Below are 144,179 nucleotides of genomic sequence, written 5' to 3' on the forward strand. Positions count from 1 at the left end.
GGATTGTCCACGGCACCCCGGGTCTTTACCAAGGTAATGGCCGAAATGATGATTCTTCTTCAAAGAAAAGGCGTCTTAATTATCCCTTACTTGGACGATCTCCTGATAAGGGCAAGGTCCAGAGAACAGTTGGAGGTCTGAGTAGCACTATCTCAAGTAGTTCTACGACAGCACGGGTGGATTCTAAATATTCCAAAATCGCAGCTGTCTCCGACAACACGTCTGCTGTCCCTAGGGATGATTCTGGACACAGTCCAGAAAAAGGTGTTTCTCCCGGAGGAGAAAGCCAGGGAGTTATCCGAGCTAGTCAGGAACCTCCAAAAACCAGGAAAAGTGTCAGTGCATCATTGCACAAGGGTCCTGGGAAAAATGGTGGCTTCTTACGAAGCGATTCCATTCGGCAGATTTCACGCAAGAACTTTTCAGTGGAATCTGCTGGACAAATGGTCCGGATCGCATCTTCAGATGCATCAGCGGATAACCCTGTCTCCAAGGACAAGGGTGTCTCTTCTGTGGTGGCTGCAGAGTGCTCATCTACTAAAGGGCCACAGTTATGCATTCAGGACTGGGTCCTGGTGACCACGGATTCCAGCTTGAAAGGCTGGGGAGCAGTCACACAGGGAAAAAATTTCCAGGGAGTGTGATCAAGTCTGGGGACTTCTCTCCGTATAAATATACTGGAGCTAAGAGCAATTTACAATGCTCTAAGCTTAGCAAGACCTCTGCTTCAAGGTCAGCCGGTATTGATCCAGTGGGACAACATCACGGCAGTTGCCCACGTAAACAGACAGGGCGGCACAAGAAGCAGGAGGACAATGGCAGAAACTGCAAGGATTCTTCGCTGGGCGGAAAATCATGTGATAGCACTGTCAGCAGTTTTCATTCCGGGAGTGGACAACTGGGAAGCAGACTTCCTCAGCACGACCTCCACCCGGGAGAGTGGGGACTTCATCGAGAAGTTTTTTCCACATGATTGTGCACCGTTGGGAAAGACCAAAGGTGGACATGATGGCGTCCCGCCTGAACAAAAAACTGGACAGGTATTGCGCCAGGTCAAGAGACCCTCAGGCAATAGCTGTGGACGTTCTGGTAACACCAGGGGTGTACCAGTCGGTGTATGTGTTCCCTCCTCTGCTTCTCATACCAAAGGTACTGAGAATTATAAGACGTAGAGGAGTAAGAACTATACTCGTGGCTCCGGATGGGCCAAGAAGGACTTGGTACCCGGGACTTCAAGAGATGCTCACAGAGGACTCAGGGCCTCTGCCGATAAGAAGGGACTTGTTTCAGCAAGTACCATGTCTGTTCCAAGACTTACCGCGGCTGCGTTTGACGGCATGGCGGTTGAACGCCGGATCCTAAGGGAAAAAGGCATTCCGGAAGAGGTCATTCCTACCCTGGTCAAAGCCAGGAAGGAGGTGACCGCACAACATTATCACCACATGTGGCGAAAATATGTTGCGTGGTGTGAGGCCAGGAAGGCCCCACGAAGAAATTTCAACTCGGTCGATTCCTGCATTTCCTGCAAACAGGAGTGTCTATGGGCCTCAAATTGGGGTCCCTTAAGGTTCAAATTTCGGCCCTGTCGATTTTCTTCCAGAAAGAATTGGCTTCAGTTCCTGAAGTCCAGAAATTTGACAAGGGAGTACTGCATATACAACCCCCTTTTGTGCCTCCAGTGGCACTGTGGGATCTCAACGTAGTCCTGGGATTCCTCAAATCACGTTGGTTTAAACCGCTCAAATCTGTGGATTTGAAATATCTCACATGGAAAGTGACCATGATGTTGGCCCTGGCCTCGGCCAGGCGAGTGTCAGAATTGGCGGCTTTGTCTCACAAAAGCCCATATCTGATTGTCCATTCGGACAGGGCAGAGCTGCGGACTCGTCCCCAGTTTCTCCCTAAGTTGGTGTCAGCGTTTCATCTGAACCAGCTTATTGTGGTACCTGCGGCTACTAGAGACTTGGAGGACTCCAAGTTGCTAGATGTTGTCAGGGCCCTGAAAATATAGATTTCCAGGACGGCTGGAGTCAGGAAAACTGACTTGCTGTTATCCTGTATGCACCCAAAAAACTGGGTGCTCTTGCTTCTAAGCAGACGATTGCTAGTTGAATGTGTAGTACAATTCAGCTTGCACATTCTGTGGCAGGACTGCCACAGCCAAAATATATAAATGCCCATTCCACAAGGAAGGTGGGCTCATCTTGGGCGACTGCCCGAGGGGTCTCGGCTTTACAACTTTGCCGAGCTGCTACTTGGTCAGGAGCAAATACGTTTGTAAAATTCTACAAATTTGATACCCTGGCTGAGGAGGACCTGGAGTTCTCTCACTCGGTGCTGCAGAGTCATCCGCACTCTCCCGCCCGTTTGGGAGCTTTGGTATAATCCCCATGGTCCTGACGGAGTCCCCAGCATCCACTTAGGACGTCAGAGAAAATAAGATTTTACTTACCGATAAATCTATTTCTCGTAGTCCGTAGTGGATGCTGGGCGCCCATCCCAAGTGCGGATTGTCTGCAATACTTGTACATAGTTGTTGTTACAAAAAAATCGGGTTGTTATTGTTGTGAGCCGTCTGTTCAGAGGCTCCTACGTTTGTCATACTGTTAACTGGGTTCAGATCACAAGTTATACGGTGTGATTGGTGTGGCTGGTATGAGTCTTACCCGGGATTCAATATCCTTCCTTATTGTGTACGCTCGTCCGGGCACAGTATCCTAACTGAGGCTTGGAGGAGGGTCATAGGGGGAGGGGCCAGTACACACCACCTGATCCTAAAGCTTTAGTTTTGTGCCCTGTCTCCTGCGGAGCCGCTAATCCCCATGGCCCTGACGGAGTCCCCAGCATCCACTACGGACTACGAGAAATAGATTTATCGGTAAGTAAAATCTTATTTTTACTGATTTTTTTTGCTATAAGAATTTGTATGAATATAGACCCTTAGGGTATCATTGCTCTGCATTTGAATGGAGGCATCATTAGAATTGTGTATGCACATGCTCCCCTGAGAACTAATGAAACAGGTGGACCCTCAGGTGTTTGCACTAATGACCATTCCCAGGTCTCTTTAAATATGGAGTCTTGGAAAGACAGGATCATTCTTTTCCCTCTGAAGAAACGACCAGTGGTGGACGGTCGAGAAACGCGTCAGAGTTTGCTTCTGGGATCCCAGCACTCTGTTCAGTCTCTGCAGCCACCATTCTCAATCATCATTACTTTATTGTACCGTTTGGTCCGTCCGTTTGGAGCCACCTGCACTGGTCCCCTTTGCTACATGGGGACCGTGGCTGCCGACTACGTCTCCTGAAACCAGCGGTTCAGCTGGGCGGTGAGCGGTGATTTCCAGTGCCGCAGATTCATTCATCCCTGGAAACGCTTGACGGCGAGTGCTGATCTCAGCACCACAGATCGGTACATCTCAGGAAGCGGTAAGTCATCACCGCCCTGAATCTCACAGAGCGTTATAGGCAAAGTGCGGCAGACAGAGTCGCTTTTGGTGTGCTGCATTGCGGGCTAAAGTCTGCTGCTGAAGGATTTGAACTGTAGCTACTAAAGTAACTGTGCACTTGTTACATGTCATAACAGTTTTGATCTTTTCCACATAACAGAACAGTAATTATAATTACGGTTTAGATACGTGAAGTATCATTTAGAACTCTATTTGGTGGATAAAGTTACGTCTCTGTTACCATTTTTCAAATATGTTTTCACTAAATCACCGGTTCTACTAAAGACGATTACAACACCTATCCTGGTATTTACCAGTGTATTATTCCAGTGGAAATTTATATGGACTTGAGTGTGAAGGATCCTATGAAGGACATTTTAAATGTATAATTTCATTTAGTGTATTAAGTTGGTACTGTTTAATTTATTGTACTTGTGCAAATTTTAGTAATATTAAATCTTTTTTAATGTAAGTCTATCGGCGTTCTCTTCCCTTTTCTCTTTCCCGGTGGAGGACAGGAAAAAATGGGAGTCACCCCCGGTGTTAGACAGTGCACTGTCCAGGTTGACAAAGAAGGTAATTCTCCCTGCACCTGGCACGGCTTCACTAAAAGAGCCAGCAGACCGCAAAATGGAGACTACATTGAAATCCATTTATGTTACCAATGGTACGCTGCTCAGGCCCACAATTGCTTGCGCGTGGGTGAGTCGCGCTATTGAAAAATGGTCAGAAAGCCTGTCATCGGAAATTGACACGATTGATAAAGATGAGATACTCCTTAAGTTAGGGAATATCAAAGATGCTGCCGCATACATGCTAGAGGCGATGAAAGATATTGGACTCTTAGGTTCAACAGCCGCTATCGGGTGGTATTCATGTGACCGCCGGTCAGCTGACCGACAGTCACATGACCTTCTCCGTGAGCCCGACGGCTCACTATCCCGATGGTCGGCATGCCGACCAACAGGGACTATTTCCACTCGTGGGTGTCCACGACACCCATAGAGTGGGAATAGAACCCGTGGCGACCGCAGGTCGCCACCGAGCCCGCAGCGTGGCGAGCGCAGCGAGCCCGCAAGGGGCTTGCTGCACTCGCCCCTCCCCGCCGGGATCCCGGCGTCGGTATGCTGCCGGGATCCCGGCGTCGGTAAGGTGACCGGCGGCCAGGAGACCGCCGGTCACCAGTACTACACCCGCCGCTATCATGGCAGTATCGGCTCGGCGGGCGTTGTGGATTCGCCAGTGGAACGCGGATGCAGATTCCAAACGGAATATGGAGGCTCTCCCATGCAAAGGTGAGGCCTTATTTGGTGATGGACTAGATGCATTAGTCTTGGCGGCTACCGCAGGTAAGTCAACTTTTTTGCCTTCTGCTCCTGCACCGGCAAAAAAGACATATCACTCCCACATGCAGTCCTTTCGGCCCAATAAATACAAAAAGGAAAAAGGTTCCCAGTTCTTTGCAGGTAGGGGAAGGGGAGAGGGAAAGAAGTCCACAACGGCTTCAGGATCCCAGGAGCAGAAGTCAACCCCTACTTCTGCCAAATCTACAGCATGACGCTGGGGCTCGCTTGCGGGAGACCGCTCGGGTGGGGGCACGCCTCAAACTGTTCAGCCAATGTTGGATTCAGTCTGGCCTGGACCCCTGGGTTTTGCAGATAGTATCCCAGGGGTACAAGCTGGAGTTTCAAGACGTTCCCCCATGCCGATTTTTCAAATCACCTTGCCAGCTTCTCTTCCAGAACGACAGGCAGTAACAGCGGCAATTCAAAAATTATGTCGGGATCAGGTCGTAGTCCTGGTACCATTGTCACAACAAGGGGAGGGGTTTTATTCAAGCCTCTTTGTAGTTCCGAAGCCGGACGGCTTGGTCAGACTGATCCTAAATCTAAAAAATCTGAATCTCTACTTGAAACGGTTCAAGTTCAAGATGGAATCACTCAGGGCAGTGATTTCCAGTCCGGAGAAGGGGGATTACATGGTGTCAGTAGACATAAAGGATGCTTACCTGCATGTTCCCATTTATCCTCTTCACCAGGCTTATCTGAGATTCGCGGTTCAGGATTGCCATTGCCAGTTCCAGCCGTTGCCTTTCGGTCTATCCACGGCGCCGAGGGTATTCACCAAGGTGATAGCGGAGATGATGGTCCTCCTTCGTCAAAAAGGAGTCAATGTAATTCCTTATCTAAACGATCTCCTGATAAAGGCGAGATCCAGGGAGCAGTTGCTACAGAACATCACACTCTCCCTGTCCATACTCCAACAACACGGTTGGATCATAAATTTTCCAAAGTCACAGTTGGAACCGACGACAAGATTATCTTTTCTCTGGATGATTCTGGACACAGAAGTTCAGAGAGTATTTCTTCCGGTTGAAAAGGCTCTGGAAATCCAGAAAATGGTAAAACAGATATTGAAACCATCAAGTGTGTCGATCCCTCAGTGCATTCGGTTGTTGTAGAAAATGGTGGCGGCCTACGAGGCCATACAGTTTGGCAGGTTCCATACCAGAGTATTCCAGTGGGACCTGTTGGACAAGTGGTCGGGATCCCACCTACACATTCACCGAAAGAAGGTCCTGTCATCAAAAGCCAGGATTTCGCTCCTGTGGTGGCTACACAGTTCGCACCTACTAGAGTGGCGTAAGTTTCGGATTCAGGGCTGGGTCCTGGTAACCACGGACACAAGTCTCCGAGGCTGGGGAGCTGTCACTCAGGGGGAAAGCTTCAAAGGAAAATGGTCAAGTCAGGAAGCCTGCCTTCACATAAACGTGCTGGAATTGAGAGCCATTTACAATGGCCTTCAACAAGCGGAACATCTTCTTCAAGATCATCCTGTGCAGATCCAGTCGGACAATGTAACAGCAGTCGCGTACATAAAATGGTAGGGCGGAACAAAAAGTAGAGCGGCAATGGCAGAGGTGACGAAGATCCTCCTCTGGGCAGAAAGACATGTAAAGGCTCTGTCGGCAATTTTCATTCCGGGAGTAGACAACTGGGAAGCAGACTTCCTCAGCAGACACGATCTCCATCCAGGAGAGTGGGGCCTCCACCAAGAAGTTTTCGCAGAGGTGACAAGTCTTTGGGTAGTTCCTCAAGTAGACATGATGGCATCTCGTCTCAACAAGAAGCTTCAGAGATATTGTTCCAGGTCGAGAGACCCTCAAGCAATAGCAGTGGATGCTCTAGTGACCCAGTGGGTATTCCGGTCAGTGTATGTCTTCCCTCCACTCCCACTGATGCCCAAAGTTCTCAGGATCATAAGAACAAGGGTTCAAGCAATCTTCATTGCCCCAGACTGGCCAAGGAGGGCTTGGTACCCAGATCTTCAGGACCTGCTCATAAAATATCCTCGGCCTCTTCCTCTTCACGAGAACCTGCTACAGCAGGAGCCGTGCGTGTATCAAGACTTACCGCGGCTACGTTTGACGGCATGGCTGTTGAGCGCCGGATCCTAGCCCGAAAGGGTATTCCCAAAGGAAGTCATTCCCACACTTATTCAGGCCAGGAAAGGAGTAACGTCGAAACATTACCACCGTATTTGGAGAAAATATGTGTCTTGGTGTGAATCCAAGAAGGCTCCTACAGAAGAGTTTCAGTTGGGACGTTTTCTCCGTTTTCTGCAGGCTGGTGTGGAGGCGGGCCTTCGATTGGGGTCAATCAAGGTCCAGATTTCGGCCTTGTCAATTTTCTTCCAAAAACAATTGGCCGCTCTTCCAGAGGTTCAGACCTTCGTGAAAGGGGTTCTGCACATCCAGCCTCCATTTGTGCCTCCAGTGGCACCATGGGACCTTAATGTGGTGTTGCAGTTCCTTCAATCGGATTGGTTTGAGCCTCTACAAGAGATAGAGTTGAAGTTTCTCACTTGGAAAGTGGTGATGCTTTTGGCATTGGCATCCACAAGGCGGGTGTCTGAATTGGGGGCCTTGTCTCACAAGAGCCCTTACCTGGTCTTCCATGAAGATAGGGCAGAGTTGAGAACTCGCCAACATTTTCTTCCAAAGGTGGTTTCATCTTTCCACATAAACCAACCTATTGTGGTGCCAGTAATTGCTGACACGTTCACTGAGTCAAAGTCTCTAGATGTGGTTAGAGCTTTGAAGATTTATGTCACTAGAACAGCTAGGATTCGGAAAACAGAGGCCCTGTTTGTCCTGTATGCTCCCAACAAGATTGGGTGTCCAGCTTCCAAGCAGACTATTGCGCGCTGGATCAGAGGTATGATGCAGCATGCACATTCTACGGCTGGATTGCCGTTACCGGAGTCGGTGAAGGCCCATTCTACTAGGAAGGTGGGCTCATCCTGGGCGGCTGCCTGGGGGGGGGGTCTCGGCATTACAACTTTGCCGAGCAGCTACTTGGTCAGGGTCAAACACATTTGCTAAGTTCTACAAGTTTGATACCTTGGCCGATGAAGACCTCAAGTTTGGTCAATCGGTGCTGCAGGGTCATCCGCACTCTCCCGCCCGTACTGGAGCTTTGGTATAAACCCCATGGTCATGAAGTGGACCCCAGCATCCTCTAGGACGTATGAGAAAATAGGATTTTGATACCTACCGGTAAATCCTTTTTCTAGTCTGTAGAGGATGCTGGGCACCCGTCCCAGTGCGTACTTTACCTGCAGTTTTTTGTTCATTAGAATTACACATGTTGTGTTATATTAGTTTCAGCATGTTGCTGTAATTGGTTCATGCCTGTTGGCGTGTGTTATGTTGAATGCCATGTTGTGCGGCATGGTTGAGGGTGTGAGTTGGTATGTATCTCACCACTAGTATTAAAGTAAATCCTTTCCTCGAAATGACCGTCTCCCTGGGCACAGTTCCTATAACTGAGGTCTGGAGGAGGGGCATAGAGGGAGGAGCCAGTTCACACCCATTGAAAAGTCTTAAGAGTGCCCATGGCTCCTGCGGAACCGTCTATACCCCATGGTCATGAAGTGGACCCCAGCATCCTCTACGGACTAGGAGAAAAGGATTTACCGGTAGGTATCAAAATCCTATTTTTTGTTACAATTAAAAGACATAAGTAATTTTGTTGATCGTGTAAGCATACCAAAGCGGATCGTCGCACATAATGAATACACATAGTCTTAAACTTTTTTTTTTTTTTAATGGCTGACACACGCAGCTTATGTGAACTTCTGGGAAAGAAACAAATCTCATGTTTTATTGGGATGTAGTCACCAATCCGGCAGCGTACCGTTTTATTCATCACTAACCTCAACGTTTCCCCTTATTGAGTAAGTCAGGCCGCTCCAATCAAAAACATCTCCCTTTTCTACCGTCAGGTGCTTGAACACCGCTCGGAGAGATTTCAGCGACAGTACCTTGTCCCACATGTTGACGTTTTTAATTTTCCCCACAAAGCTCTGTTCTGCGTCAAGGCCATCCCCCAGTCCGTCTTGATCTTGTCCCAGCATCACGATGCCCCCTGCCCGCAAGGTGTGCCCCCTCTGGAAAACCTTAACCCCAGATCTTCTACCATTCATCCACAGCTCGCAGCGACCGCGGCTGGATTCCCAGGTCACGCAAAGATGGTTCCACTCCTTGCCTCTACTGAGTTTCGGGAACATTACCGATTCCCCGCTCATGTAGAGACCAATTTTCCCATTGGATTCCAGCCAGAGATTCAACTCATCGAAGTACAAAGTACGGTAGGAGAACAAGATGGTTTCTCTGTTTTCGGGAACATCTAACGCCACTTTCATGCAGAGCGTGAGGGCCGTCAGACTCATGGGCTGAGCTGGAGACAGGTACACATAGCTGTTATCAGTTGCTTCCGGGAAACTGAAATATCTTCCTTCCAAGTCTAAAGAAAAGAAAATAATTGTGAACAGGGACGCACGGGCATCTTTTCACACTGAATTGATGCATGCCATCTGAAGACGACAGGCCACAAGTAGATGGGTTAAAAATGGCTTCAACGTGTGTGTTTTTTGTGTGTGTTAGCTTTTGGAAGAAAATGTACAGTCCAAGTTACGTACAAGGGAACCGTGCCACCTCTGGACCCTATTGCAAGAAGGACTTAGTCTGGCAATGGCCTATTAACCCCTTCAGTGGTATGCCCGGAAAATTTCCGGGGCCATCTGCGCTGTGCAGACTGGCAACCCCGGAAATTTTCCGCGGCATGCCACTGCTCCCCCTCCCTCCTCCTTGCACTCTGTTCAGCGGTGTACTTCTACAGAATGATGTGATCGCGTCATTCCGCAAAAGTCCGCCAGCTAAGTGGAGTACAAGGGAGGGAGGGGGGGGAGAGGATTTCAGTTCTGGCAGGCCAGTGGCCACCAGCAAATGCTACCTGGAGGGTGGCCATCAGTGTTTAGCAATGGATAACCTCGATGGTGTAAAACCATCTGGAATGGATCCATCAATGGTATTACCCATCGATGGTCATCCCTGCATTACTGTACAAATGCGGGCCAATCAGAACCAGGGGGCGTAGCTTAGTAGGTGTCAGGGGGGCGGAGCTAAACTCTGTGCCCTGACACTTTGATAAAAATATAAAAAAAATCGCTAGAACTGAACCATCGATGGAAGGAAACCATCTGGTTCTCCCCCATCGATGGTAAAAGTATTCGACCTCGGTCATAGACCATCGATGATTTTGAATCATCGATGGTCGAAGGCCATCCCTAGCCACCCCTAGGCAACGGGCTTTCACTAAGGCAACGAACATTCCCTAAGGCAACGAGCATGGATCCCAGAGCATAAAACCCCTGGCAAAAAGCATGACACAGCGCGTGAAACCCCTGTCAAAAAGCATGACACAGCGCGTGAAACCCCTGGCAAAAAGCATGACACAGCGCGTGAAACCCCACAGCGTGTGAAACCCCTGGCAAAAAGCATGACACAGCGCGTGAAACCCCTGGCAAAAAGCATGACACAGCGCGTGAAACCCCTGGCAACACGCAGGTAAAAAAAAATTCATAACCTGCCCTGGGAGGTGTGACTTTCAAATGTAAGTGTAATCGAAACTAAAATTGCATCAAAATTATAATTTCTCTAACGTCCTAGTGGATGCTGGGGACTCCGTAAGGACCATGGGGAATAGACGGGCTCCGCAGGAGACATGGGCACTTTAAGAAAGAATTTAGATTCTGGTGTGCTCTGGCTCCTCCCTCTATGTCCCTCCTCCAGACCTCAGTTTGAATCTGTGCCCGGACGAGCTGGGTGCTGTTTAGTGAGCTCTCCTGAGCTTGCTATAAGAAAGTATTTTGTTGGGTTTTTTTATTTTCAGGGAGCTCTGCTAGCAACAGACTCCCTGCATCGTGGGACTGAGGGGAGAGAAGCAGCCCTACTCACTGAAGATAGGTCCTGCTTCTTAGGCTACTGGACACCATTAGCTCCAGAGGGATCGTACACAGGATCTCACCCTCGTCGTCCGTTCCCGGAGCCGCGCCGCCGTCTCCCTCGCAGAGCCGGAAGACAGAAGCCGGGTGAAAGAAGCAAGAAGACTTCGAAATCGGCGGCAGAAGACTCCAGTCTTCACTGAGGTAGCGCACAGCACTGCAGCTGTGCGCCATTGCTCCCACACTACACCCACATACTCCAGTCACTGTAGGGTGCAGGGTGCAGGGGGGGGGCGCCCTGGGCAGCAATTAAGAGACCTCTTTGGCAAAAGTTTGCATAATATACAGTTGGGCACTGTATATATGTATGAGCCCCCGCCAAAAATTGTACATGAAAGCGGGACAGAAGCCCGCCGTCGAGGGGGCGGGGCTTCTTCCTCAGCACTCACCAGCGCCATGTTTTTCTCCACAGCACCGCTGAGAGGAAGCTCCCCAGCCTCTCCCCTGCAGTTACACGGTAGAAGGGGGTAAAAAGAGAGGGGGGGCACATAATTAGGCGCAAAAATCAATATAAACAGCAGCTACTGGGTTAACATTAAGTTACTGTGTTATTCCTGGGTTAATAGCGCTGGGGTGTGTGCTGGCATACTCTCTCTCTGTCTATCCGAAGGGCCTTATGGGGGAATTGTCTTCAGATGAGCATTCCCTGAGTGTGTGGTGTGTCGGTACGTGTGTGTCGACATGTCGGAGGTAAAAGGCTCCCCTAAGGAGGAGATGGAGCAAATATGTGTGTGAGAGGGTGTCTCCGTCGACAACGCCGACACCTGTTTGGATATGTGTAATTAAGTGCTAAGGTGAATTTATTGCACAAAAGATTAGAGAACAGACAGGAAATCTACCCATGTCTGTCCCTATGTCGCAGAGACCTTCAGAGTCTCTCAATGATCACTATCCAAAATAATAGACACTGATATCGACACGGAGTCTGACTCCAGTGTCGACTACGATAATGCAAAGCTACAGCCAAAATGGCAGAAATGTATTCAATATATGATTATTGTAATAAAAGATGATTTGCATATCACTGATGACTCATCTGTCCCTGACACAAGGGTACACATGTTTAAGGGGAAGAAAGCTGAGGTAAATTTCCCTCCTCTCATGATGAAAAAGAGCGGGAATCTCCAGACAAGAGACTGCAGCTTCCCACATAGAATTCTCAGGGAGTATCCTTTCCCCACTAGGGCCAGGATACGATGGGAATCTTCCCCTAGGGTGTCACGTTTGCCCAAAAGGTAGCCCTGACGTAACAGCTATTCTCAGGGATCCTGCAGATAGCGTGCACATTCTGGTACACTACTCAGACCGGCGATTGCGTCGGCATGGGTTTATAGCGCTGTGACAGCGTGGACAGGTACCTTGTCAGCAGAGATTGAGACCCTAGTATGTGTATATATATATGTATATATAGAGATATATATATATTAAAGATGCTGTCTTAAGAGATATAAATATATATAAAACATGTCCAAAGAGACATGAGTCTACTGGGTCCTAGAGTCAAAGCTATGTCGATTTCTGCTAGACGTGTCCTGTAGAATATGCAATGGACAGATGATGCCGACTTAAGAGGCATATGGAAGGCTGAGGATTGTGTGGAAAAGGGTTCTCGGACCTGGTCTCCACAGCTATAGCTGGTAATTCTGATATTTTGCCTTATATTCCTGCACAGCCTAGGAAAGCACGACATTATCAAATGCAGCCTTTCGAACACAGAAACAAGAAAGTATGAGGTGCGTCCTTTCTTGCCAGAGGCGGGGGCAGAGGAAAGAAGCTGCACAACACAGCTAGTTCCCAGGAACAGAAGTCCTCCCCGGCCTCTACAAAATCCACCGCATGTCGCTGGGGCTCCACAGGCGGAGCTAGGCCCGGTGGGGGCACGCCTTCGTAAGTTCAGCAAGTGGATTCATTCCCTGTTAAAATCCCTGGGCAATAGATATTGTGTCTCAGGGATACAAGCTGGATTTTGAGGAGATGCCCCCTCACCGACGGCCCTGCCGGCTTCCCCCCACGAGAGGAAAACAGTGTTAACTGCAATTCACAAATTGTATCTTCAACAGGTGGTGGTCAAGGTTCCCCTCCTTCAACAAGGAGGGGGTTATTATTCGACCATGTTGTAGTCCCGAAACCAGACGGTTCGGTCAGACCCATATTGATTTTAAAATCCCTGAACATATACCTGAAAAGGTTCAAGTTCAAGATGGAATCGCTAAGAGCGGTCATTGCAAGCCTGAAAGGGGGAGATTTTATGGTGACTCTGGACATAAAGGATGCATACCTTCATGTCCCCATTTATCCACCTCATCAGGCGTACCTCAGAATTGCGGTACGGGATTGTCATTACCAATTTCAGACGTCTCTCCACGGCCCGAGAATATTCACCAAGGTAATGGCGGAAATGATGGTGCTCCTGCGGAAGCAAGGTGTCACTATTATCACGTACTTGGACGATCTCCCTATAAAAGCGAGATCAAGAGAGCAGTTGCTGAACAGCGTATCACTTTCTCTGGAAGTGTAACGCCAACACGGCTGGATTCTATATATTCCAAAGTCGCAGTTGGTTCCTACAGCTCATCTGCCTCTCCTAAGCATGATCCTAGACACAGACCAGAAAAGGGTTTCTCTCCCGATAGAGAGAGCTCAGGAGCTCATGACACTGGTCAGGAATCTATTAAAACCAAAACAGGTGTCAGTGCATCACTGCACTCGAGTCCTGGGAAGGATGGTGGCATCATACGAGGCCATTCCCTTCGGCAGGTTCCATGCGAGGACCTTCCAATGGGACTTACTGGACAAGTGGTCCGGATCACATCTTCAGATGCATCGGTTAATCGCCCTATCCCCCAGGGCCAGGGTATCTCTCCTGTGGTGGCTGCAGAGTGCTCACCTTCTCGAAGGTCGCAGATTCGGCATTCAGGACTGGGTCCTGGTGACCACGGATGCAAGCCTCCGAGGGTGGGGGGGCAGTCACACTGGGAAGAAATTTCCAAGGGCGGTGGTCAAGTCAGGAGACTTGCCTTCACATCAACATCCTGGAACTAAGGGCCATATACAACGCCCTACGTCAAGCGGAGTCCCTGCTTCGCGACCAACCGGTTCTGATTCAGTCAGACAACATCACCGCAGTGGCTCATGTAAACCGCCAAGGCGGCACAAGGAGCAGAATGGCGATGGTAGAAGCCACCAGAATTCTTCGCTGGGCGGAGAATCACGTAAGTGCACTGTCAGCAGTGTTCATTCCGGGAGTGGACAACTGGGAAGCAGACTTCCTCAGCAGGCACGACCTCCACCAGGGAGAGTGGGGACTTCATCAAGAAGTCTTCACGCAGATTGCAAGTCGGTGGGAACTGCCACAGGTGGACATGATGGCATCCCGCCTAAACAAAAAGCTGCAGAGATATTGCGCCAGGTCAAGAGACCCTCAGGCGATAGCTGTGGATGCACTGGTGACACCGTGGGTGTTCCAGTCGGTCTATGTGTTTCCTCCTCTTCCTCTCATACCCAAGGTGCTGAGGATCATAAGAAAAAGAGGAGTGAGAACAATACTCATTGTTCCGGATTGGCCAAGAAGGACTTGGTATCCAGATCTGCAAGAAATGCTCACAGAGGACCCGTGGCCTCTGCCTCTAAGACAGGACTTGTGCAACAGGGGCCCTGTCTGTTCCAAGACTTACCGCGGCTGCGTTTGACGGCATGGCGGTTGAACGCCGGATCCTAGCAGAAAAAGGCATTCCGAATGAGGTCATTCCTACGCTGATAGAGGCTAGGAAGGATGTGATGGCTCAACATTATCACTGTATGTGGCGAAAATATGTGGCTTGGTGTGAGGCCAGGAATGCCTCTACGGAGGAATTCCAGCTGGGCCGTTTCCTTCACTTCCTACAGTCGGGAGTGACTTTGGGCCTTAAATTGGGTTCCATTAAGGTTCAGATTTCGGCCTTATCCATTTTCTTTCAAAAAGAACTGGCTTCTCTGCCTGAAGTTCAGACGTTTGTAAAGGGAGTGCTGCATATTCAGCCCCCTTTTGTGCCTCCAGTGGCACCTTGGGATCTTAACGTGGTGTTGAGTTTCCTGAAGTCACACTGGTTTGAACCACTCAAAGCGGTGGAAGTAAAATATCTCACGTGGAAGGTGGTCATGCTATTAGCCTTGGCTTCGGCTAGGCGTGTGTCAGAATTGGCGGCTTTGTCACATAAAAGCCCTTATCTGGTTTTCCATGCGGATAGAGCAGAATTGCGGACCCGCCCACAATTTCTGCCGAAAGTGGTTTCATCCTTTCATATAAACCAACCTATTGTGGTGCCTGTGGCTACTACTGACTTGGAGGATTCCGAGTTACTGGATGTGGTCGGGGCTTTGAAGGTTTATGTAGCCAGAACGGCTAGGGTCAGGAAAACAGAATCTTTGTTTATCCTATATGCTTCCAACAAGCTTGGGGCGCCTGCTTCAAAGCAAACTATTGCTTGCTGGATCTGTAACACGATTCAGCAGGCTCATTCTGCGGCTGGGTTGCCGCTGCCTAAATCAGTTAAGGCCCATTCCACAAGGAAGGTGGGCTCTTCTTGGGCGGCTGCCCGAGGGGTCTCGGCATTACAGCTTTGCCGAGCGGCTACTTGGTCAGGTTCAAACACCTTTGCAAAGTTCTACAAGTTTGATACCCTGGCTGAGGAGGACCTTGTGTTTGCTCATTCGGTGCTGCAGAGTCATCCGCACTCTCCCGCCCGTTTGGGAGCTTTGGTATAATCCCCATGGTCCTTACAGAGTCCCCAGCATCCACTAGGACGTTAGAGAAAACAAGATTTTACTTACTGGTAAATCTATTTCTCGTAGTCCGTAGTGGATGCTGGGCGCCCGTCCCAAGTGCGGACTTCTTCTGCAATGCTTGTATATAGTTATTGCTTAAATAAGGGTTATGTTATAGTTGCATCAGAGTTTATCTGATGCTCTGTGATTGTTCATACTGTTAACTGGGTAAAGTTATCACAAGTTATACGGTGTGATTGGTGTGGCTGGTATGAGTCTTACCCTGGATTCCCAAAATCCTTTCCTTGTACTGTCAGCTCATCCGGGCACAGTTTCTCTAACTGAGGTCTGGAGGAGGGACATAGAGGGAGGAGCCAGAGCACACCAGAATCTAAATTCTTCTTAAAGTGCCCATGTCTCCTGCGGAGCCTCTCTATTCCCCATGGTCCTTACGGAGTCCCCAGCATCCACTACGGACTACGAGAAATAGATTTACCGGTAAGTAAAATCTTATTTATACAAGTGTGCACCCTGATAAATATCTTGTGTGCACTTTTCCTTTTACATAGATAATAGGATTTTAATACCTACCGGTAAATCCTTTTCCTCTTAGTCCGTAGATGATGCTGGGGACTCCAAAAGGACCATGGGGTATAGACGGGATCCGCAGGAGACATGGGCACTTTAAGACTTTAAATGGGTGTGAACTAGCTCCTCCCTCTATGCCCCTCCTCCAGACCTCAGTTATAGGAACTGTGCCCAGGGAGACGGACATTTCGAGGAAAAGGATTTTTGTTAAACTAAGGGTGAGATACATACCAGCTCACACCACAACACACCGTACAACATGGCTTTTAAGAAAATACCAGTTAACAGCATGAATCAAAAACCGCAACAGGCTGAACATAACCAAAACACAACCTTTGTGTAACCAAAGCAATAACTATCAACAAATACTGCAGATAGAGTCCGCACTGGGACGGGCGCCCAGCATCCTCTACGGACTAAGAGAAAAGGATTTACCGGTAGGTATTAAAATCCTATTTTCTCATACCTCCTAGAGCATGCTGGGGACTCCAAAAGGACCATGGGGTTTATACCAAAGCTCCAGGGCGGGAGAGTGCGGATGACTCTGCAGCACCGATTGAGCAAACATGAGGTCCTCATCAGCCAGGGTATCAAACTTGTAGAACTTAGCAAAAGTATTTGAACCCGACCAAGTAGCTGCTCGGCAAAGTTGAACCGCCGAGACTCCTCTGGCAGCCGCCCAAGATGAGCCCACCTTCCTGGTAGAATGGGCCTTCACCGACTCCGGTAACGGCAATCCAGCCGTAGAATGAGCATGCTGAATCGTATAACAGATCCAGCGTGCAATAGTCTGCTTAGAAGCATGAGCCCCAATTTTGTTGGGAGCATACAGGATAAATAGAGCCTCTGTTTTCCTAATACGAGCCGTTCCGGCTACATAAATTTTCAAAGCTCTGACTACATCGAGACACTTTGAATCAGCCAAGGCTTCAGTAGCCACAGGCACCACAATAGGTTGGTTCATGTGAAACGAAGAAACCACTTTTGGCAGAAATTGTTGACGAGTTCTCAATTCCGCTCTATCCACATGGAAGATCAAATAGGGGCTCTTGTGAGACAAAGCCGCTAATTCCGACACCCGCCTTGCGGACGCCAAGGCCAAAAGCATGACCACTTTCCAAGTGAGAAATTTTAACTCAACCTTTTGTAAAGGTTCAAACCAGTTGGACATAAGAAACTGCAACACCACGTTAAGGTACCATGGTGCCTCTGGGGGCACAAATGGAGGTTGGATGTGCAGCACTCCTTTCACGAAAGTCTGAACCTCTGGAAGGGCGGCCAATTATTTTTGAAAGAAAATCGATAAGGCCGAAATCTGCACTTTAATAGAGCCTAACTTTAGGCTTGCAAAAAATGGAGAAAATGACCCAGCTGAAATTCTTCCGTAGGAGCCTCCTTGGATTCACACCAAGACACATATTTTCTCCAAATACGGTGATAATGCTTCGCTGTCACTTCCTTTCTAGCTTTAAGTAGAGTGGGGATGACTTCACCGGGAATACCCTTTCGAGCTAGGATTTGGCGTTCAACCGCCACGCCGTGAAACGCAACCGCTGTAAGTCTTGGAACACGCACGGCCCTTGCTGTAACAGGTCCTCTCTTAGAGGAAGAGGCCAGGGATCTCCTACGAGTAATTCCTGAAGATCCGAATACCAGGCCCTCCGTGGCCAATCTGGAACAATGAGTATCGCCTGAACTCTTGTTCCTCTTATGATCCTTATCACCTTTGGAATGAGTGGAAGTGGAGGGAACACATATACCGACTGAAACACCCACGGTGTCACCAGGGCGTCCACTGGACTGGCTTGAGGGTCCCTCGACCTGGAACAATATCTCTGAAGCTTCTTGTTGAGGCGGGACGCCATCATGTCTATTTGAGGAATTCCCCAATGGCTTGTCACTTCTGCAAAGACCTCTTGATGAAGACCCCACTCTCCTGGATGAAGATCGTGTCTGCTGAGGAAATCTGCTTCCCAGTTGTCCACGCCCGGAATGAAGACCGCTGACAGAGCGCTTGCATGTTTTTCCGCCCAGCTGAGAACTTTCGTGGCCTCCGCCATCGCCGCTCTGCTCTTTGTTCCACCCTGTCGGTTTATGTACGCCACTGCTGTTATGTTGTCTGACTGAATCAGGACGGGCAGACCACGAAGATGTTCCGCTTGTAGAAGGCCGTTGTAGATGGCTCTTAATTCCAGAATGTTTATGTGCAGACAAGCTTCCTGGCTTGACCATTTTCCCTGGAAATTTTCCCCCTGTGTGACTGCTCCCCAGCCTCGGAGACTTGCATCCGTAGTCACCAGGACCCAGTCCTGGATCCCGTACCTGCGCCCCTCTAGGAGGTGAGAACTTTGGATCCACCACAGGAGAGATACTCTGGACCTGGAAGATAGGCTTATTTTCCGGTGCATGTGCAGGTGAGACCCGGACCACTTGTCCAACAGGTCCCACTGAAACACCCTGGCATGGAACCTGCCAAACGGAATGGCTTTGTATGCTGCCACCGTCTACCCCAGCACCCGAGTGCATTGATGAATCGACACTCTTGCCAGTTTCAGAATCTCCTTGACTATGTTCTGGATTTCCAGAGCTTTTCCACTGGGAGAAACACTCTCTGCAGTTCCGTGTCTAGGATCATGCCCAAGAATGACAGCCGTGTTGTCGGAACCAACTGTGACTTTGGCAAATTTAGGAGCCAACCATGTTGTTGCAGGACTGTCAGTGTTAGGCGCCGTGGTCCGCGACGTCCTTGCGGCCCGGCGCCTAGCAACTAGTGACGCCAGGCGTGCGAGCCGCCGGGTCCCTAGCAACGCTGGGACGCCGTGCGCGCTTAGCCGCCGGCTCCCTAGTAACACTGAGCCGCCTGGACCCTAGCAACGGGGACGCCACGGGCGGACCGCGCTCCCCGTTGCAGGGTCAATCTAATCAAGTTTTAACTTTCACATTTGTCTTCTGCTCGTGCAGCAAGCCAGCTGCACGGCATCTTGTTAATCAGGCTCCAAGCTTCTGATTGGAGGACTCCCTGCTAAATACCTGCTCAGTGCTGCACACAGACGCCGGTAATAGCTTCCTGCATGCTACCTTGGTTTGCTGAACGTCTGTTCCTGTCCTGCTGTATCCGGTCATTCCTGTCCTCAGAAGTTTTGTATCTTGGAGTTGTCATCTCATCCCAAGAAGTCGTTTGGTCCCCTGTTGTCCTCAACGATCACCAGAGAATATCGTGTGGTGTTCGTGAGTTACGGCTCTGCCGTATGTTGCGGCTCAGCTGCTTTATCTTTATATTCTGTTTCGGAGCATTTGCGGAGGGTTCCGCTTCCACAAGTCCTCTCCGGAACTCGGCGGTGCCGGGTAGGAGAGTGGACAAGTGGATATTTTGGTTGTCCTTTTCCCTGGCGGTTTTTCCGCACATATTCTAGTTTTAGTTTCTTGTAGCCCCTGGCCTGGTTGTTTAGTCAGAGGGCCCCTTGTTATCACCCTGTCTCGGATTTCCCTTTGTCTACCATTAAGACCTGAGGCGGCATCGGAGTTGGGCAGACATAATCCGCCCTTCAAACGCGGCTGCCATGGGCTCAAGCAACCATAGTCTCGCAGGGGATTTCTGACAGCACGGGCGAGACAACGGAGTTAGGTCGTGTGGCCGGAGAGCCCCAGCCACGAGGCAAATGGCCGCCCTGGCACTGAAGGGGTTAATCCCTAGTGCCCGGCGCCATTTGCAGAGACAAAGGGGCGCTTGGCGCCAAATTTGAATTATGTTGGGCGCTAGGCGCCGTGATGTGTAAATGTATAAAAATGTATTTTTATAATATGCACCGTGGTCCCGGACCCCTCCGGAGACCACGGCAGGGAGGACAGCCCCCGGCGCGCTCAGCAGTGTGTGCGCGCCGGGGGAGAGGAGGCAGCCGCTGACCGCCGGAGTCCGGGAGCTCCGCTCCCGGCAGCGGTCAGTGTAGCCCCGGGCGCACTGGAGTGTGCGCGCCGGGGAGAAGGGTGAGCGCTGCGGCTGGGAGCTCGGCTCCCGCTGCAGTGCTCTATGTGAGAGCCGCCGCTGGGGGCCGGGAGCTCTGCTCCCAGCGCCTCAGCCCAGCACGGGTGGCCAGCCGCAGCAGCCGGGACGGACGTCCCGGGCTGCTAGTCGGCGAGGGGGGTGCGCTGCAGCCCGGCTCCCCGCCGGACGCTGCAGCGAGGCCACAAGACAGGCGCCGCTCAGGGGGGGGACCGGGCTAGCCGGCTCCCTAGCGGCGTGGGCACATTAGGCGGGCGAGCAGGCTGATGAGCGCTGGGGTCCGGGAGCTACGCTCCCGGCGCCCCAGCACCACAACAAAGCCAGAGTCACGGCGGCCGGGACAAGTGTCCCGGGCCGCCGGGCTTAGGTACAGGGGGGTGCGCCGCTGCGTGCGGCGAGGCCACTGGTTAGTGCCACCCTGGGGGGACAGGGAGAGCCAGCTCCCTGGAACCCCAGAGGCAGGAAGGCAGGCTGGAGGATGGGGGAAGCCAGCCCCATACCTCCAGCACACAGAGAGCCCTAGCAGCCAGGCTGCAGGGCTAGGGAAGGCACTGCAGTGCCTGAGTATGTAGAGTCTGTGCAGGGCACAGGCTCAGTGTATATTTAAAAGGGGAAATGTACAGTGTGATTTTAAAATGTAATGTATTTAAAGATAAAATGCACTTACTTGATTGGGTGTCCCAGGAGGGGGGAATCCATAGCTGTGCAGGCTGATGGATTCTCCCAGACCTTTTCCCTAAAAACGGAATGCTTTCCCATCCAGCCTCACAGTTCCAATGGGGACAGGGAGAAAGAGAAGCAGCTTAGCTATAAAACAAGCTGAGTGGTTTCTTGGAGCTCCATGGAGATCAGCCGTAGTGGACCAGAGACCTGGACCGGGGAGCCAGGCTGCCCAGCTCTGGAGCCCAAATCCAGGCTGCAGGCAGTGAGAAGGGGTCCCGGGCAGGTTTCTGGAAGTCAGTTTAGGAGGGAAAACCTCCCCCCAGCCAGACTGAACGGCACCGTGGGAGTAGCCTGCTCTCCCAGATGGGAGAGACAAAGGAGACCGACCACTCCCCACTGTCCATAGGGAACAATGTTGTGTGTGCATGAGACCAGAGCATGCACAGCTCATGGGTAAACATTGATTGGTTGTACACCACAGGGCGGGCTTACCCCCTGTGGTAAGGGGTCTTGGAGAGGGATAAAAGGAGGGCAGTTGGCCCATAGGATTGTGTATTGTAACATCTTCTTCTGCTGAAACATCTTAATTGTATGCTGTTGCCCCTAGCAATAGGGAGGAGCCTTTTTAAAGGTTATTTGAGCAATAAACACCTTTGCCTCAAGAAGACTGCTTCATCCTTGTGACCAACAGGGTTAGGCCAAACCTAGCCCCGTCCTCCGGCTGTCCAGGGAAGCACCTGACGTCTCCAAGCTCCGCCTTCCGCCAGCTACCGGTAGAGGCCTAGCAAGTGGCTAGTGGGGATTCGTCAGCACCACACAGCTGTGGTAAGGCAGTGCGTCGGCACATACAGAGCAGAACCGTGGTTCCAAACGCCACGGCAGGTTAGGAGTTTGGTGGTGGCAGCGAGAACCCGCCCACAGCGCAGTGGGTGGAGTCAGTAACAGGCGGTTACTGACGGTAAGCGGGAATCCCCTATGTGGTCAGGCCTCGTGCGGCTTGACCTTCCATTCTGTGCGCAGTCAACGGGACGCAGAAGCTGCGAGTGCTTCCGTACAGTATCGTCCTGTCACAGAAATTGGTGGCATAGTGGTGGGATATTCCCAGGCGGCTTTTCATCACCCGATTGGAGAAGCCGAGTTACTCAGGAGAGGAGTAACTGCAGCGCAGGAGAACGCACAAGATGGCGGAATTCAGCGGAATGTCCAAGGAGGATCTGGAGATCGTATGCCAGGGGAAGGGTGTGGAAATCCCTTCCAACGCGTCCAGGAGCGTCATGCAGGCGGCGCTCAGGAGCTGGGAGGAGTCTCATCGGGCGGAGGTGGAAAGCACTGACGGCGTCAGCATCGCAGAGGACGGCCCACCAGTGGACCTTCGTGAGGAACCGGTGAGAACCACAAGCCCCGCCCTCTCTCACAGCAGCCATGTTTCCCAGCAATCCCTAGCAGGGCCAGGATCCCAACGTCCCAGGGGGGGCGACCCGGATACCCTAGCAGATCGGCTAGCGGAATTGGGGGAAAGGGCAACGGAGCAAGAGCGCATGCTTGTCATTCGGATGTGGCATGCGGAGCGGGCATCACAGGCCGTGGTACCCCGGGAGCCGTTGTCAGCTGTTGTACACAGATCAGGACGAGTTCAGTTTGCCAAGTTTGCAGACAGTGATGGGGACATTGATGGACATTTGCAAGTCTTTGAGAGGACTTGTAAACTACATGATCTACCCAAGTCGGAGTGGGTGAGACACCTTGTGCCCACTCTGCATGGAGAGGCCTTGGAGGCCTATCGAGGAGTGGCGACGGAGGACTGTGGGAACTACGACGAAGTCGCGAAGGCCCTCCTCCAGCGATTCTTCATCACTCCAGAGTCTTACAGGAAGAAGTTCAGAGACTTGCGCAAGAATCCTAGCAGCACCCATGAGCAGTTCGCCAACCAGCTGCGGCAGTACGTGGTGAAGTGGGTGAAGGATTCGGAAGCCACTACATGGGACGCACTGATCGACCTGATCTGCAGAGAGCAGTTCTAACGCCGGTGCGCCCAGGAAGTGAAGGAGTGGGTGCTAGATCGGGAGCCACCCAGCTTAAAGATGGCTGCCCAATTAGCCGACAAGTATGTGGCAATTCGGCCACGGGGGCAGAAGCGCCCCGCCAGCAGCCAGCTCCAACAGACTGTACCACCAAGGGGACCACCCTCTTCAACTCATCACCCCCAAAGACAAGCATCTTCCAACATGGGTGCTCTTGGCCAGCAACCGCACCGCAGCGTCCCTGCAACTGATCAGAGATCATCGGTGCCACGACTGGAGAAGAAGTGCTACGGCTGTGGGAAAATCGGACATCTGAGGATGAACTGTTCTGCATCCCAAGCACCCCAGACTCGTGCCCCAAATCCGAGTGCTGGAGCCCGGATCGCTTGTTTGACGAGAGGAGATGAGCCTACAGAGACTGTTCCCCCTCCAGTCAGTCCGATGGAGTGTGGCGAGAGACAGGTGCACTCTGCGGAGAGAGTCACCTGCATGGCCAAACAGCCCCTACACAACATGTGGAGGCACCTGCAGCCAGTCCACGTGGGACCTCTGCAGGGAGAAGGCCTAAGAGACTCTGGGGCCTCAATCACTGTGGTGAGCCCCCACCTTATAGATCCTGCTGCAGTATTGCAGGGTCGCACTGCCACGATCACCCTGGCAGAAGGAACAGAAAAAGCGGTTCCCATGGCAAGAGTCTACCTGGACTGGGGAGCTGGACCAGAGTTGCGAGAAGTTGCCGTCATGGATGGTCTCCCAACTGATGTGGTCCTAGGAAATGATCTGGGTGGTGGGATCGTCACTACGTTTGTTGGCGCCATTTCCCGGAGTCAAGTTCCAAAACCACCGTTGACATCAGCTACTCCAGCACAGCCCAGCCCAGAGGAAAAGACTACAGCTGCTAGACAACTGCCAGCACAGCCAACCACAGCATCAACCAGCCCAGAGGAAAAGATCACAGCGGCTAGATCAGTACATCGACCCCGCATGCCTTTTGCCTCTGGTATGCCTACGTCCCCTAGCAACGCAGAGGATGTCGGTTCCAGCTCGTGTGATCCTGTGGGGGTGCCCAATGATGCTCCTGACCCAAGTGGTTTGCCAACTCCGGCGGTGAGTATGAGAAACCACATTGACTTTTCCATGACTGACCCCTACCAGACTGACCCTAGTAGTCCCCACCTAGATCCCCCTGTAGAGTGTCCCAATTTAGGAGAGATTGAGGGCCACAGGCAGGAGTTTAGGGAGGCTCAACTCTCTGACCCATCCCCGAAAGGCATGAGGCGCCACTCTGGCAGCGGCCTTGACAGGGTTGGGGCAGGAAGTTTGGCCGGGCGGGAAGGGTTAAGGTACAGGGTAGCCAGGAAAGTGGGAGGGGATAGACCAGATAGGGAATGTGTCCAACTGGTCCCCTCAGGGAACGTTCCTGCGCAACCGGTGTCGGTTGCCAGCGAAACCCCTTTGGACAGCAACCCGGAGATAGACCGTACCCTGAAGTGCCTGACACAGAGCTTACCCTGGTCTGGAATGTCGGATGACGCCCAGACCAACTGTAAGGCTGGTGCCATGCGTTGGCAGCCGGGGCACTCCAGCGGTTGTGTTGTCTCTGGGCCTCTGCCCATAGGAGAACCCTTGCAGCAAGTTGCTGTGGACATAGCAGGTCCCCTACCTGTGCACCGTAGATCGGGGAAGACACACAGCCTCCCTGTAGTGGATGCCACACAGGATCCAGAGGCTGGTGGTCTGGCCGCCATCACTGTGGCACAGGTAGCGGACGAGGAGGAAGGAGTAGGCCTAGGTGACAGGGTAGGTTTCCCGAGTCATAGGTCGACAGAGGAGGATTGGAGGGCAGGTCTGACAGTAAGGGCAGACAGTTGCCAGATAAGTATGACAGAGGTGCAGTGCCTGGGGCACCATGTGGGAGGAGACAGGGGTAGGCCCAACTCAGAGGGGGTGGAGGCAACCAGAGGCTGTCCCCGACCCACATCACCCAGACCGGTACTGACCTTAGAACCTGTAAGGCCCTACGGACATGTTGTCATTGACTTTAGTCTTGTAGTGAACCCCTTGACAGAGATGGCTAGGAAGGGCATTCCCAAGTCAGTGGACTTTGCACCCGCTTGCGAGTTGGCATTCCAGTCATTGAAGGTGGCTCAGGTACCCGCTCCAGTGCTGATGGCGCACATTCTTGACCAGGACTGTGTGTTACGAACTATTGCGCCACTGCACGGACTGGGAGCTGTACCAAGCCAGAAAGAGCCATATGGGCAGGAGCACCCTGTGGCCTGTTTGAGCAGAAAACTGCTATTGTGGGAGGTGGGGTATGCCACAGTTGGGACACCGTGGGTGGCACTTGTTTGTAACCGGCCCCCCACCGTGGTGACTTACCACCTACCTGTTAGGTGGCTGCAACCTACCTTGGGGGAATTGGACAGACTTTTGTGGTGGAGCCTTGAACTTGGACTTCAGGTGGACTATTTGAACATTGTGCACCCACGAAGAGAGGCCCACTACACTATGGATGAACTGTCTAGGCCAGAGCCTACACCCCCCAGGTAGCGTCCCCTTCACCCCAACGGACTGCGGGACCAGGACCCAAATCGTTGGGACATGGGTCCCTGGTTGACCCGCTTGAATGGGGGGGGAGGAGTGTGGCCGGAGAGCCCCAGCCACGAGGCAAATGGCCGCCCTGGCACTGAAGGGGTTAATCCCTAGTGCCCGGCGCCATTTGCAGAGACAAAGGGGCGCTTGGCGCCAAATTTTAATTATGTTGGGCGCTAGGCGCCGTGATGTGTAAATGTATAAAAATGTATTTTTATAATATGCACCGTGGTCCCGGACCCCTCCGGAGACCACGGCAGGGAGGACAGCCCCCGGCGCGCTCAGCAGTGTGTGCGCGCCGGGGGAGAGGAGGCAGCCGCTGACCGCCGGAGTCCGGGAGCTCCGCTCCCGGCAGCGGTCAGTGTAGCCCCGGGCGCACTGGAGTGTGCGCGCCGGGGAGAAGGGTGAGCGCTGCGGCTGGGAGCTCGGCTCCCGCTGCAGTGCTCTATGTGAGAGCCGCCGCTGGGGGCCGGGAGCTCTGCTCCCAGCGCCTCAGCCCAGCACGGGTGGCCAGCCGCAGCAGCCGGGACGGACGTCCCGGGCTGCTAGTCGGCGAGGGGGGTGCGCTGCAGCCCGGCTCCCCGCCGGACGCTGCAGCGAGGCCACAAGACAGGCGCCGCTCAGGGGGGGACCGGGCTAGCCGGCTCCCTAGCGGCGTGGGCACATTAGGCGGGCGAGCAGGCTGATGAGCGCTGGGGTCCGGGAGCTACGCTCCCGGCGCCCCAGCACCACAACAAAGCCAGAGTCACGGCGGCCGGGACAAGTGTCCCGGGCCGCCGGGCTTAGGTACAGGGGGGTGCGCCGCTGCGTGCGGCGAGGCCACTGGTTAGTGCCACCCTGGGGGGACAGGGAGAGCCAGCTCCCTGGAACCCCAGAGGCAGGAAGGCAGGCTGGAGGATGGGGGAAGCCAGCCCCATACCTCCAGCACACAGAGAGCCCTAGCAGCCAGGCTGCAGGGCTAGGGAAGGCACTGCAGTGCCTGAGTATGTAGAGTCTGTGCAGGGCACAGGCTCAGTGTATATTTAAAAGGGGAAATGTACAGTGTGATTTTAAAATGTAATGTATTTAAAGATAAAATGCACTTACTTGATTGGGTGTCCCAGGAGGGGGGAATCCATAGCTGTGCAGGCTGATGGATTCTCCCAGACCTTTTCCCTAAAAACGGAATGCTTTCCCATCCAGCCTCACAGTTCCAATGGGGACAGGGAGAAAGAGAAGCAGCTTAGCTATAAAACAAGCTGAGTGGTTTCTTGGAGCTCCATGGAGATCAGCCGTAGTGGACCAGAGACCTGGACCGGGGAGCCAGGCTGCCCAGCTCTGGAGCCCAAATCCAGGCTGCAGGCAGTGAGAAGGGGTCCCGGGCAGGTTTCTGGAAGTCAGTTTAGGAGGGAAAACCTCCCCCCAGCCAGACTGAACGGCACCGTGGGAGTAGCCTGCTCTCCCAGATGGGAGAGACAAAGGAGACCGACCACTCCCCACTGTCCATAGGGAACAATGTTGTGTGTGCATGAGACCAGAGCATGCACAGCTCATGGGTAAACATTGATTGGTTGTACACCACAGGGCGGGCTTACCCCCTGTGGTAAGGGGTCTTGGAGAGGGATAAAAGGAGGGCAGTTGGCCCATAGGATTGTGTATTGTAACATCTTCTTCTGCTGAAACATCTTAATTGTATGCTGTTGCCCCTAGCAATAGGGAGGAGCCTTTTTAAAGGTTATTTGAGCAATAAACACCTTTGCCTCAAGAAGACTGCTTCATCCTTGTGACCAACAGGGTTAGGCCAAACCTAGCCCCGTCCTCCGGCTGTCCAGGGAAGCACCTGACGTCTCCAAGCTCCGCCTTCCGCCAGCTACCGGTAGAGGCCTAGCAAGTGGCTAGTGGGGATTCGTCAGCACCACACAGCTGTGGTAAGGCAGTGCGTCGGCACATACAGAGCAGAACCGTGGTTCCAAACGCCACGGCAGGTTAGGAGTTTGGTGGTGGCAGCGAGAACCCGCCCACAGCGCAGTGGGTGGAGTCAGTAACAGGCGGTTACTGACGGTAAGCGGGAATCCCCTATGTGGTCAGGCCTCGTGCGGCTTGACCTTCCATTCTGTGCGCAGTCAACGGGACGCAGAAGCTGCGAGTGCTTCCGTACAGTATCATCCTGTCACAGGTCGCCAGGGGCTATTTTCCATTCCCGCTCCCTTCCCCAGCATTACGTTCCAGTGCTCCGGTCCTCGCAATAAGATCTCCTCAGACCAGAGTGCTGGAATCATAACATTATTACCGGCCATACCAAAAACTAAAATTAAATAGGGTTTAATTTTTTCTCATTCAGTTTTTGTTAAAGTTTTTTGGCCTCATGAATCCGACAGGTTTAGGGCCAAATCCTGGCCAGCTCTTAGTCAATCAGATTCACGAACTTACTCAGATGGTTCAGGATCTTTCTCTTCGGGTGAGGTCGCAGGAAGATCTTTTGCGAGCCTCCCCAAAGGTAGTCCCTGAACCAAAGATGCATTTGCCCGACCGTTTTTCTGGTGATAGAAAAGAATTTTTTAATTTTAAAGAGTCCTGTAAACTTTATTTTCGTTTAAGACCTACTTCCTCTGGTACTGAATCTCAGCGGGTAGGGATTATTATTTCTTTACTCCAGGGGGATCCTCAGACCTGGGCATTTGGTTTAAGAGCAGAGGATCCTGCGTTGTTGTCAGTAGACGCTTTCTTTAAGTCTTTAGGGCTCTTGTATGATGACCCAGATAGAGAGGCGTCCGCTGAAAGTCAGCTGCGCGCTCTCAAATAAGGTAGAAATCCTGCAGAGGTTTATTGTACCGAGTTTCGCCGTTGGTCGAACGACTGTGGCTGGAATGACCCAGCCCTGCGCAGTCAGTTTCGCCTCGGTTTATCAGAGTTTATTAAAGACAGTCTCCTCCAGTACCCCGCTCCTGAGACTCTCGATAAACTCATGGAGCTTTCTATTAAGATTGATCGTCGTCTCAGAGAGCGGAGGGCTGAAAGAGGAACAACTGTAAGGTCTAGTCCTTGTGTTTATTCCATTCCTGAGGACATTGAAGAGCCCATGCAGATGGGTCTCTCCCGGCTGTCTCCTGAGGAAAAAACCAGAAGGCAAAATTCCGGTCTTTGTTTGTACTGTGGTGGTAAGGGACATTTTGCTCGTAATTGTCCGAACAAGTCGGGAAACGCCTTGACCAGGTGAATTGTGAGGGGGTTCACTTAGGTCTGCAGCTTATCTCCTCGAATAACTCTCTTTTAGTTCCAGTTAAGGTTTCCTTTGGCAGCCTCAGTTCTTTGGTGTCGGCTTTTGTTGACAGTGGAGCTGCAGGAAACTTTATGGATTTAACTTGGGCTAAGGCCTTAGGCATTCCACAGTTACCATTGGATAGGTGAATCACAATGCACGGCTTAGATGGGAGTCCGCTTTCCAATGGGGTTATTACTCACCGTACACCTCCCGTAGTACTTACAGTAGGAGCCTTACATTCTGAAAATATTGAATTCTTCCTAACACATTGCCCAGCAGTTCCAGTTGTTCTGGGTCACCCTTGGCTGGCCTTTCATAATCCCACCATTGATTGGCGGTCCGGGGAGATTTCCCAATGGGGTACATTTTGTGCTAAGGAATGTATTTCGTATCCAGTCAGAGTGGCAGCTATCATTCCAGAGCTCATTCCTGTGGAATACCAGGAGTTTGCCGATGTATTCTCCAAAGGCAATGCGGACATTCTACCTCCCCATCGGCCTTATGATTGTGCTATTGAGCTAGTTCCAGGTGCCACATTGCCAAAGGGGAGATTATATGCATTGTCCGGGCCAGAAACATCGGCCATGAATGATTATGTTCAGGAGAGCTTAGAGAAAGGATTTATTAGACCATCAAAATCTCCTTTAAGTGCAGGTTTTTTCTTTGTGGAGAAAAAGGATGGCTCGCTTAGACCATGCATTGATTTTAGAGCCCTGAATAAGATCTCAGTAAAAAACACCTATCCTTTGCCGTTAATTTCTGTACTTTTTGATCAGTTACGTTCTGCTGTGATTTTTTCTAAAATTGACCTTAGAGGAGCTTACAACCTCATCCGAATTAAATCTGGAGATGAGTGGAAGACGGCTTTCAGCACTCAGTCGGGTCACTACGAATACCTGGTGATGCCGTTCGGCCTGTCTAATGCTCCAGCAGTTTTTCAAGACCTCATTAACGATGTGCTCCGTGACTTCCTAGGGAAATTCGTGGTCGTTTATTTAGACGACATCTTGATTTATTCTGAATCAATGGATCAACATGTTACCCAGGTTCGTCTGGTTCTTCAAAAGTTACGTGAGAATCATTTATATGCCAAGCTGGAGAAGTGTGATTTTCACGTCACGGAAGTATCTTTTTTAGGGTACATAATTTCCCCTCAGGGATTTTCCATGGAACCAAAGAAGCTCCAGGCCATCCTTAATTTGGCGCAACCCACCAATTTAAAAGCAATTCAGCGCTTTTTAGGGTTTGCGAATTATTATAGGAGGTTCATTCATTCTTTTTCTGACCTGGTTGCTCCTATAGTAGCTCTGACAAAGAAAGGAGCGGATCCTACCAACTGGTCGCATGAAGCTAAATTGTCCTTCCGGGCCTTGAAACAAGCCTTTGTCTCGGCTCCAGTTCTCAAACATCCTAATCCGGAGTTGCCCTTTGTTGTGGAGGTTGATGCCTCAGAGGTTGGAGTGGGGGCTGTCCTTTCTCAAAAGGATCTGGAGTCTCTGGAGTTACATCCTTGTGCCTTTATGTCCAGGAAATTCTCCTCCGCTGAATCCAACTATGACGTTGGTAATCGGGAGTTACTGGCGGTAAAGTGGGCTTTCGAGGAGTGGAGGCATTGGCTGGAGGGAGCAAAACATACTATTTCGGTTTTGACTGACCATAAGAACCTGCAATACATTGAATCAGCTAAACGGCTTAATGCCCGGCAGGCACGTTGGGCATTATTTTTTACTCGTTTCAAATTTATAATCACTTTCAGGCCTGGTTCCAAGAATACTAAAGCTGATGCCCTGTCACGTAGCTTTCTTCCGGTTCACAATAGCAATCCTGTTGTTACCCCCATACTTCCATCTTCGGTCATCCGGGCAGGCCTCACACAGGATTTATTTACCCAGTTAAACCAGCTTCAACACCAAGCTCCTAGATTTACTCCTGCTGGTCGTCTTTACGTCCCTGAATTTTTGAGAGCCACTGTTTTAACTGAATTTCATGACAACAAAGTTTCAGGGCATCCGGGAATCACTAAGACATTGGAGTTAGTCTCTCGCTCAGTGTGGTGGCCTAGTCTTTCTAAAGACGTTAAGGAATTTGTTTATTCATGTCAGGTTTGTGCACAGCATAAGGTTCCCCGTTCCTTGCCTATCGGGCAACTTATGCCGTTAACTGTTCCTCTCAGGCCATGGTCTCATATTTCCATGGATTTTGTGGTTGACCTTCCCCTTTCAGCCGGATTCCGAGTCATATGGGTGGTAGTGGACCGTTTTAGTAAAATGGCTAATTTTATTGCTCTTCCTCGATTGCTTTCTGCTCAAGGGTTGGCAGTTTTGTTCCTCCGCCATGTGTTCAGGCTTCATGGGTTGCCCACTGATATTGTTTCTGATCGGGGTCCACAATTCATCGCACAATTCTGGAAATGTTTTTGTGCCTCATTAAAGATGAAACTGTCGTTAACATCCGGTTACCACCCACAGTCCAACGGGCAAACCGAACGAGTCAACCAGTCATTAAAACAATATTTGCGCTTGTATTCAGCCAAACTCCAGAATGATTGGTCCGAGTTTCTCCCTTTGGCTGAATTTGCTTACAATAATGCTTGTCATTCCTCCACTAAAGAGTCACCATTCTTCTCAGTTTTTGGTTTTCACCCCAGAGCCAATTCTTTTTTTCATCATTCTCCAGTCTCCTCGCTAACCTTGACCTCCCATCTCAGAACAATTTGGAAAAAAGTGCACCTTGCTCTCAGAAAAGCGGCCTTCCGAGAGAAGAAATTTTCTGACAGGCTCCGACGTCCTTGCACTTTTAAGGTGGGAGATAAGGTGTGGTTGTCAACTCGCAACATCAGGCTTCGACAATCCTCGGCTAGATTGGGACCCAAATTTATTGGACCGTTTCTTATTATTAAGAAGGTCAACCCAGTTGCCTTTCGGCTACGTTTACCAAGATCCCTTAAGTTTGGAAATACTTTTCATTGTTCCCTGTTGAAACAATACGTTTCTTCCAGTAAAATTTCCTCGGAGGATCTCTCAGGGTAGATCTCCAGTAGATGTACAGGGACAACAGGAATTCTTGGTAGAGAAAGTTCTTGACTCTAAATTGTCCCGGGGTCGGCTTTATTTTTTAGTGCACTGGAAAGGCTATGGTCCGGAGGAAAGGTCTTGGGTCCTGGACAAGGATCTTCATGCCCCGAGACTCAAGAAAGCATTTTTTCGAGAATTTCCTCAGAAACCTGGCTCTAGGGGTTCGTTGACCCCTCCTCAAGGGGGGGGGGGTACTGTTAGGCGCCGTGGTCCGCGACGTCCTTGCGGCCCGGCGCCTAGCAACTAGTGACGCCAGGCGTGCGAGCCGCCGGGTCCCTAGCAACGCTGGGACGCCGTGCGCGCTTAGCCGCCGGCTCCCTAGTAACACTGAGCCGCCTGGACCCTAGCAACGGGGACGCCACGGGCGGACCGCGCTCCCCGTTGCAGGGTCAATCTAATCAAGTTTTAACTTTCACATTTGTCTTCTGCTCGTGCAGCAAGCCAGCTGCACGGCATCTTGTTAATCAGGCTCCAAGCTTCTGATTGGAGGACTCCCTGCTAAATACCTGCTCAGTGCTGCACACAGACGCCGGTAATAGCTTCCTGCATGCTACCTTGGTTTGCTGAACGTCTGTTCCTGTCCTGCTGTATCCGGTCATTCCTGTCCTCAGAAGTTTTGTATCTTGGAGTTGTCATCTCATCCCAAGAAGTCGTTTGGTCCCCTGTTGTCCTCAACGATCACCAGAGAATATCGTGTGGTGTTCGTGAGTTACGGCTCTGCCGTATGTTGCGGCTCAGCTGCTTTATCTTTATATTCTGTTTCGGAGCATTTGCGGAGGGTTCCGCTTCCACAAGTCCTCTCCGGAACTCGGCGGTGCCGGGTAGGAGAGTGGACAAGTGGATATTTTGGTTGTCCTTTTCCCTGGCGGTTTTTCCGCACATATTCTAGTTTTAATTTCTTGTAGCCCCTGGCCTGGTTGTTTAGTCAGAGGGCCCCTTGTTATCACCCTGTCTCGGATTTCCCTTTGTCTCCCATTAAGACCTGAGGGGGCATCGGAGTTGGGCAGACATAATCCGCCCTTCAAACGCGGCTGCCATGGGCTCAAGCAACCATAGTCTCGCAGGGGATTTCTGACAGCACGGGCGAGACAACGAAGTTAGGGTGCCAGGGGCTATTTTCCATTTCCGCTCCCTTCCCCAGCATTACGTTCCAGTGCTCCGGTCCTCGCAATAAGATCTCCTCAGACCAGAGTGCTGGAATCATAACAGTCAGGGAGAGCGCAACGTTTCTTTGTAACTGCTCCTTTGATCTCGCCTTTATCAGGAGATCGTCCAAGTACGGGATAATTGTGACACCCTGCTTGCGCAGGAGCACCATCATTTCCGCCATAACTTTGGTGAAAATCCTCAGAGCCGTGGAAAGACCAAACGGCAACGTCTGAAACTGGTAATGACAATCCTGAACAGCAAACCTCAGGTAAGCTTGATGTGGAGGATATATTGGGACATGTAAGTAGGCATCTTTTATGTCGACTGAAGCCCCCCCTTCCACACTGGAGATCACTGCTCGGAGAGATTCCATCTTGAATTTGAATCTTTTCAGATATAAACTGAGGGATTTTAAGTTCAGAATCGGTCTGACCGAGCCATCCGGCTTCGGGGACCATGAACAGGCTTGAATAAAAGCCTTCTCCCCGTTGTGACGGGGGGACCGTGACAATAACTTGCTGCAGACACAGCTTTTGTATCGCCGCGCATACTATTTCCCTTTCCGGAAGAGAAGCTGGTAAGGCCGATTTGAAAACTCGGTGAGGGGGCACGTCTTGAAACTCCAGTTTGTACCCTTGGACCACTATTTCTAGCACCCAAGGATCCAGGGCCGAACGAGCTCAGACCTGACTGAAGAGTTGAAGACGTGCCCCCACCGGTGCGGACTCCAGCAGTGGAGCCCCAGCGTCATGCGGTGGATTTGGCAGTGGCCGGGGAGGACTTCTGCTCTTGGGAGCTTGCCCCAGCCGGCGACTTTTCCCCCCTTCCCCTACCTCTAGCAGCAAGGAAGGAGGACCCTCGTCCTTTTTTGAATTAATTAGACCGAAAGGACTGCATCTGATAAAGAGGCGTTTTCTTTTGTTGTGCAGGGACATACGGTAGAAAAGATGACTTACCCGCGGTACCTGTAGATACCATGTCCGCGAGGCCCTCACCAAACAAAACACCACCTTTATACGGCAGAGCCTCCATAGCCCTCTTAGAGTCAGCATCACCATTCCATTGATGAGTCTATAATGCTCTCATAGCCGAGATTGCCATGGCATTGGCCCTTGATCCCAAGAGGCCAATATCTCTCGCAGCCTCCCTTAGATAGACTGCAGCTTCCCTGATATGACTCAGTGTCAAAAGAACGCTATCCCTATCCAGGGTGTCCAAGTCAGATGATAAGTTATCTGCCCACTTTTCAATTGCACTACTCACCCATGCCGATGCCACGGCAGGTCTGAGCAGCGTACCCGTAGTGACATAAATAGATTTCAAAGTAGTTTCCTGCTTACGATCCGCAGGATCCTTTAGGGCCGCCGTGTCAGGGGACGGAAGCGCCACCTTCTTGGACAGCCGTGCTAAAGCCTTGTCCACATTGGGGGTTGGCTCGCACTTTTTCCTATCCTCAGAGGGGAATGGGTATGCCATAATAATTATCTTGAGAATCAGCAACTTTTTGTCAGGAATTTTCCAAGCCTTTTCAAAAAGAGTGATCAGTCCATGAGAGGGAGGAAACATTACCTCAGGTTTTTTTCCTTTAAACATACCGACCCGTGTCTCAGGAACAGCAGGGTCTTCCGTGATATGTAACACGTCTTTTATTGCCACAATCATGTACTGAATGCTTTTAGCCAGTTTAGGATTCAACCTGGCATCATTATAGTCGACACTGGAATCCGAATCCGTGTCGGTATCTGTGTCTGCTATTTGGGTAAACGGACGTTTCTGTGACCCTGAGGGAGTCTGCGTTTGGGATAAAGCATCTTCCACGGATTGTCTCCATGTTTGGTTCTGAGCCTCAGATTTATCCAATCTCTTATTCAATAAAGCCACATTTGCATTCAAGGCACTCAACATATTTACCCAATCAGCAGTCGGCGGTGCCGACAGATTCACTCCCCCACTCTGTTCTGTCCCCACTCCAGCCTCCTCCTGGGAAGAGCCTTCAGCCTCCGACATGTCGACACACTCGAACCAACACCACTATCACACTGGGCTATAGGGGACAGACCCACAATAAGGCCTATTAGAGAAACACAGAGGGAGTTTGCCAGCTCACACCCAGCGCCTATCCCAGTCTGAAAGTATATATATATAATGCCCCAGACCTGTCAGCGCTTTTTATATATAATAATTCAACACCAAACTTGCTGTGCCCCCCCCCCCCCTCCCCAGTTTAGCACCCTGTTACTTGTGACAGAAGTGTAGGAGGCCAGGACCAGCGTCTCTGCAGCTCACTGTGAAGAGAAAATGGCGCTGATTAGAGCTGGGAGGACCAAGCCTCACCCCCTTAATGGCGCGCTTATGTCCCGCTATTTTTTTATACTGGCGGGGGTCTGTATACAGTGCCTATGCACTGTATATCACTTTTGCCAGACTGAAATTGAGGTTTTATTGCTGCCCAGGGCGCCCTCCCCCCTGCACCCTGCACCCATGTAGTGCCGCTTGTGAGTAGGAGTAATGGCGCGCAGCGGTCGCGCTGCGCGGTACCTCTAAGACTGAAGTCTTCTGCCGTCTTTACGGAAGTCTTCTGTACTTCGGTTACTCACCCGGGTTCTTTCTTCTGGCTCTGTGAGGGGGGGGACGGCGCAGATCCGGGAACGAGCAGCTAGGCTATACCAAGTGATCAGACCCTCTGGAGCTAATGGTGTCCAGTAGCCTAAGAAGCAGAGCCCTTAACTAAGAAGAAGTAGGTCTGACTTCTCTCCCCTCAGTCCCACGATGCAGGGAGCCTGTTGCCAGCAGTGCTCCCTGAAAATAATAAACCTAAATAAAGTCTTTTCCAGAGAAACTCAGGAGAGCTCCTCAGTGTGTGACCAGTCTCTCTGGGCACAGAATCTAACTGAGGTCTGGAGGAGGGGCATAGAGGGAGGAGCCAGTTCACACCCATTTAAAGTCTTAAAGTGCCCATGTCTCCTGCGGATCCCGTCTATACCCCATGGTCTTTTTGGAGTCCCCAGCATCCTCTAGGATGTATGAGAAATAAAAAAAAATGTCTTGCAGAGCGTAATCATTACTGTGATGTATACCGACAAAGGTCGTACATCCCCAGAGTAACTAGCGTAGCTCAATACAGTAGCATTATAATGTTCTGTGCTGCAGCGGTGTCGGGTGTGTTTTACCTTTCCTAGTATAAAAGTATACTCACTGACGGGCAAATTCGGTTTCTCCGATGTGTCATGCTCATCTGTAATAAAGAAGAGGGAAGAAGCATAACATATTAGTAACTATTTGGAGTTAATTAACTTTTACCTCATATAGAGGATCTCTGCCCCAGAGTATATTCCTGCCCCAGTAGACAAGGACCATATAATGTATCTTGTGCTGCTGGGGACCCTGCTCCTTTCACTATATAACTCTCAGTCTGTGGCTTCCTGCTGCCTCCATTCCCCTCCTCACATCATGTCACTGCCCCTGTCACATGCAGCCCTGTCCTCACTGACACATCACTCATCTCCTGATATACTCTGTGCTGCTGGGGACCCTGCTTCTCCCACTATATAACTCTCAGTCTGTGGCTTCCTGCTGCCTCCATTCCCCTCATCACATCATGACACTGCCCCTGTCACATGCAGCCCTGTCCTCAATGACACATCACTCATCTCCTGATATACTCTGTGCTGCTGGGGACCCTGCTCCTCCCACTATATAACTCTCAGTCTGTGGCTTCCTGCTGCCTCCATTCCCCTCCTCACATCATGTCACTGCCCCTGACACATGCAGCCCTGTCCTCACTGACACATCACTCATCTCCTGGTATACTCTGTGCTGCTGGGGACCCTGCTCCTCCCACTATATAACTCTCAGTCTGTGGCTTCCTACTGCCTCCATTCCCCTCCTCAAATCATGTCACTGCCCCTGTCACATGCAGCCCTGTCCTCACTGACACATCTCTCATCTCCTGATATACTCTGTGCTGCTGGGGACCCTGCCCATCCCACTATATAACTCTCAGTCTGTGGCTTCCTGCTGCCTCCATTCCCCTCCTCACATCATGTCACTGCCCCTGTCACATGCAGCCCTGTCCTCACTGACACACCACTCATCTCCTGATACACTCTGTGCTGCTGGGGACCCTGCTCCTCCCACTATATAACTCTCAGTCTGTGGCTTCCTGCTGCCTCCATTCCCCTCCTCACATCATGTCACTGCCCCTGTCACATACAGCCCTGTCCTCACTGACACATCACTCCTCTCCTGATATACTCTGTGCTGCTGGGGACCCTGCTCCTCCCACTATATAACTCTCAGTCTGTGGCTTCCAGCTGCCTCCATCCCCCTCCTCACATCATGTCACTGCCCCTGTCACATGCAGCCCTGTCCTCACTGACACACCACTCATCTCCTGATACACTCTGTGCTGCTGGGGACCCTGCTCCTCCCACTATATAACTCTCAATCTGTGGCTTCCTGCTGCCTCCATTCCCCTCCTCACATCATGTCACTGCCCCTGTCACATGCAGCCCTGTCCTCACTGACACCTCACTCATCTCCTGATATACTCTGTGCTGCTGGGGACCCTGCTCCTCCCACTATATAACTCTCAGTCTGTGGCTTCCTGCTGCCTCCATTCCCCTCCTCACATCATGTCACTGCCCCTGTCACATGCAGCCCTGTCCTCACTGACACACCACTCATCTCCTGATACACTCTGTGCTGCTGGGGACCCTGCTCCTCCCACTATATAACTCTCAGTCTGTGGCTTCCTGCTGCCTCCATTCCCCTCATCACATCATGTCACTGCCCCTGTCACATGCAGCCCTGTCCTCACTGACACATCACTCATCTCCTGATATACTCTGTGCTGCTGGGGACCCTGCTCCTCCCACTATATAACTCTCAGTCTGTGGCTTCCTGCTGCCTCCATTCCCCTGCTATAAGAACCAATGATCCCTATTTCATTGTACTATTCTGTGCAGTAAAGACACATAGGTGGTCATTCCGAGTTGTTCGCTCGCTAGCTGCTTTTAGCAGCTTTACACACGCTAAGCCGCCGCCTACTGGGAGTGAATCTTAGCATAGTAAAATTGCGAACGAAAGATTAGCAGAATTGCGAATAGAAATTTCTTAGCAGTTTCTGAGTAGCTCCAGACTTACTCGGCATCTGCGATCAGTTCAGTCAGTTTCGTTCCTGGTTTGACGTCACAAACACACCCAGCGTTCGCCCAGACACTCCCCCGTTTCTCCAGACACTCCCGCGTTTTTTCCAGAAACGGTAGCGTTTTTTCACACACACCCATAAAACGGCCAGTTTCCGCCCAGAAACACCCACTTCCTGTCAATCACACTACGATCACCAGAACGAAGAAAAAACCTCGTAATGCCGTGAGTAAAATTCCTAACTGCATAGCAAATTTACTTGGCGCAGTCGCAGTGCGAACATTGCGCATGCGCAATTAGCGGAAAATTGCTGCGATGCGAAGAAAATTACCGAGCGAACAACTCGGAATGAGGGCCATAGTTACACACAGAAAACCGTTGAGAGTCCCACTTCTTCTAGCCAGAGAATGACTCTGTATAGCACCCTGCAGCCCGTCCTGACTGTAGATGAATACAGAACACTTACCGGTCTCCGGGATGTGGACTTGTCCTGGAATAACTGTATAAAAAAGAGAGAATAAATGAAGGGCAGAGGTTTCTACAGATATTTGGTGACAGTGCCAAATACAGTAACACTGGTATCACCCCTACATACCTTCATGTTTCTCAAGAGGTTCAGCAAATACTTGGACTTCACAGAGCGTCAGGATCTGGTTTTCGTTGGGTATAGTTATGGTCACGTATCGTCCCTCCATTCCTTTGCAGTTAAAGGCCATTGTCTCCCCATAATTCATTCGGAATACAACTGCGCACCTGGATAATAGTACGGGCGCTGGATCATAACCTAAGCTTTCAGGGTTACCAGACATAAGACTCTTCCGGCACAATAATAATATGACAAAGACTTTCCAATCTGGGCTACTCAAAGTTCCAAGGTGAAACGTTCACATGTATCAGGGGTTATAACAAGGTACAGGAGGGAAACATTCCTCATAGGAAGAGAAGTATTAGACCACGAGGACACTTCCTGAGTCCGGGGAAATTCAAGTCAAAATGACTTCACAGAAAGGGTAGTGGACAAGTGGAATAGCCTCCCATCAGAGGTGGTAGATGCTAAGACAGTAAAGTAATTTAAACATGCATGGGATATACATAATGATGTCCTTACATAGAGCTAGGGATCGATTAGGGTTCAGGTTACTCTCAAAGGTTAAAAAAGGGGCAGACTAGATGGGCCAAGTGGTTCTTATCTGCCGTCACGTTCTAGGTTTCTATGAAAGCGAGTGGGATTTAAAGCTGAACAGATTGACATAGCGGAACATTACTTATTTTAAACATAATGGGGGGGGGGGGGGGGCGCTGAAAGATAGTATTGATGGAGAGGTGCACATTTTGGGGAACAATTTTTATATCTCAGTCGTGGTTAGGGGTGGGGGGGGGGGGCAGTGTTGGCGAACGCTCTGTGAGGAATGAGCACCCGCTTGTGAACTGGGGGTGCAACGTGCATCCTGGAGTATTCGCAGGAAGGATGGTGGGCTCAGCTGGAGAGATTAGTTTTGAAGGTTGGTAAGCTGGAAAAGTCTGATAGTGTGAGAGGGCACTCCAGGGGTTGGGAGAAGCAGAAGAGAAGTCCTGGAGATGGGCATGGGAGAAGGGAGTATTATCTTGTTACTCAGGGTGGGAGCTATTGGCAGATGGCCTTCACATCCAGCCCTGGCTATCGTTCATCCACACTAGTTGGGTTCAGTTTTCCGACTCATGCCCAGGAAAGTCAGAGCTTTTACCAACCCGGAAATGTCCGCTCTGTGCTTCTGCCAACGACTGGTTGTCTTTATTGTGTTCATTTCCCTGCACTGAGAGCCGCACACAGGGGTTAATTCAGAGTTGATCGTAGCAGCAAATTTGTTAGCAGCTGGGCAAAACCACGTGCACTGCAGGGGAGGCAGATGTAACATGTGCAGAGAGTTAGATTTGGGTGGGTTATATTGTTTCTGTGCAGGGTAAATACTGGCTGCTTTATTTTTACACTGCAATTTAGATTTCAGTTTGAACTCACCCCACCCAAATCTAACTCTCTCTGCACATGTTACATCCGCCCCACCTGCAGTGCAGCATGGTTTTGCTCAACTGCTAACAAATTTGCTGCTGCGATCAACTCTGAATTAGGCACACAAGCTTACCTGGGGTTACTGATTCCACCGTCCTCATCTGAGTCTCCGATACGAATCTCAGCGCCATTGATTCTCTCCCGGCAGCAGTCTCCCCGGTTCGTGATGGCAACGTACATCACCCTGAATCTGGATCTCAGGTCCAGTTTCCACCAGGGATTCGGCTGACTTCGCGTGTGTGTGCAGTCTCTCATCAAGTAATTGCTGGACAGAGAGCCATCAACGGCCCTTCTGGCGTTATCTTTCATTCCGTAATAGGAAGACTCGGACGCAATGCCTTGCGCAGCCACGTTTTTTACTAAACAGAAGAGAACAGAAAGCACATTATTAGTTTATTGCCTAGTAAACAGACTTGCCGGCCCAGTTTCCCCTGTATAATATCAATGTTACCACCACTCACTTGGAGGTGTACAGTAAAACAAGTGCTTTCATTGCTGTGTTTAGTTTGAGTTCAAAATGCATATAATATAACATATACAACCTCCCACACTACCCCTACTCTATAGGGGCTCTCCCTGGTAGACTCTCCCCTCAGTGCAGTAGCAGGGAACTACTGCTCCCAGCACCGGAGAACGTGCAACATCATAGCGTCACACAGAAGTGGCTGGAAGACAGCAGCAGGCAGGTGGCACCTCTCCAGGCTGCAGAGTGGGGTTTCAGATGTACCCAGCAAGTGTGTACACTTACAGCCAGCAATAGTGTTAGTTGTAACGGCTAAACTCATATCACCCGTTTTATGGGGGTAATTCTGAGTTGATCGCAGCAGGAATTTTGTTAGCAGTTGGGCAAAACCATGTTCACTGCAGGTGGGGCAGATATAACATGTGCAGAAAGAGTTAGATGTGGGTGGGTTATTTTGTTTCTGTGCAGGGTAAATACTGGCTGCTTTATTTTATTTTTAACTTCAATAGTTTTTATTGAGGGAAAAAACAATTTTTATGGGGTACAGAAAGAAAAAAGAAAAACGGGGTGAGTTATACAACATATTATAGAGATAGAGGGGGGGGGGGGGTACACGGGGAGGGGGGGTAGGGAGCATCCAGTACAGTTATAGGTACAGGTACTATGATAGCATGGTTATTGGACACAGATAATAGCTAGCAAAAGAGAAGAAGAGAGGGACCAGACTACATAACGTAGAAATATGAATATTGTTAGGAATCCTAAATCTTTGGTACTAGGAACTACAGAGGTGGATCTGTCATATTGCAACGAGAAACACAAGTTATAGCTCTATAGGCCAAGGCAGTTAGATAGGGAGAGAGGGGAGGAAGGAATGTAAATAGAGCCTGATGTCAACCTGGGTTGAGAAGAAAAGAACATATGTCCACATTATTACAGGAGAGAATCTCACTAAGCAGAGTTTCCAAATTGTTACACATTAACCGGGTGTTCGATTAGACTACCATGAGGCGGGCCACTTAAAGATGGGTTGTGGAAGTGCCTGGATCCGTCACCAGTGGTAACAAACTGTTGCCACAAGGACCATCATGTCCCGGGAGAGAGGGCTGTGTTGGAGGGAGGGATATATTCGGTTTCCATGAGAAAGTGGTGATTCGTTTTATAAATAACTTTTAGCAGAGAAGGGGGCGCAGGTTGTTTCCAGAGCTGAGCCAGGTTGGCGCAAGCAGCAATTAAGATGTGGCCTAAGACATATCTGCTAGAGGGGTAGACAGAGGGGGGGACAATATGTAATAAGGCTAGGGACGGGTCCGCGGTGAGATGAGAGGTTAGAACTTTATTGATCAAGTCAAACACTTCGGACCAGTATTTGGTAATTACTGGGCAGGACCAGAATATGTGGTCACCTACAGACCCGCATAGTCTCCAACACTTATTGCTACAGGAGGGCCAAAATCTGTGCAGTCGGTCGGGGGTCAAATATAATCTGTGGATTAGTTTTATATGCATTTCAGTGTCATTCAAGCATTGGGGCATGGAATAGGAAGCTAAAAAAGTAAGCTGCCATTCAGTCGGTGTCAATGATCTGCCTAAATCCAGTTCCCATTTTAATTGTGCGTTGGATTTAGAAGGGGAAATAGGAGTGATCAATAGTTTATACCAGAATGTGATATCACCTTTAGATTTACTTAAGGATAGACGAGAGAAAAGCAGATGTGTAGTAGTGTTTGTCGACGGTGGGGTAATAGATATCGATCTCCACCAGTGTGCAACTTGCAGATAGTGGAAGAGTTCAGAGGCGGGTAGGGAGAACTTTGATTGGAGAGTTGGGAAGGGTGATAGAAAAAGACAGTCGAGTAGATCGCTTAGACATAGTATACCTGTTTCAGAGGCGGAACTACCGGCAGTGCAAGCAGTCTATCAAAGGCCTTCTCGGCATCCAAGGATAGAAAGAGAAGACCTTGATCTTTAGAGAGTGAGTCAATCAAGTTAAAGACCCTACACGTATTGTCTGACACTTGTCTTCCTGGTACGAAGCCAATTTGGTCCGGGTGTATCAGCAATGGAAGAAATTGGTTGATACGTGTTGCAATCAATTTAGCATAAAGTTTGATGTCACAGTTAAGCAGTGCGATAGGGCGGTAGTTATGTACGTAGGCAGGATCTTTGCCAGGCTTGGGTGTAGTAACTATTCGTGCTTCCAATAGTTCTGATGGAAGAGTGCCGTGTTCCGAGAATGTATTGAAAAGGGCAGTCAAATAGGGGGAAAGAATATCGTGGAATGTGGAAGAAAAATCAGTAACAAACCCATCAGGGCCTGGGGCCTTGTTTCGCGGAGAGGATTTAATAGCTGTGGAGACTTCAGCCGTAGACCATGGGGCATTAAGTGTAGATAATTGCTCCTGGGTGAGAGTAGGAAAAGAAAGATTGTTAAGAAAGGAAGAAATAGAGAGAGAGGTAGGTTGCGAGGTTGAGGAGTCAGTTAGCAAATTATAGAGTTTGGCGTAGTATTGCGCAAATTGGTTTGTTATGTCTCTGGGGTTTAGGATCTTACGTTTGGAGGGAGAATAGATGGATTTAATCCTATTTCTGGCTTGTTGAACTCGCAATTTACGGGCCAACATTCTACCAGATTTGTTACACAGGAGATAGAACTTTTGCCTCAACTTATTCAATGCCGTTTGGGTACGGGCGAGAAGTAGTTTTTGGAGTTGGCTGCGGACATTGGAGATTTCTTTTTTAAGCGTTCTAGAGGGATTGGCTATGTTCTTTGATTCGAGGTCTATCAGTTCAGCTTCGAGTTTCGACTGTAATTGGAGGACTTGTTTTTTGAGAGTAGCACCCGCTTGGATAGCAGACCCCGGGTAACAGCCTTAAAGGCACACCAGTGGTTTATAGTGGAGGTGTCTATGGGAGAGTTAGTAGCTAGATAAGAGTTTATGGAGTCAAGAATAAATTTTTTGGACAAGGGATTATTTAGAAGATAGGGATAAAGATGCCATTGTTTAGGGGGGTTTCGGGTGTCATGGAGGTTCCATTTCCAAAGAACGGGGGCATGATCAGACCAAGTAATCGGCAGAATATCAACGTCCTTAGTTCTCTGGAGAGACCATTTGTCACATAAAATTAAATCTATTCTAGAATAGGAGTTGTGGACTAAGGAGTGGAATGTATATTCCCGTCCCGAGGGGTTATGAGTTCTCCAGACATCGTATAAATCAAATTCTGTGAGTAAATTGTGGAAGGCTAGAGAGGGGCCTGGTTGAGTGGATGAGATGGGGTGGGAGGGTTGATGTGATTTGTCCAATTTCGGGTCTAAGACTAAATTATAATCACCCAGAACCACCAGGGAGCCCTTAAGTGATTTACGTATTGTGAGAAACAGTTTACACAGAAATGGTATTTGGTTAGTGTTGGGGGCATATAAGCATACTAGTGTAGCAGGTTTGTCGTCTAATAGACCTGTAAGAATCAGGTAACGACCACTTTTGTCTGAGATTTGAGAGTGGAGGACAAAAGAGACATTTTTGCTAAAGAGCACGGCTACCCCATTACGTTTGAACGGGCCATTTGCATGATGTCCTACAGGGAAGTTACTGTTTTTAAAAAGGGGAGGGTTAGCAGAGGAGAAGTGGGTTTCTTGTAGTGCAACAACATCTGCTTTTTGTTGGTGGAAGAAAGAGAGGGCCAATCTACGTTTGTTAGGCGAGTTCAGTCCCTTAACATTGAGAGAGAGAAGGTTCAGCATTGGAAACACATACCGAGAATGAGAAAAAGAAATCTATTCTGAACATAGCTAATGGAAATGCACCAAAGAGTAGAGTACCACAGTAAATGCAGAAATAAAACAAGTCTGGAACTCCGAGGGGAAGGGGGCATATGGGGGATCGGTGAAAAGGGTCTAAACCGTGGATTGGGGGGGGAAACAAAAAAAGGTCAGGTATATTGGACCTGCATGACTACTGCAGGGAAGGGAAAAATATAGGAACTTGCAGTAGTACAGAAAGAGTTGGAGGCGGGCTGACGGAGCAGGCACCGCCACTCTAGTATATCAACAAGGAAATGGAAAAAAAATAAATGAATACAAACATGTAGAGTAAATCTCACGAAATAGCAGATGAGAGTATAGGGGGCGGTAACATATAGTCAACAGAGAACGTCACCACAACACAACCGTGCCCCTGTGTGAGAAAATAAACCTAGGCATCCGCTAACAGATATTATGAGATAACAGTTATAGAACAACAAGTGAAAGAGCAAACCCGTAACCTACAGACCTAGATAAAAGTCAAAAAGTTAGGTAGACAACATTATCAAAAAAGCCTTCCCCTCTCAGTAGAAGGGAAGAGGTCCATAACTTCTGAGAACCAAATGAAAATTTGAAAGGACCCTGTATGGCAGTCCAATAGCTCAGGTGTTTGATCATTCCTGACGGATAGCCGTAGCACGGGACGGTACAGGCGGCTTTTGAACAGTGATGTCCCAATCTGACAACAATTTAACTCCGGCATCCAGGGAGGAGATGACATAGGTTGAGTCCTCATAGGTGATTATTAATTTAACTGGGAATCCCCAGCGGTACTGGATATCATGGGACCTAAGAGCGAGAGTAATAGGCGCAAAGGCACGCCTCTTTGCAATGGTGGCAGCGGAAAAGTCCTGGAATATTTGAAGACCTCCTAGGGTGTCTGAATTCTTGGCTTCCCTAGCGGCTCTCATGATGCGCTCCTTAACAGTAAAGAAATGTATACGGAGGAGAGTGTCTTTAGGAAGGTCTGAGGAAACGGTGCGTGGTCTAGGGAGGCGGTGGATACGGTCAATTAGGAGCTCTGCGGAATCTGCAGCGGGTAGGAGTTTCTTGAATAAAGCAGTGGCATAGGACTCTAATTCAGAATTGGTAACCGAGTCAGGGATGCCTCTGATCTTGATGTTATTGCGTCTCGATCTGTCCTCCATATCCGCTAGCTTAGACTTAAACTGGTCCAGATCTTGTTGTTGGCGATATTGGGAAGAGATTAATTCATTATGAGAGGCGACCAGTTCTTCCACATTGCGTTCCAAGTGATCAGTCCTGTCACCTATTGCCACCAACTCGGTCTTGACCTCGCGGACAGCAGAGGTTAGATCTTTAGAAAGTTCTGACTTGAAAGCAGAGAGGATTTGACAGAGGGATCTCACGGTCAGGGGTGCATCAGATTCACAATCAATACCTGGGACTGTAAGCGAGGAGGAGAGAACACTCGACACAACAGGATCCGGCATAATGGGTGGAGAGGAAACGCTTTGTAAAGGGGAAATCTGGAGGGGTTTCTGGGGGGGGAGGAGATTTTGGGAGGCGTTGGGTCTTTGTTCTTTTTAGGAGGCATTTCTCGTCGTCAGGTTTGTATCCAGATAGGAAATAAGAGGTGCACCTAGAGGACCGGGTCCAATCAGAGATTATGTGAAACAGGGTTGCTCGATCACTTTGGCAAGAAGTACAGGTCGGTTAGGCAAACATGAGTGACGGTGGGAGGAGTGAGGAGCACTCACATTATGGTGATTGCACAGTTATGAGGCTGCAGGCCCGTAGTGTTGATAGCTTTAAATTATGGTCGGGGGCGTAGGCAGAATTAAACCAGCACACACAGCTACACCGCAACAGGGGCGCGGATGTAATCTCCAGGTATAGCAGGCTAACGCCGATCAGTGCCCTCCTTCTTCTGGGCCGCAGCTAAATCCGCGGTAGTGCAAGCTGTGTGAGCAGCCACCTTTCTTCGCAATGTCGCCCAGTGGGTGACAGTTGATGCGCGGCTTCCAGGTCTCAGGGGAGCCGTATGGCGAACAGGTCGCAGGGTGTATCACCGGCTGCGCAGGGTCACAAGAGGGCAGTTACACAAGTACACTGGAGGGGTGAGTGGGAGATACGTGGTGGTGCCGAGGATGGTGGGCTGTGTGGGAGGTTGTGAGTCAGACAGATCGCGGGACGTAGTCCCGACCATGCAGGGCCCTAGGAGGGTAAGCACCCAAGCACACTGGGGGGAGGAGGCGAGTGAGGGTAGAGTGGATCACAGGTTGAACGGCAGAGTCAGTTATACAGCAGTTCCACTTACACTCTGTCTGTCTGGCTGCTTTATTTTTACACTGTAATTTAGATTGCAGATTGAACACACCACACCCAAATCTAACTCTCTCTGCACATGTTACATCTGCCTCCCCTGCAGTGCACATGGTTTTGCCCAACTGCTAACAAAATTCCTGCTGCGATCAACTTGGAATTACCCCCTATAAACAGTCTCTATAATGCGCTGTAACCTGGCCCATTGCTGGGGCATGCATCCCTGCTCCCACTACGTATGGCAGAGATGGGACAGACCAGGAGAGGAGAGCGCTGCAGTGCCGGCACAAGGTGGGGGAAGACCCAGTATATGTCCGAAACGACTGGTATAATAATATAATGACGTGTTATATACACTGCGGAGAGAGGGGTCTGTGCAGTGTTATTATTAAATACAAAAGTTAAGTTAACCTTACAAAATATTAATAAATTAGTTACCAGCCTGTCAAATAGACGGAACAACATAACAGCAATGTAAGCGCCCAAACAGAGCAACACACTTGAATTGCTCCATCTGACGCCCTCTAGTGGCCGCCGGCGGGAAAAACATTTGTACCCCCCCCCCTTAGAGGTGAGGAGCAGCGTTAACCTTTTATTATATAGGATAGAAAAACTATTACAAGATAAAAGTCTAAACATATTTTATTTCCCCTTTTATAAACTAACTGGGAAATATTATTACCCGACCACAGTCCAAATGGGAATGCCAGTTACGCAATGTGAATAAGCGCTTGCATCTTTATGTAGTGTGTACAGACACACCGCCAATGAGATAAGTACTGTAACCTGGAGGGCAGATATGCAGTCAGCCAATCAGAAGGGGTAGGTCGCGCTGCCGGTACAGCAGCCATTATAACTAGGTATCATTGCACCAGCCCCCTGCATGTCTGCGCATACATTTACATCTGTGTTGCAGTTGCGTGAAAACACCGGTAATGTTTATATATTCTACATTTGTCTCCCACCCTTGCATGCCCCTGTTTTGTCTCTCCTGACATAAAGAGTCTACCAATGACAATAAATGTATTTGCAGGCAGAATAAAAATCTATACGCATTACGGAAACACGTATCTGCAAAAACCTCTACACGAGCCCCTTAGTGTCTGCAGTTATTCCAGCCTCAGGTTCTGGCTGCTGCGTCCTCTGTGTATTCCTACGTGAGACGCATTCCACCCACTTGAATTATAGATATGCTAGCTGGACCACAGGTCTGTAAGGTATAAAGAAATCGAAACGCGCCTGATGCGGATGACTTTTACCTCCATGGTGTGTCTTATGGAGCTCAACGTCTTCATTCAAGTCCTCACCTAAATGTAAAAAAATAAAACAGAATCTGTATTTATTTCCGCAAAATGAGAACATGCCTCGCACGCCCACCCAGCACAAAGCTATTGTGTTTGCTGTGACGCGTTTTGCCACTCCCAGATTAGATCAGACTGCGTGGGGATGGTCACATTAAGAAGAGGGGAGCTGAAAATGATGACTCCTCCCCAACCCGCGAACCCCTTCCTTTCCCAGATCTATAAAGTGTAGGGGCCCTTCCCGGTCACTGTGGTGGTGATAGGACCTAGGGTACTGAATTGAGCCCAAAAAAGCTGATTAGTACCACCTGACCTAAGACGTCTTATCCCTTCGAGGGTCTTTGTGTGATAAGATAATAGGACAGCTGTCCAGTAAATCTTCCCAAGAGCTAAATAGGGCCCCCAATATTAGATAATGTGACCGTATTTGTCCACAGTACGCAGAGCATTGTAAACTGTGGAGTCAGCCTTTCACTGAAGGTTTGTTTCATAATATTGGGCCAATGGAATCAGCTGATGCTGAATAGGGTTCTGTGCCTGTTCCTAATTTATAATTGATCCATTTTCCTTTTCCATAAATAAATCTGTCTCTTACTCGGTGTGTCCACGGAAAGCGCGAACACTTGGACTTCGCAGAGGCTGAGAGACTTCTCCTTGTCTGGGATAACAATGGTCACAAATCGCCCCCTCATTCCTTCACAGTTAAACAAGAAGGTTTCTCCCGGTCCGATGGAGGATACGGTGCCGCATCTATGGAATACAGAGACGTGAGGAGCGTCAGGAGCCATTGCTGGCCACAACTGTACAGGATATACTGTTTTCTTATTCACAATGACCTGGATACAGGACACATAGACACAATCAGGTGTTCCATATACTGGGGTCCTGGAGCATTGCTATACATTAGCCAAGGCATACACGGCCGAGGAGGATCCTGACTACGGGCTGTGCGGGCACTGAACCCTTGTGTGCCACTACTATTACATTCCCCTGCTGGGGGGACCCCTTGACAAGACTGCCTCCCATGCCGATGCTGACGGCGTTACGCTCCCTGACACCAGCCTCTCCACGTACTGCAGGATAAAGCTCAAGCCTCAACTGTCCTGTGCTCCTAGCCCTGTGGGATATATGTCAGCTCTATTGAGGTAACCTGCTGCACTGCTGAAAAGCCATTGCAAGGGGACACCACGCAACATCCTGGGATAGGATCAAGGTACTTTCTCCCCCCTTACTGCTTAGGGGTCCTGCCACTACTTCTGACGGCCGGAGGCCTTATACGTCTGTGGGTGCTACCTTTGCCTTTGTCTTTTACAACATATATCAACGATAGGCTCATTGTCGTCACTTCCTGCGGTTCCGCGTTGTCACGCGGCAATGAAATGTGGATGCCTTCGACATATTGTTCCTTCACGTCTTAACTGCACGGGACTTTTACCATGTCTCCTTGCCTCATGAAGATGTAACTCCTAGATTGTCCTTTTCACTGCTGTGACCCTCATCAATCTACTCTCTGCGCCGACTACTACTGCCTATGGCGTATTTCCATCTTTTGTAACCTCACATGGAAAAATTCCTGGTGTCCACACCTATATCCTCCCTCTGGCCCTACATCGGGCGTTCATGAAGATACTTTCCACAGAAATTCATCCGACTCTGACTGCTCCACAACTCGTTCTCGTTCCCAACGGAAACGTACCAACACTGCAGCTACTAAACAGCCTAAAATGAAACCCACAGATATTGCAGCGGTATTGGGGCCTCTCCTAGATAAAAGATTGGTGGGCATCAAGGAGACCATTGACTCCACCCTGACCCAACTGACCCAACACAATGGCCGTCTAGATGATGTTGAGCAGAGGGTCCCGACGCTTGGAGATGACCTACAGTCTGCACAGACCACTATAGAGGCCCAAACTAAAGAAATCAAAAGCCATGGCATACACAAGGGCTCTATTTACTAAGCCTTGGAGGGAGATAAAGTGGATGGAGACAAAGTGGACGTAGACAAAGTACCAGCCAATCACTGTCTAAGTGCCATGTCACACGCTGGGTTTGAAAAAATGACAGTGCGGAGCTGATTGACTGGTACTTTATCTCCATCCAAGGCTTAGTAAATAGACCCCTAAGTCTTGGATGGAGATAATGTATCAGCCAATCAGCTCCTACCTACCATGTTACAGGCTGTGTTTGAAAAAATGGCAGTTAGGAGCTGGTTGGCTGATACTTTGGGGTCTATTTACTAAGCGTTGTAGAGATATAATGCGGAGAGAGTTAAAGTACCAGCCAATCAGCTCCTGGTGGTCATCTTTCAAACACAGCCTGTAACATGGCAGTTAGGAGCTGATTGGCTGGTAGTTTCTCTCTCTCCAAGGCTTAGTAGATAGACCTCATTGGTAGTGATCAATGAGTCTCCCAATCCGACTATATGATACGGTAGTCACATGTGAAGCAGCCATATCAATTCTTAACTTAAAGTATTTAGGGTCATATTGAATAAAATGATATTGAATTTTGTGGCAAATCCTCTGAAAAAAAAATCTGTTTGAGGGATTCCTGCAAAATCGAAGCCTCTCTAGTATGTAACAAGGAGGGACCCACTTCCGGGCCGCAATAACATACCAGCATAGTTTTGGATTGCAGGAGGACACCCACCCAAGCAAGGAGAGAACATACAAGCTCCACACAGTTAGATCCATCGTGGGAATCGAACCCATGACCCCAGTGCTGTAAGGCAGCAACACTAACCATTACACCAACCACACTTGTTTATCGAACAACTAAATATGCCGGTGTGTAGCTCCTGACTGTGCACGTTTCACACAAGTGAAATTTCTCAGCCGACCCTAACCTAATAACATCCCGCACACTCACTTATGCAGCCGTTTCAGGGACTGCTCTTCCAGATTGGGTTTGCATGCCGCAACAGTAGAACAGTAGAACTCTTATCACACGGGAACCTTTCCTGACTTCTCTCTGGTATAAACCCTTTTATTTTCAGCTTTCACATGTTTTCTCACTCAAAATATTGTCAGATACAGGGGGAGATGTACTAAGCCTTGAAAAGTGACCAACCAACCAGCTCCTGTCATTTTTCAATGCCAGCCTGTAACATCTCCCCCATATACAGCTTTCTGGATATAAGTGACTCATACATTGGGTTTTTCTTCCATCCGCTAGCAGAACTTCCCACGTGAATCTCGGCTCCATCAAGGTCTTCTGCAGTTTTATCACCTCTATTGGTCACAGCGATGGAAAACACCTTGTGGTCTGACTTCAGGTCTAAGGTCCACCATGGGTTGTGCTCCACATCAGTCTCGGAACACGTGGACAAAGCCCCATCAGACGCTCTGCTGCACGCACTTCCATTGGTGCTGGACTGAGTGGTGGTCCCGGTCGGGGCTACATTAGGTGCTGAGGAACACACATAATGTCATTTATTATCTGGGATATGGAACTTCAGAGAAAGTAATAAGGATGTAGGTGGGGGAGGGGGGGAAGGGGGGGGGGGGGGGGGGTCATTACCAGCATTGGAATGCTTCAGGATATTTCTCAGCTCAGCTGCATCTGTGAAATTCAAAAGACAGTAGGGACATGAAGTAAAGGTAGTCACCGTTGTCTCGCAGAAGAGACGTTGAGACCACAAAGAGCAGTAATGCTGCCTGTTTATGTTATGTTTACATAGGCAGACACATGGGGGTTTCCGGGGTTGCCCAGAAACCCCTCTCCTCTTGGCCAGTGGGTCAAATGATGAAGATAGCAATAGTATATAATACTATTACTAGAGCTGCTGCCGCAATATGCAGTTTAAGGGACAGAGCGGATGTGTGTGTGTGTGTGTGTGTGTGTGTGTATCTGAGCAATGGACCAGAGAGCAGCTGCCAGGAAGAAGAGACAGGAGCCTTACCATGAGGTGGGAGAATGTCTGCTTAGAAAGTACAATACTGGTTCTATTATGTTTGTATATTTATTTATTATTGGATGTTGAACCTTTTCCTGACCAGTTATTTTATTTATATTAGTTAATTATGTGTGATACAGTCTGTACTATAGACCATCTACAGTGTTAAATATTAATATTGTTTTCCATACAGTATCTAGTGTATAAAAAGCCCAATGTGTACATTAATGTCCAGGGTCGTTATTAGGTTCTTCTACAGCTCTCCTAGACTCCCGCACTTGCTCCAATGTTCCGCAGAGGGGGAGATTGTGGATTGCAATTTGGAAACCCCTCTCTAGAAAGCCTACGTTTGCCCCTGATTTAGAGTTTATTCTTTATTTTTCAAGATAAAACGAGACTTACGCTCATGTTCTCTGCTCTCATCAGAGTCGGGCTTAATAGGGATGACTGGAAAGAAAAGGAAATGCAGATGTTTATCATTACAATAAAAACATAATAAACACTGTATGAAGACGAGGTTTCACTTATTTCATTTTATTACTCTTATTTCATTAAAATCCCATTTAAATAATTAAATCCACATAAAAAGTTCAGGGGAGATGTATCAATGTTTGGAGAGAGATAAAGTACCAACCAATCAGCTCCTAGCTGTAATGTTACAGGCTGTGCTAGATAAATCACCGGAGCTATTTTTTTATACATTATCTCTCTCCAAGCTTTAATACACCACCCTCCACCGCTCCTGCCCTTCCAGTGTTGAGGACTATTACATTTGTAAAATACGGATGGGATAATAAACACCCTAAACTACACTGCTCAAATAAATAAAGGGAACACTAAAATAACACATCCTAGATCTGAATGAATGAAATATTCTTATTAAATACTTTGTTCTTTACATAGTTGAATGTGCTGACAACAAAATCACACAAAAATTATCAATGGAAATAAAAATTATTAACCCATGGAGGTCTGGATTTGGAGTCACCCTCAAAATTAAAGTGGAAAAACACGCTACAGGCTGATCCAACTTTGATGTAATGTCTTTAAAACAAGTTAAAATGAGGCTCAGTAGTGTCTGTGGCCTCCTCGTGCCTGTATGACCTCCCTACAACGCCTGGGCATGCTCATGATGAGGTGGCGGATGGTCTCCTGAGGGATCTCCTCCCAGACCTGGACTACAGCATCCGCCAACTCCTGGACAGTCTGTGGTGCAACATGGCATTGGTGGATGGAGCGAGACATGATGTCCTAGATGTGCTCAATTGGATTCAGGTCTGGGGAACGGGCGGGCCAGTCCATAGCATCAATGCCTTCGTCTTGCAGGAACTGCTGACACACTCCAGCCACATGAGGTCTAGCATTGTCTTGCATTAGGAGGAACACAGGGCCAACCGCACCAGCATATGGTCTCACAAGGGGTCTGAGGATCTCATCTCGGTACCTAATGGCAGTCAGGCTACCTCTGGCGAGCACATGGAGGGCTGTGCGGCACCCCAAAGAAATGCCACTCCACACCATTACTGACCCACTGCCAAACCGGTCATGCTGGAGGATGTTGCAGGCAGCAGAACGTTCTCCTTGGCATCTCCAGACTCTGTCACATCTGTCACATGTGCTCAGTGAGAACCTGCTTTCATCTGTGAAGAGCACAGGGCGCCAGTGGTGAATTTGCCAATCTTGGTCTTCTCTGGCAAATGCCAAACGTTCTGCACGGTGTTGGGCTGTAAGCACAACCCCCACCTGTGGGCGTCAGGCCCTGATACCACCCTCATGGAGTCTGTTTCTGTCTGATCGTTTGAGTAGACACATGCACATTTGTAGCTTGCTGGAGGTCATTTTGCAGGGCTCTGGCAGTGCTCCTCCTGTTCCTCCTTGCACAAAGGCGGAGGAAGCGGTCCTGCTGCTGGGTTGTTGCCCTCCTACGGCCTCCTCCACATCTCCTGATGTACTGGTCTGTCTCCTGGTAGCGCCTCCATGCTCTGGACACTACGCTGACAGACACAGCAAACCTTCTTGCCACAGCTCGCATTGATGTGCCATGCTGGATGAGCTGCACTACCTGAGCCACTTGTGTGGGTTGTAGGGAGGTCATACAGGCACGTGGAGGCCACAGACACTACTGAGCCTCATTTTGACTTGTTTTAAGGACATTACATCAAAGTTGGATCATCCTGTAGTGTGTTTTTCCACTTTAATTTTGAGGGTGACTCCAAATCCAGACCTCCATGGGTTAATTAATTTGATTTCCATTGATAATTTTTGTGTGATTTTGTTGTCAGCACATTCAACTATGTAAAGAACAAAGTATTTAATAAGAATATTTCATTCATTCAGATCTAGGATGTGTTATTTTAGTGTTCCCTTTATTTTTTTGAGCAGTATATTTTGCACATTTGTTGCCGAGACTAATTCACAACCTAAAAGTTCATAAAGTGCACGAAGGATCACTAGTCCTTTCATAGACAGGGTCTCCTTATTAGATCAACCATGAAATGTTCTCCTCAGTGTTCTCCCAGACTATGGGGTCTACTTACTAAGCCTTGGATGCAGAGCCGGCCCTAACCAATATAATGCTCTAGGCAAGATTTTGGCTGGTGCCCCCTAGCACCCCCGCTAGTTCTGCCTCTGACCTGACCCTGCACCCCTTTCCCAGCACCATCGCCCCCCACTCATAGCAGTCCTTATTTTGGTGTTCCTACCCCCTTTATTTTAAAAAGGAACAGTGCACACATTTGACGCACAGCCCAAAGTGGGGGGTGTTTTTGCTGGCAAAGGGCATGGCCACACATTAGTGTGCCCAATTAAAATTAGGCCACACAGTAGTGCAACTTTATTCAAATGTTATCATGCAACAGTGCCCCTAATTCACTTTACATCACACAGTAGTATCACTTTACCTTATAAACATTACTTCTCACAGTAGTGCCCCTTATTAAAATTACATCACACTGATTTGCCCCTTATTCACATTACACCACACCATATTGCTATTTATTCACATTAGACCACACAATAGTGCCCTTTCTATACATTACGCTACACAGTAGAGCACCTTATACACATAATGCCACACATTAGAAATGCCTTTATACAGATAATACCACACAGTAATGCTCCTTACACATATGACACACATTATTAATGTCCTCATAAACATAATGTACCTTACACATTATGCCAACCTTTGTTAATGCCCTTATACACATAATGTCCCTTACACATATGCCGCACATTAGTGCCCTTATACACATAATGTCCCTTACACATACGCCACACATTATTAATGCCCTTATACACATAATGACACACATAGTGCCACCTACACATATGCTGCTCATTATTAATGTATTAATACACATGACATGCATAATGCCCCTTACACACGTGCCGAACACTACCGCACAACCAACCCACCCACACACAGCACTCACATGGCCGCTAACACTGTGACCTCTGCCTCTGCTTGGATACAGATGTGTCCTCATACATCTTGACTCAATGCACCATGCAGCAGGAGATGCCTGGCGTGAGTCAGCTGGCAGCTCTGCTACCGCCGGGCGCCTTTTTTTGATAAAAAGCATCTTATTTGCATTGCTATGTGGCTAGGATGCACAAGCAGCTTCTGCTGATTAAACTGATATGCAGCATGCCTATATACTGTGTGCGATTGTGGCTGTATCTGCATACAAAATGCTACACACAGAATATAGGCATGCCGCATATCATTTTAATCAGCAGGAGCTGCTGGTGCCCATAAGCATACCAAATGCCCTAGGCATTGCCTAGTTTGCCTATGCCTAGGGCCAGCTCTGCTTGAATGGAGATAAAGTACCAGCCAATCAGCTCCTAATTGTCATTTTTCAAACCCAGCCTATGACATGGTAGTTAGGAGCTGATTGGCTGGTACTTTATCTCTGTCCACTCGATCTCCATCCAAAGCTTAGTAAATAGACCCCTATGCCCGTCTGCCCGATTGTGACTGTTACGTCTCGAAGTTGTACTTCTTCAACGTCTTCTTACCCGTGTAGTTGTCTGGCACGTCAACACCGTAAACTTTCACCTCGCATAGAGTCAGATATGCGGCTGCCCCCGGTATGGTGACGGTGACATATTGTCCAATTAAGCCACAGTTATATTCCTCTTCTTCTCCAAGACCCTGTGGGGTAATTTTAGCGCACCTGTGTGAGACAGAATTGGTGACGCCATTATGTCCTGTAGCGCTGTCCAGGTTGTTATATTCTGTACTGTAAAATTTGCTTTACATTTTCAGCATAAGATTGACCCAATATTATATTCTACCCTGTCTATGCAGCGTATATAGAATATAAACCCCACCAATCTGTGTCCGGACTTCCTTTTCCCTCCTTCCTTTGCCTGCGTCTACTATTACACCTCTTATTATATCTGCCCCCCAATTCTATCATTTATCCCCCAGCACCCACCTTTTCCCTGTGTCCCCACCGCACACCTTTCCCCTGTGCCCCACGCAACCACTTTTCCTCTTGTCCTGCTCCTTATCCCAGGCAGGGGGGGGGGGGGGCTGCCTATATTGTCAGTCCCAGGCCCCACAATTTCTGATGGCAGCCCTGGTCTCGACTCTGCACCACCTGCTCTTGTAAAAGTACCCTATAGCATGGGTCTTGAACCTGTGGCCCTCCAGCTGCTGTGGAACTGCACATCCCAGCATGCCCTGCCACAGTTTTGCTATTAAGGCATGCTAAAACTGAGTAGGGCATGCTGGGATGTGTAGTTCCACAACAGCTGGAGGTCCACAGGTTGAAGACTCAGGCCGTATAGCCTGAAGAGCATCCTGGAGTGTTTTTAGGGTTCTGTGGGCTCTGAGCTTCAAATTGATCCTCACAACAAGCCACTGCAATGAGCATTATTAGGACGCTCCAGCTGCTCGCCGTCATCCCTCAAAGTGATATTATGGCATCACACGCTCAGGGGTCGGGGCGGCACAGGATGTACTTTGGCCCTGCTACAGTTCTGGCTACATGTGGCCACTGCTGCAGCAGGAGGCACACTATATAAATTGTAGGTTAAAAATTTTACAGCTGAACAGAAGTCTGAGTTATTGGACTCTCCTCTTTCACAAAGCGCGCGCAATAAAATAACAACTTACCTCGGATTCCGGCTACCTCCTTTTTCCGCTGACATCCCGATTCTTATCTCCGCCCCATTGAGTCTCTCCTTGCAGCAGTCACCCCTATTTGTGATCATGACTTTGGTGACATTGTAGACTTTGGTCAGGTCCACCCTCCACCAGGGCTCTATGTCCAGGTCGGTGTGAGAGCAATGCCCGGCCATATATTTGGTGTTGGACGAGCCATCGATGGCATTTTCAGAGGCTCCAAATTTATCGTAGGTGCTGGACTGGGAAGTGATGCCTCGGAAAGCCAGATTGTCTCCTAACAACATTCAATGACATGTTCTCAGTACCATCAAAGGGACTAGGGTGGTCATTCAGAGTTGTTCGCTCGTTAGCAATTTTTAGCAGCCGTGCAGACGCTATGCCGCCTCCCACTGGGAGTGTATTTTAGCTTAGCAGAAGTGCGAACGAAAGGATCGCAGAGCGGCGGCAAAGTTTTTGTGTGCAGTTTCAGAGTAGCTTCAGACCTACTCAGCGCTTGCGATCACTTCAGACTGTTCAGTTCCTGTTTTGACATCAGAAACACGCCCTGCGTTCGCCCGGCCACGCCTGCGTTTTTCCTGGCACGCCTGCGTTTTTCCGAACACTCCCTGAAAACGGACACCAAGAAACTCCCCCCTCATGTCAATCACTCTGCAGCCAGCAGTGCGGCTGAAAAGCTTCGCTAGACCTTGTGTGAAATTACATCGTGCGTTGCAATAGTACGACGCGCGCGCGCGGATTGCGCCGCATACGCATGTGCAGAAGTGCAGTTTTTTTGCCTCATCGCTGCAGAGCGAACGAAAGCAGCTAGCGATCAACTCGGAATGACCACCATAGTGTGCACTAATGTGTGTTTGTAATATCATGTGTTATTGTTTATGTTTGTGGGTACTCTGCGAAGCGTGGAGTCAGCAGCCAGCTACGTTTTGCTCATGCACTGGCACCGGCTGGTGAGGTTAGGGGGGCTGCTGGAAGTTCAGGGAGCGGAGAAAGTGCGGGGCGGCAGGCAGAGAGCAGGGAAGCATTGAGCTTCCTTGCCGTTTTCGCACTGCAGTTCAGGTTGCGCCATCCTGTGATGGCGAATCTGAACACATCAGAGAAACGGAAAGCGGAGCTATGGCGATGCGATTCAGGCACGGAGTGGAGGTGACGGAGGTCGGGAACTTCCCCACGGTAACCCGCCTCGTGATCAGCATTAAGCAGAGAAAAGACCTGTTTGACAATGTTAAACCAAACAGTATCCAAGTGATATCAGTGGGTCATAGATAAATTGATAGGAGCCATCGGCTGTCTGTGTCTTATGGTGACAGATGTACAAGTTGTCTGGCGAAAAGGCAACCCATGCAAGACCAGAGCCATGGTATATATATTTATATCATGCTTACAAATAATGTATATATGCTCAGTGTTATGTTTGCTTTAATAAATAAATAAACTAATCTTCTGGAACTTACCTTCATGTTCTACAGTCTGTTTACCTATAAATTCTGAAAGTTAAAAAAAAAACAATAATTTGTAATTTTCGGTCATATGAAACTGTATCACGTAACCTCACTCCAAACCGGAATCCTAGAACTGTTTTGGCTATGGATTAAATATTATATCCAATCAGGGATTTCCAGTAATTGCTACAGTGGTGATATATGCTTAAACATTCTTAGGTGAAATTCTAATTGCAGCAAACACTTACCATCATCAATTTCCTCCAATAGTGATTCAAAGAAACCTGTATAAGACACAGATTATCAGATAACTTCATCATTGCAAACGGAGATTAAAATGTTGTCATATAACATCTATCTATCTATCTATCTTAGAGATGAGCGGGTTCGGTTCCTCGGAATCCGAACCCCCCCGAACTTCAGCCTTTTTACACGGGTCCGAGGCAGACTCGGATCTTCCCGCCTTGCTCGGCTAACCCGAGCGCGCCCGAACGTCATCATCCCGCTGTCGGATTCTCGCGAGGCTCGTATTCTATCGCGAGACTCGGATTCTATATAAGGAGCCGCGCGTCGCCGCCATTTTCACACGTGCATTGAGATTGATAGGGAGAGGACGTGGCTGGCGTCCTCTCCGTTTATAGTTACTGTTAGTAGTTAGTTGATCTGATTGCTGCTTAGCTTATTGTGGGGAGGATTGGGGAGAGCTGTTAGGAGGAGTACAGTCAGTGCAGAGTTTTGCTAGTTTTTTTTAATCCGTTCTCTGCCTGAAAAAAACGCTCCATACCATATCTGTGCTCAGCCTCAGTGTGCTGCATGATATATCTATGTATATCTGACTGTGCTGAGTGCTCACTGCTCACACAGCTGAATTGTGGGGGAGACTGGGGTGCAGTTATAGCAGGAGTACAGTGCACACTTTTGCTGCCAGTGTGACTGACCAGTGACCACCAGTATATTGTCTGCCTGAAAAAGTTAAACACTCCTGTGGTGTTTTTTTTTTTTATTCTATAAACGCATTCTGCTGACAGTGTCCAGCAGGTCCGTCATTCATTATATTATATAAATATTTACCTGCAGTAGTGTTATATTTTTTTTGTTCATCTCTATCATCTTTATCATCTCTATATTAGCAGACGCAGTACGGTAGTCCACGGCTGTGGCTACCTCTGTGTCGTCAGTGCTCGTCCATAATTGTATACCTACCTGTGGTGGGGTTTTTTTTTCTATCTTCTTCATACTAGTAGTTTAGGAGTCTGCTGACAGTGTCCAGCAGGTCCGTCATTATATTATATATACCTGCAGTAGTGATATATATATATTTTTTATATCATTATCATCTCTATACTAGCAGACGCAGTACGGTAGTCCACGGCTGTAGCTACCTCTGTGTCGTCAGTGCTCGTCCATAATTGTATACCTACCTGTGGTGGGGTTTTTTTTTCTATCTTCTTCATACTAGTAGTTTAGGAGTCTGCTGAGAGTGTCCAGCAGGTCCGTCATTATATTATATATACCTGCAGTAGTGATATATATATATTTTTTATATCATTATCATCTCTATACTAGCAGACGCAGTACGGTAGTCCACGGCTGTAGCTACCTCTGTGTCGTCAGTGCTCGTCCATAATTGTATACCTACCTGTGGTGGGTTTTTTTTTTCTATCTTCTTCATACTAGTAGTTTAGGAGTCTGCTGACAGTGTCCAGCAGGTCCGTCATTATATTATATATACCTGCAGTAGTGATATATATATATTTTTTATATCATTATCATCTCTATACTAGCAGACGCAGTATGGTAGTCCACGGCTGTAGCTACCTCTGTGTCGTCAGTGCTCATCCATAATTGTATACCTACCTGTGGTGGGTTTTTTTTTTCTATCTTCTTCATACTAGTAGTTTAGGAGTCTGCTGACAGTGTCCAGCAGGTCCGTCATTATATTATATATACCTGCAGTAGTGATATATATATATTTTTTATATCATTATCATCTCTATACTAGCAGACGCAGTACGGTAGTCCACGGCTGTAGCTACCTCTGTGTCGTCAGTGCTCGTCCATAATTGTATACCTACCTGTGGTGGGGTTTTTTTTCTATCTTCTTCATACTAGTAGTTTAGGAGTCTGCTGACAGTGTCCAGCAGGTCCGTCATTATATTATATATACCTGCAGTAGTGATATATATATATTTTTTATATCATTATCATCTCTATACTAGCAGACGCAGTACGGTAGTCCACGGCTGTAGCTACCTCTGTGTCGTCAGTGCTCGTCCATAATTGTATACCTACCTGTGGTGGGGTTTTTTTTTCTATCTTCTTCATACTAGTAGTTTAGGAGTCTGCTGACAGTGTCCAGCAGGTCCGTCATTATATTATATATACCTGCAGTAGTGATATATATATATTTTTTATATCATTATCATCTCTATACTAGCAGACGCAGTACGGTAGTCCACGGCTGTAGCTACCTCTGTGTCGTCAGTGCTCGTCCATAATTGTATACCTACCTGTGGTGGGGTTTTTTTTTCTGTCTTCTTCATACTAGTAGTTTAGGAGTCTGCTGACAGTGTCCAGCAGGTCCGTCATTATATTATATATACCTGCAGTAGTGATATATATATATTTTTTATATCATTATCATCTCTATACTAGCAGACGCAGTACGGTAGTCCACGGCTGTAGCTACCTCTGTGTCGTCAGTGCTCGTCCATAATTGTATACCTACCTGTGGTGGGTTTTTTTTTTCTATCTTCTTCATACTAGTAGTTTAGGAGTCTGCTGACAGTGTCCAGCAGGTCCGTCATTATATTATATATACCTGCAGTAGTGATATATATATATTTTTTATATCATTATCATCTCTATACTAGCAGACGCAGTACGGTAGTCCACGGCTGTAGCTACCTCTGTGTCGTCAGTCACTCGTCATCCATAAGTATACTAGTATCCATCCATCTCCATTGTTTACCTGAGGTGCCTTTTAGTTGTGCCTATTAAAATATGGAGAACAAAAATGTTGAGGTTCCAAAAATAGGGAAAGATCAAGATCCACTTCCACCTCGTGCTGAAGCTGCTGCCACTAGTCATGGCCGAGACGATGAAATTCCATCAACGTCGTCTGCCAAGGCCGATGCCCAATGTCATAGTACAGAGCATGTAAAATCCAAAACACAAAATATCAGTAAAAAAAGGACTAAAAAATCTAAAATAAAATCGTCGGAGGAGAAGCGTAAACTTGCCAATATGCCATTTACCACACGGAGTGGCAAGAAACGGCTGAGGCCCTGGCCTATGTTCATGGCTAGTGGTTCAGCTTCACATGAGGATGGAAGCACTCAGCCTCTCGCTAGAAAAATGAAAAGACTTAAGCTGGCAAAAGCACAGCAAAGAACTGTGCGTTCTTCGAAATCACAAATCCACAAGGAGAGTCCAATTGTGTCGGTTGCGATGCCTGACCTTCCCAACACTGGACGTGAAGAGCATGCGCCTTCCACCATTTGCACGTCCCCTGCAAGTGCTGGAAGGAGCACCCGCAGTCCAGTTCCTGATAGTCAGATTGAAGATGTCAGTGTTGAAGTACACCAGGATGAGGAGGATATGGGTGTTGCTGGCGCTCGGGAGGAAATTGACAAGGAGGATTCTGATGGTGAGGTGGTTTGTTTAAGTCAGGCACCCGGGGAGACACCTGTTGTCCGTGGGAGGAATATGGCCATTGACATGCCTGGTGAAAATACCAAAAAAATCAGCTCTTCGGTGTGGAAGTATTTCAACAGAAATGCGGACAACATTTGTCAAGCCGTGTGTTGCCTTTGTCAAGCTGTAATAAGTAGGGGTAAGGACGTTAACCACCTCGGAACATCCTCCCTTATACGTCACCTGCAGCGCATTCATCATAAGTCAGTGACAAGTTCAAAAACTTTGGGCGACAGCGGAAGCAGTCCACTGACCAGTAAATCCCTTCCTCTTGTAACCAAGCTCACGCAAACCACCCCACCAACTCCCTCAGTTTTAATTTCCTCCTTCCCCAGGAATGCCAATAGTCCTGCAGGCCATGTCACTGGCAATTCTGACGAGTCCTCTCCTGCCTGGGATTCCTCCAATGCATCCTTGCGTGTAACGCCTACTGCTGCTGGCGCTGCTGTTGTTGCTGCTGGGAGTCGATGGTCATCCCAGAGGGGAAGTCGGAAGACCACTTTTACTACTTCCACCAAGCAATTGACTGTCCAACAGTCCTTTGCGAGGAAGATGAAATATCACAGCAGTCATCCTGCTGCAAAGCGGGTAACTGAGGCCTTGGCATCCTGGGCGGTGAGAAACGTGGTTCCGGTATCCATCATTACTGCAGAGCCAACTATAGACTTGATTAAGGTACTGTGTCCCCGGTACCAAATACCATCTAGGTTCCATTTCTCTAGGCAGGCGATACCGAAAATGTACACAGACCTCAGAAAAAGACTCACCAGTGTCCTTAAAAAAATGCAGTTGTACCCAATGTCCACTTAACCACGGACATGTGGACAAGTGGAGCAGGGCAGACTCAGGACTATATGACTGTGACAGCCCACTGGGTAGATGTATTGACTCCCGCCGCAAGAACAGCAGCAGCGGCACCAGTAGCAGCATCTCGCAAACGCCAACTCTTTCCTAGGCAGGCTACGCTTTGTATCACCGCTTTCCAGAATACGCACACAGTTAAAAACCTCTTACGGCAACTGAGGAAGATCATCGCAGAATGGCTTACCCCAATTGGACTCTCCTGTGGATTTGTGGCATCGGACAACGCCAGCAATATTGTGTGTGCATTAAATATGGGCAAATTCCAGCACGTCCCATGTTTTGCACATACCTTGAATTTGGTGGTGCAGAATTATTTAAAAAACGAGAGGGGCGTGCAAGAGATGCTGTCGGTGGCCAGAAGAATTGCGGGACACTTTCGGCGTACAGGCACCACGTACAGAAGACTGGAGCAACACCAAAAACGCCTGAACCTGCCCTGCCATCATCTGAAGCAAGAAGTGGTAACGAGGTGGAATTCAACCCTCTATATGCTTCAGAGGTTGGAGGAGCAGCAAAAGGCCATTCAAGCCTATACAATTGAGCACGATATAGGAGGTGGAATGCACCTGTCTCAAGCGCAGTGGAGAATGATTTCAACGTTGTGCAAGGTTCTGCAACCTTTTGAACTTGCCACACGTGAAGTCAGTTCAGACACTGCCAGCCTGAGTCAGGTCATTCCCCTCATCAGGCTTTTGCAGAAGAAGCTGGAGACATTGAAGGAGGAGCTAACACTGAGCGATTCCGCTAGGCATGTGGGACTTGTGGATGGAGCCCTTAATTCGCTTAACAAGGATTCACGGGTGGTCAATCTGTTGAAATCAGAGCACTACATTTTGGCCACCGTGCTCGATCCTAGATTTAAAACCTACGTTGTATCTCTCTTTCCGGCAGACACAAGTCTGCAGGGGTTCAAAGAACTGCTGGTGAGAAAATTGTCAAGTCAAGCGGAACGCGACCTGTCAACATCTCCTCCTTCACATTCTCCCGCAACTGGGGGTGCGAGGAAAAGGCTCAGAATTCCGAGCCCACCCGCTGGCGGTGATGCAGGGCAGTCTGGAGCGACTGCTGATGCTGACATCTGGTCCGGACTGAAGGACCTGACAACGATTACGGACATGTCGTCTACTGTCACTGCATATGATTCTCTCACCATTGAAAGAATGGTGGAGGATTATATGAGTGACCGCATCCAAGTAGGCACGTCAGACAGTCCGTACGTATACTGGCAGGAAAAAGAGGCAATTTGGAGGCCCTTGCACAAACTGGCTTTATTCTACCTAAGTTGCCCTCCCACAAGTGTGTACTCCGAAAGAGTGTTTAGTGCCGCCGCTCACCTTGTCAGCAATCGGCGTACGAGGTTACTTCCAGAAAATGTGGAGAAGATGATGTTCATTAAAATGAATTATAATCAATTCCTCCATGGAGACATTCACCAGTAGCAATTGCCTCCACAAAGTACACAGGGAGCTGTGATGGTGGATTCCAGTGGGGACGAATTGATAATCTGTGAGGAGGGGGATGTACACGGTGATGAATCGGAGGATGATGATGAGGTGGACATCTTGCCTCTGTAGAGCCAGTTTGTGCAAGGAGAGATTAATTGCTTCTTTTTTGGTGGGGGTCCAAACCAACCCGTCATTTCAGTCACAGTCGTGTGGCAGACCCTGTCACTGAAATGATGGGTTGGTTAAAGTGTGCATGTCCTGTTTATACAACATAAGGGTGGGTGGGAGGGCCCAAGGACAATTCCATCTTGCACCTCTTTTTTCTTTCATTTTTCATTGCGTCATGTGCTGTTTGGGGAGTGTTTTTTGGAAGGGCCATCCTGCGTGACACTGCAGTGCCACTCCTAGATGGGCCAGGTGTTTGTGTCGGCCACTAGGGTCGCTTATCTTAGTCACACAGCTACCTCATTGCGCCTCTTTTTTTTCTTCTTTGCGTCATGTGCTGTTTGGGGAGTGTTTTTTGGAAGGGCCATCCTGCGTGTCACTGCAGTGACACTCCTAGATGGGCCAGGTGTTTGTGTCGGCCACTAGGGTCACTTATCTTAGTCACACAGCTACCTCATTGCGCCTCTTTTTTTTCATCTTTGCGTCATGTGCTGTTTGGGGAGTATTTTTTGGAAGGGCCATCCGGCCTGACACTGCAGTGCCACTCCTAGATGGGCCAGGTGTTTGTGTCGGCCACTAGGGTCGCTTAGCTTACTCACACAGCTACCTCATTGCGCCTCTTTTTTTTCTTCTTTGCGTCATGTGCTGTTTGGGGAGTATTTTTTGGAAGGGCCATCCGGCCTGACACTGCAGTGCCACTCCTAGATGGGCCAGGTGTTTGTGTCGGCCACTAGGGTCGCTTAGCTTACTCACACAGCTACCTCATTGCGCCTCTTTTTTTCTTTGCGTCATGTGCTGTTTGGGGAGTGTTTTTTGGAAGGGCCATCCTGCGTGACACTGCAGTGCCACTCCTAGATGGGCCAGGTGTTTGTGTCGGCCACTTGGGTCGCTGAGCTTAGTCACACAGCTACCTCATTGCACCTCTTTTTTTCTTTGCGTCATGTGCTGTTTGGGGAGTGTTTTTTGGAAGGGCCATCCTGCGTGACACTGCAGTGCCACTCCTAGATGGGCCGGGTGTTTGTGTCGGCCACTTGGGTCGCTGAGCTTAGTCACACAGCTACCTCATTGCGCCTCTTTTTTTCTTTGCGTCATGTGCTGTTTGGGGAGTGTTTTTTGGAAGGGCCATCCTGCGTGACACTGCAGTGCCACTCCTAGATGGGCCAGGTGTTTGTGTCGGCCACTAGGGTCGCTTATCTTAGTCACACAGCTACCTCATTGCGCCTCTTTTTTTTCTTCTTTGCGTCATGTGCTGTTTGGGGAGTGTTTTTTGGAAGGGCCATCCTGCGTGACACTGCAGTGCCACTCCTAGATGGGCCAGGTGTTTGTGTCGGCCACTTGGGTCGCTGAGCTTAGTCATCCAGCGACCTCGGTGCAAATTTTAGGACTAAAAATAATATTGTGAGGTGTGAGGTGTTCAGAATAGACTGAAAATGAGTGGAAATTATGGTTATTGAGGTTAATAATACTTTGGGATCAAAATGACCCCCAAATTCTTTGATTTAAGCTGTTTTTTAGTGTTTTTTAAAAAAAACACCCGAATCCAAAACACACCCGAATCCGACAAAAAAAATTCGGTGAGGTTTTGCCAAAACGCGTTCGAACCCAAAACACGGCCACGGAACCGAACCCAAAACCAAAACACAAAACCCGAAAAATTTCCGGTGCACATCTCTATTCTATCTATCTATCTATCTGTCTATCTATCTATCTATCTATCTATCTATCTATCTATCTATCTATCTATCTATCTATCTATCTATCTATCTATCTATCTATTTATTTATTTCTCTTTCCATGTATCTCATGACTATCTATGTATCTTTCTATCTATAAATATTCATGGGTGCCTCTATCTTGCTTTTACTTCCCTATTGCAATGGGCCAATGCAATTCCTGAAACTTTGATCAACTGGGTGGTTATATACAATTCCTGTGCATTTACCCTCACACTGCTCCTGCAGTCCTGCAGCTACACATGTGCATTTACCATCACACTGCTCCTGCAGTCCTGCAGCTACACATGTGCATTTACCATCACACTGCTCCTGCAGTCCTGCAGTTACACCAGTGCATTTACCCTCACACTGCTCATGCAGTCCTGCCGCTACACCTGTGCATTTACCATCACACTGGTCCTGCAGTCCTGCAGCTACACATGTGCATTTACCATCACACTGCTCCTGCAGTCCTGCAGTTACACCAGTGCATTTACCCTCACACTGCTCCTGCAGTCCTGCAGTTACACCAGTGCATTTACCCTCACACTGCTCCTGCAGTCCTGCCGCTACACCTGTGCATTTACCATCACACTGGCCCTGCAGTTACACCAGTGCATTTACCCTCACACTGCTCCTTCAGTCCTGCCGCTACACCTGTGCATTTACCCTCACACTGCTCCTGCAGTCCTGCAGCTACACATGTGCATTTACCATCACACTGCTCCTGCAGTCCTGCAGTTACACCAGTGCATTTACCATCACACTGCTCCTGCAGTCCTGCAGTTACACCTGTGCATTTACCCTCACATTGCTCCTGCAGTCCTGCCGCTACACCTGTGCATTTACCCTCACACTGCTCCTGAAGTCCTGCAGCTACACCTGTACATTTACCCTCACACTGTCCCCGCAGTCCTGCAGCTACACCTGTACATTTACGCTCACACTGTTCCTGCAGTCCTGCAGCTACACCTGTGCATTTACCATCACACTGCTCCTGCAGTCCTGCAGTTACACCAGTGCATTTACCCTCACACTGCTCCTTCAGTCCTGCCGCTACACCTGTGCATTTACCCTCACACTGCTCCTGCAGTCCTGCAGCTACACATGTGCATTTACCATCACACTGCTCCTGCAGTCCTGCAGTTACACCAGTGCATTTATCATCACACTGCTCCTGCAGTCCTGCAGTTACACCTGTGCATTTACCCTCACATTGCTCCTGCAGTCCTGCCGCTACACCTGTGCATTTACCCTCACACTGCTCCTGAAGTCCTGCAGCTACACCTGTACATTTACCCTCACACTGTCCCCGCAGTCCTGCAGCTACACCTGTGCATTTGCCCTCACACTGCTCCTGCAGTCCTGCAGCTACACCTGTGCATTTACCCTCACACTGCTCCTGCAGTCCTGCCGCTACACCTGTGCATTTACCCTCACACTGCTCCTGCAGTCCTGCCGCTACACCTGTACATTTACCCTTACACTGCTCCTGCAGTCCTGCAGCTACACCTGTACATTTACCCTCACACTGTTCCTGCAGTCCTGCAGCTACACCTGTACATTTACCCTCACACTGTTCCTGCAGTCCTGCAGTTACACCAGTGCATTTACCCTCACACTGCTCCTGCAGTCCTGCAGCTACACCTGTGCATTTACCCTCACACTGTTCCTGCAGTCCTGCAGCTACACCTGTACATTTACCCTCACAATGCTCCTGCAGTCCTGCAGCTACACCTGTGCATTTACTCTCAAACTGTATCTGCAGTCCTACAGCTACACCTGTGCATTTACCCTCACACTGCTCCTGCAGTCCTGCAGCTACACCTGTACATTTACCCTCACACTGCTCCTGCAGTCCTGCAGCTACACCTGTGCATTTACCCTCACACTGTTCCTGCAGTCCTGCAGCTACACCTGTACATTTACCCTCACAATGCTCCTGCAGTCCTGCAGCTGCACCTGTGCATTTACTCTCAAACTGTATCTGCAGTCCTACAGCTACACCTGTGCATTTACCCTCACACTGCTCCTGCAGTCCTGCAGCTACACCTGTGCATTTACCCTCACACTGTCCCCGCAGTCCTGCAGCTACACCTGTACATTTACCCTCACACTGTTCCTGCAGTCCTGCAGCTACACCTGTGCATTTACCCTCACACTGTTCCTGCAGTCCTGCAGCTACACCTGTACATTTACCCTCACACTGTTCCTGCAGTCCTGCCGCTACACCTGTGCATTTACCCTCACACTGGTCCTGTAGTCCTGCAGCTACACCTGTACATTTACCCTCACACTGCTCCTGCAGTCCTGCATCTACACCTGTACATTTACCCTCACACTGTTCCTGCAGTCCTGCAGCTACACCTGTGCATTTACCCTCACACTGCTCCTTCAGTCCTGCCGCTACACCTGTGCATTTACCCTCACACTGCTCCTGCAGTCCTGCAGCTACACATGTGCATTTACCATCACACTGCTCCTGCAGTCCTGCAGTTACACCAGTGCATTTACCATCACACTGCTCCTGCAGTCCTGCAGTTACACCTGTGCATTTACCCTCACATTGCTCCTGCAGTCCTGCCGCTACACCTGTGCATTTACCCTCACACTGCTCCTGAAGTCCTGCAGCTACACCTGTACATTTACCCTCACACTGTCCCCGCAGTCCTGCAGCTACACCTGTACATTTACGCTCACACTGTTCCTGCAGTCCTGCAGCTACACCTGTGCATTTACCATCACACTGCTCCTGCAGTCCTGCAGTTACACCAGTGCATTTACCCTCACACTGCTCCTTCAGTCCTGCCGCTACACCTGTGCATTTACCCTCACACTGCTCCTGCAGTCCTGCAGCTACACATGTGCATTTACCATCACACTGCTCCTGCAGTCCTGCAGTTACACCAGTGCATTTATCATCACACTGCTCCTGCAGTCCTGCAGTTACACCTGTGCATTTACCCTCACATTGCTCCTGCAGTCCTGCCGCTACACCTGTGCATTTACCCTCACACTGCTCCTGAAGTCCTGCAGCTACACCTGTACATTTACCCTCACACTGTCCCCGCAGTCCTGCAGCTACACCTGTGCATTTGCCCTCACACTGCTCCTGCAGTCCTGCAGCTACACCTGTGCATTTACCCTCACACTGCTCCTGCAGTCCTGCCGCTACACCTGTGCATTTACCCTCACACTGCTCCTGCAGTCCTGCCGCTACACCTGTACATTTACCCTTACACTGCTCCTGCAGTCCTGCAGCTACACCTGTACATTTACCCTCACACTGTTCCTGCAGTCCTGCAGCTACACCTGTACATTTACCCTCACACTGTTCCTGCAGTCCTGCAGTTACACCAGTGCATTTACCCTCACACTGCTCCTGCAGTCCTGCAGCTACACCTGTGCATTTACCCTCACACTGTTCCTGCAGTCCTGCAGCTACACCTGTACATTTACCCTCACAATGCTCCTGCAGTCCTGCAGCTACACCTGTGCATTTACTCTCAAACTGTATCTGCAGTCCTACAGCTACACCTGTGCATTTACCCTCACACTGCTCCTGCAGTCCTGCAGCTACACCTGTACATTTACCCTCACACTGCTCCTGCAGTCCTGCAGCTACACCTGTGCATTTACCCTCACACTGTTCCTGCAGTCCTGCAGCTACACCTGTACATTTACCCTCACAATGCTCCTGCAGTCCTGCAGCTGCACCTGTGCATTTACTCTCAAACTGTATCTGCAGTCCTACAGCTACACCTGTGCATTTACCCTCACACTGCTCCTGCAGTCCTGCAGCTACACCTGTGCATTTACCCTCACACTGTCCCCGCAGTCCTGCAGCTACACCTGTACATTTACCCTCACACTGTTCCTGCAGTCCTGCAGCTACACCTGTGCATTTACCCTCACACTGTTCCTGCAGTCCTGCAGCTACACCTGTACATTTACCCTCACACTGTTCCTGCAGTCCTGCCGCTACACCTGTGCATTTACCCTCACACTGGTCCTGTAGTCCTGCAGCTACACCTGTACATTTACCCTCACACTGCTCCTGCAGTCCTGCAGCTACACCTGTACATTTACCCTCACACTGTTCCTGCAGTACTGCAGCTACACCTGTACATTTACCCTCACACTGCTCCTGCAGTCCTGCAGCTACACCTGTGCATTTACCCTCACACTGGTCCTGTAGTCCTGCAGCTACACCTGTGCATTTACCCTCACACTGTCCCTGCAGTCCTGCAGCTAAACCTGTACATTTACCCTCACACTGTTCCTGCAGTCCTGCAGCTACACCTGTGCATTTACCCTCACACTGGTCCTGTAGTCCTGCAGCTACACCTGTGCATTTACCCTCACACTGTTCCTGCAGTCCTGCAGCTACACCTGTGCATTTACCCTCACACTGGTCCTGTAGTCCTGCAGCTACATCTGTGCATTTACCCTCACACTGTTCCTGCAGTCCTGTAGCTACACCTGTGCATTTACCCTCACACTGTTCCTGCAGTCCTGTAGCTACACCTGTGCATTTACCCTCACACTGTTCCTGTAGTCCTGTAGCTACACCTGTGCATTTACCCTCACACTGTTCCTGTAGTCCTGTAGCTACACCTGTGCATTTACCCTCACACTGCTCCTGCAGTCCTGCAGCTACACCTGTGCATTTACCCTCACACTGTCCCCGCAGTCCTGCAGCTACACCTGTACATTTACCCTCACACTGCTCCTGCAGTCCTGCAGCTACACCTGTACATTTATCCTCACACTGCTCCTGCAGTCATGCAGCTACACCTGTGCATTTACCCTCACACTGGTCCTGTAGTCCTGCAGCTACACCTGTGCATTTACCCTCACACTGTTCCTGCAGTCCTGTAGCTACACCTGTGCATTTACCCTCACACTGTTCCTGCAGTCCTGTAGCTACACCTGTGCATTTACCCTCACACTGTTCCTGTAGTCCTGTAGCTACACCTGTGCATTTTACCCTCACACTGTTCCTGTAGTCCTGTAGCTACACCTGTGCATTTACCCTCACACTGCTCCTGCAGTCCTGCAGTTACACCTGTGCATTTACCCTCACACTGTCCCCGCAGTCCTGCAGCTACACCTGTACATTTACCCTCACACTGCTCCTGCAGTCCTGCAGCTACACCTGTACATTTATCCTCACACTGCTCCTGCAGTCATGCAGCTACACCTGTGCATTTACCCTCACACTGGTCCTGTAGTCCTGCAGCTACACCTGTGCATTTACCCTCACACTGTTCCTGCAGTCCTGCAGCTACACCTGTACATTTACCCTCACACTGCTCCTGCAGTCCTGCATCTACACCTGTACATTTACCCTCACACTGTTCCTGCAGTCCTGCAGCTACACCTGTGCATTTACCCTCACACTGGTCCTGTAGTCCTGCAGCTACACCTGTGCATTTACCCTCACACTGCTCCTTCAGTCCTGCCACTACACCTGTGCATTTACCCTCACACTGCTCCTGCAGTCCTGCAGCTACACCTGTGCATTTACCCTCACACTGGTCCTGCAGTCCTGCAGCTACACCTGTGCATTTACCCTCACACTGCTCCTGCAGTCCTGCCACTACACCTGTGGATTTACCCTCACACTGCTCATGCAGTCCTGCAGCTACACCTGCACATTTACCCTCACACTGCTCATGCAGTCCTGCAGCTACATCTGTGCATTTACCCTCACACTGTTCCTGTAGTCCTGCAGCTACACCTGTGCATTTACCCTCACACTGCTCATGCAGTCCTGCAGCTACATCTGTGCATTTACCCTCACACTGTTCCTGTAGTCCTGCAGCTACACCTGCACATTTACCCTCACACTGCTCATGCAGTCCTGCAGCTACATCTGTGCATTTACCCTCACACTGTTCCTGTAGTCCTGCAGCTACACCTGCACATTTACCCTCACACTGCTCATGCAGTCCTGCAGCTACACCTGTGCATTTACCCTCACACTGCTCATGCAGTACTGCAGTTACACCTGTGCATTTACCCTCACACTGTCCCTGCAGTCCTGCAGCTACACATGTGCATTGACCCACACACTGCTCCTGCAGTCCAGCAGAAACACCTGTGAATTTACCCTCACACTACACCTGCAGTCCTGCAGCTGCACCTGTGCATTTACCCTCACACTGTTCCTGCAGTCCTGCAGCTACACCTGTACATTTACCCTCACACTGCTCCTGCAGCTGCACCTGTGCATTTACCATCACACTGTTCCTGTAGTCCTGCAGCTATACCTGTGCATTTACCCACAGACTGCTCCTGCAGTACTGCAGCTACACCTGTGCATTTGCCCTCACACTGCTCCTGCAGTCCTGCAGCTACACCTGTATATTTACCCTCACACTGCTCCTGCAGTCCTGCAGCTACACCTGTGCATTTGCCCTCACACTGCTCCTGCAGTCCTGCAGCTACACCTGTACATTTACCCTCACACTGCTCCTGCAGTCCTGCAGCTACACCTGTATATTTACCCTCACACTGCTCCTGCAGTCCTGCAGCTACACCTGTGCATTTGCCCTCACACTGCTCCTGCAGACCTGCAGCTACACCTGTACATTTACCCTCACAATGCTCCTGCAGTCCTGCAGCTACAGCTGTGCATTTACCCTCACACTGTTCCTGCAGTCCTGTATCTACATCTGTGCACTTACCCTCACACTGCTCCTGCAGACCTGCAGCTACACCTGTACATTTACCCTCACAATGCTCCTGCAGTCCTGCAGCTACAGCTGTGCATTTACCCTCACACTGTTCCTGCAGTCCTGTATCTACATCTGTGCACTTACCCATGCACTGCTCCTGCAGTCCTGCAGGGACGTGCGGTGAGCTAAATGGCTCAGGAGGCACTGGCTAACCCCAGAGCCAGAATTCCATGCAATATATGAGCCAAAGGGTACACCTGGGCATTATTCACAGGTGCAGCAGTATAAACTCCTGGAAATTTGGTGAGTTTTGATCAGAGATGTGCAGAAAAGATAAGCAGGTGAGGCACTGCCTCCCCTGCCATAGACTTTTTACTCCAGAGTTTGGGCTATAAAAATTATTAGAGTAATGCAAAGAAGATATTACAAACAAATTATTAGTATTTTTCATATACTTTATTCAATCAAAACTCTGGTTTAAATGTAAGTAGGACAGGAAAGGCTCTGCCTCACCCCACCGCACGTCACAGTGCAGCTGCACCTGTGCATTTACCCTCACACTGCTCCTGAAATCCTGCAGCTACACCTGTGCATTTACCCTCACACTGCTCCTGCAGTCCTGCAGCTACATCTGTGCATTTACCCTCACACTGCTCCTGCAGTCCTGCAGCTACACCTGTGCATTTACCCTCACACTGCTCCTGCAGTCCTGCAGCTACACCTGTGCATTTACCCTCACACCGCTCCTGCAGTCCTGCAGCTACATCTGTGCATTTACCCTCACACCGCTCCTGCAGTCCTGCAGCTACATCTGTGCATTTACCCTCACACTGCTCCTGCAGTCCTGCAGCTACATCTGTGCATTTACCCATGCACTGCTCCTGCAGTGCTCCAACTGTGCACTTATCCTTGTTCTACAGTGCCTCTCCTTTCTAAGTGTACCATCAGTTTCTCTTTCAAGTTTGCAAGTATTTCTACTTCTCTTACCAATCTTATCCTGTATTAGTCTGGGGGGTCACAACTTGTGTGATCTCTGCTGCAAAGTCCATCCCACCATGCACCATCTCTTATTATACTGGTATTACTATTTACTGTACATAGTGATCAAACAACTAGATGAGACTGACGTCATTTACCTTACACCTTTTTAATTTTAATTTGTTAATGCAAAGTTACTTCACTATGCAAAACATTGAACTAGCAATACCATGTACATCATGTTAATATTAATACACACATAAACATTTCAAACACATAGAAATAAAGTTTCTTACTTGTCCAGTTTCTTGGAATAGGGATCCCGAATATGCTAGCTATTAGATTAAAAAAAAGACACATTTTAGAAAATGTAGTATATGACAGTAATGTGGTCTTGCATGTAGGATAGAGAGAAAACAGAGTTGGAAGTATTAACTTTGGCCCTCATTCCGAGTTGTTAGCTCGTTATTTTTTTCTCGCAACGGAGCGATTAGTCGCGAATGCGCATGCGCAATGTCCGCAGTGCGACTGCGCCAAGTAAATTTGCTATGCAGTTAGGAATTTTACTCACGGTTTTTTCTTCGTTCTGGTGATCGTAATGTGATTGACAGGAAGTGGGTGTTTCTGGGCGGAAGCTGGCCGTTTTATGGGTGTGTGCGGAAAAACGCTACCGTTTCTGGGAAAAACGCGGGAGTGGCTGGAGAAACGGAGGAGTGTCTGGGCGAACGCTGGGTGTGTTTGTGACGTCAAACCAGGAACGACAAGCACTGAACTGATCGCAGATGCCGAGTAAGTTTGAAGCTACTCAGAAACTGCTACGAGGTGTGTAATCGCAATTTTGAGAATCTTTCGTTCGCAATTTTACTATGCTAAGATACACTCCCAGTAGGCGGCGGCTTAGCGTGTGTAAAGCTGCTAAAAGCAGCTTGTGAGCATTGGCGTGCGCAGGGGGGGTTCCTGGTGCGCACAGGCACCCCCTAATGTCTGTAACCCCTTCACACACACCTGCTGCTGCAGTATCGGCGATCGCCGAGTGTGCTTATTTCTGTCCTCCCGCCCATTGCGCCCGCCACCGCCTCCACTCAGTCTGGCTGTCATTCATTTTTATGGTGCAGCATCACTGACGTAATCCTACTCCCAGTTCCTCTAACCTGTAGGATGTGTCGTGATGATGTCATGCCGTGTGTATGCCCGCTCATGCTCCCACCAATGCTCTCTCTCTCCTCATCATGTGCCAACGCCACAGAATACAGCGTTCCTCTTGGAGGAGGACAAGTTCAAATTCAATATCAATATAAATTTCGAGAGATTAGGCTATAATCCATGGTAATAAAATATACAAATTGAACATATATTAAACAGATTTTATATATCTATATATCTATCTCTCTCTCTCTCTCTCTATATATATATATATATATATATATATATGGCCCTCATTCCGAGTCGTTCGCTCGGTATTTTTCATCGCATCGCAATGAAAATCCGCTTAGTACGCATGCGCAATATTCGCACTGCGACTGCGCCAAGTAATTTAACAATGAAGATAGTATTTTTACTCACGGCTTTTTCATCGCTCCGGCGATCGTAATGTGATTGACAGGAAATGGGTGTTACTGGGCGGAAACACGGCGTTTTATGGGCGTGTGGATGAAAACGCTACCGTTTCCGGAAAAAACGCAGGAGTGGCTGGAGAAACGGGGGAGTGTCTGAGCGAACGCTGGGTGTGTTTGTGACGTCAAACCAGGAACGACAAGCACTGAACTGATCGCACAGGCAGAGTAAGGTTGAAGTTACTCAAAAACTGCAAAGTAGTTTGTAATCGCAATATTGCGATTACATCGGTCGCAATTTTAAGAAGCTAAGATACACTCCCAGTAGGCGTAGGCTTAGCGTGTGTAACTCTGCTAAATTCGCCTTGCGACCGATCAACTCGGAATGAGGGCCTATATATATATCTGTGCATCAATTCTCTATATTATTTAGTTTGCATTGAGTGCCAATATGTGGTGGTAGACACGCCTGATAGGCGGTGCTAAACACGCCCTTCTAATTGTGCACCCCCTAATAAAATGTCCTGCGCACGCCTATGCTTGTGAGCGAACAACTCGGAATGAGGGCCTTTATACAGAAGTGAAAGACCGCACCTTCCCGGATCAGTGTGACAAGAGCCAACAATCCCTACTCTCACATCCCTACTCTCACATCCCTACTCTCACATCCCTACTCTCACATCCCTACTCTCACATCCCTACTCTCACATCCCTACTCTCACATCCCTACTCTTACATCCCTACTCTTACATCCCTACTCTGTGCTGTAACACGTGGGGCTAACTGAGCTGGAAGGGAGGTAAAATAGAGACAGTAACTTTGCACCTTAGTGAAACCATGCTGCACTGCAGGTGAGGCAGTTTAGGCATAGACATTCACCATTGATGATTCAAAATCATCGATGGCCTATGGCCGATGTAGATTAGTTTTTCCATCGGTGGGGAGAACCAGATGGTTTCCCACCATCGAGACACGGAGCTTAGCTCCTCACCCAACACTCCCAGAAAGCTCCGCCCCCGGGCTCTCGTTGGCCCACATGCATTGTAAAGCATGGGTGACCATCGGTGGGTGAGACCATTGATGGTTTCATTGCAGATGGTTTCACGCCATCGAGGTTACCCACCAATGATACCATCAATGGGTAAACCATGGCACCTAGCTACACCTCTGCCTGGGTGCGGGCTGCACCCCCCTTTTGAGGTCACTGACTTTGTGTTCTATTTGCTGGATAATGAAAATGTGTTTGGAATGTTCTTCTATCTTTCTAATATGGGTGCATTCTAAGTAACGAACATCAAACTTGTGCTAGAGGTGATTAAACGTCCATTATTGAAATGATAGCCTCTTACTCTTGCTTGCTAGCCTATGGGCTAACCCCCCTCTTGCAGCAAAGTAGCCAGGTCGGCAATGAAGTGGACGGTGCTGGGGCTTGGTGATATAATTGTGTCACCACAACCCCGCCCCCTCACTAGATAGTGGTAGGCTGCACTAGGAAACTTGCCCACTCTTCCGGTCGGTTGGGAGTGCAACCCAATTTTTTGGAGCCTCATGACCATTCCATGAAAGCGAGCAAGTATACCCTTACTACACTTCTTACACTGAAGGAATGGGCTCCTGTCCCGGCATGTATACTTTAATACACTCTAGAGGTACATAACTTCTTATTGCCGCAAACAGCGTTGGTAGGAAATGGTCATTATCAGGTCTAAAACCCGATTATTACTGATTATGCCCCTCATTCACCACATATTTACAAAATGATTCGCAAATTGTTCTGCCGGGTCGTAATTGGACAAATCTGTTCATCTGTAAAAACAATCACGTTACGGGATGCGTCTACCGCACGGCCTGATATATGAATGGTGGAGAAAGGAAGGAGAACAAACTGAGACCTGGATAGAGGCAATAAGAGCTAAAGGTAGACTGACATCCAAGAATATGCTTCTCTGATACATTCACAGTAATAGTTTATAAATGCAGAAATAAACTTACGCTTTTCGGTGGGAGTCACTTCACCTGTGAGTAAAAATACATATCATTATCTATCTATTCAATAGAATAAACGGGAGTGAGTCATTACCATACCCCACATGGTCAACATGGTTTTGCATTGAATAGTATTGTTATTATAAAAGATTGCTTGGTAAAGCTAGACCTTGGAATCATTTATAAACTCGCAGAAATCCAGTGTAATCGTTTGATTCAAACTGAGGCGTAACTGTGGGAGGTAATGGAGTCAGCTGCCGCCAGGCTCCTCCTCTTCTCCCATACACCATTTAATTAAATTAATTGACAGCTGCCGATATTTCTCCTGTGGCTGACTTCTCTCCCCCACTAGTCCCGGCACCTTGCAAGTCACACACTTTTGATTATAGATACACGTTTTACAAGTGTCATACCCACGGTTAGAACCCATGACCTATTACACTGTAAGCAGGCACCTTACTGATGGAGCTATTTGCTCCTGTAATGGAAGCATGAGAATTCTAACTATATGAAGTTATTTATCTGACAATTACAAGTAACTTCATATAGTTAGAATTCTCATGTTTACTATACAGGAGCAAATAGCTCCATCAGTAAGGTGTCGTGGGTTCTAATCCTGGGTATGACACTTGTAAAATAATTGTCAGAGAAAAAAATAAGCATTGTGAGTGCGCAGATCTATGTAGTGTGTGTCTGACCTGTACACTACATAGATATGCCTAGTTGCAGTGGTTTTGAACTGACAATTCTATGTAGCAGCTTCATTTAGTTAGAATCTACAATCTTGAAATGCAGGAACAAATATCTCTATCAGTAAGTTGTATGCCCTCTGTCTAAAAAGTTATGTGGGGGGGGCACCAATATTTATCTTGCTCTGGGACAAACTTACGCCACCGGATTCAAAGTCTATATTTACGCATTTGTCATTCATTCTGTGAGTAAACTACAAGGTATTTCAAATATTCGTTTACTTTGGCATAATTTGACATTGATTACCTTTCTTCAAAAACATATGTAAAGTGAAGCCTTTTTACAATATGAAGTAGTAGTCCGTGCCATGTGACCAGACAGTTTCTCTGTTTCTAAGGACCTGAGATAAATATTTGGTAGTTCTCTCTTTGAAGAGAAGACGCCATCTTGAAACTACAGTATCTGCATACTCTGTACATAATTATGTATTTACTAGTATATTGGACCCATCATATGCCAGGTTGCTGGTTTTCGTGCCCATCGTTGCAGCGTTTTTTTTTTTTACCTCTGTCTCTTATCTTTGTCCCTTACATCCAACCAGCTATCTGTCTCCCATCTCTATCCCTACTGTATCTCTGTTATCTATTCCCCTATCTCACCATCTCTCATTTATGTCCTCTTCACACACTGGTCTCCCTACATCTCTTCTCTGTCCCTCTCACCCCACATCTCCCTATCTCACATTTCTGTCCACCTCACCTCCCCATAAACTAATATTTGTCCACCAACCTTCTTGTCTGCCTGTTTCTCATCTCTGTCCTGCTCACTCCCCATCACCATGTCTCTCATCTCTGTCCACCTCACCCTTCATCTCCCTGTCTCTATTCTCTATCCCTGTGACCTACCTGCTGTCTCTCATCCCTGTCGCCCTCACCCCATCTGCATCTCTCTCATCTCTATCCCCCTCACCCCCATATCTCTCTCATCTCTGTACACCACACTCCCACCTCCCTTTCTCTCTTCTCTGTCCCCTTATCCCCGTCTCATCCCTTCATACCTCACCTTACCCCTGTCTCTATTCACTGTGTCCCTTACCTCCTCCTTGTCTTTAATTTCTATCCCCTATCTCTCCTCCAAGTCTTTCACCGTTGTCCCCTCACCCTCCATCATCCTGTCTCTCATCTCTAGCCCCCACACCCAACCACTCCCTGATTTTCATTGCTGTCCACTGCACCCTCCATTTCCCTGTCTCACTTTTCTGCCCCCCTCACCAACCTATTTCCCTGTTTTTCATCTCTGTCCCCCTCACCATCCCATCTCTGTATCTCATCACACTGTCTCCCTGTCTCTCACCTCTGTCACCCTAACCCCCATCTCACATCTCTGTCCCCCTCACCATCCCATCTCTGTATCTCATCACACTGTCTCCCTGTCTCTCACCTCTGTCACCCTAACCCCCATCTCACCCCTGTCTCACCATTTCTAAACTGTGCCCTCCTCGCCATCCGCCTTCTTGTCTAACTTTGCCTCCCTCGCCACTTTTCTCCTTGTGTCTCAATATGTCACTTTCTCTCTCTCTCTCTGTCTCCAATGTCAGTCTCTATCATTTCGGTTCTCACCCCCCATCTTATCCCCTGTCAGTTCCTCTTATCTCTGTCCCCAGTCTTGTGTTGTGTATGTGTGGGTGTATTAAGTAGTTTAATCTTAAACTTCTTCTTACCAGGGACTTCACTTGGTAGGCCAAAAACTTGGACCTCACAGATGGTCAGAGATAGTTTTGTTCCAGGAAGGTAAACTGTCACATATTGCCCCTTCATGCCATTGCACTGAAACGCAATGGTCTGCCCATTATTCATAGTTGTAATGATTCCACATCTGAAGGTAATAAACAAAGCAGATGATTATTCCATGCAACTGCTGAAACATTCATCGCAACCAAATCCTTTCCCTCCCCCCCCATTCCACCATCAACACAGACCATCTCCTCACATATGAGTAGGTAGGTGATGTTTGGTGAAGTCTTCTCAAAAAAATAACAATTGCATATTATGTAACCATCATACTAGTCAGGAATGATGGATGGAGATGACATCTGTAGGGTAGGAGAGGGTCAGATACATTTTTTCCACCAACACCATCTCACAAGTTTCCAGTATTTTACAAATTGAGACAATTGTATAAAGAGTCGTCTTGGGATTCAGAAATAATATAGAAAATCTGGACTGAGCCGGGCAAAGGAAGGCATACCTGGAAACTTATTCTTTACACTGTGTGGCAGGGACAGCATGATTCCACATGGGGCATGGGGAATGGCAGGCTTTTACAGGATTGGAGTAGCGGCAACAGGTCTGATGGAATCCAGTCCGGGTTTTAGCTGAGTCTCTTGTAAGCCTCAGCTGGGCTAATTACTTCAACTTGTCTACTACCTTTAAAAATGTGTTTGTTCAGTAGGTAATTGCTCCTGATGCCAGCAAGTGGCAGGCGATAGGTTGGGGGTCTAGGGTTACATTAGGAGCCATTTGGAATCTGTACTCTTTGTGATTACCAGAATTTGGAATGTTGTGCTGCTGTTTTAAAGTCTGCCTGTAAAACCTGTCCTGCAAAACCTGCATGAACTGTGTAACCTGCCTGAGGTGGAAATAAAGTGAGTTAAACTGTATCAAGTCTATGTGATTCCTGCCACAACTTACATGGGATTGGTGGTGCCCCCATTTACATCCGAGTTCCCAATCCGTATCTGGGCCCCATTAATCTTTTCGGCACAGCATTCTCCTCTGTTTGTGACAGTAACAGTGAATATTGCAAACTCTGACTTGAGGTCAACCATCCACCACGGGTTATCTTCCTCGTTGGTCCCGGAACATTGGATATAAAGGTAGTTGCTTTCTAGAGATCCGTCGATGGCATTTTTGGGCTCTCCATACATGTTAAACAGACTGGATTGTTGCGCGATGCCTTTGAGAGCCACGTTTGGAGCTGCAAGATATTCAAACAAATAAAAGATGAATTGATGGAAGAGAGTGGAAGGGCGCCGGTTTCTGGGTGATCCTACTCTAGTCGCCGCCCTTATCTTGCTGCACACCATCTACGATCATCATGCACAGGAGCAAATATGAGGCCAAGAACGGTTTACTTTTTGCTCTGGAGGAGTCCTTAGTTCTTCGCAAATTTTAAAAAGTTTTGATTACTTGGTCTTTGTGCTGTTTAAACATTTCTAGGTTTTTACTACATTTTCAAAAACATTTGTTTGCAGCTGTAAAAATCTGGGTTTGTGACTCAGCTACGGACAACATCAAAACCAAGTTAGTGGATAGTAAATTTGGTGTAGATATTATTGCACGTTCTTTGGCTCGCTAAGCTTCATAATGCAGGGCATAGCACAGACCATGGATATTGAGTGAAATCGAATCCTGTCTCTCCTTCCATGATGCTTGCATTATTACTATTTAGCGTTGCATTCTAATTCTCATGAGGCCAGTAAAATAACAATAAAAAAAATACAATAGCAGTTTGTGAAATAAGTATTGTGAAAAGAAAGTAATATTATTTAGTCTTTTCTATTATGTCTTACTGGTTGCCAGCCCGTCAAAAAGAAGGAATAACATAACAGTAACGTCAGCGCGGCGGCTGTGCGGAGCAACACTTTAATTGTTCCGTGGGTCGTCATCTAGTGGCTGCCGGCCTACAAAACACTTGCATTCCCCCATAGAGGTAAGGAGCAGAGTTAGCCTTTTATTATATATATAACACTCTTGCCTCTGTAAGCATCATTCCAGGGTATAGGGGATACTCACTGCTCATACTACAAATACGGTGATACTGAAATCTGATTAGAATGTTACCGTATACTGTACAGAAGATTTGACACATTACTCGGTACCTCCATGTGGTGTCTTCAGGTCTTTTGGTTCTTTCACCTCTTCTAGAAGGGCAAAGAATAAAGCAACAAGGTCTGTATACATCATTTCATTTTATTTTTAATGTTGGTTCCCTATCTGTTTTGATATTGTGCGACTTACCTGAACCGCTGGCGGGAACGCCGTAGACCTGGACCTCGCACATGACCAGATGCTCTTCCCGTCCAGGAATGGTGACTGTCACATACTGTCCAATCATCTCATTGCAGGAGAATGAGAGAGTTTCTCCAGACTCGATGGACGTGATGACGCCACACCTAGAATATGGCGGCGGCATTAGATAAAAACATTCCTGACTGTAAACAGTGTATGATATGTTCTCTTACTGAAGAGCTGCGTTACTTGTCACAGTGCCACCACATTGTATATCTGTCACAGGATTACTGAGGAGCAGTTTGCAAAAATTATCAAAAAGTTCCCAGGTAAAAGACACCAGCCACCATTACAGCATCATCTAACCGATGTCTATGGTGGTACCAGAAGCTAGGGATGACCATCAAGGTATAGTCGTAGCTGCTCGCCTTCTCACAACCATTGGTGGAAAGCCATTGATGGTTCGATCCATCAATGTTTTATGGAAGGAGAGATATGGTTTGCTCATTTGCAAAGGAGCACTGTCGCTGATTCTAGCGGTACACAGCCATTGAGGGCAGGAAACTATGACCCTCACACCATCAACGGCAAAACCGTCTGACATCTGTTCCAAATCATCGATGGGTGGGAAACATTGACCATCGCTGGCCAACTATACTTGAACATGATTAATGGTTTATGTTCTAGAATTCAAATCTACTGACGTCTATGGAAGTCCACAAACTTTACAGACAAGGTGACCTATTTATCAAAGAGTGTTAAAACTCGTTGTTCATGATAAAACTGGTTGCGTGTGATAAATGGTGCTGCAGCCAATCAGCTCCTGTCATGCGTTCCGCTCCTAACTGCAGTGGCCAACGCAGGATTTTTAGGGGGGGGGTCCACATATTTGAGACATTTTATATACTTTATATATCTCCCATGCGTGTGCACGCACATTCAGAGCCAAGGGAGAAAGAGCGAGAGGAATGGAGAAAGAGGGGGGTGAGCATGGAGAGAGGGGGTGGAGGCACAGGAAGAGAGGGGGCATGGAGAGGGAGCGGCATAAAGAGAGGGGGAATGGAGAGAGAGAGAGAGAGAGAGGGGGGGGGGCGGCATCGGAACAAGAGAGAGGCATGGGGAGGGAGAGAGAGAGAGAGAGAGAGAGAGAGAGGGTGAAGGGTATGGGGGGGGTGAGAGAGCAAGAGAGAGAGGCATGGGGGGAGATTTCAGCAGCAGCACAATAAGGAGAGGTGCCCGGGAGAGCAGCTACAGTACCTGCAGGTTGGGAGGAAGCCCCATGTTCACACAAGCCGGGCTCCCCGGGATGTGCAGTGCTCTGGAGGGCTCACAAACCCCGCAGCTCGGTAAGGCAATAGGTGGCCATGGGGGGATACCAGATACGCAGAAGGAGGGGAATAGGCAGAGACGTGGGAGGAGGGGTTTGTGAGCACGCGGGAGGAGGATAAGCGGGAGGGAGATAGGCAGAGACGCGGGAGGAGGGGTGACAGATAGACACACGCGGGAGGAGGATAAGCGGGAAGGGGATAGACAGAGACGTGGAGGAGGGGGACAGGCAGAGACTGTGACATGCGGGAGGGGGACAGGCAGAGACTGTAACATGCGGGAGGGGTACAGGCAGAGACTGTGACATGCGGGAGGGGGACAGGCAGAGACTGTGACATGCGGGAGGGGGACAGGTAGAGACTGTGACATGCGGGAGGGGGACAGGCAGAGACGCGGGATGAGGGGGACAGGCAGAGACTGTGACATGCAGGAAGGGGATAGGCAGAGACGCGGGATGAGGGGGACAGGCAGAGACTGTGACATGCAGGAGGGGGATAGGCAGAGACGCGGGATGAGGGGGACAGGCAGAGACTGTGACATGCAGGAGGGGGATAGGCAGAGATGCGGGATGAGGGGGACAGGCAGAGACTGTGACATGCAGGAGGGGGATAGGCAGAGATGCGGGATGAGGGGGACAGGCAGAGACTGTGACAAGCCGGAGGGGGATAGGCAGAGATGCGGGATGAGGGGGACAGGCAGAGACTGTGACAAGCCGGGGGAGGAGAAGCAAGAGGGGGACAGGCAGAGACTGTGACATACAGGAGGGGGATAGGCAGAGATGGGGGATGAGGGGGACAGGCAGAGACTGTGACAATCCGGAGGAGGAGAAGCGGGAGGGGGATAGGCAGAGACTGTGATATGCAGGAGGAGGATAGGCAGAGATGCGGGATGAGGGGGACAGGCAGAGACTGTGACATGTAGGAGGGGGATAGGCAGAGATGCGGGATGAGGGGGACAGGCAGAGACTGTGACATGTAGGAGGGGGATAGGCAGAGATGCGGGATGAGAGGGACAGGCAGAGACTGTGACATGTAGGAGGGGGATAGGCAGAGATGCGGGATGAGGGGGACAGGCAGAGACTGTGACATGCAGGAGGGGGATAGGCATCGATGCGGGATGAGGGGGCCAGGCAGAGACTGTGACAATCTGGAGGAGGAGAAGCGGGAGGGGGATAGGCAGAGACGCGCCGGCGGCTGGTGCAGGACGGTGTAGTAAGCTAGGAGAGGAGCCTACTTGCCTGTCCCATTTGTTATAAGGAGACTGCTGTCTTACAGGCACAGCCTGCTTGAGATCCTCCATACAAGATGAAAAATTATCGATCAGCAGCGCCGATGGATCATTGGGCAGGGGAGGTTTCCAGGTACTCTGAAACCCCCCCTGCGTGCGTGTATGAACTGTCGTGTTTAAAAAAATGACAGGAGCTGATTGGCTGGATCACCATTTATCATACGCAACAAGTTTTATCATTTACAACGAGTGCCTGGTGCAATAAAAGATATTTCATGTTTCAGCCAATCAGCACCGTACTTTACCTAGGATTTAATGTCCCTCCTTTACTCGGGTCATTTCCTATTCGGATCTCAGCACCAAATATCCGCTCTCTGCAACATTCCAAGACTCGGTTAGTGACGGCCACCGAGAAGATTTTATGAGGGCCTTTCAGATCCACCATCCACCAAGGGTCTTGGTCCTTCTTTGTGTAAGAGCACTGGGACCTCATATAGTTGTTGGCTAAAGACCCATCGTTGGCATTTCGAGCGCTCCCATAATAAGAGTTGGTGCTGGACTGAGTAGGTATCCCACGAAGCGCAACATTAGGAACTGTAAGATAGATGGGGCTTTCAATGGAATCATCATCATCATCATCATCATCATCATCATCTTCAATATAAATTGTAGGCCTGTTGTATTTTAAATGGTGCCGACGCCATTTTCCAAGTGACTTCTGCGGTGCTAGTTGGAGAGTAGGTATAGTGTATGTGTACAGGGTGTGCGGTCTGGGCCTCCCTGGTACCCGTTACAGATACGCCCATGCCCTCAAACAGACCCCAAGGGTGGAATTCAATTGTTTGAAAAGTCGGTTGGAGTCTGTTTTTTCCTGTCTATTAGATAGGAAAAAACAGACACCCAACTGACTTTTCAAACAATTGAATACCCCCCAAAATGTCTAGCAAGGCATGACATTGTGAAAACAATGCAACCTGCCGCATCAAACGAGGGGACCCCCTTGTTTATCGATTCCAGGGTGGCATCAATAAACAAGGCCACCTGTTCTTCTGTGGACATTGGACATACTTATCTAAGCCGGAGCTTCTGGTATATTTAACAACTCTCAGTATTTGAGAGTCCAGCATTGAACTCTGGGACCTCCATGACCTCTCTATCTTGGATATAAAGTTAGTATGCACATCAATCTGTGTGGAATTCCATGAACTGGGACTTTTATTTATTCAACCCCCATATCTTTTCCACCAGCGTGATGAAATATTTTTATTGGGCATATTAGCATATGAATTTATATGGTAGAAATGGGATGCGGTCAGGGTCCCGGCGTTTGGAATCCTGGCGTTCGGAATACCGATGCCGGAATACCGAAATGGATTGCAATGCCATTGACGGAATCCTGAACGCCGGGATTCCAAACTTGGGGGTGGGAGGTTAGGTAGAAGCTGTGGAGGGAGGGTTAGGCTGCGGGGGTGGGAGTGTTAGGGTTAGGCTGCAAAGAGGGTAGGTTAGGCTTAGGTACCCCAGGGGAGGGTTAGGCTGCGGGGGTGGGATTGTTAGGGTTAGGCTGCAGAGAGGGTAGGTTAGGGTTAGGCACCCCCGGGGAGGGTTAGGCTGCAGAGAGGGTAGGTTAGGGTTAGGCACCCCCGGGGAGGGTTAGGCTGCAGAGAGGGTAGGTTAGGGTTAGGCACCCTCGCGGAGGGTTAGGCTGCGGGGGAGGGAAGGTTAGGGTTAGGCTGCAGAGAGGGTAGGTTAGGGTTAGGCACCCCCAGGGAGGGTTCGGGTTAGGCTGCAAAGAGGGTAGGTTAGGGTTAGGCACCTCTGGGGAGGGTTAGGGTTAGGCTGCGGGGGAGGGAAGGTTAGGGTTAGGCTGCAGAGAGGATAGGTTAGGGTTAGGCACCCCCGGGGAGGGTTAGGGTTAGGCTGCAGAGAGGGTAGGTTAGGGTTAGGCACCCCCAGGGAGGGTTAGGGTTATGCTGCAGAGAAGGTAGGTTAGGGTTAGGCACCCCCAGGGAAGGGTTAGGCTGCAGAGAGGGTAGGTTAGGGTTAGGCACCCCTGGGGAGGGTTAGGCTGCGGGGGAGGGAAGGTTAGGTTTAGGCTGTGGGAATAGGGGGTTAGGGCCAGGCACCACCAGGGAGGGCTAGGCTACGGGAGGGAGGAGGAGGGTTAGGTTTAGGATGGAGGGGGGGGGGGGGTAGGGATTAGGGTCGGCTGCCTCACGCTGCAGGTGTCAGGATTCCCAGCACCGGGATGCCACAGTCGGTATTTTGACTGCCGGCATCCCAACCGCCCGCCAGGATTTCGTATGTAACCCGTAGAAATATATATTTTTATTTCCATTTATTGTATATTTTTATAGAGATATTGAATGGATACCTTTTGGTATAATACACGTACTGACCTGGTTCTGCCCTACACGTTATATATTTTTCTATACAGAGTTTAAACAAATTATTTATTTGTTTTAGGGGTTCAGTTAGATTTACCGACTGACACAATACCGACGGTCATAATCCCGACAGCCATTGGCCGACAGTCAATATAACGACATTCACTATGCCGACATGATCAAAATGACGACATAGTCAGAATACCGACATTTGAAATGCCGACATTGTTTTTTCTGGGGGGGTTTCAATGTCGACATAGGTCGACATGGACACCGTCTAAGTGTAACGCGTCCCCTCGCATGGCTCGCCATGCTTCTATTATATTATGCTATTATCATATTCCTCCTCCAGGTTCACTGGGATGGTAAAGTATGAACAAGTCTGTTTTGGGGCAAAAATTCCCTAAAAACATCTCTGGATGGCGATACCCTATAGAATCCTATGGGCTTCTTATCGCCGGCCGCTGCAACCCGCCGCCTCCACCGCCGACCCCCCTCCCCACCGGCATACCGTCCTCCAGGAAGCCTGGACCCGGAAGGTAAACTCCTCCTCCCCCTAGCAACACAGCCGGAGGTCCTTCCTGCTGCAGGTAGAGGATACGGCGCCGGGGACAGCCTGCTGCTGCTTCCCACCAGGTGAGCAGGTGGAGATCCCTTGATATGACGGAGACCCCCCGCAGACCACCTCACAGGTATCGCAGGGGGCCTCCGTCACCGCATCGCGATGTTAATCGCATATGTTAGTATATATGCGATCAACATCGCTGCGATGGGCGACGAGGGGTGGCGATGTATCTTAATACATCCCGCCCTCCATATATTAATTAATCATTTTCTAACTTTTATTAATCTAAAAGGATGTTTATTATTAATTTTATTTAGCATTCGCACTGAGGAAATGTTTCTTCGTTAGCGTCCTGTCAGCTTTAGCCCTGAAGGTGTTAAAGTGTAAATTTGGGATTACCAGGTGTTTATGCTGTGAATACTCATGTGGGGGCAGATGTACTAAGACTTGGAGAGACATAAAGAAAGAGATAAAGTACCAGCCAATCAGATCCATGTCACAGGCTGTGTTTGAAAAATGACAGGAGCTGGGCTGTCTCTAGACAATTTCCCCCAGTGCAAACAGTAAAAAATTACACACCCGGTTTGCACCCAGCACCCTCAGACATCCTATTTCATGCCCATTACATTATGTGTAATTTTTCCTCCTTATAGTAATGCCCCTTACACATTATGCCCCACTCCGTAATGCCCCTTACACAATATGCCATACACCATAATGCCCCTTGTACCATATTATGCCATTCACCATAATGCCCCTTGTATCATATTATGCCCCGTACTGTAATGCTCTTTTCACAATATAATGTCCCACAATATAATGCCCCTTACACTTTATGCCCCACACCATAGTGCCCCTTACACATTATGCCCCACACCGCAATGCCCCTTACACAATATGCCATACACCATAATGCCCCTTGTACCATATTATGCCATACACCATAATGCCCCTTGTACCATATTATGCCATACACCATAATGCCCCTTGTACCATATTATGCCCCACACTGTAATGCCCTTCACACAATATAATGTCCCACACTGTAATGCCCCTTACACCATATTATGCCCCACACAGTAATGCCCAGGACACCGGATTATGCCCCACACAGTTATGCCCCAAACACCATATTATGCCCCACAAGCTATCTACTTTTAAGCATCCTGCTCATTGTCAGGGGTTTCTTCATGCCGTGGGTCACGAGCCGCGCGGTCACTTGGATCACTGACTGCAGCATCTACCCCAGTGGCTCAGCGATCCCTGCACCTCCGGGTACCAGTGTTAGCTCCTTTCCCTGTTACTAGAGGTCCTACTGGTCCACTAGCATCTGTCTCCTCTGAGGCGGTGGCCATTTTGAGAGGGACATTTTTAACAGTATTCCATGCGGATGGCTACACCGCATGTTATACTTCTGCAGACACTGGTCGCGGGCACTCGGCGCAATTGCTCGGCTCATCCGGCCCTACAAACGGCCCTGGTTAGGAGCTGGTTGGTTGGTAGTTAATCTCACTTCACTTTATCTCTCTCCAAGGCTTAATACATGTCCCCCTACATCAGGGGTGTCAAACACAAGGCCCGCGGGCCAAATCCGGCCCGCCAGACCTCGTCTGATGGCCCGCGGACTCACATTTCAAACATGGGTGGGTCCGTGGGACGCGCTTCGCTGCAGCCAATCCCTAGCCTGCCAGATTGATTGATGGCTCTGTGGCCCGGCTGCAAACTTTAAAAATAGGAGGTGGAGCCTTGCCAGTGCGGACTTGATGGCGCAGCTCTCCTCGATTTGGTGAGTTGTGCTTCGGACAGTGGATAACCTGCGGCTGGAGGAGGGTGTTGGGGTCTGAGAGCTGCCAGTGTTCCGCAGCCGGGGATCGGGGCTGGGTACTCCGTGATCCCGCGGCCAGCTCCGGGTGGTGATGCTGCTTTAGCTCTGAGCTGTTACAATCAGCGGTGACAGGGGGGCTGACTGTTCCCGCGGTGGGGGCTGGTTCAGGTCCCCGAGCTTCCGGCATTACAATGAGTCTCACTGACTCATTTAATGCCGCCACCAACGCTGCGCCTGTCTGCCCACCACCAGTGCCCCGGAGCCCTGTGCATTAAGACAGTCACTGCACAGTCAGTGACTCGGGTCCCGACTCCCGGCCGGAGGGGGAGAAGGAGATGCTCTGCTTTCAGCTCCTCCACCATAGACTCAAATGCTGCATGTGCCCGACTTGTTTAACTATTCCAAGTCCCTCTCTCTATTGCTGTTCACACGGACACCTGGCTGTTACACCCCGGTCCTGATTGTCACCAGCGCCAAAAGTTCATTGGAGGGATGCATAGAGTCACTGGCAGCCATCTCCATGCACAGTGACAGCCCCTGATTGTAAGCACTACTGATGCCAGGCAGGAAAATGCAATACTATTGTTGTACAAGTGGAAAGTGCTGCTCCTCCTCTCTCTCGCTCCTCTGCCCCCCCTCTCTCTTCATGTATCCCCCTCTATGCATCTCCTTCCTCTCTGTCTCCCCCCACTCTCCGTCTCTCCTCCTTTCTCGCTCTCTGTCTGTCTCCCCCCTTTCTCTCTCCGTCTCTCCCCCCTCTCTATCCCTATCTCCTCACTATCCATTTCCCCTCTCTGTCTCCCCCTCTCTCTGCTCCTCTCTCCGTCTCTCCCCCCTCTGCATCTCCCCCCTCGCGCTCTCTCTCTGCGTCTCCCCCTTTCAGAGCTAGTTATTACTTACATTATTACAAAAAACAGTAATAATTGAATGCAGTGACATTAATTTATGATAATAAAGAGTGGACACATAGACCTACAGATACAACCGGCCCTTTGATGGGGACCAAACTGCTGATGCGGCCCCCGATGAATTTGAGTTTGACACCCCTGCCCTACATGATCTGCTCCCAGCATGCTCCACTGCTGTTTAGTCTGCTTTAGTGCAGGAAGGATCGGGATAATGGGATTTGCATGTGAGTGACTATTGTAGCTGTGGGACATTCTAGTGCTTACCGTGAGCATCCATCAGTCAACACTATATACAAACTCTCCTTACCTGGCCGGGCATACGGCTCGATTATCGGTGGGCTGTCAGCACCTGCAACATATTATACGTCAGATACATTAGTGACAGGACTTTTCCTTCTTATTTATGTATTTGATGACACGTTAGCACTGAACACCCTGCCTAGGACTGGCAGAAGCTTAGTATTCCCCAGACTGTGGAGAACTTATTCAGAGGAGGCATCGAACTGCAGGTCCCAGACACGGGGGGTATATATGTACTAAAGGTCGATTGTGATAGATTTTGTTCGATATCAGATTGATCTTAATCGATGTTGCGCTTCCAAGGTTAAAACACACATTTACTAGCAGATTATTTTTTTTATTACATTCTTAAATGGTAGTAAATGTGTGTTATTATAACCCTGGAAGCACGACATCGATTAAGATCGATCTGAAATCAAACAAAAATCGACCTTTAGTAAATATAACCCCTGGGATCAATGTGCTTGTGCTGCTTGGGATAGGGAAGCTCTCTGTACAACATTAATGGAGACCGAAAATCTCCCTTCCAAAATTCATCACTACATGCTACCATATTTCTGTGAAAATCCATCCCCACACATCTAGTTACTGTATTTCTGAGCAATTTAGCAGCAATATATGATACACAGTATGCTTCATCCTCAGACTGAGAAATCCTGTCTGTCTATCTATCTATCTATCTATCTATCTATCTATCTATCTATCTATCTATCATACATCCTATGACTCACCTGCTCCAATATAAGTCCCAGGGAAGGTGAGTAAGAGGAACAATGCACAGATCATGGACTGGGCTGCCATGTTGTAACGCTGATGCTGCTCCGCAGGTGAACGCTGGCTCTAGCAGAGACTCACCCCAGACTGCCGCTGCTTTATATATATTGCAGTACACACAGAATGTTTGTGAAAAGGGGCAAAGTTCCTGTCACTCTATTGACATTTGTTCTTTCACAAGTCTTTAATAAGATCCTCGCCAATGATCTCTGGTGTCAGTCTGGGACATAACAAACCCTTTGGTAAGAGAATATATGCTCCATAAGGATGTAATCCCATGGGGAAAAAAAAACAACTTCAGCCTGTGCCAAGTACAATCAATATGTGTACGGACATGCGTGTGCTCGGACAGTGCAACAACACAGAAGACACACTCCACCAACATGCATGCACTCGTCTTTGGATGAGCCTCTTTGAAGGATATATTATTTGCACAAGAATTCCCCTTCAGTGGAACGTGCTCCCCCGCTCCATTAGACTCTCCCCGACCTTGCAAATCTTCAAACGGGCACTGAAAACCCACCTATTCATCAAAGCGTACCCTTCCGATGCATAACCCAGTCCTGAGGCCGCTCCTCTATCCCCCTGCCTCATGCCTTGACCATCTTAGCTTTGCTTACATACTGCCATCAGGCTACCTAAGGCTTGCTTGCACCTCATGTCATCTGTCTGTCGACCCTTCCCACTAGATTGTTAGCTCTTCAGCGCAGGGCTCTCTTTCCTCTTGTTGTCTAAGCCCTCTTCTCCTCACATTTCACTCACAGCTCTCCTCTACTCAGTGACCATTTTTACCTGCTTTTTCTCCTACTGGTAAAGGCTCTTCTCTATCTATGGCCGCCAGCCCCAAGTAGTACGATGATCACTCCCTCACTACTTACATCTTAGCTGTATTGTGTATGAGAAGTGCTCTGTTACCTGTACTCTATTTCTGTTATTTATTTACTGTAATGCTAAGTTTAGTCTCCCTGTACTGTCCTTTGTACGGAGCTGCGAAACACTTGTGGCGCCTTATAAGTACAATGTAATAATAATAATAATAATAATAATGTAAAAGGGCTGTCATTCTTTATGTGATTTTTTTCTGTTGGAGCTTAGTGTATATAGGGGGTAATTCTGAGTTGATCGCATAAACAAGTTTGTTAGCAATTGGGCAAAACCATGTGCACTGCAGGGGGGGCAGATATAACATGTGCAGAGAGAGTTAGATTTGGGTGGGTTATTTTGTTTCTGTGCAGGGTAAATTCTGGCTGCTTTATTTTTACACTGCAAATTAGATTGCAGATTGAACACACCCCACCCAAATCTAACTCTCTCTGCACATGTTAAATCTGCCTCTCCTGCAGTGCACATGGGCCCTCATTCCGAGTTGTTCGCTCGCAAGCTGCTTTTAGCAGCATTGCACACGCTAAGCCGCCGCCTACTGGGAGTTAATCTTAGCATAGTAAAATTGCGAACGAAAGTTTCTCAAAATTGCGATTACACACCTCTTAGCAGTTTCTGAGTAGCTTCAAACTTACTCGGCATCTGCGATCAGTTCAGTGCTTGTCGTTCCTGGTTTGACGTCACAAACACACCCAGCGTTCACCCAGACACTCCTCCGTTTCTCCGGCCACTCCCGCGTTTTTCCCAGAAACGGTAGCGTTTTTATCCACACGCCCATAAAACGCCGTGTTTCCGCCCAGAAACACCCACTTCCTGTCAATCACACTCCGATCACCAGAACGAAGAAAAAAACCGTGAGTAAAATTCCTAACTGCATAGCAAATTTACTTGGCGCAGTCGCACTGCGGACATTGCGCATGCGCATTTGCGACTAATCACTCCGTTGCGAAAAAAAATAACGAGCGAACAACTTGGAATTACCCCCATGGTTTTGCCCAACTGCTAACAAAAATCCTGCTGCGATCAACTTGGAATTACCCCCCATAGTGACAAACACAGGGCTGACATATTGTTACCTACTGCTTGGGGCATTGGCCGTATGAAACCAATGGGCCCCAGACCCACACAGGATCTACAGGCGTAATTAGTGCTAGGGTTATTCCGATCATCCGCTACACCTGCCGGAGACTCAGGAAACGCAATGGGTGCAAGTTTATGTTATTCAGGTCCAGTCCTCCAGGGGGCGGCACATTCTTATTGCACCTGTATCTAGAGCCAACCAGTCCAAAGCTGAATAGCACTGGTCCCTTTCTGGTGCCCCTGGGCTGTGGATACCAGAGCAATGATCAGTAGGCTTATACCCCTTTCCAATGTAATATAATCAGGAGACTGATGCAGACAATGGTTGGAGGAGCTATCGCTGCTGCTTATATGGAAGGAGCAGTGATAGCGCTAATATGGTAATGCAGCAGGGGGCATCACACCTCCTGCTGTATTACTGATATGAGCTGCGTCTAAGGACTCAGCAGCAGGTCACCTATGACTCCCGATCCAGCTATGTCATCCATGGGGTCTTGGAAGCCGACCGCAGATGCATAAAGAGGCCAGGAAATCGCCATCTTCCGAAGGGGTGTGGTATGGAAGGTAGATAGTAACTAGGTCGACAGTGTATAGGTCGACCACTATTGGTCGACAGTAACTAGGTTGATAGGGTCTTTAGGTCGACAGGGTCTCTAGGTCGACAGGTCAAAAGGTCGACATGAGTTTTTTATGTTTTTTTGGTGTCATTTTCTTCGTACAGTGACCGGGAACCTCAATTAGTGCACCGTGTCCCCTCGCATTCGGGCAAGGTTACTGTTCCAATCGATGGATACGTGGATCGTTAAGTATGAAAAGATTCAAAATAAGAAAAAAATTGTGAAAAACTCATGTCAACCTCTTGACCTGTCGACCTAGAACATGTCGACCTAGAGACCCTGTCAACCTAGTTACTGTCGACCAATAGTGGTCAACCTAGACACTGTCGTCATAGCAGGGCCGGCTCCAGGCCTACTAGCACCCTGTGCGAGAAAATGTAAAAGCGCCCCCTCCCATACTGGCGCTCCTGGAAAAGTGGGCGTGGTCTCCTGGAAAAGTGGGCGGGGACTCACAACTTCATATTATCACACTACAAATAAATAAATATATTTTCACACCCCCTCTACGCACACAATTAGCAGCATTACACATAACAGCTACAGTAGTGTTCCTTACACACAATGTCTCCAGTATAGTGCCAGCTACACATAATGTCTGCAGTAGTGCAGTGCCAGATAGACATGACATGCCCCGCAGCAGTGCCAGCTACACATGACATGCCCCCCAGCAGTGCCAGATAGACATGATATACCCCCCAACTGTCACAACTGAGGGCCTGAGCTGACGGAAGGCAGCCTCAGTTGTAGGGGCTGAGATGTACCGGAACCTGGGAGGTTGTATCAGACCCCTGGACATGTAAGTAACATGAAGAGAAACCGCCCGAAGGCGTGACCACGACAACTTGAGTAAAAGTCAATGATATTTATTTATGACAAACTCCATGCATCACAGTAGCAGTAAAAAGTAACATAAAAATCAGCAGAGAAATAATAATACAGTTCCTGGGTACTACAGGGTGGCAGGGGCCACAGAGCTCTGGTGGTATGAGACAGTTCTTATTATCTGCAAGTTGGAAAGTCCTTACCAGGCTCAACTGTAGCAATGAGGAAAGCCCAGGGTCGTACCAGCTGGTGTTCCAGGGAAAGCTGGACTGCTGTAGATAAAATGCTGCTGTGGGTACTGGTTAGAACCAGACAGGTGTTGGCACGGAGTGGATACTGGCTGGAACCAGTTAAATAATAAATAAAGCTTGAGAGCGATGTAATGTAGATGAAATGTAGAATTTGAGAGCGGAGAAATAATAATACCGGTGGAGAGTGGTAAACTGCAGAAAGGACACCGGCCCTTTAAGAGAAGCTGTACACTGCTGGAAGCTGAGCTGGAAGCAGGTGATGTTGTAGCTAGAAACAGGTGAGTCCAGAACGGATTGGAGAGTCAGGCTACGCCGCAGATGGAATGCTGGTGCGGGTCTCTATAGCAGAAGTCTGGAGACAGGAGCTGGAACCTGGAAGACATTCACAGAAGAGAGACAAACTGGAACTAGGTTTGACAACCAAAGCACTGACGCCTTCCTTGCTCAGGCACAACCTATTTATACCTGCAGCAAGGAAGGCATTGGCTAGGCAATTATGCAAATTAATAATACTGACAACGGATTGGTAGGAAAGATCAGCTGACAGAATCCAAGATGGCTGCGCCCATGCAGACACTTGGAGGGAAGTTTGGATTGTAATCCATGTGGTCTGGAAAACAGTAATGGCGGCGCCGGCCACCGGAGACAGGAGACGTCAGGCTGACAGATGCACATCCGACCACGCGGACACAGCGGAGGCCGCGGCTGACGTAATCGCCACTCTGAATGCAGAAGCTCAGGGACGGCGGTGGAGGCCGCGGGAGACGCCATGCCAGATGTATAAGGCGTTACTGTGACTGCGTCCAGAGAGACAGGAGAGGATGCGGGAATGTGCACATCAGGAAAACAGATGGGATCCGGTCCTGGAGCGCTGAGCCAGCCTTAGGAGGCATCTGATAGGTAAGAAATGGCGTCCAGATACCCGGATCGTGACAGCACCCCCCCCTTTAGGAGTGGCCCCAGGACACTTCTTTGGCTTTTGAGGAAACTTGGAATGGAATCTCCGGACCAAGGCAGGAGCATGGACATCAGAAGCATTGGTCCAAGAACGTTCCTCAGGGCCATAACCCTTCCAGTCAATAAGATACTGAAGTTGACCGTAACGGTGACGTGAGTCCAGGATCTTGGCTACTTCATACTCAACGCCTCGTTGAGTTTGGACTTTCGGAGTTGGAGGAAGTGAGGAATGAAACCGATTCAAGATTAGCGGTTTCAACAGGGAAACATGGAATGTCCTGGGTATTTTTAAGAAGGGAGGCAACTGGAGTCTGTAAGCAACAGGATTGATGACTTGATCAATTTTAAAAGGACCGATGTAGCGAGGTGCAAACTTCATACTGGGAACTCTTAACCTCAAATTCTTCGTGGATAACCATACCCGATCACCCACCTTGAGAGCAGGAACTGCCCGACGCTTCTTATCCGCAAACTTCTTGTACCTGAACGATGCCTTGAGCAGAGCAGATCGTACGCTCTTCCAGATATTGGCAAACTGATGCAAGGTGATATCCACTGCGGGAACAGAAGTTGCTGGAAGCGGTTGGAACTCAGGGACTTTAGGGTGGAATCCAAAGTTGGTGAAGAATGGTGTTGAAGAAGATGAAGAATGATACTGGTTGTTATGACAGAACTCGGCCCAGGGAAGTAATTGAACCCAGTCATCTTGAGAGGAGGACACATAGATGCGGAGGAAGGACTCCAAGTCCTGATTCACCCTCTCAGTTTGACCATTGGTCTGAGGATGGTAAGCCGTGGAAAACTTTAGCTTGACTTGGAGGACTTGACATAAACTTCGCCAGAATTTGGCTGTGAATTGAACTCCTCGATCTGAGATAATTTCTTCTGGAAGACCGTGGAGTCGAAAGATCTCTTGTATGAATACTTGAGCCAACTTGGAAGCTGACGGAAGACCGGTGAGAGGAATGAAGTGTGCCATCTTGGTGAACCGGTCAACTACCACCCAGATGGTATTAAACTTGTTGCACATGGGCAAATCTGTAATAAAATCCATCAACAAATGGGTCCATGGTCGACGGGGAACAGATAGTGGAACCAGTTGCCCCGCAGGCGACTGGCGGGATACTTTATGTAGAGCACACTTTGGGCAAGATGCAATAAACTCCAAAACGTCCTTTTTCAGAGTTGGCCACCAATAGGACCTAGAGATAAACTCCAGGGTTTTTTGGATACCTGTATGTCCGGCAAAGCGGGAAGCATGGGCCCAATGCAAGAGCTTCTTCCTTAGTGTCGGCTTCACAAAACTTTTCCCTGATGGGGGCGTAGAGTCCATCCCTACCGTGGAGAATGCCAACGGATTTATAATAGGATGCTTGTCTGAAGACTCTGACTCATTTTCTTGCTCCCATGAGCGGGAAAGGGCATCGGCCTTGCGATTCTGAGAGCCCGGACAGAACTGGAGTTTAAAGTCGAACCTGGAAAAGAAAAGTGCCCATCTGGCCTGACGAGGGTTGAGACATTGTGCGCCTTTCAGATATAGAAGGTTCTTGTGGTCTGTAAGGATGGTGATAGAATGAGAAGCTCCCTCCAACAGATATCTCCACTCCTCTAGAGCGAGCTTGATGGCTAGCAACTCCTGGTCGCCAATGGCATAGTTGCGCTCCGCTGGGGAGAACTTCCGTGAGAAGAAACTGCAAGGATGTAAATGGCCATCTTTAGCCCTCTGAGATAACACCGCTCCTACTCCAACGGAGGAGGCATCCACCTCTAAGATGAAAGGAGAGTCGATGTCAGGCTGTTTCAGGACAGGCGCACAGATGAACCTCTGTTTTAAAAGATGAAAAGCTTGCATGGCTTCTTCAGACCACTTGGACGGGTTAGCACCCTTCTTGGTGAAAGCAGTAATAGGCGCCACAGTGGTGGAAAAGTCTCGTATAAACTTTCGGTAATAATTGGCAAACCCTAAGAACCTCTGGACCCCTTTGAGGGTTAAGGGTACCGGCCAATTCTGGATTGCTTGTAGTTTCTCAGGATCCATCTCTAGTCCGGAACCGGACACAATGTACCCTAGAAACGGAATGGAGTTGACTTCAAAGACGCATTTCTCTAATTTGCAATAGAGATGATTGACACGGAGACGGGCCAGAACCTCCTTTACCCAAAAACGATGTTCCTCTAAGTTGTTGGCAAAAATGAGGATATCATCTAGATAGACCACGACATGACGGTATAGAATGTCTCTGAAGATCTCATTGACGAAATGCTGGAAGACAGCTGGAGCATTGCTCAATCCGAAGGGCATGACGAGGTACTCATAATGTCCGTCACGGGTGTTAAATGCGGTCTTCCACTCGTCACCCTCACGGATCCGGATGAGATTGTATGCACCTCTCAAGTCCAGCTTTGTAAAGATGGTAGCTCCGCTAACTCTGTCAAAGAGCTCAGTAATCAGGGGTAAAGGATAACGGTTCTTGATGGTAATGTCGTTCAAACCTCTGTAGTCGATGCACGGCCGCAGACCACCATCTTTCTTTTTTACAAAAAAGAAGCCTGCGCCGGCTGGAGAAGAAGAAGGTCGAATGAACCCCTTTGCTAGGTTCTCTTTAATGTATTCCTCCATAGAATGCGTCTCAGGCAGAGACAACGGATAAGTTCGGCCTCGAGGTGGAACCTTCCCTGGAACGAGATCAATCGGGCAGTCCCATTCTCTATGAGGAGGAAGGATATCAGCAGAAGCTTTACTGAACACATCCGTGAAATCTTGATATGGAGGAGGTGGAACATCAGACGACCTGGGGGAGGAAGAACAGACAGGCAACACTTTAAACAAACATGTCTCAGCACAGGAGGGACCCCATGCCAGAATTTGCGTAGTCGTCCAATCAATTGTAGGATTGTGAAGACGGAGCCATGGAAGGCCCAGGACCACAGGATGTGTGGCTCTTGGAATCACTAAAAGTGAAATAAGTTCGGAATGAAGAACTCCCACTCTCAGACGAACTGGTAGAGTCCTTAGAGCAATAACAGTATCAAAAATTTTACTGCCATCCACGGCAGTTAAGGAAAAGGAGGAAGGAAGTCTCTCGGTGGGTAGGGACCACCGTTTAACATAGGCTTCAGTAATAAAGTTCCCAGCTGCTCCGGAATCAAGGAGGGCAATGACGTTCCGATAACGTTGAGCAACTTGAAGCGAGACTGGGAGATTACAATCATGAGGAGATGGAGAGGAGATCATTACTCCTAGCCGGCCCTCTCCTGGGCGAGCTAGGGTTTGGAGTTTTCCCGGACGTTCGGGACAGGCATTGATGGTGTGAGACGGAGCTGCACAGTAAAGACAAAGAGACTCAGAGAGACGTCTTCGGCGCTCAGCAGGAGTTAAACGGGAACGGCCAATTTGCATGGGTTCATCTTTAGTTGGTGACAGTTGGCGAGGAGGAGGAGCAGAAGATTTTGGAGCAGATGATCTTCCACGCTAAATTGCTCTCTCCCTGAAACGTAAGTCAACTTTCGTACAAAGTGAGATTAGCTCATCTAACTTGGAGGGTAAGTCTCTGGTAGCTAACTCATCTTTAATACGCTCGGATAAACCATGCCAGAATGCAGCATACAGGGCCTCGTCGTTCCATGCCAGTTCAGATGCCAGGATCTGAAACTGTATAAGATATTGTCCTACAGTACGTGATCCCTGGCGTAAACGGAGAATCTCAGACGAAGCTGAATTTCCCCGGCCTGGCTCGAAGATGCGCCTGAATGTTGACACGAATGCAGTGTAAGAAGATATCAGGGTGTCGGACCTCTCCCATAACGGTGATGCCCAGTCAAGGGCGGAGCCACTGAGAAGAGAGATGATGTAGGCAATTTTTGTACGGTCACTGGGAAAATTGCCAGGTTGTAGCTCAAACTGAATCTCACACTGGTTGAGAAATCCCCTGCAGAATCTTGGAGATCCGTCAAATTTTGCTGGCGTTGGAAGATGAAGACGTGGAGCAGAAACGGGTAAGGTGGGTGGGGTTATAGTTGGAGTCACTGTGGTTGACGCCCCAGATGCGTCTGATCCACGGAGAGTTGTCTGAATCCCATCCAGCCGAGTAGAGAGATCCTGGAGACAGCGGATGATGTGGCCCTCTGCAGCCTCCTGATGTTCAAGTCGGGCTGCCAGTTCTTGCATCGGCCTGGCCGCTTGATCCTGGTCTCCGGCTGGATTCATTAGGTCAGTGCTTACTGTCACAACTGAGGGCCTGAGCTGACGGAAGGCAGCCTCAGTTGTAGGGGCTGAGATGTACCGGAACCTGGGAGGTTGTATCAGACCCCTGGACATGTAAGTAACATGAAGAGAAACCGCCCGAAGGCGTGACCACGACAACTTGAGTAAAAGTCAATGATATTTATTTATGACAAACTCCATGCATCACAGTAGCAGTAAAAAGTAACATAAAAATCAGCAGAGAAATAATAATACAGTTCCTGGGTACTACAGGGTGGCAGGGGCCACAGAGCTCTGGTGGTATGAGACAGTTCTTATTATCTGCAAGTTGGAAAGTCCTTACCAGGCTCAACTGTAGCAATGAGGAAAGCCCAGGGTCGTACCAGCTGGTGTTCCAGGGAAAGCTGGACTGCTGTAGATAAAATGCTGCTGTGGGTACTGGTTAGAATCAGACAGGTGTTGGCACGGAGTGGATACTGGCTGGAACCAGTTAAATAATAAATAAAGCTTGAGAGCGATGTAATGTAGATGAAATGTAGAATTTGAGAGCGGAGAAATAATAATACCGGTGGAGAGTGGTAAACTGCAGAAAGGACACCGGCCCTTTAAGAGAAGCTGTACACTGCTGGAAGCTGAGCTGGAAGCAGGTGATGTTGTAGCTAGAAACAGGTGAGTCCAGAACGGATCGGAGAGTCAGGCTACGCCGCAGATGGAATGCTGGTGCGGGTCTCTATAGCAGAAGTCTGGAGACAGGAGCTGGAACCTGGAAGACATTCACAGAAGAGAGACAAACTGGAACTAGGTTTGACAACCAAAGCACTGACGCCTTCCTTGCTCAGGCACAACCTATTTATACCTGCAGCAAGGAAGGCATTGGCTAGGCAATTATGCAAATTAATAATACTGACAACGGATTGGTAGGAAAGATCAGCTGACAGAATCCAAGATGGCTGCGCCCATGCAGACACTTGGAGGGAAGTTTGGATTGTAATCCATGTGGTCTGGAAAACAGTAATGGCGGCGCCGGCCACCGGAGACAGGAGACGTCAGGCTGACAGATGCACATCCGACCACGCGGACACAGCGGAGGCCGCGGCTGACGTAATCGCCACTCTGAATGCAGAAGCTCAGGGACGGCGGTGGAGGCCGCGGGAGACGCCATGCCAGATGTATAAGGCGTTACTGTGACTGCGTCCAGAGAGACAGGAGAGGATGCGGGAATGTGCACATCAGGATAACAGATGGGATCCGGTCCTGGAGCGCTGAGCCAGCCTTAGGAGGCATCTGATAGGTAAGAAATGGCGTCCAGATACCCGGATCGTGACACCAACAGTGCCAGATAGACAGGACATGCCCTGCTGCAGTGCCAGCTACACATGATATGCCCCCCAGCAGTGCCAGCTACACATGATAGTGTTCACTCTAGGATTTTTTAGGGCAGGGGTGCTGATCACGGGGAGGGCACATTTTGCATTTGGGAGGGCACATATTTAAGTTAGAAGGGCAAAATTCTGTACATACTGTAATGCTTGTTGCTCCGTTCAAAATCATGGACCTTGCGCGCCGAAGGCGCGCGTCAAAAATGTAGGGGCGTTGCTTCGTGGGGAAGGGGCGCGGCCACATAATAGTGGCAATTCGCATTACACCACACAGTAGTGCAGCTAATACACATTGCACCAGGTAGAACCTCCTATACACACTGCGACAGGTAGAGCACGTTAGACACTTTCTGCCAGGCAGAGCACGTTAGACACTTTGCACCAGACAGAGCACGTTAGACACTTTGCGCCAGGTATCGCACTGAGACATGGGAACACTACATGATATGCCCCCCAGCCGTGCCAGCTAGACACGACATGCCCCCCAGCCGTGCCAGATGCACATGACATGCCCCCCCAGCAGTGCCAACTGCACATGACATGCCCCCCCCAGCAGTGCGAGAAACATAATTGCCCCCACAGTGCCAGATACATAAATACCCCCCACAGTGCCAGATACATAAATGCCCCCCCACAGTGCCAGATACATAAATGCCCCCCACAGTGCCAGATACATAAATGCCCCCCACAGTGCCAGATACATAAATGCCCCCCCACAGTGCAAGATACATAAATGCCCCCCACAGTGCCAGATACATAAATGCCCCCCACAGTGCCAGATACATAAATGCCCCCCACAGTGCCAGATACATAAATGCCCCCCACAGTGCCAGATACATAATACCCCCCACAGTGCCAGATATATAAATGCCCCCCACAGTGCCTGATATGCCCCCACAGTCCCAGATAGATAAATAACCCCACAGTGCCAGATACATTAATGCCCCCTCACAGTGCCAGATAAATGCCCCCACAGTGCCAGATACATAAATGCCCCCAACAGTGCCAGATACATAAATGCCCCCACAGTGCCAGATACATAAATGCCCCCACAGTGCCAGATACATAAATACCCCTCACAGTGCCAGATACATAAATACCCCTCACAGTGCCAGATATATAAATGCCCCCCCACAGTGCCAGATACATTAATGCCCCCCACAGTGCCAGATAAATGAATGCCCCCCACAGTGCCAGATAAATGCCCCCCACAGTGCCAGATAAATGTCCCCCACAGTGCCAGATACATTAATGCCCCCCCCCCAGTGCCAGATATGCCCCACAGTCCCAGATAGATACATGACCCCACAGTGCCAGAAATGCCCCCACAGTGCCAGATACATTAATGCCCCATCACAGTGCACAGATAAATGCCACCACTGTGCCAGATAAATGCCCCCCCCCACAGTGCCAGATAAATGAATGCCCCCCACAGTGCCAGATACATTAATGCCCCCACTGTGCCAGATAAATGCCCCCCACAGTGCCAGATAAATGCCCCCCACAGTGCCACATATGCCCCCAGTACCTGCCGTGCCGAGGGAGGGGGAGTGCTGCTGTGCGCGCCGCTGTCTGACACAGAACTGTGCGCGCTGTGCGGCGCCGGTGTCTGACATCAGACGCCGGCGCCGCATAGCGCACACAGCTCACTAACAAGCGGGAGGACAGCAGGGGAGATCAGGGCCGGCTCCAGGCTCCGACATGGCGGCGCCAGCGCGCGGCGCCCTTTAAGAGTGGCGCCCTGCGCGGCCGCTCGAGTCGAACATGCCTCGAGCCGGCCCTGCGTCCTAGAGACCGGATCCCCTTCTGAAGGGGACTCTGCACTCCCCACGCCCAAACCGGTATCCGGATGATAGATAGACAGCTGTCCACAAAAATACGAATCAATAGACCATCGGTCAAACGCGGCTGTTATTTTATACAACACGGGAATTTACTAAGAATTCGTATTCTCAATCACTGCCAATAGCCAAACACTGCCGGGAAAGCATAGAATTCGTACAAAAACAGAACTTTCAAATAGACCTGCTTTTGGCTGGCGTGTTTTGATAGTCATGCACGGATCAGTGAGATCCGTGCATGCTTCACTATGCAAATGAGTGTGAAAGAGTATATATATATATATATATATATATATATATATATAAATAAAATTGTGTGGGGGCCCCCCCTCCTAAGCATAACCAACCTCAGGCTCTTTGAGACGGTCCTGTTTGTTAATATACTGGGGGAAAAATGTGTAGGGGTTCCCCGTATTTAGACAACCAGCACTGGGCTCTTGGGCCGTCCTGGTTACAAAAATATGGGGTCCCCCTGTATTTTTCAATATATATTGATCCCGCCGGGCTTCATTGTGTTATGACCGGCAGTGTTTTACTATTCTCTCCCGTAAAACACTGCAGGCAGTACGAAGTGGTTTTTTTCTCTCAAAAAGTTGCAATCTTACACTGCCGACGTCAGCTGAGATTGATCTCGGCTGAAATCGGCAGAAATACGAATATTAGTAAATAATATACCCCCATATGTTAGACAGACATTAGGCCGACAGGGTCAAAAGGTCGACAGGGTCATAAGGTCGACATGAAAAAAGGTAAACAATACAAAAGGTCGACAGGGTCAAAAAGTCTACATGAAAATGGTCGACATAAAAAGATAGTTTATTTTAAATGTTTACATGTTTTTGGACTATTTCATACCTTCTCTATCTGTGTCGGCATAGAGTAGGTTATAAACCTTGTGGCGAGCGCAGCGAGATACCAAGCCCGAAGCGTGGCGAGGGTATGCCTTTCTACAATTGGGGGTCTCAGATGACAAAACTATCCACACAGACCCCAAAAATGCAAAAAATAGTGTTTATCTTTATGTTGATTATTTTCACGTCGACCTTTTGACGCTGTCAACCTAATGTCTGTCTAACATGGGGTGACTATCTATTGACTGTCTAACTAGACACTGTCTATCAACCCACACCCGCCCAAACGCCATCATTTTGTCTATCACTGGCAGTCTGATGCCGCACGGCTTCCTACGTCGCAAACCCATACGGCACTTGCGCAGTACGGGTCTGGCGCATTCATACTTCGTGGCATGCACCGCAGTAAGAACAGAACCTGAATTAGGCTCAATAGGCGGCACCTTTATCCAAACCATATTAATAAATGCCCCTTTAAAAAAATACAGTGCCTCCAAATAAATAAAATTATTATATTTCTCTTACGTCCTAGAGAATGCTGGGGTCCACATTAGTACCATGGGGTATAGACGGGTCCACCAGGAGCCATTGGCACTTTAAGAGTTTGAGAGTGTGGGCTGGCTCCTCCCTCTATGCCCCTCCTACCAGACTCAGTTTAGAAAATGTGCCCGGAGGAGCCGGTCACAGCTAGGGGGGCTCCATAGGAGTTTCTTTAGTTTTTTTATTTTAAAAGAGTTTAGGCTGGCAACAGCCTCCCTGCTTCGTGGGACTAAGGGGGGTCTGAGCCACTATCTCCGCTGACTGGACACTGAGCACCTGAGGGGACAGATCGATCGCCGCCACAGGGGATCGCTCACCCCAGCAGCATGCCGCCAACCCCTTACAGAGCCAGAAGACTTCAGTGATGAGTGAGTCACCGGCCCTCTGGCAAGCGGAGCCGGTGTGAAGATGGCGGCAACAGGGTAGGGAGCGCAGTACTGACTGCGCTCCGGGGCTCAGCGGTACATGGTGCGGCACTGTGAGGGGCACCCTGACCCAGCGCCTACACCCTAAACTGGTCACACAGCCTGTCGGGGACCCTGGATCACCGCCAACAATATACCTCAGACCGGTATAATTTCAAACAAGAGCGGGAGCCAGCACCAGAAAATGAGGCGGAGCTTTTCCTCAGAGCGGACCCAGCAGCGTTCAGCGCCATCTTTCCTGCATGCAGAGCCGCTGACAGGGGAGAGCTGTCCCTCTGTAATACTCAGTTAAAGTTATGAGGTTATTTTGATTTATTTAGGTAGGTATCAGGTAAGTTTTTAAGGAGTTGTAGAGTTTACCTTTCGTTTCTGCTCTCTCCGCAGGTCTCTATGGCTTATTGTCGTGATGAGGGATGACGATGTGTGAATACCGGTTACAGATAATATAATTACATATGACTGTGTAACATTCAAGAAGTGTTTATTAAGCTGGAACCGGGAATACAGTTGCTGTGTCACTTTGATCTGCTTCCACGACCTAAATGACGGTTAGTATATCATACCTCGTAGCAACTAAATACAATAGAATATCATACCTTATAGCACTAACTATAATAACATTGGCCCTCATTCCGAGTTGTTCGCTCGCAAGGCGAATGTAGCAGAGTTACACACGCTAAGCCGCCGCCTACTGGGAGTGAATCTTAGCTTCTTAAAATTGCGACCGACGTACGCGCAATATTGCGATTACAAACGAGTTAGCAGTTTCAGAGTAGCTCCAGACTTACTCTGCCTGTGCGATCATTTCAGTGCTTGTCGTTCCTGGTTGACGTCACAAACACACCCAGCGTTCGCCCAGGCACTCCCACCGTTTCCCCGGCCACTCCTGCGTTTTTTCCGGAAACGGTAGCGTTTTCAGCCACACGCCCCTGAAACGCCGTGTATCCGCCCAGTAACACCCATTTCCTGTCAATCACATTACGATCGCCGGAGCGAAGAAAAAGCCGTGAGTAAAAATACTTTCTTCATAGTAAAGTTACTTGGCGCAGTCGCAGTGCGAACATTGCGCATGCGTACTAAGCGGATTTTCACTGCGATGCGATGAAAAATACCGAGCGAACAACTCGGAATGAGGGCCATTATCTCCAACCGATGCAATTACAATATTATACCACAACACCCGATACCCCTTCTGGTCTAAGTACTGCAGCTCCCTATAAGTCCCACAGTTCAGCTGAATATTCGTACGTTGGTGCACATACAGGGATTTATAACAATAGATCTTAATTATTTGGTAGCTTTCTTTCAGCAGGTCTTCCCTTGTCCACTTTTGAAGTTTGACTCTAACTAGGAGGGTAACCGTACTCCCTTCAATATCAATTATATGTGTATTTTCACTGTAGGAAGAGTCTTTCGTTAAACAGTACTAACACCCAAGTGCTATACATCGGTTGTCTATTAATGAATGAGGTCGGTTGATCCTTCGCTGACTATGCTGGTGACGGTCAGATATGGCTGCGTTTACAGCGACAGTTGTTTTCTGTAACTGAATAAACTAATGTGGATTAGGGCTTGTATTTTCCCGTAAAGACTAGGTTCTCAGCCTGTTTAAATTCACTATCCTCTTCGTGAACGTGAGCTGCACTGAGTATGCTGGCTTAATCAGGCTGACTAGCTGTACTATAATTGTTCCTTGCACTGGATTAGTCAGGAGGGCTACTGTACTGGGGTATTCCTGGTGCTGGGTTAATCAGGCAGGCTAGCTGTACTATAATTGTTCCTGTCTCAAACGTAGGAGGAGAGGATTTCTGACAGGGGTCTCTGGCTGCTGAAGCTGCACTACGGTTTCACTGGTGGTCCCCTTTATTTTGCGCTGCTGGGCCCCGGGGAAGCAGTAAATTGGGCTAAATACCTTGGTTGACAGGATAAACACGTCTGGTTGTCAAGGGAGGCACTGCTCTGTCCCTCCGCCTGCCCCGCTGCCAGCTCACTGGTCGAGTCCCCCTGCGGCCGTCCCCGCTCTTGTCACTCACGGGGAAGCCGCCTCCTCCTTCCTCTCTCTCGTTCTCGGCACTGGACTGCTCCGATGGCTTGCAGTGCTGCTCCGCCGTCCAGACCACCAACACCCGGGACTGTTCTCTTACGGTGAGTCCGGGGCTCTCGTCCGCTGCTCTCCGGTGTCTGTTTCACTGTTGTCCCGTCAGTTACTCAGTAGCGTCCTCCCTCCGCCTTGCCTTCCCTCATCGACGACGACACAACAACCGGTGCTCGAGCCCTCTTCCTTTTTAAACTCTTCTCCAGAGTGCCCGTATCTGTCCCGCCAGCCGCGCGTGAGGTCTGGCTTGCTGGTCACTGGCTCTTCCTGGGTCCCAACACCTCCATCGCCCCCAATTGATAATAATGTTAAAAAAAACAGTATTAAGGGAAAAGTAACCCTGGGGGTTACTCCTGTTATCCATTGTTACCCCTATTGATGGGTTAAATTAAATCCCCAGCCTCGGGTATCACACCTCCACTTCAACTCCATCTATCTGTACGGTACCAGGGGGTGGTAGAAGGGGGGGCAGGCGGTGTAATAGACTGTGTAACCTATTAAGGTTCACAGTTGGCGCTGGTAAAGGGTGTCCTTTATATTTGGAAGCGCTGTGTGTGGGTTGGCTCCAAACTGTGTGTCTCTCTTGGCATACTTAGGGGGGAAACTCTGTGTGTGTGTAGGTGTTTGTTTGCTCACAAAAAGCCATGTCTAGGGACTCTGTGTCATATGCTGCAGAGGATATGTCCTCTCAGGATGATCCCATTCCATGTAATCAGGATTGCACTGTTTTAGCACAGATTCCTATAAGAGAACCGGAGTGGTTATCCTCTATTAAAAGTATGTTTTCTCAGATTTCTACTAGGGTAGCACAAAATGGGCGGGATGTACTAATGTACATCGCCGCCCATCGCCGCCCTGCGCCACGATGCTGATCGCATATGTACTTACATATGCGATCAGCATTGCGGAGGACAGCTTTTCCGATAAGAGCTGTCCTCCGCGATGCACAGCGGCAGCCTGACTTCCGGGATTCGGCCCCAGGAGTCAGTCTGCGCATGCGCAGGGTGACGGGGGGTGGCCGCAAGGCATGCTGGGAGGGATCCAATCGGATCCTTCACACAGCGCCGCGGAGAGAAGCCCATAGGCTTCTATGGACTATCGCCAGCTAAATCTGGCGAACCCCGCCGCGGCGCTGACCTGCCGGCCGGGGGATGATACATCAGGAAAATGCGGTAAACAGGGGGTTTACCACATTTTCCGTTTAGTACATCCCGCCCAATGAAACTGCAACTCAGGTTTTGCAGAATTCTATGGCTGTTTGGGCCGGGTCGGCACCTTCAGGGCCCCCTAGCACTCACTCTCAAAAACGTGCTCTTGCCCAGATTATGCAGGACGACACGGATACCGACTCTGACACGGTAGACAGTGATGGGGACGTGCTGAGGGGGGCGGCATCTCTTGCAAAAGGGGTGCAGTTAATGATCGAAGCCATTAGAGATGTGTTAAATATTGCCAAAGCAATACCGGAGCAGGTTGAGGAGGCTTACTTCACGGATAATAAGAAAGCCTTGCTAACCTTTCCTGCGTCAAAAGAGTTAAATGCTATATTTGAAAAATCTTGGGAAAATCCAGACAAAAAATTCCAGATCCCAAAAAAGGTTCTGGTTGCATTCCCCTTCCCTGAGGAGGATAGAAAGAAATGGGAAAACCCACCCGTAGTTGATGCATCTGTGTCCAGACTGTCAAAGAAGGTGGTTTTACCTGTTCCGGGATCTGCCGCGTTAAAAGAACCGGCTGATCGCAAGATTGACACAACACTCAAATCCATATAGACAGCTTTGGGGGTGATATTACGGCCTACCATTGTCTGTGCATGGATTTCTAAGGCTATAGTAAAGTGGTCTGGCACGTTACTTGAGTAATTGGATACAATGGATAAAAGTGACGTTGAATTGTTCTTACGTAACATACAGGATTCTGCGGGATTTACGGTGGAATCCATGAAAGACCTGGGTTCGATGGCTGCAGGGATTTCTTCCATGTCTGTCTCAGCTCGTAGAGGACTCTGGCTGCGCCAATGGTCTGCCGACACGGAATCTAGGAGAGGTGTGGAGAACCTACCCTACACAGGTCAGGCTCTTTTTGGGGAAGCGCTAGATGCGTGGATTTCCACGGCAGCTGCGGGTAAGTCACCTTTTTTTCCTTCAGCTGCGCCTGCTACGAAGAGACCTTTTTCTTCAGCTACGTCACAGTCCTTTCGGACGCCTAAAACAAGAAGGAACAAGCAGCCCAACACCTGGGCAAAATCTAAAAAACCTGCTACTGCAGGCTCCCAAGACCAGAAGCCTACTTCTGGTACATCAAAATCCTCGGCATGACGGTAGACCGCACAGCCTGGAGGAAGGACCAGTGGGGGCGAGGCTAAAAAGGTTCAGCCACGTTTGGGTGGCTTTCGGCCTGGACCCCTGGGTGCTGGATATTGTGTCCCAGGGGTACAGGCTGGAGTTTCAAGACCTCCCGCCTCACCGATTCTTCAAATCAGGCTTACCAGCTTTGCTGGCAGATAGGGCTATCCTACAGGAAGCCATCCAAAACAGGTACCTCCCGGGAAAAACATCACCGTTTAACCTCTGGCTCCCAGACTCCTGAACACTTCCACAGATTTCTTGGTCTGCTGCAGTCTGTCCCTAAAAACACCAAAGCGTTTATGCTCATAAAGAGCCTTTATCAACACCTTGTACCTGTTTATAAATCTCACAAGCGCTTCAGGGTAGCCTTTATTGGTCACCCCACTTATTCTGGTACGCATACTTGCCCCATAAATGGTGGTGGAATTGACTGCACTGAAATTTTAATTGTTTTCATATATCAATAAAACTGTACTTCACTATATATTCCTCCATTCTTGTCTCTTTGAGGGAAAGTAGAGGAGTAGTAATTTTTGAGGAATTCTTCTTAAGAAATTGACTAGGTGCCACGGATAAATTGGGGAAGTAAGACCCTATAGAATTCAACTTCTGACCCCGCATGATCCCAGGGGGTGCGCACATCTGCAATTTGTGACTATATTGGTGGAATATTGGAAGTGGGGGTGACCACTTCAGCAGAGGTTGCAGCACTATTGTCTTGGAGTGCTGGTTTAAAAACTTTTTGTACTTTGATTCTACATAAACCGACAGGGAGGTACAAAGCGCAGAGCTGCAATGTCAGAGGTGACAAGAATCCTCCCCTGGGCAGAAAGGCACGCGTTGGCGCTGTCAGTGATCTTCCTCCCAGGAGTGGACAACTGGGAAGCAGACTTCCTCAGCAGATCTCCATCCAGGAGAATGGGGCCTCCATCCGGATGTGTTCGCAGACGTGGCCAGTCGTTGGGGCGTGCCTCAAATAGACATGATGGCCTCACGTCTCAACAAGAAACTTCGGGGGTACTGTTAAAGGTCGAGAGACCCTCAAGCAGTGGCGGTGGATGCCCTGGTAACTCCGTGGGTGTTCAAGTCAGTGTACGTGTTCCCTCCACTTCCACTCATTCCAAGAATTCTAAAGCTCATAAAGAGAACAAGGGTTCAGGCAATTCTCATTGCTCCAGACTGGCCAAGGCGAGCTTGGTACACGGATTTTCTGGACCTACTGCTAGAAGAACCGTGGCCTCTTCCTCTTCGCGGGGACCTTCTGCAACAGGGGCCGTTCGCTTATCAGGACTTACCGCGGCTACGTTTGACGGCATGGTGCTTGAACGCCAGATCTTAGTCCGAAAGGGTATTCCAAGCAAGGTTATTCCTACCCTGATACAGGCTAGGAAAGGGGTAACGTCTAAACATTACCATCGCGTTTGGAAAAAATATGTGTCTTGGTGTGAATCCAAGAAATTTCCTACGGTGGAGCTTCAACTTGGACGTTTTCTCCTCTTCCTGCAAGCAGGTGTGGATATGGGTCTGCGTTTGGGATCCATAAAGGTCCAGATTTCGGCTTTATCCATTTTCTTCCAGAAACAATTGTCTGCCCTCCCTGAGGATCAGACCTTTTTGAAAGGGGTTCTGCACATCCAGCCTCCCTTTGTGGCGCCGACGGCACCCTGGCATCTTAACGTGTGTTGCAGTTCCTGCAATCGGATTGGTTTGAGCCTTTACAGAAGAGTGAGGTTAAGTTTCTCACGTGGAAGGCTGTCACTTTGTTGGCCTTAGCTTCTGCTAGACGTGTGTCGGAATTGGGGGCTTTGTCCTGTAAAAGCCCCTATTTAATCTTCCATGAAGATAGAGCGGAGCTCAGGACGCGTCAGCAGTTCCTTCCAAAGGTTGTGTCGGCTTTTCATATCAACCAACCTATTGTGGTGCCAGTTGCTACTGACTCCTCAATTGCATCAAAGTCCTTGGATGTTGTGAGGGCTTTGAGAATCTTTGTGAAGAGGACTGCTCATCACAGAAAATTGGACTCTCTGTTTGTACTGTATGATCCCAAGAAAATTAGGTGTCCTGCTTCAAAGCAGACGATTTTTCGCTGGATCAGGTTCACTATCCAACATGCATATTCTACGGCAGGATTGCCGTGTCCGAAATCGGTTCAGGCCCACTCTACTCGTAAGGTGGGTTCTTCCTGGGTGGCTGCCCGGGGTGTCTCGGCTTTACAGCTTTGCCAAGCAGCTACTTGGTCAGGGACGAACACGTTTGCTAAGTTCTACAAGTTTGATACTTTGGCCTCGGAGGACCTAAAGTTTGGTCAATCAGTTCTGCAGGAGCCCCCGCAGTCTCCCTCCCGTTCTGGGAGCATTGGTATATCCCCATGGTACTAATGTGGACCCCAGCATCCTCTAGGACGTAAGAGAAAATAGGATTTTAATTACCTACCGGTAAGTCCTTTTCTCGTAGTCCGCCCGCCCAGCGCTTCGTTATCCTGCAATGGTTATCTGGTTCAGTACGACTTTGTTCCTAGTTGCATACTGCCTTGTTACTTGGTAAGTAATGTTTCAGCTGTTGCTGAGTTTCAAGCTAGTTGTCTTGACGTGCCTTGTATGTGTGAGCTGGTGTGAATCTCTCCACTATCTGTGTATAATCCTTCTCTCGAAGATGTCCGTCTCCTCAGGCACAGTTTCTAGACTGAGTCTGGTAGGAGGGGCATAGATGGAGGAGCCAGCCCACACTCTCAAACTCTTAAAGTGCCAATGGCTCCTGGTGGACCCGTCTATACCCCATGGTACTAATATGGGCCCCAGCATCCTCTATGGACTACGAGAAAAGGATTTACCGGTAGGTAATTAAAAACAGAATTTTAATACCTACCGGTAAATCCTTTTCTCCTAGTCCATAGAGGATGCTGGGGTCCACTTCAGTACCATGTGGTATAGACGGTTCCGCAGGAGCCATGGGCACTTTAAGACTATTTCAGAGTGTGAACTGGCTCCTCCCTCTATGCCCCTCCTCCAGACCTCAGTATAGGAACTGTGCCCAGGGAGACGGACATTTCGAGAAAAGGATTTACTTTTAAGTTAATGCTGAGATTCATACCAGCTCACACTTCAACCAACACACTTCACACAACATAGCATTCAACATAACACATGCCAATGGGCATGAACTATTGCAGCAACATGCTGAAAAATTTGTAACACAACACTTGTGTAACCACAACAAATAACTACTGCAGGTAAAGTACGCACTGGGTTGGGTGCCCAGCATCCTCTACGGACTAGTAGAAAAGGATTTACCGGTAGGTATTAAAATCCTGTTTCCTCATATGTCCTAGAGGATGCTGGGGTCCACTTCAGTACCATGGGGTTATACCAAAGCTCCAGTACGGGCGAGAGAGTGCGGATGACCCTGCAGCACCGATTGACCAAACTTTAGGTCCTCATCGGCCAAGGTGTCAAACTTGTAAAACTTTGCAAACGTGTTTGCCCCTGACCAAGTAGCTGCTCGGCAAAGTTATAATGCCGATACTCCCCGGACAGCCGCCCAGGATGCGCCCACCTTTCTAGTAGAATGGGCATTCACCGAATTCGGTAACGGCAATCCTGCCGTGGAATGAACATGCTGAATCGTACCTCTGATCCAGCACGCAATGGTCTGCTTAGAAGCAGGACACCCAATCTTGTTGGGAGCATACAGGACAAACAGAGCCTCTGCTAGGATATTATTTGTTGATTTTAGTTCGGCCTTTAACACAGTGATTCCTGTGTCTTTGACAAACAAATTATCTGTGTTAGGCCTTGACAGTTTTACTTGTAACTGGATTTTGGAATTTTTGACAAATCGCCCACAAATGGTTAAAATGGGCAGTGTTAGGTCCGGGGAGGTGCTGATAAACACAGGTGTACCCCAGGGCTGTGTCCTTAGCCCTTTTTTATATTCATTGTTTACTCACGACTGTGTGTCAGCAGATGCATCTGTCAAGATGATTAAGTTTGCAGATGACATTGCTGTAGTAGGCTTAATTAACGGCGATGATGAGTCAGCTTACAGGACGGAAGTTGCGAAGTTAGTTGGTTGGAGTAATGATAATCATCTATTTTTAAATAGCGGGAAGACTAAAGAATTGATCGTGGACTTTAGGAAAGGTCAGTTGCAGAAATCGCCAGTTTATGTTGGTGATCAAGTAGTGGAAATGGTTGCTTCATTCCGTTTCCTGGGCATCCAGATTTCGTCATGTTTGACATGGGCAGCGCACTTGCAACTGATAGTAAAAAAGGCACAACAACGGCTCTTTTTCCTGCGACGCTTAAGGGCTGCAGGTGTTGGTGCACAGACCATGTTAAATTTTTATAGGTGCTCGATAGAGAGCATCCTGAGTTACGGTATTGTGTGACATGGTATGGTGGCTGTACTTTAAAAGATCGGTGTGCATTAGAGATAATAAGGAAATCTGCTAGCAAAATCATTGGCATGCCGCTGCCTATCTTTGATGAATTGTATAGGCGTAGGGTTTTAAGTAAAGCAAGGAGTATTTTATCAGAAAGTGAGCATCCCTTTGGTGAATTCTTTGTCGAACTCCCGTCCCGAAAGAGGTTTTGTGCTTTGTTAGCACGGACCAGTCGGTTCAGGATTAGTTTCATTCCATTTGCACTGCAGTACGGATGCTAAATGTATGATTGTATCATTTTTATGTTTTGTATGTTTTAACTGTGTCGCCTGCTACTTGGTGCTATGTACTACTGTAATTTCGTCTGTCAAATTGTTTTGGCTGAGGACAATAAATGAACTTTGAACTCTGTTTTCCGTATCCTAGCTGTTCTTGCGACATAAATTCTCAAAGCTCTGACTACATCCAGAGACTTTGAAGCCGCGAAGGTGTCAGTAGCCACTGGCACCACAATAGGTTGGTTTATATGGAAAGAAGAAACCACCTTTGGAAGAAATTGCTGACGAGTTCTTAACTCGGCCCTATCCTCATGAAAGATCAAGTAAGGGCTCTTGTGGGACAAGGCCCCTAACTCAGACACCCGCCTTGCGGATGCCAAGGCCAACAGCATGACCACTTTCTAAGTGAGAAACTTTAACTCTATCTCCTGGAAAGGTTCAAACCAATCCGATTGAAGGAACTGCAACACCACATTAAGATCCCATGATGCCACAGGAGGCACAAATGGAGGTTGGATGTGTAGAACCCCTTTCAAGAACGTCTGAACTTCTGGAAGGGAGGCCAATTGTTTCTGAAAGAAAACCGACAAGGCCGAAATCTGGACCTTGATTGAACCCAATCGTAGGCCCGCATCCACACCCGCCTGAAGAAAATGGAGAAAACGTCCTAACTGAAACTCTTCCGTTGGATTCCTCTTGGTTTCACACCAAGACACATATTTTCTCCAAATGCGGTAGTAATGTTTAGACGTTACTCCTTTCCTGGTCTGAATAAGAGTGGGAATTACTTCTTTAGGAATACCCTTTCGGGCTAGGATCCGGCGTTCAACAGCCATGCCATCAAACGTAGCCACGGTAAGTCTTGATACACGCACGGCCCCTGCTGCAGCAGGTTCTCGCGAAGAGGAAGAGGCTGAGGATCTTCTATGAGCAACTCTTGAAGATCTGGATACCAAGCCCTCCTTGGCCAGTCCGGGACAATGAGGATCGCTCGAACCCCTGTTCTTCTTATGATTTTGAGAACTTTTGGAATTAGTGAAAGTGGAGGGAAGACATACACCGACCGAAACACCTACTGGGTCACCAGTGCATCCACTGCTATTGCTTGAGGGTCTCTCGACCTGGAACAATATCTCTGAAGCTTCTTGTTGACACGAGATGCCATCATGTCTATTTGAGGAACTCCCCAAAGACCTGTTACCTCTGCGAAGACTTCTTGGTGGAGGCCCCATTCCCCTGGATGGAGATCGTGTCTGCTGAGGAAGTCTGCTTCCCAGTTGTCCACTCCAGGAATAAAAATTGCTGACAGAGCTCTTGCACGTTTTTCTGCCCAGAGGAGGATCTTTGTCACCTCTGCCATTGCTGCTCTGCTTTTTGTTCCATCAGGGTTTATGTACGCGACTGCTGTTACATTGTTCCGTCAGGGTTTATGTACGCGACTGCTGTTACATTGTCCGACTGGATCTGTACGGGTTGATCTTGAAGAAGATGCACCGCTTGTAGAAGGCCGTTGTAAATGGCTCTCAACTCCAGAACGTTTATGTGAAGACAAGTTTCTTGACCATCTTCCTTGGAAGCTTTCCCCCTGTGTGACTGCTCCCCAGCGTCGGAGACTTGCATCCGTGGTTACTAGGACCCAGTCCTGAATCCCGAACCTGCGTCCCTCTAGGAGGTGAGAACTGTGTAGCCACCACAGGAGCGAAATTCTGGCTTTGGATGATAGGATTATCCTCTAATGCATGTGTAGAAGGGATCCGGACCACTTGTCCAACAGGTCCCACTGGAAAACTCTGGCATGGAATCAGCCAAACTGTATGGCTACCCTCTTTCCCAACAACCGAATGCATTGATGAATCGACACTCTTGTTGGTTTCAGAATTTGTTTGACCAGTCTCTGGATTTCCAGAGCCTTTTCTACTGGAAGAAATACCCTCTGTAGTTCTGTGTCCAGTATCATCCCCAGAAAGGACACTCTTGTCGTCGGTTCCAACTGTGATTTTGGAAAATTTATGATCCAACCGTGTTGTTGGAGTACTGTCAGGGAGAGTGCAATGTTCTGCACCAACCTTTCCCTGGACCTCGCTTTTATCAGGAGATCGTCCAGGTAAGGAATTATATTGACTCCTTGCTGTCGAAGGAGGACCATCATCTCCACTATCACATTGGTGAACACCCTCGGTGCCGTGGAGAGTCCAAACAGCAACGTCTGAAATTGGTAATGACAATCCTGTATCGCGAATCTCAGATAAGCTTGATGTGGAGGATAAATGGGAACATGTAAGTAGGCATCTTTTATGTCCACTAACACCATGAAGTCCCCTTCCTCCAGACTGGAAATCACTGTCCTCAGAGATTCCACCTTGAATTCGAACCTTCGCAGGTAGAAATTCAGAGATTTCAGGTTTAGAATCGGTCTGACCGAGCCATCCGGCTTCGGAACTATGAATAGGCTTGAATAAAACCCTTCTCCTTGTTGTAACAAGGGCACCAGGACAATGACTTGATCCTGACACAATTTTTGTATTGCTGTTGCTACCACTTCCCTGTCTAGGATAGAAACTGGTAAGGCCGATTTGAAAAATCGGCATGGGGGAATGTCTTGAAACTCCACTTTGTACCGGTGGGACACTATTTGTAAGACCCATGGGTCCAGGCCAGATTGAACCCAGAACTGACTGAAGAGTTTCAGACGTGCCCCCACCTGAGCGGACTCCCACAAGGGAGCCCCAGCGTCATGCTGAAGATTTGGCAGAAGCAGAAGCTGATTTCTGCTCCTGTGATCCTGGAGACGCTGTGGACTTTTTTACTTTTCCCCTTCCTCTACCCGCAAAGAAAGGGAAACCTTTACCCTTTTTGCATTTATCGGGTCGAAAGGACTGCATCTGAGAGTGATGTGTCTTTTTTGCCGGCGCAGAGGCATTAGGCAAGAATGTCGACTTACCTGTGGTAGCCGCAGAAACTAAAGCATCCAGCCCATCTCCAAACAAGGCCTCACCTTTATACGGGAGAGCCTCCATATTCCTTTTGGAATCTGCATCAGCATTCCATTGGCGAATCCACAATGCCCTTCATGCTGAGACTGCCATGGTAGCGGCTCTTGATCCCAAGAGACCAATATCTTTCATGGCTTCTAGCATATACGCAGCAGCGTCTTTGATATGACCTAGCGTTAGGAGTATCTCGTCTCTATCTATCGTGTCAATGTCTGATGACAAGTTTTCTGACCACTTTTCAATAGCACTACTCACCCACGCACAGGCAATGGTAGGCCTGAGTAGTGTTCCATTGGCCACATAAATACATTTCAACGTAGTCTCTAACTTGCGGTCTGCCGGCTCCTTAAGTGAAGCCGTCCCAGGCGCAGGGAGAATCACCTTTTTTGTCAACCACGACAGGGCACTGTCTAAGACGGGGGGTGACTCCCACCTTTTCCTGTCCTCTGCAGGGAAAGGATAAGCTACCTGAATTCTTTTGGGAATCTGAAATTTATTTTCAGGGTTTACCCAGACTCCCTCAAAGAGACTGTTCAGCCCATGAGATGGAGGAAAAGTTACTAATTTTCTTTTCTTTATAAAAGTAAGCCTTCTCCTGTGGTAAAGGAGGGGGCTCCGTAACTTCTAACACCTCCTTTATAGCAACAATCATGTACTGAATGTTTTTCGCTAATTTTGGATCTATTCCCCTGGAATCACTAGTGTCGACATAGGAATCAGAGTCCGTGTCGGTATCAGTTTGTACTACTTGTGCAAATGACCTTTTTTGTGACCCAGAGGGGTCCCCTGTGGATGAAAAGGCAGAACTATTAAAAATCACCTCTTCCACGGATTTTCTCCAGGTTTCTGCATGAGACACCGACTTATCCAATCTCTTACTAATATGATTCACACTATCACGTAATTCTTTCACCCATTCAGGCTCGTGGTGTGCCGGCAGCGCCACCACATTACAACTCTGTGTCCCTAAAATGGCTCCCTCAGTGGAAGAGCTCCCTGCCTCAGACATGTCACACACGTGCACAAACACACCACAGACACACCGGGGCTTATAGGGGACAGACCCACAGTAAAATCTGTCAGAAGGATACAGAAGGGACTTGCCAGTTTACAACTCAGCGCCAATGCTAATAAATCCTGTGACATGTAATATATCCACAGAGACCCTTAGCACTTTTACACTGCCAAATAGTATGATTGAGCACCAATATAGACTCTGCCCCCCCTAATTTGCACCCTGATACTTGATTCAGAAGTGGAGGAGGAACAGCGTTTCTTCCCCTGCAGTCTGCTTGGAGAAAATGGCGCTGAGCAGTGTGCTGGCTGACTGAGGAGGAAGCCCCGCCCCCTGTAATGGCACGTTTCCCCTCAGATTTCATTACTATTATTTATACTGGCGGGGGTGTATGACTGTGCCCACGGCATCATATGCTACTTTTTGCCAGTCTAAGAGTAGGTTTCACGCTGCCCAGGGCGCCCCCCCCCCCGCGCCCTGCTGTGCGCTGTGTTATAGGAAGCCTGGCCGTGCAGCGTTCCCGCTCGCCGCGCTGTACCTTGAGCCATCACGATGACCAGAGGTCCCTCTTGCAGATCTCCGGTAACACTACTCACCAGTCTTCTGACGTCTGGCTCTGTTAGGGGGGTGACGGCGTGCTGTGGGAGTGAGCGCATAGCCGCAGCTAGTGTTCAGTACCCTTCAGGAGCTAATGGTGTCCTGTCAGCAAGAAGCAGAGCCATGAAACTATTCAGGAAGTTGGTTCCTACTTCTTCCCCCTAAGTCCCACGAAGCAGGGAGACTATTGCCAGCAGTCTCCCTGAAAATAAAAAACCTAACATAAAGTCTTTTTAGTGAAACTTAGTAGAGCTCCACCAGAGTGCGACCAGTCTGCCTGGGCACATTTTCTAAACTGAGGTCTGGAGGAGGGGCATAGAGGGAGGAGCCAGTTCACACTCTGAAAAAGTATATATAATGGGTGCCGGGGCCTGTGTGTACGGGAGTATATATAATGGGTGCCGGGGCCTGTGTGCACGGGAGTATATATAATGGGTGCTGGGGCCTGTGTGTACGGGAGTATATATAATGGGTGGCGGGGCCTGTGTGTACGGGAGTATATATAATGGGTGCTGGGGCCTGTGTGTACGGGAATATATATAATGGGTGCCGGGGCCTGTGTGCACAGGAGTATATATAATGGGTGCTGGGGCCTGTGTGTACGGGAGTATATATAATGGGTGCCAGGGCCTGTGTGTACGGGAGTACATATAATGGGTGCCGGGGCCTGTGTGCACGGGAGTATATATAATGGGTGCCGGGGCCTGTGTGCACAGGAGTATATATAATGGGTGCTGGGGCCTGTGTGCACGGGAGTATATATAATGGGTGCTGGGGCCTGTGTGTACGGGAGTATATATAATGGGTGGCGGGGCCTGTGTGTACGGGAGTATATATAATGGGTGCCGGGGCCTGTGTGTACGGGAGTATATATAATGGGTGCCGGGGCCTGTGTGCACAGGAGTATATATAATGGGTGCTCGGGCCTGTGTGTACGGGAGTATATATAATGGGTGCCAGGGCCTGTGTGTACGGGAGTACATATAATGGGTGCCGGGGCCTGTGTGCACGGGAGTATATATAATGGGTGCCGGGGCCTGTGTGCACGGGAGTATATATAATGGGTGCCAGGGCCTGTGTGTACGGGAGTATATATAATGGGTGCCAGGGCCTGTGTGTACGGGAGTATATATAATGGGTGCCGGGGCCTGTGTGCACGGGAGTATATATAATGGGTGCCAGGGCCTGTGTGCACGGGAGTATATATAATGGGTGCCGGGGCCTGTGTGCACAGGAGTATATATAATGGGTGCTGGGGCCTGTGTGTACGGGAATATATATAATGGGTGCCGGGGCCTGTGTGCACAGGAGTATATATAATGGGTGCTGGGGCCTGTGTGTACGGGAGTATATATAATGGGTGCCAGGGCCTGTGTGTACGGGAGTACATATAATGGGTGCCGGGGCCTGTGTGCACGGGAGTATATATAATGGGTGCCGGGGCCTGTGTGCACAGGAGTATATATAATGGGTGCTGGGGCCTGTGTGTACGGGAGTATATATAATGGGTGCTGGGGCCTGTGTGTACGGGAGTATATATAATGGGTGGCGGGGCCTGTGTGTACGGGAGTATATATAATGGGTGCCGGGGCCTGTGTGTACGGGAGTATATATAATGGGTGCCGGGGCCTGTGTGCACAGGAGTATATATAATGGGTGCTCGGGCCTGTGTGTACGGGAGTATATATAATGGGTGCCAGGGCCTGTGTGTACGGGAGTACATATAATGGGTGCCGGGGCCTGTGTGCACGGGAGTATATATAATGGGTGCCGGGGCCTGTGTGCACGGGAATATATATAATGGGTGCCAGGGCCTGTGTGTACGGGAGTATATATAATGGGTGCCAGGGCCTGTGTGTACGGGAGTATATATAATGGGTGCCGGGGCCTGTGTGCACGGGAGTATATATAATGGGTGCCAGGGCCTGTGTGTACGGGAGTATATATAATGGGTGCTGGGGCCTGTGTGCACGGGAGTATATATAATGGGTGCTGGGGCCTGTGTGTACGGGAGTATATATAATGGGTGCCAGGGCCTGTGTGTACGGGAGTACATATAATGGGTGCCGGGGCCTGTGTGCACGGGAGTATATATAATGGGTGCCGGGGCCTGTGTGCACTGGAGTATATATAATGGGTGCTGGGGCCTGTGTGTACGGGAGTATATATAATGGGTGCCAGGGCCTGTGTGTACGGGAGTACATATAATGGGTGCCGGGGCCTGTGTGCACGGGAGTATATATAATGGGTGCCGGGGCCTGTGTGCACAGGAGTATATATAATGGGTGCTGGGGCCTGTGTGTACGGGAGTATATATAATGGGTGCTGGGGCCTGTGTGTACGGGAGTATATATAATGGGTGGCGGGGCCTGTGTGTACGGGAGTATATATAATGGGTGCCGGGGCCTGTGTGTACGGGAGTATATATAATGGGTGCCGGGGCCTGTGTGCACAGGAGTATATATAATGGGTGCTGGGGCCTGTGTGTACGGGAGTATATATAATGGGTGCCAGGGCCTGTGTGTACGGGAGTACATATAATGGGTGCCGGGGCCTGTGTGCACGGGAGTATATATAATGGGTGCCGGGGCCTGTGTGCACGGGAGTATATATAATGGGTGACAGGGCCTGTGTGTACGGGAGTATATATAATGGGTGCCAGGGCCTGTGTGTACGGGAGTATATATAATGGGTGCCGGGGCCTGTGTGCACGGGAGTATATATAATGGGTGCCAGGGCCTGTGTGTACGGGAGTATATATAATGGGTGCCGGGGCCTGTGTGTACGGGAGTATATATAATAAGGTGCCGGGGCCTGTGTGTACGGGAGCAGGGCCGGACTGGCCATCTGGCACTTCTGGCACATGCCAGAAGGGCCGATGGCCAGGTGGGCCGATTTGTGCATTCATTTAGAGACTGGGTCCGTGGGCTGGCAGCACCGCCTCACTGTGCTCAGCAGCCGCGTCATTTGCATAGTGGTGTCATGACGCGGCTGCGTCTTGACGTCATGATGCGACACGCGCCCGAGCAGTGAGTATGAGCAGCGCGGGCGGGGGGAATTGAGCGCACAGTGGACGGCGCGAGTATGAGCAGCGTGGGCGGGGCCGGGCGCATAGTGTACGGCACATCATTTGCACATTTGCACAGGGACGTCATGACGTGCTGCATCATGACGCGACCAAGGTGGCCCGAGAGTGAAAGGCGCGGGCGGGACAAGGTAAGCGGGCGCCATCTTTAGACTCATCCGCACGTGTCTGCCAGCGCTCCTCCGAGTTTCCGACTGCAGCAGCACATACACCGTCTCCGGCTCCTTTGCTCACCCGGGTTAGGTGATCCACACTGTTCTAGACATTATCCAGAGAGACAAAAATGTGAGAAGTACAGTATGTGTGTGAAGGAGCAAGTTTGCAAAGCTACAAAAGCTTGGGTGGTCAGTGGGATATCCCCTGATCTTATTGGCTGGGTGTAGATCAGTGGTACCCGCTACTTCTGCACTGACCTGTGTTTGCTGTTGAATAGTATGCTATGCTACTAGTGGTGTATGACCATGGTTGGCCGTTAGGCTGTATCCTGCTAATTGGGTACCATGTGGGGTTTCTATTGGGGTATCACCTGGGTTGGCTGTGAGTATTCTGCTAGTGGTATATAATGAGTTGGATAGTATCCTGCTAGTTGGGTATCTGGAGTTTGTTTGGCAGTATTTTGGTACCAAGGCATGGTTGCCATTGCCAACCATCAGCAAATGTGCAGTATCCAACCAGGCTTTGTGAACTATACATGTATATATGTGAATAAAAAGCATATCAAACGGCTCCATACGGCATAGGGCAACAAGTAGCAGCTTCCCGGCCCAACCACGCTCCTTTGATGAAGGACAAAGTGTGTCTGAAACGCGTTAAGCGTAGCTCTAAATATTGTGTATTCCTGGGCTCCTGCAGCTGTTAACTTGTATGTGAACATCTTTATTTGGATCCAAACATCCAGAGTGGAGGATCCATTCCCCCATTACATCTGGATTTGGAGGGTGGTTGGACCGGGAAGCTGCTACTTGTTGCTGTATGGAGCTATTTGATATGCTTTTTATTCACATCTGTTTGTAAGTGCAACCTGTACATTAAATATGTTTTACAAGGATAATTTTGCACTATGTTTGTTTTCTCCTCTCCCATAATCATTGATTGGAATATATCTCACAGATTTTCAACTGGTTTCTATGTGGTGACTAAAGGGCTCACTTTATATTATCACAGAGATTGTTGAATTATATTAAAAGTGATCATCTGTAGTGAGCACTATACATAAAAGAACAGGGATAAAGTACAGCCATAGGTACTATGATAATACATGCTATCTAGATTAAAGATCTAAGGGGAAACCGATACTGCTTAGAGATATGTTAATATTCGTATAAGGCACAATTACAGCCATATATATATCATTCTGCAGTAACACACCGCACAATCTATACATGATTGAAATCTCTATATAGATATTTGTGGAGTGTGTTATCAGTATAAAATTATTGTGATATAACGCGTGTGAATAGTAATATCCCTACATGGACAACACATATAGATGGGCATATATGGGCCCTGAGTGAGATATTCTGGTATATATTAGTATCCTAATAGCAGGTGATCCATTGCACTAAATCTTTGCAGCCTTGGAAGAGCTATAACACTGCAATAGTGAGGCTGGCATAATCTTGCCTGACATCTGCTATATTAAAAGGGGAACAAATACAAATGGAAACATAATATCTGAATCAGTGGCGGAACTAGCGAGCGGTGGACCCAGGTGCGACAAAATGCTTTAGCCCCCCCCTCATCCCATCCAAGTCCACCCCCTCACCCCTGGAGAGGATCTGGTGAGGGGGACCTGCTCAGGGCCAGAGAAATGGATACCTAGCAACAGTGCCGTAACTAGACATTTTAGCACTGTGTGCAAGAAACAGCATCGGAGCCCCACCCCTGCATGCAAAACAGGGGCAGTGCGCGCCGCAGGAGCGCGCAAAAATACATAGGGGCGTGGCTTCGTGGGGAAGGGGTGTGGCCACAAAATAATACCAATTCATAAAACAGTGCACAGTAGTCTCCATTATTCAAATTAAGCCACGCAGTAGCACCACTACACCAGGTAGAGACCCTTTTACACCTTACGGTGGACAGATTCCCCTTTTTACACATTACGGCAGACAGCGTCCCCTTTTACACATTACGGCAGACAGCGTCCCTTTTTACACATTAAGGCAGACAGCGTCCCCCTTTTTACACATAACGGCAGACAGCGTCCCCTTTTTACACATAACGGCAGACAGCGTCCCCCTTTTTACACATAACGGCAGACAACAAGACCCTTTTTACACATAACGGCAGACAGCGTCCCCTTTTTACACATAACGGCAGACAGCGTCCCCCTTTTTACACATTACGGTAGACAGCGTGCCCTTTTTACACATAGTGGCAGACAGCGTGCACTTTTTACACATAACGGCAGACATCGTGCCCTTGTTACACATAGCGGCAGACAGCGTGCACTTTTTACACATAACAGCAGACAGCGTCCTCTTTTTACACATAACGGCAGACAGCGTCCCCTTTTTACACATTACGGCAGACAGCATTCCCTTTTTACACATAGCGGCAGACAGCGTCCCCTTTTTACACATAACGGCAGACTACGTCCCCCTTTTTACACATAACGGCAGACAGCGTTCCCTTGTTACACTTTATGGCAGACAGCGTGCCCTTTTTACACATTACGGCAGACAGCGTGCCCTTGTTACACATTACTGCAGACAGCGTGCCCTTTTTACACATTATGGCAGACAGCGTGCCCTTGTTACACATTACTGCAGACAGCGTGCCATTGTTACACATTATGGCAGACAGCGTGCCCTTTTTACACATTATGGCAGACAGCGTGCCCTTTTTACACATTACGGCAGACAGCGTGCCCTTTTTACACATTATGGCAGACAGTGTGCCCTTGTTACACTTTATGGCAGACAGCGTGCCCTTGTTACACATTATGGCAGACAGCGTGCCCTTGTTACACATTACGGGAGACAGCGTGCCCTTGTTACACATTACAGCAGACAGCGTGCCCTTGTTACACATTACAGCAGACAGCGTGCCCTTGTTATACATTACGGGAGACAGCGTGCCCTTGTTACACATTACAGCAGACAGCGTGCCCTTGTTACACATTACAGCAGACAGCGTGCCCTTGTTACACATTACGGGAGACAGCGTGCCCTTGTTACACATTACAGCAGGCAGATTCCCCCATTTTACACATTACGGGAGACAGTCCCCCTTTTTGGAAAGAAAGAAAGAGAGAGAGAGAGAGAGAGAGAGAGAGAGAGAGAGAGAGAGAGAATGAATTATACTTACGGTCTCCGCTGGCTCAGGCTCCTCGGTGCAGCTTCTGGCAGAGATCACAATTCCCGGGCAGGAGAGGAGGAGGGAGGTGGAGGAGGGAGCCGCAGCAGCGCTGTGTAATTGATGGAGGCGCTGCTGCTGCTGTCCCAGTCCTTCACCATAGGTTGTTCTCCGTCGTTGTGAATGCTGGGATGCGCTTCACAGCGGCGGAGAACAGCCTATAGTGAAGCAGAGGGACAGCAGCGCCTCAACCTATAACACAGCGCTGCTGCGGCTCCCTCCTCCACCTCCCTCCTCCTCCTTCTCCCCCGTGCAGCTGCGCTCCTCTCCTCTCTGGGCGGCTGTGTGCTGCGGGCAGCGGTTGCTCGCAGCACACAGCGGCATGTAATAAGTCAGTTTGACACATTACATGCTTTGGGCCCCTGGACAGTGGCGGGCCCCAGAGCAACGCACTGGTTGCACTGGCGGTAGTTCCGCCTCTGATCTGAATTGACACAGATTGCTTTCCCCTTGTGGATGAAACATTATCTATGTGTTCTGAAGTATATTCACATGCACTCCAAACTAAGCAGTATGGCAACAGTAACAGTTTCAACATTGAAACATAACTGGATGTGAAAACATAACTTATACCCTAGAAGATCAACACTCACACATAGACCTATTTACCAGTATATTTTTCTGGGAGTGATAATATGGGCCCTCATTCCGAGTTGTTCGCTCGCAAGGCGAATGTAGCAGAGTTACACACGCTAAGCCGCCGCCTACTGGGAGTGAATCTTAGCTTCTTAAAATTGCGACCGATGTATTCGCAATATTGCGATTACAAACTACTTAGCAGTTTCAGAGTAGCTCCAGACTTACTCTGCCTGTGCGATCAGTTCAGTGCTTGTCGTTCCTGGTTGACGTCACAAACACACCCAGCGTTCGCCCAGGCACTCCCACCGTTTCCCCGGCCACTCCTGCGTTTTTTCCGGAAACGGTAGCGTTTTCAGCCACACGCCCCTGAAACGCCGTGTATCCGCCCAGTAACACCCATTTCCTGTCAATCACATTACGATCGCCGGAGCGAAGAAAAAGCCGTGAGTAAAAATACTTTCTTCATAGTAAAGTTACTTGGCGCAGTCGCAGTGCGAACATTGCGCATGCGTACTAAGCGGATTTTCACTGCGATGCGATGAAAAATACCGAGCGAACAACTCGGAATGAGGGCCATGATGAACAATACACCTAAACAGATATGTATGTACTGGATAAGGTGAATATGTTTAACATAAACCTTTAGATTGTAAGCTCTCACGAGCAGGGCCCTCTTCCCTCATGTGCTTATCCTTTGTCTTACTTTAATAATCTTCAACTGTACCACATCCAGCAGTCTTCTGCCACCTGATACTTATCCCAGTGTCGTCTGCTGATGTAACTATGTTTATTTACCCTGTACTTGTCCTATACTGTCGTCAACTGTAAGTTGCTGTTTTCCTGTTTGATTATTTATGTACTCTGTAATTGGGCGCTGCGGAACCCTTGTGGCGCCATATAAATAAAGGATAATAATAATAATAAAGTGGTAATTGGTTACCCTGTCTTTAAACGATCTATCACTACAGACATTTGAGGTCCTGGGAAGAACAATAAAAGTGATATGTGTGTGATCGTTAGGGCTTTAAGGATATGAGCAAATAGGACACTCTTTATTTATTTTGAACTTTAAGATATATCTATAAGAAGTTAATCCAGCAACATCTAGTGCGCAGAACATTTACTTTTAATCACGATTTCTTTCTTGTTTACACTTATTCTATCTTCCTTTTAATATTCGCTGGTTTTATTATATATTGTAATAAAAGTTATATTTTATCTTATATCTATAACTGTGCACCACCATAGGGCAATCTCTTTTTCTCCTTTTTTCTACTGTATATTTACCTTGCCTGTGGTAGCACCCCCCAAAAAATAATTTTTGATGAATACAATTGTGACTTACATGTAAGGACGCTACTACTACTGGGGGGGCATTACATGTAAGGACACTACTACTACTTGGGGGGCATTACATGTAAGGACGCTACTACTACTGGGGGGGCATTACATGTAAGGACGCTACTACTACTGGGGGGGCATTACATGTAAGGACGCTACTACTACTGGGGGGGCATTACGTATAAGGACGCTACTACTACTGGGGGGGCATTACATGTAAGGACACTACTACTACTTGGGGGCATTACATGTAAGGACGCTACTACTACTGGGGGGCATTACATGTAAGGACGCTACTACTACTGGGGGGGCATTACGTATAAGGACGCTACTACTACTGGGGGGCATTACATGTAAGGACACTACTACTACTGGGGGGGCATTACATGTAAGGATGCTACTACTACTGGGGGGGCATTACATGTAAGGACGCTACTACTACTGGGGGGGCATTACATGTAAGGACACTACTACTACTGGGGGGGCATTACATGTAAGGACGCTACTACTACTGGGGGGGCATTACATGTAAGGACGCTACTACTACTGGGGGGGCATTACGTATAAGGACGCTACTACTACTGGGGGGGCATTACATGTAAGGACACTACTACTACTTGGGGGCATTACATGTAAGGACGCTACTACTACTGGGGGGCATTACATGTAAGGACGCTACTACTACTACTGGGGGGGCATTACGTATAAGGACGCTACTACTACTGGGGGGCCATTACATGTAAGGACGCTACTACTACTGGGGGGGCATTACATGTAAGGACGCTACTACTACTGGGGGGGCATTACGTATAAGGATGCTACTACTACTGGGGGGCATTACATGTAAGGACGCTACCACTACTGGGGGGGCATTACGTATAAGGACGCTACTACTACTGGGGGGGCATTACATGTAAGGATGCTACTACTGGGGGGGCATTACATGTAAGGACACTACTACTATTGGGGGACCATTAAATGTAAGGACGCTACTACTACTGGGGGGGCATTACATGTAAGGATGCTACTACTACTGGGGGGGCATTACATGTAAGGATGCTACTACTACTGGGGGGGCATTACATGTAAGGACACTACTACTACTTGGGGGCATTACATGTAAGGACGCTACTACTACTGGGGGGCATTACATGTAAGGACGCTACCACTACTGGGGGGGCATTACGTATAAGGACGCTACTACTACTGGGGGGGCATTACATGTAAGGATGCTACTACTGGGGGGGCATTACATGTAAGGACACTACTACTATTGGGGGACCATTAAATGTAAGGACGCTACTACTACTGGGGGGGCATTACATGTAAGGATGCTACTACTACTGGGGGGGCATTACATGTAAGGATGCTACTACTACTGGGGGGGCATTACATGTAAGGACACTACTACTACTTGGGGGCATTACATGTAAGGACGCTACTACTACTGGGGGGCATTACATGTAAGGACGCTACTACTACTGGGGGGGCATTACGTATAAGGACGCTACTACTACTGGGGGGCATTACATGTAAGGACACTACTACTACTGGGGGGGCATTACATGTAAGGATGCTACTACTACTGGGGGGGCATTACATGTAAGGACGCTACTACTACTGGGGGGGCATTACATGTAAGGACACTACTACTACTGGGGGGGCATTACATGTAAGGACGCTACTACTACTGGGGGGGCATTACATGTAAGGACGCTACTACTACTGGGGGGGCATTACGTATAAGGACGCTACTACTACTGGGGGGGCATTACATGTAAGGACACTACTACTACTTGGGGGCATTACATGTAAGGACGCTACTACTACTGGGGGGCATTACATGTAAGGACGCTACTACTACTGGGGGGGCATTACGTATAAGGACGCTACTACTACTGGGGGGCCATTACATGTAAGGACGCTACTACTACTGGGGGGGCATTACATGTAAGGACGCTACTACTACTGGGGGGGCATTACGTATAAGGATGCTACTACTACTGGGGGGCATTACATGTAAGGACGCTACCACTACTGGGGGGGCATTACGTATAAGGACGCTACTACTACTGGGGGGGCATTACATGTAAGGATGCTACTACTGGGGGGGCATTACATGTAAGGACACTACTACTATTGGGGGACCATTAAATGTAAGGACGCTACTACTACTGGGGGGGCATTACATGTAAGGATGCTACTACTACTGGGGGGGCATTACATGTAAGGATGCTACTACTACTGGGGGGGCATTACGTATAAGTACGCTACTACTACTGGGGGGGCATTATATGTAAGGACGCTACTACTACTGGGGGGGCATTACGTATAAGGACGCTACTACTACTAGGGGGGGCATTATGTATATGAACGCTACTACTACTGGGGGGGCATTACATGTAAGGACACTACTACTACTGGGGGGGCATTACGTATAAGGACGCTACTACTACTGGGGGTGCATTACGTATAAGGATGCTACTACTACTGGGGGGGCATTATGTATAAGGACGCTACTACTACTTGGGGGGCATTACGTATAAGGATGCTACTACTACTGGGGGGCATTACATGTAAGGACACTACTACTACTGGGGGGGCATTACATGTAAGGACTACTACTATTGGGGGACCATTAAATGTAAGGACGCTACTACTACTGGGGGGGCATTACATATAAGGATGCTACTACTACTGGGGGGGCATTACATGTAAGGACGATACTACTACTGGGGGGGGGGCATTAAATGTAAGGACGCTACTACTACTGGGGGGGCATTACATATAAGGATGCTGCTACTACTACTGGGGGGGCATTACATGTAAGGACGCTACTACTACTGGGGGGGCATTACGTATAAGGATGCTACTACTACTGGGGGGGCATTACATGTAAGGACGCTACTACTACTGGGGGGGCATTACGTATAAGGACGCTACTACTACTGGGGGGGCATTACATGTAAGGACACTACTACTACTGGGGGGGCATTACATGTAAGGACGCTACTACTACTGGGTGTGCATTACGTATAAGGACGCTACTACTATTGGGGGGACATTACATGTAAGGACGCTACTACTACTGGGGGGGCATTACATGTAAGGACGCTACTACTACTGGGGGGGCATTACATGTAAGGACGCTACTACTACTGGGGGGGCATTACGTATAAGGATGCTACTACTACTGGTGGGCATTACATGTAAGGACGCTACTACTGGGGGGGCATTACATGTAAGGACACTACTACTATTGGGGGACCATTAGATGTAAGGACGCTACTACTACTGGGGGGCATTACATATAAGGATGCTACTACTACTGGGGGGGGCATTACATGTAAGGATGCTACTACTACTGGGGGGGCATTACATATAAGGATGATAATACTACTGGGGGGGCATTATGTATAAGGATGCTACTACTACTGGGGGCCATTATGCATAAGGATGCTACTACTACTTGGGGGGGCATTATGTATAAGGACGCTACTACTACTGGGGGGGCATTACGTATAAGGATGCTACTACTACTGGGGGGCATTACATGTAAGGACGCTACTACTGGGGGGGCATTACATGTAAGGACACTACTACTACTGGGGGGGCAATACGTATAAGGATGCTACTACTACTGGGGGGGCATTACATGTAAGGACAGTACTACTATTGGGGGACCATTAAATGTAAGGATGCTACTACTACTGGGGGGGCATTACATATAAGGATGCTACTACTACTGGGGGGGCATTACATGTAAGGACGCTACTACTACTGGGGGGGCATTACATATAATGACATTACTGCTGGGGGGGCATTACATGTAAGGTGGGTGTGTGTGTATGGTGGGTGTGTATGTGTGTGTATATATGTGTGAATTGTGTGTGTATGGTGGGGGTGTGTATGTGTGTGTGTGTGAGGTACGTCTGTGTGCGCACGCATTATGGATGCTACTACTGGGGGGGCATTACGTATAAGGAGGCTACTACTACTGGGGGTCATTACATGTAAGGACGCTACTACTACTGGGGTTGCTTTACATGTAAGGACGCTACTACTGGGGGGCATTACGTATAATGACGCTACTACTGGGGGGGCATTATGTATAGGGACGCTACTCCTGGGGGGCATTATGTTTAAGGACGTTACTACTGGGGCGGCATTATGTATAAGGACGTTACTACTGGGGCGGCATTATGTATAAGGACGCTACAACTGGGGGGGCATTATGTATAAGGACGCTACTACTGGGGGGGCATTATGTATAAGGATGCTACTACGGGGGGGCATTATGTATAAGGATGCTACTACTGGGGGGGCATTATGTATAAGGATGCTACTACTGGGGGGGCATTACGTATAATGACACTACTACTGGGAGGGCATTATGTATAAGGACGCTACTACTGGGGGGGCATTACGTATAATGACACTACTACTGGAAGGGCATTATGTATAAGGATGTTACTACTGGGGGGTGCATTATGTATAAGGACAATACTACTGGGGTGGCATTATATATAAGGACGCTACTACTGGGGGGGCATTACATATAATGATGCTACTACTGGGGGGGCATAACATGTAAGTAGGCTACTACTACTGGGGGGCATTACGTATAAGGACGCTACTACTGGGGGATGGAGCATTACATATAAGGACGCTACTACTGGGGAGCATTACGTATAAGGACGCTACTATTACTGGGGGGGCATTACGTATAATGATGCTACTACTACTGGGGTGGCATTATGTATAAGTACGCTTCTACTACTGGGGGGGCATTACGTATAAGGATGCTACTACTTGGGGGCATTACGTATAAGGACGCTACTATTACTAGGGGGAATTACTTATAAGGACGCTTCTGCTACTGGGGGTGCATTACGTATAAGGACGCTACTGCTACTGGGGGGGGCATTATGTATAAGTACGCTTCTACTACTGGGGGTGCATTACATATAAGGACACTACTACTACAGATGGGACATTACGTATAAGATGAATAAGATTGTGCTACTGTGTGGCGTAATTTTAAATGGGTGTACTATTGCGTGGCCATGCCCCTTACTTGTGAGACCACACCCCTTTTCCCAAAGGCACGCACTGACCGAACACCCTAGCACCGGCCTTTGCCACATACATATAAAAACACCAAAAAATGGGTGCCTCCACAGTGCCAAATACATATTGTGGAAGGATAGGTACTTTGCCACCTGTAAGCTACACACAGGATCCTGGGGGTGGATGGGAAGTGTGGATGGACCGGGTTCCCATCCATTTGGCCCAGACCAGGTCTTATAGGCTTCTTAGCCCAAGAAGCTGCTTCATCAGCCAGCACCTGGGTGCTGGGTTTAAAGCAGAGTCTCTCCCATGAGTCAGGGCTCCTGAAGGCAATTAGTGTCCAGGTGATAGGCCTGCTAGGGACAGTGGGATCCGGAGGGCTGGGCCACTAGTGTCAGGATGCTGGGACCTGAATGGTTCTTTATTAAGTAAGAGGGAGTGAGGCAGGGCCTAACCTCCCTGGTAGTTTATACAAGGTATTTGTTGTTTTTGCACAAGCCTGGAGTCGGTCGCTGGTGGAATTTTTGTAGCAGAGCACATTCTAGCAAGACTCCTGTTACATATTGCGCCTGAACAGGGACCCTTCTGCTAGTCGTGTCACACGTGGCAGAGGACCCAACAGCCGCAAGGTAGCGGCACACATACCAGCGAACTCCAGACCAAGCTGAACTCGTGGGCGTCAGTACCAGACCAAGGGTGTTGTGAGTAGTGGTTAATCCCAACCCCACAGGGTAAAAATAATGATATGTTTTGTTTAAACTGAATGAGGGTAATTCTGAATTGATCGCAGCAGGATTTTTGTTAGCAGTTGGGCAAAACCATGTGCACTGCAGGGGGGCAGATATAACATGTGCAGAGAGAGTTAGATTTGGGTGTGGTGTGTTCAATCTGCAATCTAAATTGCAGTGTAAAAATAAAGCAGCCAGTATTTACCCTGCACAGAAACAAAATAACCCACCCAAATCTTACTCTCTCTACACATGTTATATCTGCCTCCCCTGCAGTGCACATGGTTGTGCCCAACTGCTAACAAAAATCCTGCTGCGATCAACTCAGAATTACCCCTAATGGGGTAAATTTACTAAGGTCCCGATTTTGACCGAGATGCCGTTTTTTCATCAAAGTGTCATCTCGGTAATTTACTAAACGCAAATCACGGCAGTGATGAGGGCATTCGTATTTTTATGGTAGTCAAAGTGTAAAATTACGAATGAATACACCATCGGTCAAAACGCGCCTGTTTAGATATGAATCTCGGTCATTTACTGACCATTCGTAATTGTAATGTCTGCCGTGAAAATCCATTTGCGGCCGTGAAAAATTACAAATCGTAAAAAAGTCCTAAAAAAAAACACACCTGCTTTTGAAAAGCGTGTTTACATGTGTACTCAATTATCCATTACTCACACCTGAATGTTTGGCCCTATAAAAGTGTTCCAGGCACATTTTGAAATTCTCTCACTCTGAAATGGCGGCTGTGGTGTGTGCCAATGACTTTCTGTTTGCTGTGGGATACCTTAGACTGCTCCATGAGGCTTCCATAAATCAGGGCCAGGTAAGTGAACATGGTCAGCAGGTTGTACAGGTGCCGCGGAGGCTGCGCCAGCCACGTTTTTTTCGGGGTCGTTTAAACTTAAACGCATTGTCCGATGATAGGGTCATACAGATGTTCCGCCTAAATAGAACCAACATTTTCCGCCTGTATGACCTTGTCAAACTGGGACTAGACCCTGAGACAGCACGCTCTCGCTCTGTCTCAGGCCTGCACAAACTCCTGGCTGTGTTACACTTTATGGCTACTGGGAGCTTCCAGGCTGTGGCAGGCGACGTTATTGGTATCTCGCAGCCAACCTTTTCAAAATATTTGAATCAGGTGAGTCTAAAAATACATAGCCGGTTATGTCTAAGTGTTGCTTCTGTAAGCTCTTACAACACAGTATTGTATAGAATACATAACATGACACTCACCTTAGATTGTTTAATGTCCACTCAGGTTTTGGATGTCTTGGATCCACATATTAATGCCTCAATCTGCTTCCCTACCCAGGAGTCGGAGTGGCGTGCTGTCAGGGTAGCTTTCTATGAGCTTGCTCGCATGCCCAATGTGCTGGGGGCCATAGATTGCACACACGTTCAGCTGAGATCACCTAGGGGCCGTCAATATATATATACTAATAGACATATGGCCCAATCCACTAATGTCCAGGTGGTCTGTGATGCAAAACTAAAAATTATGAGTGTTGTTGCAGGTTACCCTGGTGGCTGCCATGACTCCTTCATCCTCAGTCAGTCATCGCTCTTCGATAAATTTGAGGACGGACAAATGCCTGATGGCTGGCTGCTGGGTATGTTTCAAATGTGTTGTGTGTATGTCTTTTAACAACAAACTCCATTTTTGTCTAGGGTAATTAATAATCTTACACATGTACTAATGTTGACTATATCTGTTTTTCAGGTGATGGTGGTTACGGCTGCTACTCTTGGCTCCTTACTCCATTGTCCCAACCAGATTCTCCTGCTGAACACAGTTACAATCATGCACATAAGGCTACGCGGAATGTGATAGAAAGATGTTTTGGTCTGCTGAAATCACGGTTTCGGTGTCTGGATAAATCTGCAGGGCTTTTGTTGTATAGTCCCTCAAAGGTGACTAGGATTGTGTTCTGCTGCTGTTTTCTCCATAATCTGTGTTTAAGTCAACATCTGGCACATGATGAGGGAGAAAGCAGTCAGCAAGCAGAGGAGTTAGAAACATCTGGTGACAGTGTGAGTACAGATGTAGGGGGGCAGGTAAGGCAAGAAGTGATTCAGCGGTATTTTACTGGTAAGTTTTTGTTGGATGTAATTATCCTTGACTAAACACTTTGCAATACAAACAATTGTGTGTTTTGTTACTTACTGTTTGTTGTTTATAGTGGTGTGTACATTGTAGTTAGTTTTTGTTATGAATACATTGTCATTCATTACCCCAGAAAAACATACATACATACATAGCAGCTTCTACAATGTTTGACACGGACACTGGAAGTTGTGTGATTTTCAAAAATAATTTTTTATGGAGTTACACAAATGTTTGGTTTGTTTTATTTTTTGCGCTTGTGTGTGCTGGGTGCTGTGCTTTGTGCTGGCTCACTGGCACGTGCTCGGGAGGATCGCCGAACAGGGGTGGTTACTGGCGTTTGGCTAGGGGTCGTGGTTCCAGAGCTGGAGCTCACTTGTTGTGCTGCCATCAATGATATGTTGTTGCTTAAATTATTGATGCTGGCATTCAGTTGTGTGTTGGTTGCAGTGTGGCTGGCTACAATCCGGGATAATGATTCATTCACAACCTGGTTGTGTTGTATCAGTTGTATGAGTGTTTGGTGCTGGCGCTGTTGCTCATCAATGATGCGCGTCAAATGAGCCAGCATTTAGTTGTTGTCTGCCCGTATTTGCTCCATAGATGTTGCGATTCGGCCTACTTGGACAATCAGTCTGCCCGAGTTGCGACTAATGCGCGGTAGATGATGGGGCAGACTGGCAAGGTGTTGGGTATGGGCGGTCAGGCTGGCATTGCTTTGGGTCTGTTGGCTTGTCCAACTGGCCCAAAAGTCATCTGGTATTTGTGGCTGGGGTGGAGCTTGTACCAGTTGTGGACTCATGGAGGCTTGGGGGATATCCTGCGGCTGTATTGGCTGGCTCGGGACAACAGGTGTTAGGTGCAGTGTGAATGTTGCCTGTTGGTCTTGTCCCTGCTGGTCCACGTCGGGCATCAAGCTTGGCTCTGTATGGGGTGGCCAACATGCACTGTTTACTTTACAAATAATATATTTGCTAGTTCTAAACATTTCTAAATTAATAATACTCCATTCTTTTTGTCTTTTGAGTTGTGTTTTTAAAATTAAAATTTCTTTGGTTTACAAACACATATATACCATCACAGGCGTGCACATAGACTGACTTGCGGAATCCTCACCTAACTACCTCCCCTCCACAGCATTACAGTGTTCTGTCACCTCCCCTGTCCAGGATATAGACTGCTTACCTGGATGGTCCAGAGGAGCGGAGCAAGTAAGCAGTCTACATACAGGACAGGGGAGGTGTGTGAACACTATAATGGTGTGGAGGGGGTGGTGGTGGATTTAGTTCGGTCAGTAATGTGGTGTTATTTTTATGTGCACGTGTGTGGTCTAAATTTATTAAGATGGGTGTTCAATTTTAAATGTGATGTTGCCCATAGCAACCACTAAGACATAGTAAATTTCTGCATTTGCACCTTAAAAAATTTAAGACGTAAAATCACACTGGTTGTTATGGCAAACATGTAATCTCAACTACAACTCACATCATAGTAACTGTACTGTGTAGATTATTTGCTATGTGTTTAGTTTATGTTTTGACTCACCAGATAACTGAGGTGATCGGGGCTCATCACTCTGTGGACTCGCCAATAGTGCCTGTGGTGGCTGGGGTGAGACTGCAGAAATGCGCCGCCTGGGTGGGGAAGATGGATCCGCAGATTCGGAGACAAGACGCCGTGTCTTACTTGGCCTCCTGGGTAAGTGACCCGAGCCCTGTGATGGGCGCCTTAGAGGAGGGCGGCTTACAGAAGCTGAACCTATCAGAATATATAAACATTAATATTTTGTACTTCTATGTGTTTGCAGAATATGTGACTACAGTGAATTCTTACCTGCAATCCCAGCATCATCAGGAGTTGTCTGTGGCCTGTCTGGCCGGCTGGTCTGTCGGACTGTTGAAAAAGGGGAAAAAACATTATGACCATACTTTGTAAAAAAATGCTAACTGCAAAGCCTTAGTGTACTGTAACCATCTTGTACGTATTGTAAAGTAAACTAATTTCTGCTTAAGATCTTCGTGATTCCTTAATTTGTTATGTATCTAAAAATGAACATGGTGTTGCACAAAATAAATCTGTAACATTGATGAATTATGTGTCAGATATTGCAGAGATTGATTACTTGCAACTTGAACCAAACTGAAAAAAAATAATTTAAAAAAATAACAAATTAAAAACACACACACAAATCATAACAAGCTGATATTAGATACAACAGCTATGGCCAAGCAATATCTCATATTAATTATTGAAACTACACATACCAGCATGCACTGCACCTGATTTTGCATTAAAAATTAAAAAATCTACAGCCAAGGCATGATGGGAAATGCAGTTTCAAAACACAAATACAGCTTAAGGGTGCACAGGCCTGCAATACATGACCAACACAATGTATGCATACTTTAAAATAAAAAAACTTTTTGCAGCATTATCATTTTTCAATCTTTACAATATAATTTATAAATTTCAAACTCACCATCCTGCGTGGGTCGGTCCGAATCCCGGACATGAGTTGCAGACACCACTTCTGCAGGAATCAGTGCCCGCACAAGCTCCTCCCACTCACGATAGGTTGCCCGGAAAGGGTGTCCACCCCCGGTTTGGCGGGCTGATTTAGCCTCTTTGGCCATCTTGGCCTTGACACGGCACTTTATGTCGTAGAACCTCTTGCGACACGTGTCCTCAGTCCGCCTCACCACACCCTCACTATTTACTGCCACTATTACTTTCCCCCACAGGACAGACTTCCTGCGGGAGGACACCTTGGCAGCATCCTGCCCAAACAATTGCCGATGGTGCTTCATGAGCTCACGCACCAACGCCATGTTTTCAGCATAGCTGAACTTAATATTCCGGCCAGTCTTGGTAGTGGTGCGTGGCTGCGGAGCCACAGCACCATCACTCTCACTGGAGAATGCAGCAACAGGCACCCCCTCCTCCTCACTAACCTCCTCCCTCTCACTAACCCCCTCCACCTCACTCACCTCCTCCACCTCACTAACCGCCTCCCTCTCACTAACCTCCTCCACCACACTGACCTCTGAGTCAGACATGAGGACAAACGACACAAAACACAGAAAAATAAAAACAGAAAACACACTCCTCCACTACTACTACACACCACACAGCCAACACACACACTCACTCACTCACTCACTCACTCACTCACAAACAATGACAAAAGACTATAAAAAAAAAACAAGGACAACAAAGTTTACAAACTGTGAAAAAACAATACAACAAATATGACAAGACTACTTACACACACAGTACAGCACTCAACAATCTCAAAACTCCTCACCAAATCCACCAAAAACTCCACCAAACTCACCAACTCCAAATACACCTTCTCCTCTCCGCTAGCTAAACCCACGAGGTGCGGTGTGTTTGGGGCGGTTTTATAGTAATGTGCACAGACACTCCTCCATCACGAATACAACCAATCACGGACGCGTGACAAAAACGAAACTTAGGACTAAAAACGCGGCCGCAAAATCAAAAACACTGCCGTAACAGACATGTGACGCAGTCGTAAAATAAACTAAAAACACGGCCGCAAAGCAACCAAATCGGCCGCATTCTACACCAGAAAACCACGAATGACATCGACATCGGACAAAACAAAAAATACGAATACGACAGCTTAGTAAATTAGTCGTAATCAATTCAAAAAGTTGCAGTTTTACACTTTTGATGTCATTCGTGATTGAACTTTGACCTGAAACGGGAAAATACGAATCTTAGTAAATTTACCCCAATGTGTTTGATTTTGGTGCAAAGGTTTTCATTGGTAGCAAAGAGGTTAAAAAGGGTGCATGGCCTGTTCTGTCTTATATGCTTTGCACCAATCATTGAAAGTAGCTGTGCTGATTTGCTCTAAGGGGTTGCAAGCAGCTGATAAGTTATGACTGAATTTCTTTTTCAAGCTTATTTTTACCTGTGCCTGCAAAATCTGGTAATGGGAGTCTGGTGTCCCTGTTAATTAGCTCATTAAGACCAATCAAGAAAAGTTGAAACCTTTTATAAATGTGGTTCTATTTAAATAGAGACATTTTGTGGCACTATGTGTCCCAGCAATCCCTGAGTTCTAGTTTTAAGAGCCTGAAGGGAGAAGTTGTTTATTTGCACTACCAGTGTAAGGTATATGTGATCACTATGTACATGCTACTTTTCAGTGCTTTGCTAAATGCTTAATCTGTGCTAAAAAGAAAAAAAAGGAATTTTTATTTTCCCTTTCACTTACAGTTTTCAAAGGTAACTGGGTGAATAAAGATTTTCAGATATACAGCATATTCTGAAGTGTCTCTTAAAATAGGTAACACAAAGAGAATTCATGCTAAAAAAACAAAAGGGGTGACAGCTCTAACACCTCAGGTCAGGAACTTAAGTGACCCTATTAAAGCCCCACAGTTGGAGAGTGAAGTGGAGATTTTATTGGGGAGTAATCCTGATCTTGGGGAAGATTTTAGCATGGAACCTTTTATTTGGTGTCACACGATAAGTGACCTTGAAAGCAATGTCCAATTAAAGGACCAGGAGCTAGAAGAGCTTAAGGAAAAATGTGATTTCCTTCAAGAGCAGGTGAACACACTAACGCAAAAGCTGGAGGAGAAGGAATCTCTTTTGTCTGACTCTCTGACCAAATTGGAAAGGAGTAGAAAAGAGATTGCCAAACTCTCAGGCCAGGTGTCAGAGTTGCAGGAAACCTTGGCAAAGGATAAACCCAGATCTGAAAACTTTGTAGTACAGTACATAGCCAAGGACGATTAGAGGAAATCTCCTGTGACCCGACACAATATGGAAGTCTGGTGCTGGCCAATAAGGCTCTGTCGCAAGACTTGGCGGAGCTTCAGGAGGAGGTTTCTAAGCTAAAACTGTTGGCTATGCCTAGCTTCAGTTCAGAGACAGGTGTAGCTATACCAATTGCTGAAGACGTTATGCCGAATGTGGGGTCAGAGATATTATCAGCTGAAACGGAGATGCTATCTTCAGGGGAAATGATGCCAACAGTGGTGCAGGTTGCGGAAGAATGGGACCATACTGTAGTGGAACCCAGCTATACTGGATTCCCTGTTCTAGCCAGAAGGAACAGGAAAGTTGAGCCAGAGCTGCCAGTGCCTAAGGCCTGGAAGACTCCCTCATATGCCACTAGTAAGGCCATCTGCCTGGAAAGTGGAAATGAGGGCCTTTCCTCAGAGGTAGAGCATTTACAGGCACTAATGTCCATTCAGTTGGTATTGCCATTCCAGAGCATGGAGGAAGCTGCAGCCATTATTGGGCAGCGCACAGAAAATCCACAGGAATTTTGCAAGCAGCAAGAGAGAGCCACATCAGATGGCAGTGTTTTGTTGTTAACCTCTAGAACGGCAGTGAGAAGTTCCTCTGAAGCAGCACCACCTCATTCTCCAGAAAAAGAATGTCGTAGTAGCTTGGGTGAAGAGTGGAACAAAGCCCTGATTTCAGTAGAACCTGTTCAAGATGGAGCATGGCAGCCACAGGGGCTTACAGAAGATGTGTTTATGGAGACACGAGATGAGGATGTGGGATGCCCGGCTGCTCCTCAGTTGACAGGGAGTGAGGAGGTAGCGGTAATGGAGCTGGGAGAGGTTTACTTGATGTCAAGTGATCATCCATCTCCAAAACAAGAATCTTCTAATCTACTGGATCTGTGGCAGAATGATGAACTCCAGGAATCTACCTAGACAGATGGCAATTTGATGACTACTCAAGAGCCCATCCTAGAGCAGGAAGTCTTATCTGAGCTGGAGATTGCTTCAGTTGAGGTCTTGGAAACCCAGGATCTGGACATCCATGTGAGACTTTCTCTGACGAATCACAGACAAAGACCATACCTTTGGAGGTGTCTCGCCCACGTGAGCTGATCACGGCTAAGCTAGTGGCAATACAGGGGGTATATTTACTAAACTCCTGATTTTGACCGATTTGATGTTTTTCCCTCAAAGTGTCATCTCGGGAATTTACTAAACTCAAATCTCGGCAATGATGAGGACATTCGTATTTTTTTGAAAGTCAAAGATAAAAAATACGAATGAATACACCATTGGTCAAACGCGGCTGTTTAGGTATAGAACTCGGTAATTTACTAAAAATTCAAATTCACAAACACTGCCGGCAATAGCCAAACACTGCCGTGAAAAAATACAAATCGTAAAAAAAAGCAGTTTTAAAACAGACCTACTTTTTTTTACCGTGTTCTGATAAACATGCACGGATCTCATGGATCCGTGCATTACTATCAGTGGGAAGGGGTGGGAAAGTGTTAAAAAGTAGAAAAAAAAATTGCGTGGGGTCCCCCCTCCTAAACATAACCAGCCTCGGGCTCTTTGAGCCGGTCCTGGTTGAAAAAATAAAAATATGGGGAAAATATTGACAGGGGTTCCCCCATATTTTAACAACCAGCACCGGGCTCTGCACCTGGTCCTGGTGCAAAAAATACGGGGGACAAAAAGCATAGGGGGTCCCCCGTATTTTTTGAACCAGCATCGGGCTCCACTAGTCAGAGAGATAATGTCACAACCGGGGGACACTTTTATATAGGTCCCTGCGGCCCTGGCATTAAATCACTAACTAGTCACCCCTGGCCGGGGTACCCTGGAGGAGTGGGAACCCCTAAAATCAAGGGGTCCCCCCCTCCAGCCACCCAAGGGCCAGGGGTGAAGCCCGAGGCTGTTCCCCCATCCAAGGGCGGCGGATGGGGGGCTGATAGCCTTTTGTGAAAAATAGTGAATATTGTTTTTTGTAGCAGAACTACAAGTCCCAGCAAGCCTCCCCCGCAAGCTGGTACTTGGAGAACCACAAGTACCAGCATGCGGGGGGGAAACGGGCCCGCTGGTACCTTTTAGTTCTTCTACAAAAAAAATACACCAAAAAAAACAAGAGAAACACACCGTGAAAGTATAACTTTATTACATACATGCACACTTACATTCATACATACTTACCTATGTTGACACGAAGAGTCGGTCCCCTTCTCCACGAAGAATACCGGGGTACCTGTAAATAAAATTATACTTACTTACAAAAAATCCTGTGTAGATCGGTCCTCTTCTTATAAATTATAATCCAGGGACTTGGCAAAACAATAAAACGCATTACCCGAACCACGCACTGAAAGGGGATCCATGTTTACACATGGATCCCCTTTCCCCACAAGAGTGACCTCACATAACCTTGCGGTCTACCGCTGACCGCAAAGTTCCCACCATTGGATACAATGTAGTGCCTATGCGCTACATTGTATCTCTGCCGTGCGCTGCCTGACTGGCAGCTCAGGAGCGCACAGCCAATCAGGAGAGTGCCATGACGTGGAGTCACGGGGGGTCCCGGCAGTCGGGGAAAGGGGATAAATGTGTAAACATGGATCCCCTTTCAGTGCATGACTAGTGGAGCCCGGTGCTGGTTCAAAAAATACGGGGGACCCCTACGCTTTTTGTCACCCGTATTTTTTGCACCAGGACCAGGCGCAGAGCCCGGTGCTGGTTGATAAAATATAGGGGAACCCCTGTCAATTTTTCCCCCATATTTTTACAACCAGGACCGGCTCAAAGAGCCCGAGGCTGGTTATGCTTGGGAGGAGGGACCCCACGCAATTTTTTTCATGATTTTTAATACTTTATTTTTTTTTAAAGGTGCACAATGAAGCCCTGCACGGATCTCACAGATCCGGCCGAGATTCATTGTGTTAATTTCGGCAGTGTTTTACTAATCACTCCCGTAAAACAGTGGCCGAAAATACAAATGACATCGACATCGGAAAAAACGAAAATGCAGAATACGACAGCATAGTAAATGAGGCGTAAATTCAAAAAGTTGCAAATTCACACATTCGATGTCATTTGTATTTAATCTCCCTCCAAATCGGCAACAACACGAATCTTAGTAAATATACCCCCAGGAGTCTACTTCCGAAGTCATCCGGGAACCTGCTTCTGAAGGAGTTCCACTCATGTATGTGGACGATAAGGTGCAAGATTTCGATCTTGAGGTTGTTGCACCCCAGCATGATTCTACACGAGAGGCTCAAGATCCAATTGCTGAACTGGGACAGTTCATAAAGGACACACTAAGTAAGGAGCAAGAACCTGTCTCAAAGGAATCGGTGCAGAGTCCTATTTCTGAGGTTGCTCTACCCAGGGAGAGTTCTCTATATGAGACACGAGAGCTGGAAAACTTGAGGGGAGAGTTCCAAAAGCTGGCCCTAAGTAACGGCCAGCTAAAAGAAACAGTGAAGGAGATTCCTAAACTACGGAGTCTCATAAGAGACCTGGACAAGAGACTCAAAATGGGTTATGTGCCGGTCATAGAACAGCAAGAGTTGGTGACTAGGGTCAAAGATGGGAGATCGGAGGACGAAGCAGTCACCAAAGCTGTAAAGACTGAAGGAAGCCCTAAAAGTTCAGCAAATGAAAGTACTTTCTGAGACTCGGGACCAGTGCCTTACTCTGAGGGAAAGGGTGGGGGCGAAGTTGGACCATGACCTCAGAACAATTAAAGTTGGGGCAGAGACTAGGTGTTACCGGTGCCAAGAGCTTGGCCATAAAAGGTAGAATTGTCCATATAGGCCAAGACCAGTGAGGGCCGGGGTGACTACTAGACCCAGAGTGAACTTAAAAACCTTCCCCAGTCCAGAGTTGGTTAATGTCAGGTGTCCCAAACACCCAGAAAAGAATGAAGCGACTTCCTCAGTAGCCAGTAAATCTGAACCCAATAAGGGAAACATCCCTAAGGGTGGATAGGTGAAGAGAAGGGGAAGTTTAGTGGGCAACAGGAAGTTGTCCATTAAAACGACCACTTTGGCCACTGCCAAAGTGGAGGGAAAGGGAAGGTGGCACC

General features: G+C 48.5%; 1 protein-coding gene and 1 long non-coding RNA gene across 2 annotated transcripts; one reads left to right on the forward strand and one right to left on the reverse strand.

Moving 5' to 3' along the window:
- Positions 1 to 8,536: 8,536 nt before the first annotated feature.
- Positions 8,537 to 91,587, reverse strand: LOC134958626 (uncharacterized). Its single transcript, XM_063941347.1, has 23 exons — positions 91,454 to 91,587; positions 90,730 to 90,771; positions 85,043 to 85,331; positions 82,194 to 82,348; positions 82,055 to 82,096; positions 80,865 to 81,150; positions 79,895 to 80,049; positions 77,491 to 77,514; positions 74,242 to 74,280; positions 58,648 to 58,683; positions 58,412 to 58,444; positions 56,949 to 57,234; positions 55,844 to 56,001; positions 52,223 to 52,267; positions 51,445 to 51,486; positions 51,075 to 51,333; positions 48,518 to 48,672; positions 47,881 to 47,928; positions 40,138 to 40,423; positions 38,613 to 38,770; positions 38,484 to 38,516; positions 36,066 to 36,104; positions 8,537 to 9,255 (listed from the first exon to the last, which is right to left on the reverse strand). Exons 1-23 carry the CDS (start codon positions 91,521 to 91,523, stop codon positions 8,651 to 8,653), a joined length of 3,285 nt encoding a protein of 1,094 aa, XP_063797417.1. The 5' UTR covers positions 91,524 to 91,587; the 3' UTR covers positions 8,537 to 8,650.
- A 41,088-nt stretch (positions 91,588 to 132,675) lies between these two features.
- Positions 132,676 to 137,334, forward strand: LOC134957156 (uncharacterized). The gene is made up of 3 exons (XR_010186501.1): positions 132,676 to 133,185; positions 136,872 to 137,021; positions 137,131 to 137,334. It is a non-coding gene; the product is annotated as an uncharacterized LOC134957156 (long non-coding RNA).
- Positions 137,335 to 144,179: the final 6,845 nt, after the last annotated feature.

This window comes from Pseudophryne corroboree, chromosome 9, assembly GCF_028390025.1.
Source record: "Pseudophryne corroboree isolate aPseCor3 chromosome 9, aPseCor3.hap2, whole genome shotgun sequence".
Classification (NCBI taxonomy): Eukaryota; Metazoa; Chordata; class Amphibia; order Anura; family Myobatrachidae; genus Pseudophryne; species Pseudophryne corroboree.

Coding starts and splice junctions, on each gene's coding strand:
- LOC134958626 (XM_063941347.1), bottom strand. CDS start 91,523: ATGGCAGCCCAGTCCATGATCTGTGCATTGTTCCTCTTACTCACCTTC. Junction 82,097..82,193: donor CGTTCCCGCCAGCGGTTCAG/GTAAGTCGCACA, acceptor TTGCCCTTCTAG/AAGAGGTGAAAGAACCAAAA. Junction 56,002..56,948: donor GGAGGTAGCCGGAATCCGAG/GTAAGTTGTTAT, acceptor TGTCTCACACAG/GTGCGCTAAAATTACCCCAC.